Consider the following 126,286-nt stretch of genomic DNA (forward strand, 5'->3'; position numbering starts at 1 on the left):
ATATGTAGTAGGAGATTTTTCTCAATAATGAGGTCTTTTAAAAGAAATGGATTGTTCGTAGTAATTCCCAGAATAAAACATTTCAACTCATGGAACATTAAACTGCGAATATTATGTCCGATACACTGACTGCTATTTGTTATATCCGTGTTTTGTTAAAAAATGCGCACTCCATCAACTCCATACAAAACCAGTTGAAAAGGTCTCGAATTTAATATGCGAAATAAAAAACAAACCAATTTATACGTTCGACCTCCCTTTCATAAACAATTGTTGAAATATTATCGTTCGTAACCAGGCACCTCCCATTCATACATACACTCGCGTGCATTTAATTCAGGACACCATTTTTCTATCTAACCGACGGTCGGTTAAGACGACGGTCGGAAAGCAATGATAATTCTAATAGAGTTATAGTTTCTTTTTGCGTAAGAGGTTGTGCGACATATTATAATAACAACCTTACTAAGAAGAGACAATGTTGACAATTATTAGTTTGTTTATACTGCCACAGCTATCTAAATATTAAAGAGATAGATAGAACATATTATAAATAAGCTATCAAATGCTTATTGATTCTGGAGACGAATCTTTTAACCAATAAAAATATTAAACAGTAATATGCATGTCTATTTGATGCGTTATTTTTTAACATATTGATTTATGTATTATAATATTATGCCCCCCTATTATATAAAAAAAAATACTTCACTAGTTTCCTTTCCTTGTTTCAAAGTCATTATGATTTTCGTTAATTACCCTCTAGCGTTTTTTTGTTCAGTTCTATTGTCAAAGCTCTAATTACATGTCTCTTGAATCTTATGCTACAATATGAGTAAATATGTTAAGTAAAATCGTTATTTTAGATTGTTCTAAAGTTATTGTTCGTATATGTAACGCAAATTTACCTTCTATTAATGCATTTGAATGAATAATTCATGGCATGGCGTGTGATTTGTTCAGTACCTTTTTCATTTGAATTAGACGTTTGGCTTCGACGAGTGGTAATGAATAATTTGCAAATATCCTCTTGATCTTTTCTATTAAATTTAATTAACATTCCAACTTTTACGAGTCAAAAACCCAGTGCTTTTTAAGGTCCTACTTTCTCACTTTAATGTATTATATCACTTAACAAAGAAAACGACATTTATTCACAATAATTAGTTTATTTTAGCCCTTACTATTAAAATTTAAAACTAAAATCACTTCCGTATATTAGGCGAACATATAAAATTACCATTAATATGAATTTATAACCTATGTTAACAACTTTATATTACTTATAGTTTATTCCTAATTTTCATCATATTCCAACGATTAGGGTATATGTACAATACAAAGATAATTACGGAATAGATAAATAAGAAAGAACATTATGATTAAGCAATCATACTTTATAGGAGAGTAGGTCAAGGTGACGACAGGCTCAGCCCTGCGATTCTGTAACTCACTTTTCGAACTCACACAGCGGTTATCGCATCGGCGGTCGCTCTCAAATCAGTCGTGAAGCAGTCATTTTATGATTTGGCATTCTTATAAACAATAAACTACAAGATCCCACCTTTTCAGAATGCCAAATCATAAAATGACTGCTTCACGACTGATTAGAGAGCGACCGCCGATGCGAAAACCGCCGTGTGAGTTCGAAAAGTGAGTTACAAAATCGCAGGGCTGGTACTAAATTTGACTAAAGACTTTGTCAAGCTTATTTATCTGTTTCGTGTAAAACTATGCTTGCTAATGCTTTCGTATTTGCGCTGCATAAAAAAGTAAATTATTTTCTAACGTACATTTGTCTTTATATTTAAATTCAACAGTTTAAAACGAAGGCAATGTATCGTAGGGTGACTTAAACGAAATAATAGCGCAATGTTTTATATACTTTGCATGTATAGATCTTGTTTCAAACATGTAAAGATATTTTATTCTTGTTTATAATTTAAAATCTTACGTAATAATGTCGTACTTAAACGTAGAACGTGAACATTAACGTGAATAAATTACGTTGAAATCCTTGAAAACTCAAAAAATGTGGAAGGTTCAATGGCATTATGTTTTTATTTATTTAAATTTTGAAAACTTTAAATAATTTAGTCTTCACAACTGCATAACGAAATAATTTACTTGTATTTTCACTAAATATAATAAATAAATAGGCACTTGAATTAAAGTATTTTTATTAACCTTAAATTATTATTTACCTAAATTTGACATATTTACATAATTTCAGTATCTAAGAACTATTTTAAATAATAACCATTCCATCATCGACATTCTCAAAGAAATTCCTTTCTTAAATTGTAAACCAATCAGCCTTAAAGCCTTAAAAATAAACTAGGTCTATGTGTCTAGGTTATTATTAAATAAACAGTTAAATTCAATGTCCAAAATATTTAAAATTCTGTGTGATTTTGTAATTCCATTGGTATAAAAACAAACTAATATGTGCCGTTTTACGCTGGTGGGAAAACATCACGTACATAATATTTCATACTTATTTCCAAATAACAAATCCACATACCAACTTCTTTATTTACAGTACACTTGTATACAAATAATAAGTAATCAGTCTATAATATATATTTTCTTTAACTAAAATAGAAGGCATACCCTGTAATCTAAATAGCAATTCCAATACTGATTACGATGAGTTTTCGTACCACATAATTCGAAGTTTTCGACATCAGAGGTATATTGAAAAACTAATTAAATCTGTGAAAGTTGGCGTCATAATTATTGTTATGGGCTTATGTTTATATTATTCTGCAAAGTTGAGGGACTGGAAGTTGTTATTGGTATAACAGAGTAGCCTTGTAGGTATTAATAATGTTCTATAAATTAATATATGCATTCTAACAACATATATAACGTGATTTTTGACGTGATAACGTCTTTAAAATCGTTTTAGTCGGGTGACATGTTCAGAAACTTGTGTCACACCAAAACCTCACGAGCGCGATCGCAGGTATAACGAGAGAGAGACGGACCGATCTCCCGTCTCATCTCGAGCGCTGCCAGTCATTCCGTGAATGTATGAAGAAAAATGTATATCATAGTCAAATAAGTAAACTTGTCATTTTACACCCGAAATTTATCATCAAAAGTGTGAATAAAACGATAGATGTAATTTAAAATTTGAAAAATTTTTTATCTTCATTAATTCCTTACTTCCCAAAAACTTATATCACCAATAAGACGTTATCACGTAAACATCTCGATCGTAAACCTACTTTACAAACAACCAATATTTTTTTAAAATATTTACAGATCATCCCAGGCCTTACAATTTATTCTAATTACAAGCCCATTAAATCTAAGATAATTAGAAATAGAATAAATACTATACTAGTACTAAACTGACACCTTAAACGAGAACCAAATATATGAAATAACTCAGTCTGTTATCTATGTCTTTACAATTAAAAGGTTTATCAAAATAAAAGTTATGGTATGCGATTTCCCGTCAGTGGCTATGTAAACTTAAAAATAATTTAAAATTTATTACACACAACAATACATACACTTAAATCACGAAAAAACGTTAAGCCATAACAGAGAACATGGCGTATCAATTATTTTTTATACCTTAACGCGTCTTCGATCATCTCTTCTATTTTCTTTTCTATTATCTTTCTTTTGATTGTTCCTTTATATATATGTCGGATCAATGGCGTTCCTGTCAGCTGCCATTGTCATTATATGTCACAGAGCTTATATAAACAACTAATGTTATGCCAAAATACAGTGTTGGCTTAGTGGTTTCAAGATGCAACTATCATCTCAGAGGTTCTGAACTCCGGCCGTGCACTAATGAACTTGCTGTGTGCTAATCGAACCCTCAATTGTACGGTGAAGAAAAGCATTGTGAAGAAACCGACTGCATATCTCAAATCCAAAAAGCGATGACATATTTTGTCTGACATAAGACTGATCACCTATCTATGAAATAAAAATGACCAAGAAGTCATTGAGACCAAGGGTTTAGTAGTATGTGTAAATTGTTTAATTAGATGCGTTTTAATCTAGTGAAATTTTATTTTGTTTGAAATGTTTTCATTTTAAATAATATATTTGAGTTATTTTTATAAACATATATTTATAAAAACATCGTTAATAATTAACTTACTTAAATATTTATACAAATCTACAAAACAAGCATTATGAACAAACAAATTATTTTAAACCCTGATTTCTACATTTATATCTAATTTGAAGCTATCTTATTGATGTTTCCGTATAATTTTGTAGTAAAAATTGTAAAAACGACTGCAGAACTAGTACAAGTATACAAGGTATACAAGTTTCTGTGGCGCCACCTGTAAAAGAAATATTATGTTAAGTTTTACAATTTGTTAACATAACATTGGGTTCACAGTTGAAAAACTTAAGCGGCTTAAACTCAAGTGACGTTAAGTAAAAATAAATATACTTATTTATTACATAATAAGAATGTTCAGAAACATTTAAGGGAGCGTTCAAGTATTACGTAACGAATTTTGGGAGGGGGGTCTATTTGTAAAACGTTAAGATGCGGGGCGGAGATTGAATTACGCGTTATTATTAATATTATTTTCGACTTTGCAAAACATACTACTACCTACCTACCTACCTACACCACATAATGGTGACTTTTAGGTATTTAAAGAGTCACTGGGTGGTCACGAAACGTTTTACTATTAGGTACAAAACGTTACGCGCGTTACGGGGGGGGGCTGTCAATAATCTCCAATAATTGCGTGACGTAATACTTGAACGCTCCCAAACATATTTCAGCTTTAGGTTTTAACTTCAGTAGTAGTGAAACAATTCGAATCGGAAGGCACAGAAGGCTGATCAACTATTACAATAGAAATTAAAATTCGAGTCAAACAAACCAGACTCTTGTAATCTGTAGCACGACTACGCGAGAAATCCTACGACGTAGCATGACTATCTTGTAGCACTTTACGTCGCGAAGGCTCACATAAAATTCCAATATACCTGTCAAACTCCGTCCTAACGCTGAAACCGGGTTCGCGTTCCGTTCCCTCAGGACTACGGCGTGGCTTGCTGATTTCCACACGTCGAATATTGACGCTTCGCAACTGCAATAATATTATTCTATTCATATTGCATTCAAATTGGAACTCAGTGAAACATTTCACGCAGGGCGATAGGTGTACGCCGTGACTGAAATTATTTGAATTGAGATCAATAGGATTGAACTCTTATTGGTATTGTGTTGAATATTTGTTGTTTAGTATTGACGTAATGTTTCAAATAGGTTTGTTAGTTCTGTTATTCTTAGTTTCTGGTCACACAGAAACCTCACAATTTCCACACATACGGATGTATTACCAAATAAACTAACAATGAAAAATCTCTTTTTAATCTTTATGACATGAAACCTTATACAAAAAAGATAATCGTTTTATATCTAAAATAAATATTATTTCTAATGGATTGTTTGTTATAGTAGTTTTAAAGGAACGTTCCAATCCCATTCCATGAGTATAAAGGTTTTTATAAACATACATATTTTATAGATAGTTTTCTAGATAGATAGATTTCTAGATAGATAGATAGATAGATATAGATAGATAAGGCTAAGTTGAACAATAGCAAAACTAAGATAATAGTGATAAGATCTTACCGTATCATAAGCATAGGAAGAGGAGATAACACAGCTGTCTCGAGCTCCAAAGTAGACAAACTCGACGCATATCCGTTAGTAAAGTTCGTCACGTGGTTCGCCGTGAAACTCGGCACCTGCGGCAATTTACACCAATTAGCTTAAGTTCGGAATATACGCCACTTATAAACTCCTACAGTGCTTTAGCAGGGAGATTAGCAATCGAACATTTGGGATTGTTTGACTAATATATAGTTCTAAAATTCGCTACGATAAATGTCCCTTATTAAAACTATTCAATGTATTGGGTGTTTTTTATTTTTCTCGATCTATTTAAAAAGTTTAAACGTAGCCCGTGAAATTATTACTAGTAAGTTTTTGAACAAAATATAGCGACTTTATTAAAAGTATTTTATTGGTCCTAATCGTACTTTATACGATTTATTTCCGAGCCGAGGTTGTACATTTTGCTCAATCAGGTTGTTTAGTTTTATAAACGCGGCGATTACCTAAATCGCCAGAGTTACAGTCCAAGAGTATAATCATTAATATAGTTTAATAATTTAGCATTCATTTAAGCTGAAACGTGAGAATATAGAGTGAAAATCCTCTATTATTTAAATCCCGTAGACCCGTTAACCCGTAAGGTATTAAATTACGCAGCTGAATTCCATCACTCTTTAGGTATCCTAATACTTTGATTATTTCGACTCTGATGGCCAAGGGTATACTATCCTTTATTATTTAAAGCATCCCGTTGACTCAGAAAACTTTTAGTAAGAATTTTCAATAATTTAATATAAACTATTATTAACTAATTTAAACTATAGTATTTTAATTAATATATTAAGTAAATATAAATTAACCAACTATAACATAGTATTCATTGAAACATCTCTGTACCTATTCGGTTAAAAGAAAGAACACAAAAAATCATGAATGTGGTTAAACGTACCGGCGAAAAATTTAAAACCGCAGTTCGACCTCTGTTATACCTTACGTAACATTACGTTTCCATTTTATTACGTTAAAAGTGTGCCAAGTATCATTAATTGTTAGAGCCTTAATTATGAGTCAGCGTAATTTTAATGTGGAATAATTCTCGAAAAAGCTGGTTTAATTACTCATGACATATACATTGTCGTAATTTTAGTTATTTTTGTTGACATTAGACGATAACCGTGTTTATTCTGTATTTAAATTACTTTTGGGGTCGTTTTATACATTTTCTTAAATCATTATTTCGCGAATTTTTCACATAACACGATTTTTGACCGTGACCATTTTTACTATACTACCACCAATATCTGTTTAAGTAATACATAAATTTAATTTTGTTTTATATACCAGTGATAATTTTTACTTGATATAGTATACGGATAAGATAGTCCGACGTCAAAGATGATTATCATTTATGAACGAAAAAAAAAATTACTGATTCTAAACGGAATTTTTACATACAGAAGTCATAGAACACTCTAAATCTTCCCTTAGAAGACACTAAATTAAGGTAAGCGATGGTCAGATCCGTAGATGTTAGACCTGCACAATGTCGCAATACGAGAATAGAGGGAACTCTGGTACAGGTTATTTTTTTTATTACCAAAGTGTTTTTTTTACGTAATTAATATGTGGCAGCTAAGGTAAACATTGTCTTAAATTCGACTTTATATAAATGGTAATAATTAAACCTTTACAGGTCGGCAAAGCACTCGCGAGCCCACTGGCATTGAGAGAGTTCATGGGCGGCTTATCACCTAACATCAGGAGAGCCTCTTGTCCGTTTGCCCTCTGTTCTATAAAAAAACAACTTTATTATTATGATACACTCACCATTTGCTCATTGACGTACCACGTGATGTTAGCTGCGGGTAGCGAGGGTGGTGATGAGCAATTCGCTTCAATGTGATCTCCTCCCACATATGTCATCCTATCCGATGTTATGTTCGGGCCGATTAACGGAGGCTCTGTAACAATGTAATTAATTCCTATATTATGGTACGATATACTCTCATACGTATTAATAGACTCAAATAGTTACTCAGTGTTTTCTTTCTACTCTGTTTTTATCATTCTGGTATCAGCTATATAAATAAAATCGCAAAACTGGAAGATGGCTGGACCAATTAGAGTATTTATTGAAAATAGAACAACCTATATGGGGTAGCATTGCAAAATGTTTCAAATGTTGGTATATACCTACTAAAAAGGTAGGCTATGGAAAAAACATATTAAGGCGAAACGAAGTTCGCGGGGGCAGCTAGTTTAAAATAGATAAACTTGACCTATTAATGAAATTAATAGTTTAATGAAGAATATGAAGGTACCTAATCTATACATTAAATATGTATATTATTAATTTATTTATTTAAATTTGATTAACCGTTAATTTTTTATAAATTTCTGTACGTAATAAATGATATGAACGTAATGGATGTTTAAATAAATATATAATATGGAGGAAGGATGTTGTACTGTTCCTTCAACCTAAGGGAAGGATCCTCCAACAGTTTAACCACTAGTCGGCGCTGGAAGTACTGTTGCTAAGGACGAGAAGTTCTCTATAGCCGCAGCGGCTGGAGTAAGTTCGTTAGCGCATTTCATGTAAGCACAGATTGTAGTTATTGCTACAATAATATTATCTTTATACAATATTAATTAATGCCGTTTATAATCCCGAAGGTAGCTAGTATATGTTAGCCAGTTTTTTGGGATGGGTACACCATTGTGTCTAGCTCCGTGGCTACTTCACAAAAAACTTGTTAAAACTATTGAAAAGCCGATTTTGGCACCAATTATCTCAATCATGACCTAAACGAGGAAGCACAGAATCAGCACGTACAGTTTCATTCTAAAGGAAAATTTCAGTAAAAATCGGAAAATACAATGGCTTTAAACCTGGTTTAAACTTTGTAATCCCGTCGATTCGTTTATCTGGAAAGCACGTTTGCACGCAACTGTATTTTTCTTGTTTTTAAAACGGTCATCCCATTGACGATAAAGACAATGCCTTGAAACTATACATTTAAATTTTGCGATTCCAGTTTTGAATAAAATAAAGATTAGGGTAAATATGACGTATGGTGTTTATAGGCAATTATTGTATATCGATGTTAATTATATTATCTAAGTCTATAACTACCTACTAACTTATTTTAGCTAAAGCTTTATTTGTCTCTTTACACGTAAACACTTTTTATCGTAAGCAGAGGAATGTGAGTAATAAATATGTCTTTTAAATAAAGTAAAACTAAACTATAAAAATGTTGTTTACGATGGTACCAATTAACCGGTATGCAATTATTGTGGGACCCGGGACTTAAACCCAAAGTTCTCAAGACCATAAATACCAAAAAAATATAAAAAAAACTATGTCTTCAAAAAATATTATGTATATTGCAATTAATATTAGCCAGATAGTTATCATTATCGTCGTCTGACATTTGGATTTCAACTTAAAATAAGTCATTGGGCACTACCGGCGCAGGTGCCGTTCAGGTAGCAACTGAGCTCAACGGACAACGATCGATCCAATTCACGAATTGACTTTGACACATTGACAATTTACAACATGTAATATGTCTATGATATTGACATTTTAATAAAACAAATAACATCGTGTTCTCTTATCATATTATCTTTGACTTATATAAATATTTATACTTAATAATAAATTCCCCAACTACATTGTGTTAATAATGACTTGATATATAACAGTGAAAAACACGAAACCAAAAAGGTCTTCATTATAACTTAAGTCTGACCAAACTCATCCTTCTTTCGTTCAGAAAAACGAACAAAATGTTTCTACTAAAACAAAATAAAGTTTCCCTAAGCATTTTCTCAACAAAGAAAACGAATGATTTCCATTCAAGAGTGGACTGTATTGAACGAATTCGCATGAATGAGTGGAATTGAATGAAATCGGACCTTTTAGTATATTTGCGAACAAATAGGTTGGATATGAATTAAGTTGGGATTAATTGTGAGTGATTAATTAATTAGTAACTACATTGTGTATGGTTAAACACATGGATTAAAATTGGTTAAATTTAAAAGGATTTCTATGAAATCAATTAAACGATTGAAAAATACAGGGTACCATCAAATAATATCAACTCTCTTTCAATATTTTCTTGTTTTATTTTTAATCTGTTCCACTAGAGATCTATATTCGAATTAATGTAACTTTTATTTATTTGTTTTCCATTGTTATATGGAAGTAGTGTAATGCGGTAAGAATAATATTTTTTTTTGTTATTATTTAATTAAAACTTTCCAGCAATAGTAGTCAGTGAGAAACTACCACATCAAGTTAATTACTTTTTGATAAAGGGACTCCTTTTATATTTTAAGGTTAGTTATTGTTTTTCCGTTTTTTTTATTTATTCTTTTTCTAATACAAATTAACGATTTGTATTAGAATGTAGTGTAATGTAGCATAAATTGTTATAACGATTATTATCTTGTCATCGTTTTTATCCAAATTTTGTCGTTTGACTTCACTATTTGATATTATAACTTTAATTATGATTACAGTACAGTGAAATATTGCTATATCCATTACGTTTTAGGGTCCTTCAAGAAAACATGCCGGCAACGCACTCGCGAGCCCTCTGGCATTGAGTGTCCATGGGTGGCGTGTTAATGAACATCAGATGAGCCTACTGCCCGTTCGCCCACTGTCCTAAAACATTAATGGCAACGATAGCCGGGAACACTCCGCTGGAGCTTTATATACTGAAACCGGACATTAGTACAGACGTTGGTCGGAGTTCAGCTAGGTAAGGTAGATTAGATTAAGGAAGCGGAAAGGAGACCTCTGTTAGATGCTCTCCAGGGCGAGGACGCAATACTGCCAAACGTAGTGAAAGCCATATTGAGCGCAGAAAATGACGGCTCATGGAAAATCTTCTATAATTTCTGCGAGTCGGTCATGAAAGTCAAAGAAGAAGCGGGAAGAACCAGGGAGCTTTGTCCCGGAACCCGTCCGCGGCGGCGAAAGAAACCGCAGACCCGTCAAATCCTCGCCACCTAAAGAGTGCCCAAGCGGGGAAGCAGAGGTCCATGCGTTCAAAAGAAGGGATGGTGATCCATCCCTGCAAGCACTGGACCCGATCTCCCCTAGCTATTCCTAAAAGCGTATGGCCCGATCTGTGAAGGAAACTTGCTGTTTCAAGTATCTTCACAAATCAACAATGGGCGGGGAGAGGCGGACACAACCGGCGCATCGCATGTCGGGAAGCGGATAAGGCTCTGCTGTTACCGCATCCCGCCTAAGGCGATTGTTGGTGGCGCCTTGGGGTTTTAGTGGGTATGCACATTCGCGAGTCCCACATAACCCTCCCGCACTAAGCAGTCGCACCGCGGTAGGGTATGCGCAATGCATTTCCCCAAGTAAAAAAAAAAGGTAAGGTAGATTAGGTATTATAAATAATATATAAAATAGAATTAAAGACCAAAATTGTCAAGAGCCACGGTGTGTTTCCAATCAACAAAATGTTCTATTCGAATTTTATATTTGAGGTAGATCGGTCTGATGAAAAATATATAAAATCTAAAGCGTATCGCACTGCTTGTCAAACCCGACAAAGGCTAGTTGAAAAACAAAAACAGATTGAAATCGAGCCGGCCCGTTTGTTTTCGGAGGTTCGACAAAATGCCAGCTGCGTCTGAATATGCAATATTTCACTTTTCTAATAAAAATGTTAGGTATGTGCGGTACTAGGAATTCAACAGTATTCAATGAAATTCAGATTTTGTCAGACTTAAACTTGTTCATTAATATGTTATTACTATTAAACTATTCCTTTAAGTATGTTCTTTATATCCAATATATCCTTATTGACTTGTGCAGACTTTTTAAACACTTCCAATATTTTTTTTGCATTGATTGTGTATTAGTGGTGGCCATACTCGTGTCGTTCTAAGAACGCGATGAACACAAGTTCGTATAGGGAAGAAAAACTTTGGACACAGCGATATAGACATAAAGATTAATGTCGCCAGATCCACAGAGCTAAGCTTACATATATTATGAATTAAACTAACCCAGAAATGTATCAGCCCCATGCCTTCAGGATTTCAGTGCCTCATACAGTCCGAGACATTAGGTCTAACACTAAGTTAGAATACTAGAATGATTTCTTTCCTATTAAAAATCACATCGAAAACTGATACAAATTAAGCATCCAGATTGTACCAGTTTCCTTTTCAATATAACAAAATTTAATAAGCGAGCGAACATGAAATCAAAGGAAACCAAACAAATCGCGAAGCCCATTAAATCGAAACAAAATGAAAACGATTTAGTATGCACAAGTCATTCCGAACGAACGTAGAGCCAAGTAATTATTCATGTAAACACTGTTGATTTTCTTACTTTTTTTTCACTCGCAAATAGATTAAAAATTCTCGACGACGACAGGTGCCAGATTGTCACAGTATATAATTTATTTTATAAACTTGTATTACTCAAAGTTTTGGACTCTCACTTAACTTATTATGTAAATTATTGAATCTTGAATAGCAAATTAAAATTTCCCCTCCTTTTTAGGAATTAGGATCTATTAAATTTCAACAATCCATATAGTCAAGACTCCTGTCAAGTTAGAAGTTGGCAGTAACCAAGCGTTGGCTATTGGAACCTTGTTAGAAGTTGTAGTGAACCTTTATTTGGTACTATTCTATGTACATAACGTATTATTACGAGCCGTATGAGTTCTAAATTTCACCAACATCATCTTGATGGTTGGAGGTCTTCCACAGTACGTTTCACAAGGCACGTTTAAAAATCGAGGGTACTCCTCCCTCAAAGGCCGGCAACGCACCCACTAAAAATGGGTGTCTATTGGCTGCGATGCCCTTTTTGGACGTCCCGCAGGCTCGTTTACCCCCTATTGTAAAAAAAACAACTTCAAACTTTTTTTTACATACCAACAACGACCATTTCCGATGCTTTGATGTCTGTATGAAATAGAGGTGCATCAGCCGACACCTCACATTGGTACTCGCCAGTTAAGGTTCTATCCACTTCAGTTAGCACTACGCGATTTTGATCTGATCTTGCCACCTATAAACAATTACAATTAAATTATTACAACGCATACAATAACAATACATTCTGATTTAGACATGGAGCTTCCTAAATGACGCTTCACTTATACATTATACTTAAGAGGAAAGAAATACAAATACTAAAAACGCTAAGAAGCTACGATGCCATTAATTTTATTTTTTAAACCCCCCTTACCTCCCTCCATTGGGGCATGGGGCAGAGTTTTACGTTTATTAAAATTATGTATTAAAACGAAAACGATTATTGTTTTGGCAGGAGGCGATACTAAAGAGTCCCATCTCTTTTCTGGGAGGGTGAATTACCGAAGGGATACGAAAGGCGAGGCCTACGGCAAAGAACAGCCTGACAAAAAACATTTCTTTGATAAAAATTATAAGTTAAATATACAGCATTAACATTCAGTTTTTGTTTATATATTTTCAGTGAATAAAGGCTCATAGTATCTAATACTGGAGATCTAGTATATGTACTTTAAAACTAAGGCGAAAGTTAATAGTTTAACTTAGATTTTAAAATCCAAAAAGTCGACCATATTGTTATACTATTATATATATATATATATTATATGTACTCACATCGACTTTGATCTCAGCAACGGGAAACACTTTAGTCGCGGGCGACTCCTTGGGCACGTACCGATAAAATTCTATCATATTTCTATACCATCGTATGGAGTAAAGCTGCGCTCCTTCTAACTCGTAAGTGCACATGAGTTCTACGTTCTGCCCCGTTAGTACTGCCTTCGGTACGTGAATTTGCAGGAACTTTAGCGTGCTGACTGTACCTGTAACAAGGATTTTGTAGCATTTTCATATTTATTTGTATAATTGACGTAATAGAAATTGATTTTTAATCCAAATTTTGTAGAACTGTACATAGATATAGACATAGACGTAACATTTATTACTAACGAAACACACACACAGAAACATACAAAATAATAATAATAATAATCAAAAGAGGCCAAATAATTATGTAAAGAAAATTAAAGGAATAAGGTACTTATAATAAGTGTGTGTGTTGTGGTTATAACTGGCCTTGGCTCAGCATTATGCTGTGGAGCAGCCGTGTTCCACAGTGCTGGTCATTCTAGCAGAGACCGCAACAGTTAGTGCGACTCTGACCTACAAACTGAGCGTTTTTCAAGGCACTTTTGCCGCGTACCACTACTATGCGGAACCAACTGCCCACTGAAGTATTTCCGAACCAATTCGACTTAGGGTCCTTCAAGAAAAGAGCGTACCAATTCTTAAAAGGCCAGCAACGCACTCGCGAGCCCTCTGGCATTGAGTGTCCATGGGTGGCGGTATCTCTTAACATCAGGTGAGCCTCTAGCCCGGTTGCCCTCTTTTCTATAAAAAATAATAATAATAATAATAGTAGACAAAAAATAATAATAGTAATTAAATATTCGTATGACACTGAATATTTTATTTATTGGCAAGGAAGATATGTTCGATTCCTTACAATATTTAGCATCACTGCAGAAAATATCTAATGCGCCTATATATAGGAACATGAATGCCTATATAAAGAACAGCATGGTTGCGCCAGCGCACTTTCATTGGGCGACCTTAAGTTTGAGAACTATGCTTAACCACTACGCTAACACCTGAGCAAACTTTAGTATATTATTTTTTATAACAATGTATTTAATTCGTATTATGGATTAAAATAAACTAAGATAAAATAACGAACCGTGTCAAAAAATAAAAAAATAAATACAATTGCTATAATTTCAAATTAATAAAGCAACAAAAAACTTTAACTCATGAAATATAGAAAGTTTGAAAACACATCGGTACATTTTCACGATAACAATCCGTAAAACGTTGACAAAGAACTTAAAATCGTATCAAAAGTTTGACATTTTCGACTTGTTACACTTTACGATTTCGTGCTTCGAAAGGTAAAGTAAATATCGAGTTTATGATCCTCGTTAGAAGTTCGCTCGTAACGTTAAACGGCAGGTTATTATGGCTTCTCAAATCTTAATATTCTTTCCAGTTATTATCGCCTCTTACTTAGTTCAAGTATATTCAGCCTCCGATACTTTTTATCAAGAAAAATCACTGTGAACTTGATACACGGTGAATTTGTTATTCTAGTTTAGTTATTGTAATAAACGTAAAATTCATGTTTCATAAACTTTTAAATTAGCTTTGGAATAGAACTAGAGTTAACAATAGAAAAAACTTAGAGACTATCAATATCATTACCTATAGTGATCAAATTGGTTTGTATAAAAAAAATCTGTGGCGCTAAAACCTCTTTAGGTCTTGGCCTCAGATTTCTGAATGTGTTTCATGATCATTTTTAAATCTAATAGGCAAGTAGGTGATAAGCCTCCAGTGCCCACATGACGTCGACTTTTTGGGTAATACATGGTGGTTTCCTCACGATGTTTTCCTTCACCTATCGAACAAATGTTAAATGCGCACATAGAAAGATATGTGCACAGCCGGGGATCGAACCTACGACCTCAGGTATGAGAGTCGCACGCTGAAGCCACTAGGCCAACACTTCTTTGAGATTGGTTTGTATACGCATCGTAATAACTGCTAAACATTTTGTCAACAATAACATTATAGATAATAAAGGTAATCTTTATAACACTAATAATACCAATTAATTAATAATTAATTATACTAGGTATATAGTTAATTATAATTAAATTGCCCATAATTACGTATGGTTGTCTAATTATATATTATTTTGGTATGAGCTTGTTTATGTTACTTAATTATAGACTCTAAGGATTATAGTATGTGCGAGTCTTCACTTAAGACAAATACAAACACGTAACTATCTTGATCAGAAACCGAAAACTAAATGTATCGAAATAAATGAAATTATCCGATATAAAATGAAGGATACCGCGAATGTTCAATGACGCATTCAAAACGAAATAAATGTCACATTCAACTGTTTAATTCTTTCTCCTTTGTTCGACTTATAATCCATCTTAAATGACGCCTTTGTAAGTCGATACTGAGCTTTTATTTTGGGAGTATTGTTCACGTAAATTTTATTATCTTTTAAATAAAGAAAAAATATAACTTTACATGCATGTTTGCTATTAAGTTATTTTATTATTATTACTTGAATAATAAAAAAACGGCATCAAAAATCAGACAGTTCGTTATATGTATAATTAAGATTTTTTTTAAATTTTGTGCGTTCTTTGACTCTGGTATACCAGTAATACGTTGTGTTTCAGTCGTCGTGACCCCCGTTTTACACCCCATATACCTATGAAACTTCACTTCAACTTCAACTGTTCATCCACACTCAGTCATTTAAGCGCGTAAATAAACCAGTGCAAAGCAGTATAAAATGAAGCCAATATTCCGTAAAAACCCGTACTAGACCAATATTTACATATTTCCAATACATTTGTCTTCATACTCATGTTTACGACGCTGTGGACAGCGCGGCCCACATTTTTATCGCATTAATACCAATAACACCCGGGAGATTAATTAATATGCCAACGAAAAACAGCTTTATGAAGATAATAATGGTTCAATTCCATACGGATATTACTGTTTATGTTTTTCGTTCTTTATGCTAGATTTTACCATGTATATTTTACATATAATTTTTTATCTGTAGTTACGTTGTTATACACTTTTTAAATCTCTTTCGGCTGCCTGAGTTCGTGGATGAAATACATAAGGCAAGATGTTTAAATGCAAGGCAAGAGGCTTCCCGGTGGTAATTTATTAGTTTGTAATGGCTATATTTACAACTGTTCTATTACGTTAACAACAAACGTTTTATAAACCTATATATATCCAAAGAGAGCCGATATTTTCAGCAGTTTTCACGATTTCAACGCACTCAAAACAGTGTTGTTCTACGTCGCCAGATAAAAGCGTTTTAAATCTTCAAATTTATGGTTTGTTTGTTAAAACCGATTCGTATTTGTGTAGAGGCGTTATTTAATATGGCAGAGAGGTTTATGCACGCTCACGGGCTTGGGTCGGTAATGTTTACAGATTTCTTACATGAATAAATGTATCAGTCTCGAGATGGTTATCATAGTTTCAATATTATTACACGTTTTACGTGAATATAAAATACAAATAAATTAATATCTAATCGAACAAACAATTCTTGTCCGCGCTAGAGTTAGTGAAATACGCAAATTTTGCTGATTTATTCTAGATTTTCTACTTCGTAATACTCTAAAAAGTTTATTATATATAATTTACTAACATGTGGTCTTTCCTTATTTCTCATACTATACTACTTTAAGCTTAAACTCAAAATATCTTTATTTATGTAGGTAAACAAATACACTTATGAATTGTCAAGTTAAATTAATTGTGAATTTATATTTACTACCAGTTCGCATGTCAAGGGCGTAGAGCGGGTAAGAAGAACTGGCAAGAAACTTTCCGCCACTCTTTTTAATCGCCAAGTATTGTCATACAAATTGTTTGAACTGGAACAAATCAATCCCAAGGATTAGGATCATTTACGTATTCCTCAAATTTATAAAAAGCTTTATTTATTAATTTTCGTTTAACGAGGGCTTTGAATTTATTTAGTGATAATTCTCTAATTTCGCTTGGGAGTTTGTTGTAAAAACGAATACAATTTCCAAGTAAGGAGTGGTTCTAGTACACTACTAGAATCGTAATACTCTAAATCATGAACCTTTGAGATAAAACGCATACCAACTGTGCCATGGAGACACATATTAGTTTGGAAAGTAGAATAAAATCCCTCTATTCTCTTGGACAAGCTTATCTATACGGAAAAACAAAACTTTTGGCAATGAAGTTGGTATCGATATACGAAACTTGCAACATCGTATAACATCCAAAACAGACAATCTGTATAGTTTTATCAAAAACTCGTTTTTTGGGCTAATGAACTCACAATATAATGATATATTACCTACTGTAGTCTAAAAACAAGCTGTGTTAGACTCAACACTGCGGTTGCTTGATTGCATTCATAATTTTATATTAACATATGTTTATTATGCAGATCTTTTGTTTTAAGTTTTACAGTGTATTATTTGTGTATCTCTATTTATTAGGTTAATAGTATTAATAATTGGTTTTAGAGTAAGTCCAACCAATAAGATGGGATAAGAGTGGATATGTGACTTACATTTCCTTCCTGTTTGATTTTGGTTTGGTGCTAATCCAGAAATATTGTTGACATTTATTCATATGTAAAAACGTCTTCAATTGAACGCGAGGTCAAAATTTATTCAACAAGTACAAAATGATTGTTTTAATATGCCATTTTATATTATTAATAATGTTTACTTTAGAAAAAACGCTAACATTTATATTCATAAAGAAATATTGAACACAAATCTTCAAGACTTACACAAAACTGGTTGAACGGAAAAATTAATTGAATAGACTTTTTCAATTAAAATAAATCACTAAATAAGCCTTTGACCGCATTTCACGGAGAAATTAAATACTTTATTGGCATAAAATGCTTTAAAGTAGGGACGCTTTGAGCAATTTTCTTTCAATATACTTTTTTATTCCGAATGTAAATTGTACTGTAGACATTTGCTATTGAGAAAATTATTCGTAGAATGCTTTAATATGTTTTTATTATATCTAATAACGAAGAGGGCAAAACAGTGAATATAAAATTGACGAAGCGATGATCAGTTAAACAAAACTACATATACTATCTTTGGCATACAATTTTATCGACTAATCTAAGTCCGTAGACTCATTCAAAGTCTAGAGTAGAGATATTGTTGACCATTCACAAAGGAAGCTCTCTAACGTTTTATCTTTCGCTTTATATTCTTATAAGTGGATTTTCTATGAAATTTATGATGAAATAATTGCGAAAATGTTTTTTCAAAAAATTTATTTGCATTGTAATATTATAATTATTAAGCTAATGACTTAAATAATCTCTAACGGCAATTTTGGCCTAGTGGCTTCAGCGTGCAACACTCATCTATGAGGTCGTAAGTTGGATCCCTAGCTGTGCACCAATGGATATTCTGTCTATGTGTCTAAAGGTGGGAACTGACCAAAGTTACGAGGTGTAATGTAGCATTCGCATCGAGCGTGTTACGCATCAAGCATGTTACGCTGTATTCTAAAATCGGCGTAACATGCTCGTCAAAACTATGTGCTCCACTTTCGCCGCCAGTGTTCACGAGATGTGATAGTGGTAATGTTGATATCTTTCATTCTATTTAATTATTGTTTCATCCAAATTAAGAAGAATAAAAAAAGATAACTGGACATAAAACTTATTTAAAAACACAGGCGTATGAGGTGGTTTGTTATTGATTGCAATATTAAAAACCAAATGATTACTGGACAGTATAAAAACTTTGTACGCAGGTCTCGATTTTGAAGAACTGTTGAATTTAATTGGACCAAAAGTACTTAAAAAAGACACAATTTATAGAAAATCATAATCATGATCACTCGCGACGTGCGACGCGTAATTACTGAACCGCGTAACAGTCAAAGGATTCGCCAAAAAACCGACAGCCGGGTGGAGCACTCAAAGCGAGCAACGAGCGGCTCGTTGCTTGCTGGTTTCCGCGTAACACGACGTACTGACTGCACGAATGCTCGCTGTGTAACATTACATTACATGTTACATTACACCTCGTAACGTTGGTCAGTTCCCACCTTTATATAATAAGTTTGGCGTGACGTTTTTGACGATTGCCTATGGTTCATGTTATATTTTAAGAGATGGAAATTATTTTATTTTCTCATTGAAGATGGTAATAAAGAACAATGTGTCGTTTTATCACTGAGTAACTTGTACAAAATATAATTTTTATTAATACAATATCTCAAAAGAAAACGATTACTCGCAAAATAAAATAAATTAAAGATCCATCTCAGTATTCCAAGTCAGTGAGATAGCACATCCAAGTGTTAACAAACAACTAGTGAAGTTAGAACTTGTATCGGACGCAATAAATACCAGTTAATGCCAAGCTTTACTGAAAGAGTTCAGAGCGAGCCCCGGTATAAGCTTTGATTTAGATTCGCAAGTCTTAAAATATAAACTTTAGTATTTGTCGGGAATGATTTTGTTATATATATACCAAATATTTAGATTTCTATTAGTAATTGTTAGTATTATATTAAAGAAATATAATGAAAAATCATCCAAAAGACTGGTCGTTAGGAATAAGTAACATTTATATTACATATTTTTTACACTACGTTTCTTACTAAAATATATTTTTATATACAACTTTATAAATGTTACTACACTCATAACAAGTCTTACTGATAAACAAGAAAACAAACTAAGAGTATGTCAAAATAGTATCGAAATGAGTGTTCTAGGCCTGAAATTGGAAGATAGAGTAAATCTAGAAGAAATAAAAGATGTGACGATGTCACTTCTAGTAAAAGATTGGAATGGAAATGGACAGGACACATTATGAGACAATGATAAATGAAAACGCGACGCAATAACAAATAAAAAGATGGGAAGATGATGTGCGAAGAACAGCTGGCCCTATGTGGCTACGTAAAGTTAGGCACCGAGAAGAGTGGAAGCTCTTAAAGGATGCCTATGTCCAAGTAAGCTGTAAAACAGAAATTAACCAGCTTGCCGATTAATTATTAGTGTTTACACATTTTTATGTAAGTATTTAATTTAAGGCTATTATTATTATATACAGCTTTATAGAAAGAAAGGAATATGAAATCGATTTAGCTTAAAATTGCTTAATAGAACTAATTTCTGTTTTCATATATATTTCATATTTAGAAATCCTGATTTTTATATTTAAAAAAATAATTTTAGAACGCATTATTATGTTAAAAAGACGCCTTGTTGTCTTTGACATTATTGATTATATGATTACATTTTTATGTTATTACGATTAGAAGAAATATTCATTATTATTAAGTCCTCGTGAAGTTTGACTGTCTCTAAAATTCAATAAAATATTGATTAATTAAAGAATAGTATAAAATGTCCATTTCTTTACCATAGTAGTAGAGGGCAGTGAAACATTGAACCAATAAATTTAAAAGAATAATCCTAAGTACGGCTGTTAATATTTTTCTATAATCATTATACAATTAATATGCTTATTACGTAATAAACAAAGAATTCACACATTTGAGCTAAATCGATGTGGACGGTATTAATATGATATTCAGTGAACTGAAAATGATAACTCACGGGAAAATAACGTGATATTATTTTATTGGATAGGCAGTTTCCTATTCCTAATTATTATAGCCGCTTCCGTCGTTTTAGTGGTAATCGTACATTGCGTATACCTCGGACTTAAACCGGGTTCAATTTGCAACAACAAATATTTATTCACGTAAGTTGAGAAGTGTGTGAGGATATGTGTGTGCCTCGTGGAATACGTTAATATTATTTTACTGTTTGTTTTGTTTCAACTTATGTGAAATTTCGTAGAAAAGTCTACTTGTAACAATGATAACTGTGATATAAAATGTTTTTATACCTAACTGGAAGTTAGTCGAATTCTAGATATTAATATTAAGTATGGAATTAATGCTGGATGTTCGCCAAAGGACAAAATAAAATACTGCATAGGCGTGGCACACAAAGCATAATGTACAAGATGCGTAAAAGTTAACATAACACACAATTTATGTATCTCTTTCGGGATAATTTGTTTTGTCTAATAGGCAAGAAGGTGATCCTTTTATAAAAAAAGTGTGTGTGTGTCAGCTACGACGTACGATTGGAGTTTACTCCTTACGAACGATAAAATGGCGATAATGTTCTGTGGCTGTCGACCATATTTTCATACTAAAGGCGGTAAGAATATATATTTATATAATATAAATGTTTGTAGTAGTAATAAAACGTACCTACATCATCTATGCCCAAATAGGATTTTCTTTCTGTGACCAAAGTTACCTTTATAGTAAGAGAAGAATAAGAATGAACAATCTTTTTAGTTTTAATTTCACTGACCATTACTATTGACAAAACTCTATGGCACGCTAGACAATCTACTTTTATTTTTTACACCTGTCAACACTGACAATGTTGTAACGTGGCTGTCAAAACGTGAATTTAAAATAGAAAAGTCTGTGTAATGTATTCCATCTCATTATTTTACACGTTCAATCCTACAGATAGTTTGTCTCTTTCTACATAACGCCTCAACTTTTCGTGTTACACATAACGCTTCAACTTATCGTGTTACACTTGATTATCTCCTCATAAAATTTCCGTACCGGGCCTTATAACTCAAATCGTTTCTTAAGGAGTAAACTCCAAAAATACACGCTGTCGACTTCTTCGGTCCGACAACCTTCTTTTCTCCTTCTAACTCAAAAATGAATCAGTTTCTTCTATGTGTTAGTAAAACTCATTATCCGTTAAAATAACTTTACTGAGTTAGTAGAAAACTATCTACTTCAAATTTAACTGCTTGAAAACTAAAAGTGAATAATAGAGTGAATATAAAGCATCCAAGTTACTTTGAAAAAGATTCAAACTAAAAAATACTGAATAAAATTTGCATCATAGTGAGAAAAAGTTATGAAAATATAAGTGAGATTCTCAGTGCCTTATAGAAATGTGAGTTGTTTTTCGTCTTGGAAATCGATTGCCGATGTCTTTTTTACTATTTTCGTATTTGTAGTAGAAAACAGTAAATCATATTAAAGATTTTTTGTTGTAAGTCTAGCTTAATTTATTTAATTACTATCAAAATGGAGTAGGAATTTTGTTTAAAAGTATGTAATCAATATAAAAGTACGTTACGCTGTTCTATTTGGGTGCGAGTCAGATAAGTTTTATATTTTTGTACATATATACACAACTTACGTATTATATAGCAAATACCTCTTTTTCAAATTTAAGAATATACTTCTACTACGGGATTGATTTCTTTACTTTTACGACATGTAACGTGTATTTGTACTCGTATGTCTAGTAAATGACGTACATTTTTGTGTTTGTTTTGTCGATATTTTAGTACACTACCCTATGCCTATCTACGGAAATCAAGGATTCTATTTAGGGCTAAAATTAATTGTTCTAGTACCTTCTACATAATATGTACCTACATTACCGACTAAACCATGGAGACTGTCATTAACATTGGGTATTTAAAAAAAAAGAAGCAAGAAAAAAGAGCAGTGTTGGCCTCATGGCATCAGCGTGCGACTCTCATTCCTGAGGTGGTAGGATCGATCGCTATGGACTTTCTTTCTAGGTTTAACATTTGCTCGAATGGTGAAGGAAAACATAGTGAGGAAACCGGCTTGCCTTAGACTTAAAGTCAGCAGCGTGTGTCAGCACAGGAGGCTGATCACCTACTTGGCTATTAGATTGACAGAAATAGAATCCGAAATCTAAGGCCTAGACCCAAAAAGGGTTGTAGCGCTACTGATTTATTAATTTAATTTATAAAAAAACTGAATTTTAAATAATTTCCTATTCTTTGACAATACGGGCGACAAACTGAAAATAAAATTAATTATCTTATATAGTTACATTCAATATATGTTGAAATAAAGAATTAAATCAAATTCTCGCCTTTGTTTCTCTCAATTATCGGTAATGAAAATTATTGGACGTGTTCAATATTCCGAAATCAACACTCGATTGGTTTATTCCAACTGTCAATTAATTACGATTAATCAGACAACATGGGAAATACAATGGGCGAAATGTAAAATGGATGGCTGCGACTTCGTTTGTACAGAAATAATCTTAAGTATTAATTGACAAATGAAATATTAGGACACGTATTAAAATGAAAAGGGTAACATTCTCTCATGTTCCCTTTGTAGAACATCTATCGTATTTTAATTGCGATTAGCATACGTAATAGAGATTGTCATTTCTGAGGTCCTTGGTTCGACCCCTGGCTGTGCATCAATAGACTTTGTCTTTGTAACACTCACTCGTACGGTGAAGGAAAACATCGTGAGGAAACTGGCCTCAAATCGAAAAACGGCTGACGAGCGTCAGACATCTTGACTATAAAATAAGAATGATAAATGATGTGCAATCTGAGTCCGAGACCCATATAGGGTTGTATTGTCACTGGATTAGTAATATTATTATTAGGAAGTTGATTAGACATTATGAATTTAGCAAAAAATATAAAAAATGAATATCAAATTCAAATTCAAATTCAAAAATCATTTATTCACGTAGGTAACACAATGTACACTTGTGATTCGTCATTAAAGAAATATCGCTTGCTGTTGTCGGCTTATTTTATTAAGAAGTTTAGCCCAATTCCTGTTAGTTATTTGCTAAAATTTATACGGAAAGTATGTAAACACCAGTACATTACTTATATATATATTCGGACATAATATAGTGATCAGCAAACTTACTTTATAACAATAGCGACAGCGATACCGATCCCGGCCGCTAATGTCGCAGCTTTGAGATCGCACGGAACAAATGCTTATCATTAGAGTCGCTATTGCTATCTATCTAGCTATAAATCATGAAAAAGTCTATTTCTCGCTTTTTTAGACGTTATGTAGTATAAATTAGTACTAGTGTCATATTGATACTTCAACTTGACTGAACACATTAACTATAGTACCGATGGTTACCGGACCCGAGGGTGTTAGAACATGAAACAATAAAACACATTGTGATTGAACTAGAGACTCTAGTACCAACGACTAGTAAGCGAACGCACTATTGTTTGGTCCTTTAATTTTGAAGCTAGCCAGTACGTAAGCAAATATCCAAGCATATTCAAAACATAAATCAGTTTAATTCGCATAACGGACAGATTAAAGAGATTTTTCACAAATTCTTGTGACAAAGAAAACAAGAAATTATATAAATTCACTTTTCAGCGGTTGAATCGTAAATTTTACATTCCATTTGGTTTAGCGAGAAATAAAATTTCGACTTCTTTACAACATTCATCAAGCCGTCATGGGCAAAGCTTTTGAATAATAAAATCTTCACCGCTAGCCGCCAGCGAAACTCAAACCTGGACCACTTTATGCTCTTAACACAGACTAACAAAAACAGTTCATAACACTAAACAAAAGTCCTTTTTTCCTATTTTTTTTAACAAACGACAAACGTTTCTGTCTAGTTTATAAACCTATAGGTACAGCGCCCGTACTCTGTAAGTTCCACATGACATCGATATGGATACCGATCTCAATAATGAGTTTTATTCGCGTGATCACAAGGTTGCGATAACAGCGCTACGGCTATTGAGAGAACTACATCGAACTTTCAAACAAAACGTCAGAATTGATCTCGCTGTCACTATTGGAAAATCCAGAGTACGGGCGCAGGTTCGTGTTATAGTCTGTCAAATATTGACAAGTGGCTTACGATAGAAAATGAAGAAAGGAACACTACCTTTTATTAACATTTAAAAACATTTCAACCTCATACAAATTATTACTTACACTTAGAGAGTAATTTCCTATGTTACCCAACATACCAAAGTAGTGTTTTAGTATGCTATGGAGTTGAAAATTTAGGAATCCAATACTGAAAGCCAAAATAGCTTAAGCCATATAAATCTCACAGTTCTAAGACTAGGAGTCTTCATCCATGTATGTATGATTCTTTTCCAATTTCCATATGATCAACTGTTATGTTTATTCTGTGGTTTTGAAATTCTTTTACGATCCTAACTTTAAACCCCATTCGAATTTACGTTTTTGGAAAACGTATTAGCTTTATTGAGAGTTTCGCTGTTTATGAAAAATGAAATAAAACATGATAAAAATGAATGTATAAATTGGATTAAAATTAGTGCAGTTCCATTTCTATGACGTCATTTTCTTACAATAAATAACCATGGTAACGAATACCGCCAAAAACTATTTAGACAAAGTTACGTTGCGACGTTGCTGGATGATGGGCGGTGATAAGGCCTCGATGTTACCGGCCCTGTTCAAGAACAACAATTGTCATGTCACCGAGGGGTTTTAGTGAGTAGGGTACAGTAACTGAATACCTGACAATCCGTACATGCAATCGCGTCGTGGAGGGCATAACAGCATTTTTCCATACTAAGAACGTGGTTACATAATATGTGTCCGTATTATGGACCAAGACAAACTTAACAAAATACCAAGACAGAATTTGTAATTTTGATTGTGTATGTTGTGTAAACCTAAGCAAATATAACCTTATATTCTACATAGCTTTTTGTTTAGTATAGCTTGATAATTAAATATAAGTTGATTTAGTCTGCTGCAACCGGTGCTCACTCCTAATATTTAAAACCTGGGCCCTGAGCAAGAAGGACGAGCTTGCTCCCATTATTTTCAAGCGGAAATTCTTTGAAGAATTTTCGACTCCAACAACGCTCAATTCATAAAATGCAACATGCTCAAGAGGTTGGAACATGTGCACCTAATGACGGACGACAGAATCCAAATGTCCTTACTTAATTGAACCTGGTGGCAAGAGAAAAGCCGGTAGACCAAGGCTGCATTAGTGAGATGGAGTTGGAGGAGCTCTAAACAATAGATATTCGAATTTGGACGAGCACTAAAGAGATTGCGATGGCGAAATATACTTGAGGAGACTAAGCCCACAAGGGGCTGTATAGCCATTGATGATGATATAGTGGATATTTTTTTATATTCTACAATTTACATTAAAAATGTAATTAATAAAATAAAGAAGCGACTAGTACGCTGTGCGATTACGTTTTAATTAACAAAAAAGATTTCAACAAAATATTTTATCCTCTACCTCGCCAACTCACCATTAGACAGTATGTGAGTCGACTAAAACGTCACCATATTCTAGAGCTAGAAGACCGGCAGTAGCTCTAGACAGAAGATGAGTAGATGCTTCCAATGGGAAGTCACTCCACATGACAGCACCACAGAAAAAATTTGCTCATAGCCTTGGGGCTGATTGCAAATAACCGCAGAGAAAAAAAAATCCTCCACGAAGTTAATATAAGACCTAGTAAGACCGACTTTCTAAGCTACTAATTTGTATGGTCAATAGTAAAGACACGTTAATAGGTATTTCATTGATACCAACCTAAAAGAAAACATACAGCGTTAAGAACCTTGTAACATATAAATTATAAGAATGACATTAGCACCCCAAAATATTCGGCTCGTAAAAGTTGTTCGGTGTGCGCAACTTGTGAACAATAGTTAATCACTTAAGTTTTGATACTGTCTCTATGTATACATGCTTATATATTATATATATATACATGCTTGCCATTAATATGTTTAATTCAAACAGTGTATCTAGTCTAATTTCGGTTGTTATTAATATTTTAAGTAATACAACTTTGAAGAATAAGTAATCGTTTCACACTGTTACACCGTTATTAATAAAACAGTATTGGAGACGTCTAGGGGACTTTTATGTCTTATTAGACTCAAAACTACGACAAAAACCTTTGAATTAAATACAGACTTATCTAAAATTTCAAATTAAAAAAAAATATCATTGGCGCTACAACCTCCTTAGGTCTTGGGCTCAGATTTCTGAATCTTTTTCATGATATTTTTTTAAAATCTAATTAGGCATGTAGGTGATCAGCCTCCAGTGGTTCTAAGACATGTCGGTTTCCTCACGATGTTTTCCTTCACCGTTCGAGCAAATGTTAAATGCTCACATAGAAAGAAAGTTCATTGGTGCACAGCCGGGGATCGAACCTACGACTTCAGGTATGAGAGTCGCACGCTGAAGTCACTACTGGGCAACACTGCTCATTAAATTTTGAATTACCTTACGTGTTACGTAAACTAAATTACAAGATCGATTGTATAAGAGCAGAAATGGAAATGCCTTTTCAAAATCAAAATATTAAACCGTTTCAGCTTAATTGAGGAGCGTATTCAATTTTCAACATTTTCCTTGTAAAAACATGAACTCAGTCCAGGAAGTGTATGTTTCTCTCGGAGTTTGCGACAATATTTTTATGTGAAACGTTAATTACACGCTCTGCAGGAAGCGACTGTCGCTTTTGCGCAATTTATTAGCACACACTGCGGCTTTTCGCTATTATTATGGTTATTTTTTTGATGTAAAACGCGTGACGTAATGAGGATTATGTGTCTGAGTTGAAAGGTTTTTCTGAACAATTTAAACGGATATAAAAAAGCTTGGAATTGTTGTATTTTAATTATTATTTTATTTTTTATTTTAAGCAGTGGTCAAGTTGCTTCGACTATCACCCTTCAAGGCGTAGTTTCGAACCACAGCTGTTAAATGGACTTTGTATGTGAGCATTTAATAGCTCGTGCGTTGAAGAAAAAAATCATGATGCATGCCTTAGTGGGTCTAAGTTGACGGCATGTGGGCTCAGCATGCACCAGCCTATTTGAAAATATAAATGATCTATTCCAAAAAGTTCTAGGTTCTAGCTCCACTGGTTGTAATCCTGTCATTACCGTAACTTTAATGATCATAGAATGCAAAAGAATCCTTCTGTGGTAGACACTCGTAAACGCAAGTGACGTATTAAGTGCGGGTTTGATTCCCTGCAAAGTATTTGAAAAGGGTTGAGAGAAAAAAAACATTTTTTAGGGACCTAATCGTCTTAAAATATCTCAGGAAACTTACGAAACCTTATATTAAGTCTTTTACGTGAATTAAATTTTTAAGTTATCATATCATCTAGAAATTAGTTATTTTCTTCACTTTATAACGAAAAATATACTTTTTTTGATTTATCGTGCAAATTATGAATAAAATGAGTTTTAAATCTAAACAATATAATAATATTCCCAAAAAGCTACACAATCAAGAGCAGTTAGCATTTAGCAAAAAATAATCATACTATTTATTGAAAATGTTAATTCTATAATAAAAATGTTGCATTTATTTCTTATAAAAATATTTTGCAAAACCCTGTCAATGTTTAAAGCTTAAAATGTGCTATTTAAAATTGTTCGAGAAAAAATTCAAAAATAGAAAATTGGTATAACTTTGTTAGCCGACTAAAACAGTTTTTCCCGCCATTTTATCGGCTTGTCTCTTTTGGATTCACGTTTTTCGAGCGAACATTTTTAAATAAAAATGTGTCTTGCAACAAAAATAAATGTTTTGAGTTTTTCGTTGGCTGGTTTTTATCTAAGGTGTCATAGAGTAAGTTGTCTATTTTTAAATATTTGTGTAAATACTCTCCCGTTTTTCGTTTTATTCTATAATCACTGATCATTTGATCTGATAAGTCTGTTTCTTTGTCTTCATAAAGAAAAACAAATAAGATTTTTTACACCTTAATCAAACATACTTATGGGACAGGGGAACATATTAAAGAGTAAGAGAGAGAGACGAGAACGAGGACAGCACCTAAATAATGGTGCTGGTAGGAAAAGAATTACGCGTGGAGAAAGGAAGGTAGATAGTCCGACGTAGAAACTGACAATGAACGATAGGAATATTGTAGTCTAACGACAGGAAGGCAAAGACAGGGACCGATTGTTGACAAAGCAACAAACGATAACCAGATCAATGATACGAAAGCACGGCCTGAATTTTAATAAAAACAGGATCGGATTATTGAAGATAATGACGTCAATGGCTGATGTCATAAATTTGTTTAATTTAGTAACATTAGAGTCTACTTTCTAAAGGATTGGTTCGATAGCTCAATGGAACTGAGGGCCACATTCTTTTTGCATTTCGAATATAATCTTGTTGTTGGGCTTAAGAGCTTTGACAGCTCAGCTCGGGCTTTTTTGGCGAGCGGAACTCTCTCAGAATGGGCTTTTTCCCGCGACTAACTTAAGGGCGTTTCCTGCGAGACTTGGACCGCGGCTTGGGCCGTCGCGGAATTGTCAATTGCCTGAAGAACAGGACAGAAGCTCACTGTAATGAGCGAAGTAGATTTTGATTTTGCTTGGCGGCTTTTAATTTGCCATTGGTACGGTGACTGGATCTTTCGGATCCGTTAAGATGTGTCGGGAAGAGGTAATACTTAATGATTTTCCCAACGTTGGGATGATGTTTAGCTGTGTCTAAGTGGCATGTGGATGGCCAATTTCAACCGTTGGGAGGGCCGAGGGTCGCACCAACCAGTTCCAATATCTATAGTACCTGAATTTGTGATCAAGTTTCGTGACATTTCATGACTCATGTACTCGTTCCGCAACCGACTACAGAGTCAAACGGCAGTGGGAGAGAAGAACGAATGTCAAAGATTACTTATATTTATTGTCTTTAAGTTTGAAAGGTTTAAAGTTATGAAAAATTACTTTTAATAATAATAACGACTATGGAGTCACTATTATTATCAACCATTGATTAGTCGTTAATTTATAGATCTAGCGATATTGACAAATCAAATAAACCACTAGTTTTAACGGTTATAAACCGATAAGACTTTGACGTTGTTCATTTACGAGCTTTGTGACATATAATGATAATGGCAGCCGATACCAGCGCCATTGCTCAGACATATATATATCTATATATTACTCATTCCTCATTATAAAAGTGACAACACTTTCTTAACAATCTTAAATATTTGATATAATTTACGTTAAGGTATCTTTGCGAGTATTCTGCTTCCGAGTACTATTTTTAAAGTTAAAAAGAATAAGTTCATCAAAAAACGATCAAGCATTATTTTTATACAAAATTTTTAAATATTTCATACCAAGATAATAAAACGTTGAGGATAAATGGCTCAAAATGAAAGTGTGTTAGCAAAATTCAAAGTATTAAGAACTGATCCAAGCCCCAAAGTTGAGGGTGGAACATTAATCATCCTGTAAACTGTCATAATCTCCATAAAACAAATAGCCCTTATACGTAATAGGTACGTATAAAGAACGCGGTCTAAAGAATAAAAGACTTTTAAAAATTGTAATACGGAACACACTTTCAAAATCAAAGTCTTTGGTTCAAATTAGTATTAAATTGTTGCCAAATAGCGTCAAAGAATGTATACTTCAATTCAAAATACCTTCAACATTCAAATGATAATTCCCTTTGAAAAAGTCGTTTCACTTATATATTATAAAATCCGCCGCCGAATCAAAAGTATTTTTTTCACACATAGTAATGATGTATAAGATTTAATAATAATGATAGTAATCTATTATGGAAGCAGTTGCAAGCTATTGCTATCACTTATCATATCCTCTGAATCATTAATAACCTACAATAATTATTGTTTAATTTGTGTGTTATGTTCTGTTCGAGCTAAAACTAAACTAGAAGAGTTTGTGCTTTGTAATTGATGATAATCTTTAACAATTAATATAAATGATTAAAAATCGAGGATTCAATTCGGTCAAAGTTTTTATTTTACAGAACAGTAAATGGGCAAGCCGCCCAAGGACACTCTCGATGGCACAGGGCTCGCGAGTACGTTGCCGTCTTTTAAGAATCGGTAAGCTCTTTCCTCAAGGGACAATAAGTTGACTTGGTTCGGAAATACGTCAGTGAGTAGCTGGTTCCACATAGTGGTGGTGCGCCGCAAAATATGCCTAAATAACGCTCAGTTGGGGAACGAAGGATGTCGATATTGCTTCAGGCGTATTGTCAATCATTTTACACGTGCAGCCAATGGGCTCCGTATTCAATATAACATGTCCAGTTTTCGTCAAATCCAGCGTCAAGTATATACGTATATATGTCGCAGAAAAGTACCTACTTAAATCAGAAAGTTAATTTAATTAAAGCTCGATATTTAATCAAGTCGCTAGCGTTTTATTTAAATAAAGTAGCGTCATATATATGCGACATATGTATTTCCGATTTCCGGTACCCGAACTGACCCGACTGTTTTTATGCCATAATTCGGATAGGGTGGCATAGGTAACCTAATGCATCGTGTGAGGCGTATCACTAATATTTACCAGGATACCTGAATGTGTTGATTACACATTAATTACTAAAATGTCACATGGGACATGGTATAATGGTTGCAGCTCCTTACAAACATTTTGTAAAACAAAAAAATGCCGATTAAAAAGGGTAGCGAAGAGTTTATTGCCAGTTCTTCTCTCCCGTTCTACGCCCTTGAATTGAGAGCTGGCAGTAAATGTAAAATCAGAAGCATTAATATGTATTTCTTTACTGACGAGTCATGTGTACATTATGTTACCTATATGATTGAATGATTTTTTACTTTACTTTATACACAAAAACACGCATAGAGATTTTTTAGAATTCAAAAGTAGACGGAATTATAATAGTAAAACAATTACCGACGAATCCAATCGGGTTTGTCAGAAAAAACAGAATCCCATACATATAAATGTTGCTAGTGGAAAAGCAATTTTACAATGTTCCAAACTCATTGCTTTTAAATAAACTAACAATAGACCGGGACATGTTGACAAATATCAATAACTTCGCTTTTTCAATATGCGCTGAAGTTGCGTTTGTGATATAGTTTTCGTTGTTATAAAAACTGTTCATCTGACATATTTGATGGCTTTATGAAACCTTGTTATATTAAGACTTGCGATTGACTGGATTATAACTAACTTTAATAATTTTGAGTATTTGTAGTAATTGTGCCAAAGGATGAGTTTGGCAGTGTTGGCCTAGTGGCTTCAGCGTGCGACTCTCATCCCTGAGGTCGTTGGTTCGATCTCCGGCGGTGCACCAATGGACTTTCTTTGTGCTCATTTAACATTCGCTCGAACGGTGAAGGAAAACATCGTGAGGAAACCGGCTTGCCTCAGACCCAAAAATTCAACGGCGTGCGTTAGGCACAGAAGGCTGATCACCTACTTGCCTATTAGATTACGAAATGATCATGAAACAGATACAGAAATCCTACCTAAAAAGGTTGTAGCACCATTGATTTATTTATTTGTAAGTATGATTTTAGTATTAATTTTATGCCTGTGCTTAAATTTTTAAAATAGGTCCTATAAACCTACCTTTATAAATCGATTCATTCTGATTATCAATTGCGGTTACTTAACACCGGCTCTAGGCCAAACGTCACATCAAACTAGAAGTCATTTCAAAAGTGCACGTTAGTCAGTATATCTACACTTCCTTTAGATTTCTTGAACCAAAAGCTATTTTCAGCTTGATGTCATGCCTAATGAGACGCCGACACCATTCTGAGCACGTATATGTGGGCACAAATCTCCAAAATTCGATGCTACCAAAAGGCATACAGTTGTCCACATAAGCGAATTTAAGCAAATTTCCTCGTTCACCCGAACGGCTGAATGAATATGCAAAGTAACCTCTAACGTATGACATTCTGTAGCATGTTAAATTTACGACTCTATTTTAAACCGACGTGTAATGGTTTAACGAGTGTGGTGTTTCAAATTTAGAATTAAATTTTTTTAAACAGAACTGACGATGACGTTAGAATTAAGAATTTGACACAGAGTAATAACTATAATAAACTCATGTCAGATAAAGTTTTACATGGATATATTAACGAGTATATGCTTTTCTATTATGGAGTGTAAAGTAACTATTAAATGTATTATATAATATAATTGTAATTAATTATTATATTCTATCAAAAAACATAACATATAATTGACCCCTTCCGAGCTGGAACAAATCAAGGTGATCAAATTGAGTGTACTATTAAGTACTAATCATGCTGTGTTTCCTTTTTAAATGATGTGTAATAAGTGTATATTTTTGTTTTCTTGTTTAATTAACCATTTGTATTAAATAACAATTATATAAACTCTAAAGAGTCCAATACAATTCTATGAACTCACAAAAGAACCTGAAAGGCTAGAACTCATTTTAATAACTAAATCTTGATCAAAGTCTTAAGCAAACAAATTCTAGATATGTTGTCTAAAATTTTTATTTTATATAAGTGCATTTTAGTTACGGTGTAACAGACGCCCACTTAAGCGTCCCGCATACATACGCTTTCATCCGAAGTGGGTTAAAAGCAAGTTGCATTAAGGTGCGAGGTGTGCTCAATACAGGGATTATAAGCGGGGGATGTTTGAGACATGATATTTTTACTTGTAACACGATACAAACTTGGGCGTACGTGATATATGGTAACTAAATGTAATGAAACAATCTGTGTGGTGGTTTCTATTTCCAACTGTGGAACAGGCAAATACCAGTCTTTGTAGGATACCATGGATACACCACGGATAATGATGGCGCATAACCTGGAGTTTCTCGGGTAATTTATCTACATTGTTTAACCAAAGAAAAATAGCAAATAGTAGTTGCCACAGCGAATATGTATATCATTATAATTGAAAAACATTTCCAAATGTAACAAAACAAAAGCTTGAAACACTTAAGGAAACGATTATCAAAAGGTTCCACGTAATCCAGTAATGTTTATTCGTAAACTGTTCCCAAAACGGTGTGCAAAATTGTATAAGAATCTTTATCCTGGATTACAGGTGCCCATAAAACATCCTGAGCCTGTGTCAAGACTCAAGGCATTTCCATTCTATTTTCAGTCGAGTAAACAAGGACAGTTATAATTTATTATTTGGATAAAATTTTATATAACACGACTTTATATCTTTGTTTATATACTATAGCGAATTGACAAGGTATACAATAATATACAGAAATTAGAAGCCATACAAAATTAAGATTTCTACAAAAATATAACGATTGAAATAATAATCAGAGCCCCGATTGCTATTTGTTTTTTTTATATTTATTTTTTATATAGGCAAGGTCACGATGACGCACTATCTCAGTCGGGGATGAGGTTCGAATTCTAAATTGTATTTTAATTATTGATTAATACGAGAATACGAATCAGATATCTGCTTATTCCAAAATATCATTTAAGTCGAGATCTATAACCAAGAACAGATCTATCAGATGATTCCCGTGAATAGGTTGAGAGGAGATTCTTGTGTGTATATTTTTGTTTTTCCAGTTGTATTCTAGTTTCTGCTGTTAAGTTTTTATACATAACGTTCTAAGTTTTGTTAAGTTTCGATATGTTAGTTTAATTTTTAATTATTTTACGATACAGAACTAGATTTACCATTTTTTTTACAACTTGTAAACAAGTTAAACTTTGTCCAAGTTGATGGCATTGATTACACGACAATAATTTACCCATATTCAATGAGTCTTTACCATATAGATGCTTTTAAAAGCAAATACAGATTTTAACAGTCGCACCATTTATCAACTAACACTACTGCATTTAAAAAATGTTAATTAAGGTGATTGAAAAAATTTTGTTCAATTTATTCGTAATCCTTGTGTAAGTACACTCATTATTTAACCAGATTTATTTCCATAGATATTTAATTTATTAGTTTACTAATTGGTACGTACAACTTTGAATACGGAATAAAGAAATAAAAAGATATAGACGTACGTTCCTTGTTACGCATAAAAGTTGATGATATTTTATCATTTTACGACTAAATCAAGCAGATAAAAATTGAAATCTGAAAGCCGTTCGAAATTAACCAAAAGCAATAACAGACAGTATGCATGTTAGTTTCTAAGCTCACGAAATTTAGCATTCAATGAATTCCCAGCAAAACACTTTATCATCGTATACAAAACCTCCGGGAGTGTAGATGAAATTATGTAAATTAAGTTTTTGATCAGCTATTGTGCTGGCTTTTGTATTTGCTGATGACGTTATAATAGTCAAGCTCCGGGATTTAACAAAATACACTCGCGTTGTCAGGCAAATTTGTGCTGTCAATCTGTCAAGTGAGTAGATGTCATTTCAATTTATGGCGTCATTGTACTAATAATTTATGATTTGAAATGATTTTTTCACTGGTATAAAATAATGTGTGCTCATTGAAACGCCATAAAGATGAAATAACATAAAGATGTATCTTATTACATTTATAATTTTGCTAATTATAAAATCTTTATGTACTCAGTGACTTAACCCTTAACTTGGCAGAATTTTATTTTTTCGAATATAAAAATAATATTCATAGCACTTAACTTTAATGACCCAAGGGGTCTAGAAAAAATATTAAAAAAAATATTCAAACTACCCCTTTACAAAAAACACCCGTATCTTGTGGGATACATTGCCAAGGGCATTGATAAATATATTACGCTATCAATGTATCTCTACAGATACATTGCCAAATTATCTATGACTTGATTATATAATAATTTATATGAAAATAAATATAAAAAACACGTTAATAATCAGTAGTTCGTTCGTTCGTTCGTTAGAATCATAGTTTTTGAATGGCTGCTGTCTCCCAGAATGTAAGAGCCCTTGTATAATATGATGTCGAAACCTAAATGAAGCCCGAAACGCCAGCTCTAACAAATATTTTGTACCCCCATTTGCGAGGCTTGCTCTTTATGTATTGTTTTCGATTACCGGCTTTTTTGCCCTTATATGGCACCATCATTTCATCAATGCTGAACCTGGTTTCATGAGGAACTCTCAAAAAGTTGGCACGTACTTTCAATGAGTGGCCTAACTTTAAAATACCGATCACCGTCATCAAGCAGATTGTCGTTGAAGTGGATGTACCGTCGTATCTGTTGAAATTTTTTGAGTGTCATTACATCAGCTATTTGTGAAAATCTGAATTCCTGACACCAATAGTCAGTGTAGGCCGGCATATTCACGATTCCCATTATCAAATTTATTGTAATAAAATCTTTGATGTCTTGTGTTGAAAAATTAAGAGAACGACCAATTGTTTGAGTTGAGTATAAATTGCTTTGCTCTGTAATCATGTTAAGGATGCCATCATCAAAGAAGTATTGAACATATTCTAGTGGTGTTTTTATGGTATCTGAAGGTAAATGTTTATTGTGTATTTCGGCGTAATGTTCAAATTTCTTGTAATTCCAATGGAATTTCAGTTGCTTTCTTTGTATAGGTGCAAGGCGCCTTACAGCTAGCCGTGGCTGTTTTGAGCGTGTATTTATATTTGACGGCGATGGTGAGGCTGCTACTATTGCTGGCGATGACTCTGGTGTTTCAGGCACTATTCGGTTAAATCTAGGCTTTTTATTTCGAATAACATTCACAATGGCAATTGGTGAAGGAGGTGTGACCGAGTGAAGAGAATCTTGAGTTGAAGAATCCAAAGAAATACTTTCAGACGCTGGTTTCATTGATACTGTAGGGCAGGAAGTGAGGTTGTTGTCAGGAAGTATGTGAAAATTTCCAAGAGAAGAAGGAAGCGAAGGAGCAGATGAAGATTCAGTACTATCGCGTTTTTTAAGATTAAAATTCTCGAATTCACTACTAGAATCCGAACTTTCTTTATCATTTTTTGATGACTGACTGTGTTTTGGCACCAATGTGAGTATTTTGCTAGCTCTTGAAAGCATATGGACCTACAATTAATATATAAAATAAGCCATGCATAGCTATATGAACAGTTATTCAGCTTGACAGTGTGCACATACAGATACATGACGATTTTGTAAAAGTTGTTAGTAAAGCTAGCAGTGTGTACCATGAGATACATATCAAATATATATAGAATTGTTAGTTTCTTGGCAATGTACACGAGGAGATACATTCATTAAAAAAGTCACATGAAGCATCAACCAGACAATTAAAGAATGTCCAAAGTAATTATTTTAGTGCTAAATATATCTCTAATTAATAACTTAACACATCCACTTATTCAATACATAAAAACAAGAAAAAATCATAACTTTTCTTACCTTTTTGCGAGGCAACAAGTTGGAACTTAAACTAAAGTGAAGTTTGACAGCTCATCAGTCATACCAACACAAAAAACTTAAGTTGCGTTCCGAAACTAAGAAATGACCTATATAGTCTTAAAAAAATATCATGGTTTCGCTTAAAAATAATAACACTAGATTTTTTTTAATTCTGATGTATCTCTACAGATACACTATCAAGAAAAGGGTTAAATAGTTCAAATAGGACATAATTGTTCTTAGGTACATATATATATTATTTATATTTACTACTTAAAAAAGTAACAGTTCTAAAATAACTAATTAATATATAATATAAGAGAAAGGATTAGTTCTTCAGTGTGCGACTGTCATCCCCGAGGTCGTAGGTTCGGACACCAGCTGTGCACCAATTGATTGTCTGCCTACATTCGCTTTGAACACTTGCTAATACGGTAAAGGAAAACAACGTGATGCCATGAAATGCAATAGTGTGCACAAAAGGCTGATCATCTGGATGCCTAAAAGAAAAACCAAAATATCACGAAACATATACAAAAATCTGAGGCCCAAGCATTAAGGTTGTATGCAAATTAATGCGCATGTAATCAAACAAAAATGTATTGTTCCAGTAAATTTTTTAGTAATTACGCTGTAAGATTGCTAGAACATATGTGTTTAATGACATAAATTTGTATGGACCTGTAGTGCTAGCATATATTTATTTGTTTATTTCGTAATCCGTTAGGAAAATAAAAGTTGAGAAATGACTAGATCCTAATACTACTAACTTTTTGCATTTAACTAACTAAAAGACAAAACAAAAATATTCGTTAAATTTCTCTTTGATCGCTAAAGCTCGATAAGTGCGGCGTAGCCTATTATGGGGTGGTAAAAATAGAGTAAAATGTTAAATATTTTAATTTATTATGATTTTTCTGTATTCTATACCTTATAGTGTGTCGTTACCAACATTGACAAATCCTTGAAGATTGTATCACATTCCAGACGCCCGAATAATCGATTTTGTAACAACGTTCAACGTAAGTTAGTAAGCAAATTACCATAGTTGTAAGTGCCAATTCAGCGGTCACAAGTTCAGAACTTTGCCTCACTTGGGTTATATTTAATTTGGCAACCATATTGTTACATCTATTCTCTGTGGTAGGTATTTAGGGATACGGTTTGTTATTTTTTAAATTGTCTTTGAAGATTCACTTCTTTGTATAATTACAACATTTTTTAAATTATAATTGCAATTAAAATACATTTAATAAAACAAGAATAACATAAACAAGTGAACTGTATGTAATGAGTGAAAAAAAGAATGGATATAATATGAACAAAATATATCAATAAAACCTAGTGGAAAATGTAATTTTATTTTCAAATTTGGAGCTTTTATTAATATACAGTAAAATAATATGTGTTTAGCAAAGAAAAAAATCCAAATTTCACCTTCGGAAAATGTTACAAAATTTAAGAGTTCGTATGTGACTTCTGGGTATATTCTAAAAGATATGTGGAATTTTATCACAGACCCACGACTAACGTAAGCTATAGCCATAGCTATAGCTCAATATATATATATATATACCTCAATCAAACAGCGACTATTCAAGCGAAACGTTGAAATAGATACAATTTTTAATTAAAAACAAATTAGTGCTAAAGAAGTTAATCAAAACTATTGTCTTATTAATAAGGGACATATCATATCCCGAAGTATATCGCCCGCACCGCACCGCCGCACACGATTTACTTAACTTCACAAGTCGTGGCCCAAACTAGTATGATATAAATTGCTACTTAACAAAATGGAAGGTAAGATTACTATCCTATACAAACATGGATCATTCTAAAAAGGTTCCGATCACTGAACTTAACGGCATGGACCCTTCTAATCCTAAGTAAAGCTCTTTGCGAAAAGCCAGCGCTCCGAGGCATATTAATTTATAGAAACAGTTCTGTAAGGTGTGAATATCCTTTTCTTTTTAAAACAATGTCTGGCCTTAAATTAAAAGATAATAATAAGTCAAAATCATTTATTCATATAGGTAACACAATGTATACTTATGAACGTCAAAAAGAGAAAATAAATATATGAAATGCTTCTAATTTAACATTTACTGCCAGTTCTCAAATCAAGGGTGTAGAATGGAAGAGAAGAACTGGCAATAAACTCTCCGCCACTCTTTTTGTTGTTTGTGTTGTTTGGAACTGCAACCATTACACCAAGTTCCATCTTAAGTAATAAATAATAATACAATAAATTAAATACAAAGATTTGTCCTCTATCAGCAGGAGGCACGGTGAAATAGGAGCACGCACTTACATTCTCGTGGAAATAACACGCAAATATATAGTCGAAATAACTAACATCACCGCATACACGAATTCAAGTACGACCACAGGTAGCCCTTTCACGAGTATGACGCATGGCCAGCTATCGGCCCCCTCGTCATATTTTTGGGAGAGAGACAACCCGACGCATGGACGCCGCTACAATATAGGTCTTCGTATTGACATATTATATAATACACACCTGCATACTGTTGTAGTAATATCTTATTAGCTACATCAGTGTGCATAGTTGTTGAGGTCATTTCAATAATTTATCATAGAACACAATATTAGTTTATTTCAATTTGTATAGTTGATGTTTTTATAAAATCGTAGTACAAAGTCCTAATGAAACGTGTGAATTGGTATGTTTTGTTTATAGATCCGTTTTTTTATCAGTAGCCTGATAGACGTGGTGGTTTGGGCGTAGGATATACCAGTTTCAACGATGTCAACTGCGTTGTTCCCCGGTCTTACAAAAATAATATAAAACTGACTTTAATAACTTTTAAAACAAAAGTATTATTTTACAAAATTACTTCAATATCTACAACTACCCAAATTTTTTCTTCTCTCTCAAGGACATGTAAATGATCATATGTCCCTGACACAATATGTCGTCGACTTTTGTGCGTTCCGGTTTCTTCACGATCCATTCACGCTGCCAGCGAGTGTTCAGTTTTCAGTGCGCAGTAACAAGAAAAATCTATTAGCCGTGTTTCAGACGCAAGAACCCAGGAACGCAGGAAGGACCGAATAAGGAAGCCAATACATAAATTACTTATGTCAGGACCAAACAGCTACATTTCCAAGTAGGCTATATTTTATTCGTGAATTACAACACTAAATTCCGTTTAAATTCGGCAATTTTCACTGTGAATGGTAATTAGCAAACTGCCAAATTACACGGACACCTGATTAATTGCAGTTCAAATTAACAACGACAATAATACCTTTATTCGAAAATTATCGAGTAATCTATAAATCCTGGGGAGATCAGTGCGTAATATATTACATGTAAAGACAAGTATATTGGATCTAGGCAAATAAGACTAAGGTTATTAAAAAAAAAAACAAAAGAAAATCTAGTAGTTATCAAGGCCTTTCAAGTCTTACCATTGATTTATGGTGAACTGACGTTTTGTGTACTTAACAGTAGACAAAGTCAGGGCTTAATTTTTAGGAAATGAATAGATTATATACACGTAGAACTAGTAATACAGTCGTAAATAAAAGACTAAATTTTAATGTCAAAATTAACGTTAGTTTATTTTGCCATATATTTTTTGATTATAACTGCATTTCATTTATGTTTAAAAATGTATGCAGTTAATTTAAGAATTGACCTTGCAATACATTTCATATTAATTTAATTTTGGTTTACGCTACGTAAGCTTGATTTTAAACGAATCGACAATACTGGAAATGCGACGAATATTAAAAGTTTTGTAATTTAAGATTAAATACTTTACAAATATTTTGATACCGATTTTTCTGTTCTTAATTTAAATTATCTCTTTATAATTTAGGGCGAAATTCAAAACGCGCGTCTTTTGTTTTACGGACGCATTCTGTTCTCAATTGGTTATTCGAATTTCAAATTATTTACTTTTGCATCCTTAACCATAGAAATAGAATTCATATGTCACTAGCTTTCATATCTCTCTAGAGTGAAAGTTTAACAAAGTGTAGTTATACTTAAATTGCATGCTGCATTTGACTTAATTTCAACTCACAGTAAGCTAATCCATATAAGTTTACAATTGAAATACATTAGCAGTGTTTCTGTAGTGGTTAAGCGAACAATTCCAAATCGTATGGTAACTATATATAATACGGTATTTTGTAACCCTCAATTCCATTGATGAAATCAATAATTAACTTATCATTTGGCAATCAATTTCCGTTTTATAAAACAAAATATTTATTTTGCAAAACGCACCTTCTATCTTTAACTTGACACATATTAGCGTCATCTGTAATCATTGTAAAATTCTGCCAATTTATACGTTCTAAGAGTACTGAAGTTGTGCACTATTTTCTTTATATGTGCGTAGAGTATTTTTCTCTGTGACAATGCATGGAAAGTGGAATGTCTGAAAGACAAAAATTCTTGTCATCACTCGCGCGCTTCGATGGTAAAATATGACCTTTGCCCTTAACTGTAGTCAACTAAATTAACGTCCTAGACTGGGATCATTAAATAATAAAATTCTTTTCATGACATTAGAAAGTAAAGAAAATATATTTTGTATACCTTAACTTCAGAATATATAAATCCATAAGCCAATACATTTTTTATATAAACAAGTATTTGAAGTATTCGTTGTAGAAAGTTCTAAGTACGTACAACACGTTGTACGCGTATATACCTCCAACAAATACGGCTACACTTAATGAAACACGGCACATTTACTGAATTACTGAACGTGGTCATAAATTAATACAATTTCTATATATTGTCTTTGATTAGTTCGTGTTAACTAATCAAAGATAATTCGTTACAAAATATTTTTAAATTAGACATTTAAGATTATGATCTCAAAAAGTAAAGATGTAACAATTTGAGGAGTTGATAATTATATCTTCATAAAAGCATTTACCGTTAATTAGTATCAAAAGTTAATTTCCTAAAATGTCTAAAACAAGCGTAAGTTACGGATAACACAATTATGTTTATGTTTAAAACTAACTTTGCCAGTTCCGAAGCGAGATTAGCTAAATACTCGTGGCGTACTCTTGTTAATTTGCAAGTAAGCCGGTATGATAAATTATCTCGTGCAAGTGCTCCATTACGTAAACCAGTGCGATTTTTATCTATTAACAATATTTTAAATTTAGATTTGTTAAATTATGTTATTTCTTCAATTCAATTCAATTCGCTTTTAACACTTGCTAATACGGCAAAGGAAAACATCGTGATGCCATGCAATGCGATAGACTTATAAATCTCCAACGTGTGGGACACAAAAGGCCGATCATCTGAATGCCTATAAGAAAAACCAAAATAGACCAGATACAAAAATCTGAGGCCTGCTTGGGGTTGTATGCAAATTAATGCGCATGCAATCAAACAAAAATTTATTGTTCCACTTAAATTTTTAGTAATTACGCTGTAAGATTGCTAGAACATATGTGTTTAATGACATAAATTTATATGGACCTGTAGTGCTAGCATATATTTATTTGTTTATTTCGTAATCCGTTAGAAAAATAAAAGTTGAGAAATGACTAGATCCTATTACTACTAACTTTTTGCATTTAACTATTTTAACATAGCAACACCTACCACATGCGTTAGCCAAAAATTGACAAAAATATTCGTTGAATTTCTCTTTGATCGCTAAAGCTCGATAAGTGCGGCGTAGCCTATTATGGGGTGGTAAAAATATAGTAAAATGTTACATATTTTAATTTATTGTGATTTTTCGTACTGTGATTTATTATACTTTATAGAGAGTGTCGTTGCCAAGGCTGACAAATCCTTGAAGATTGTATCACATTCCAGACGCCCGAATAATCGATTTTGTAACAACGTTCAACGTAAGTTAGTAAGCAAATTACCATAGTTGTAAGTGCCAATTCAGCGGTCACAAGTTCAGAACTTTGCCTCACTTGGGTTATATTTAATTTGGCAACCATATTGTTACTTCTATCCTCTGTGGTACGTATTTAGGGATACCGTTTGTTATTTTTTAAATTATCTTTGAAATTTCGCTACTTTGTATAATTACAACATTTTTTAAATTATAACTGCTGTTAAAATACATTTAATAACATAAACAAGTGAACTGTATGTAATGAGTGAAAAAAAGAATGGATATAATATGAACAAAATATATCAATAAAACCTAGTGGCAAATGTAATTTTATTTTCAAATTTGGAGCTTTTATTAATATACAGTAAAATAATATGTGTTTAGCAAAGACAAAAATCCAAATTTCACCTTCGAAAAATGTTACAAAATTTAAGAGTTCGTATGTGACTTCTGGGTATATTCTAAAAGATATGTGGAATTTTATCACAGACCCACGACTAACGTAAGCTATAGCCATAGCTATAGCTCAATATATATATATATATACCTCAATCAAACAGCGACTATTCAAGCGAAACGTTGAAATAGATACAATTTTTAATTAAAAACAAATTAGTGCTAAAGAAGTTAATCAAAACTATTGTCTTATTAATAAGGGACATATCATATCCCGAAGTATATCGCCCGCACCGCACCGCCGCACACGATTTACTTAACTTCACAAGTCGTGGCCCAAACTAGTATGATATAAATTGCTACTTAACAAAATGGAAGGTAAGATTACTATCCTATACAAACATGGATCATTCTAAAAAGGTTCCGATCACTGAACTTAACGGCATGGACCCTTCTAATCCTAAGTAAAGCTCTTTGCGAAAAGCCAGCGCTCCGAGGCATATTAATTTATAGAAACAGTTCTGTAAGGTGTGAATATCCTTTTCTTTTTAAAACAATGTCTGGCCTTAAATTAAAAGATAATAATAAGTCAAAATCATTTATTCATATAGGTAACACAATGTATACTTATGAACGTCAAAAAGAGAAAATAAATATATGAAATGCTTCTAATTTAACATTTACTGCCAGTTCTCAAATCAAGGGTGTAGAATGGAAGAGAAGAACTGGCAATAAACTCTCCGCCACTCTTTTTGTTGTTTGTGTTGTTTGGAACTGCAACCATTACACCAAGTTCCATCTTAAGTAATAAATAATAATACAATAAATTAAATACAAAGATTTGTCCTCTATCAGCAGGAGGCACGGTGAAATAGGAGCACGCACTTACATTCTCGTGGAAATAACACGCAAATATATAGTCGAAATAACTAACATCACCGCATACACGAATTCAAGTACGACCACAGGTAGCCCTTTCACGAGTATGACGCATGGCCAGCTATCGGCCCCCTCGTCATATTTTTGGGAGAGAGACAACCCGACGCATGGACGCCGCTACAATATAGGTCTTCGTATTGACATATTATATAATACACACCTGCATACTGTTGTAGTAATATCTTATTAGCTACATCAGTGTGCATAGTTGTTGAGGTCATTTCAATAATTTATCATAGAACACAATATTAGTTTATTTCAATTTGTATAGTTGATGTTTTTATAAAATCGTAGTACAAAGTCCTAATGAAACGTGTGAATTGGTATGTTTTGTTTATAGATCCGTTTTTTTATCAGTAGCCTGATAGACGTGGTGGTTTGGGCGTAGGATATACCAGTTTCAACGATGTCAACTGCGTTGTTCCCCGGTCTTACAAAAATAATATAAAACTGACTTTAATAACTTTTAAAACAAAAGTATTATTTTACAAAATTACTTCAATATCTACAACTACCCAAATTTTTTCTTCTCTCTCAAGGACATGTAAATGATCATATGTCCCTGACACAATATGTCGTCGACTTTTGTGCGTTCCGGTTTCTTCACGATCCATTCACGCTGCCAGCGAGTGTTCAGTTTTCAGTGCGCAGTAACAAGAAAAATCTATTAGCCGTGTTTCAGACGCAAGAACCCAGGAACGCAGGAAGGACCGAATAAGGAAGCCAATACATAAATTACTTATGTCAGGACCAAACAGCTACATTTCCAAGTAGGCTATATTTTATTCGTGAATTACAACACTAAATTCCGTTTAAATTCGGCAATTTTCACTGTGAATGGTAATTAGCAAACTGCCAAATTACACGGACACCTGATTAATTGCAGTTCAAATTAACAACGACAATAATACCTTTATTCGAAAATTATCGAGTAATCTATAAATCCTGGGGAGATCAGTGCGTAATATATTACATGTAAAGACAAGTATATTGGATCTAGGCAAATAAGACTAAGGTTATTAAAAAAAAAAACAAAAGAAAATCTAGTAGTTATCAAGGCCTTTCAAGTCTTACCATTGATTTATGGTGAACTGACGTTTTGTGTACTTAACAGTAGACAAAGTCAGGGCTTAATTTTTAGGAAATGAATAGATTATATACACGTAGAACTAGTAATACAGTCGTAAATAAAAGACTAAATTTTAATGTCAAAATTAACGTTAGTTTATTTTGCCATATATTTTTTGATTATAACTGCATTTCATTTATGTTTAAAAATGTATGCAGTTAATTTAAGAATTGACCTTGCAATACATTTCATATTAATTTAATTTTGGTTTACGCTACGTAAGCTTGATTTTAAACGAATCGACAATACTGGAAATGCGACGAATATTAAAAGTTTTGTAATTTAAGATTAAATACTTTACAAATATTTTGATACCGATTTTTCTGTTCTTAATTTAAATTATCTCTTTATAATTTAGGGCGAAATTCAAAACGCGCGTCTTTTGTTTTACGGACGCATTCTGTTCTCAATTGGTTATTCGAATTTCAAATTATTTACTTTTGCATCCTTAACCATAGAAATAGAATTCATATGTCACTAGCTTTCATATCTCTCTAGAGTGAAAGTTTAACAAAGTGTAGTTATACTTAAATTGCATGCTGCATTTGACTTAATTTCAACTCACAGTAAGCTAATCCATATAAGTTTACAATTGAAATACATTAGCAGTGTTTCTGTAGTGGTTAAGCGAACAATTCCAAATCGTATGGTAACTATATATAATACGGTATTTTGTAACCCTCAATTCCATTGATGAAATCAATAATTAACTTATCATTTGGCAATCAATTTCCGTTTTATAAAACAAAATATTTATTTTGCAAAACGCACCTTCTATCTTTAACTTGACACATATTAGCGTCATCTGTAATCATTGTAAAATTCTGCCAATTTATACGTTCTAAGAGTACTGAAGTTGTGCACTATTTTCTTTATATGTGCGTAGAGTATTTTTCTCTGTGACAATGCATGGAAAGTGGAATGTCTGAAAGACAAAAATTCTTGTCATCACTCGCGCGCTTCGATGGTAAAATATGACCTTTGCCCTTAACTGTAGTCAACTAAATTAACGTCCTAGACTGGGATCATTAAATAATAAAATTCTTTTCATGACATTAGAAAGTAAAGAAAATATATTTTGTATACCTTAACTTCAGAATATATAAATCCATAAGCCAATACATTTTTTATATAAACAAGTATTTGAAGTATTCGTTGTAGAAAGTTCTAAGTACGTACAACACGTTGTACGCGTATATACCTCCAACAAATACGGCTACACTTAATGAAACACGGCACATTTACTGAATTACTGAACGTGGTCATAAATTAATACAATTTCTATATATTGTCTTTGATTAGTTCGTGTTAACTAATCAAAGATAATTCGTTACAAAATATTTTTAAATTAGACATTTAAGATTATGATCTCAAAAAGTAAAGATGTAACAATTTGAGGAGTTGATAATTATATCTTCATAAAAGCATTTACCGTTAATTAGTATCAAAAGTTAATTTCCTAAAATGTCTAAAACAAGCGTAAGTTACGGATAACACAATTATGTTTATGTTTAAAACTAACTTTGCCAGTTCCGAAGCGAGATTAGCTAAATACTCGTGGCGTACTCTTGTTAATTTGCAAGTAAGCCGGTATGATAAATTATCTCGTGCAAGTGCTCCATTACGTAAACCAGTGCGATTTTTATCTATTAACAATATTTTAAATTTAGATTTGTTAAATTATGTTATTTCTTCAATAATGAGGACCAAACTTAATAGCTATCTATGTATCTGTTATAGTTTCAAATGCATAAAAAAACGAGAATGAATACTTTAAGTAAAATAAGCATTCTCATTTCGATTGTCTTTTGGTTTTCATTACTGGAGGTCGTCCGTCAGTCTCGCAAAGCGTGTCTTGCCCTGTGCCAGATGCAGCAACTCCTCCGCAATCGCAATACCCGTCCACTCCCTATCGTTACGCCATGATTTCCCTTCTGCCGACACCTCATTTACGCTGGTTTTTACCCATTGTAATTAATTTAAGGAGGTGGTAGCTGTCACGTTGCCTGGTATGGCCATGGCCAGGTACGCAACGTTCATTTCTATCTAGTTCTTATTAAAAACAAAATATTCGCGGTCGAACAGAAGACATTTCATACATTACGACTTCCCCGATGTGTTTATATGGGCATTTTAATAAATAAAATAAACTTTATTATCACATAAAACACATAAGAAACTTAAGAAAGATACGTGTTTCACTTGAATTATAATATACTAATAATTAATGACAAGGCTAGAAGCTTCTTTAGACACTATCCTATACACAATATCGCACAAATTGAGCGTCCTGGCATAACGCTCTTGATGAACGCATTAATAATCAATGGTATATGCAGAAACGTGACCATACTCTACACAATAAACTTCCAACATCAATATAGGTAGCTTATCAAATATACTTAAAAATCAAATAGTATTTATGTGCTAATGGGATAAAAGGAAACGATTGGTGTGCATTTAAGCGGCTTACTTAATGGATGTATTGTGAAAAACAAATTAATAAATTAAATTAACCAACAAACATGTATTCAGTTAACTATACTTTACAGATCTCTGGTCTCTCTGGTAGCTAGTTTCTATAAGCAAGTAGATGCCGTGTCGATTTATGGGCCTAATGAAAGATTTAGAGATGAGACTTGTCTGGTTAGTGCACGTGGGCTAGATGAACTTATGGTTAAAAAATATTAAGGCAGGAATCACCCATTATATCCTAGGATAACACACATATTAACAGGGTCATTAACTAGCATAATTGAACAAATAAAAACTTAAGTTAGAGCATATAAGAATAAATCAATATCAGTACTAAAATATATTTTATAGGATTTCACAACGTGGTTGATTAATTGTAGGATGAATTTAATTTTTTGTAAACATAAGTCAACAAAGTATTAAAAAATATCGATTCATTAACAAAATCTCAAAATTACAAAACAAAATAAGCTTGTATATTACGGTAGACTTCATAAGAAAAATGGTACTTTGTTCGCAGTCTCATCATACCTTACACATTAATACTAAACCCTCCTACGCCTTACCCTTTGAAAACGGTTAAAAATAAGAATGGACTCGGAAAAAGATTATGTTATACGTAGTATAGGACGTATAATTGTTCAAATATAATACCTATTATATTTGAACTACGTCTTGTAAAATGAAGGGATTTTGTTATAGAAATAGCTCAATTTATATCTCGCTCGCCCACTAATTGTCGAATTAGTTTTAAAGGATAAATAAAACATAGTTGAAAAGAACCTTAAGACACACATAGTACTGTCAATCGATACTAATGAATTGATCCTTTACACCTACGTTATAGTATAAGATCCCGATATACAACGACCTTCACCGAGATGCTTATTTAATAAAACGTATTTTATATTTAATTTAATATGTCAATAAATATAATCCATATGGGTTGCATAGCAAATTTCAGTCCAGAGTATGTTTAATTAATATTTTAAAAAAAAATATTTTTTTATAATTTGTTGTAGTAAATTTTTAAAATTTTTTTCAATCAATATTTTTAATCAGGGTAGTATTATATATGTATCACTATAACTTTCTTTTTTACTAAAGATGTATATATACTTTAGTGTCACATAAAAAATATACACATAAATAATAATTAATTGATTAAAAACAACCTAACGTTTGCATATTCTATGGGCTACATACTTTCGATTGGTATAGAATTTATCTAATAATCATACCGGTGAAATGTTTAAAAAAATATTTTTTTTAAAATATTAATTAAAATACTCTGGACTGAAATTTGCTAGGCAACCCATATGGATTATATTTATTGACATATTAAATTAAATATAAAATACGTTTCATTAAATAAGCATCTCGGTGAAGGTCGTTGTATATCGGGATCTTAGACCATTACACATAACACTCAATGAAGCGAAAACATTCATCCTCTTATTCCAATTACATTGGCAAAACCTCAGCACATTCAACAACCAATAAAGTAAAGTTTTCAAATGAAGATATTACACTAATGGAATGGCTGGAAAAAAGCCCCAACGAAGTGAATGACTTACGTTAATGGAATTGCACTCTAGACACTGCTATAGTGTAGCAAGTAGACGTACTGAATAGGTTTCCTTAGCGTTAAGGATGTATGACTAACATTAACAATATAAGTACTAATTGTATTACCCATAGCTCTTTAGAAGAAAATATTTAACATCAAATATGAATAAATTATGTTTAATGTTCATAATTTCATGATTCAACATAGGATGAATCAGAGAAGTAATTTAATAATCTTATGACAAATGTTCTAAGAAAGCTTACTTTTCTTTTAAGTATTTAGATTAAGGGACCTAGAGAGAATTTTTTTATTTACATTAAAAATGTGAAATGAGTATAGAGTATTTTCGTTTTTAATGTTTTACTCACATATAAAATATATATAAAGTCAATTACTTGTGAAAGCAACACAGGAATAGTGTGTGTTTTTGAGAGCAGTGTTGGCCTAGTGGCTTCAGCGTGCGACTGTCATACCTGAGGTCGTAGGTTCGATCCCCAGCTGTGCACTAATGGACTTTCTTTCTATGTGCGCATTTATCATTTGGTCGAACGGTGAAGGAAAACACCGCGAGGAGTTTGACCTGTCTTAGACCCGTAAAAGTTGACGGCGTGAGTCAGGCACTGGAGGCTGATCACCTACTTGCCTATTAGATTTAAAAAAAGATGATGAAACAGATTCAGAAATCTGAGGCCAAGACTTAAAGAGGTTGTAGCGCCACTGATTTTTTTACTTTATATTAAACCAATATTGCGTTAAATGAAATAGTACAAAACTAATTTAAATTATTAGCCCATAAGAAAAGTGGTTAGTCGTTCGCAGTCTCATCACACCGTACACATCAATAGTAAACCCTCCTACGCTTAAGGCCCCTTTAAAACGGTTTAAAATAAGAATGGAATCATAAATTTGTATATCTATTCTTGAACGTTTTGTAATATGATTTTGTTATAGAAATAGCCCAATTTATCAAGCTTCATCTCGCCCTCCCACTTGTCAATTTAGTTTTAATACCAAAAGCTAAATAATGTTAAAAATAGTTAACAAAATCCCTAAGCGCACAACTTTAGGACAATTTTAAAGTAAATATAAGTTCTAAAAAGGTTTTATTTAAGAGTATTACCAGAAGCCACATAATGTTAGCAGAGATTTACAAACAATAGGTGTAACAAAGCAATCTAAACTGTCTTATAAAAGCCTAGTGGCCATACTATGTTCAGGTAGAATCTCGGTGATAGCGGATTAGCGGAATTAATCGTACATAGTCGTCGCTGATTTTTTGGTTTTTTCCAATACATATTCCTGTGTAAACCAAACATTTATTATTTTACGCCATAATGCAAAACGCAACGATCGTACTAAAGTACGTATATAATTAAGTAAGTTAAGTTAAGTAGATATATTATAATTATATAATTTATAAATCACATAGCGACTTCTCGCACTACAGACGTATTCATATACTATGTATTATAACTTGGAAAAATAAAACTCGGACTGCAATATAATTTTAATAATTAGACAAACGGGACGAAGAAATACATTACTTTATATATCGATTTCGATTACTTAAATAAAATAAAATAAATATAATTTATAAATAATCCTAAACCAGTCCGCTATCGCTACCCTACCCGCTAAGTCATCCGCCGTTCCTGACCCTAAACTACTACCCTCGACCCGAATATTCAACTGAGTTATGAGTTAATTTATATGCGGAATATGGTGGGAGTTGGTTATATGCTGAAGAGGATTGTTTGCTGGTGCTGTTGACTTTGCATAACTTTATGTTGATTTTTTGTTCTGAACTAAAGAATGGTTAAACATTCCCGTCCATGAAAGTATTACGGTAGAATATATTATAGTGTTTTGCGTGTTATGGATTATGTAAGCTAATATTTGGTAATTAGAAGTTTTGCAAACGTCACAATTGAACAAGCGTGAAAGATACCGAAGAAATGCTGTCAAAACTTTGACTAAAGGGTTAACCGAGACTTTAATGTCCCTTTATGATTTGTTGAAGCCTCAGTAAGAAACATAATTAACTAATTTATGTAAGGTCCCCTTAAGGTACTTGTGATTAATTTCGCGACGTTTTGATACCTTAAAGTTTGTTATGTTTGTTTAGGAGTTCAAAGGAAGTCGCGATGTAACAATTAACCTGTAAATCCAGCACGTAGAATACATTATCCTACAAAAATACCTATGGGGTTGGTTTTTATTTAGTTGTGACAATACATAGATTTTATACATATATATGATATAGGGGATATGTCAGAATAGACAGCGGTAGTTAACGAAGATGCAACGAAGCTTCTTTCCAGTGGCAATTTTATAATTTGGAATTTATTTTTTAGTTTGCGCTTAGTTCTTAGATATTATATTGGTTTTGAAACGGAATATAATTTATATCTCGAAAAAGTACATTAAATGCAAGGCAAGACATACGAAAGCAAGACAAAGATACTATATTTCTCAAAGATTTACACTTAGTGAGAAATTTAAATTTTAGGTAGGTTAGTTGTGTACATCGTATTATCAAATAATTAGATAATAAACTATATAAAATAAAAAAATTAGTTGCTCTGCAAATATTAAAATATAAACTATGTAACATCATGTAACATTGATTCGCTAAAGTAATGAAAGAAAAATAAGCAAATGTACAATAGTCAGCAATATTTATTCTAAGTAAATCCGTATTCCGCTGACATTATAACCCAATACTTATATTAAAAACAATTTCTGTATTCTGATGAAAGTATCGTATAATTTGACGACCGCTCGTTTCAGAGTACAAACCAGTGCTCGAACTCAATATTTGCAACATAGCTTACTCATTGTTCCTTTGAATAGAAGCGTTTTTGTTCACAAGTGACCAGCAATGAATAGCGAACAAAATGGCAGCTGGATTTATGTTATAAAACTATAATGATTTTTATTCAGGACGATAAGTGTGGATATAAGTTTCCAACTAATTCTGTGTGTTTATTGTGTTATTAGTTGTATATTTACATACATATATACCTATGTGGAGGCTCTGTATGCATGACCAACCTTCATAACCAATTAGCTGACGTTTAGTTTATACATAATAAATATACAATCAAGTGTAGTGGTTTCAGCGTTCGGCTCTCATCTCTGACATCGTAGTTTCGGCCCCGGCGTGCACCATTGGCTTTTTTGTCAATATGCACAAAACAATATGTAACAAAACAGGCATGCCTTAGACCACAAAAAGTTGACAGAAAGTTACAGAAATCTGAGGCCCAGAACTAAAAGTTTGTAGCACTACAGGATTTTTTGTAATAAATGTTACAGTTTAGAAACCTGTATTTGTATACTACGCATACAATTAAAAACTTAGTTTTAATTACTACTTTGATCGGTAAGTAATTTCACTATAAATCTTGCAAGTTTGTTATGAAGCAAAGTTTGGAGCGACTAATTGACTGAAATGAGTTGGTTTTTACTCAACAGAACGGCTTATTGGCATCATCAATAGCCTTAGGTTTTCGCTGGAAACATTAAATCTTATCATTATTTTGAGCTGAATTGAAAAAAGAAATAGATTTATTCTTTCCATATTATGTTAAAGTTCCAAAACTAGTGGTCTTTCTATGTGAACTTTCTTATTTTAATGACATACTATTTGGATTTCCATTTGAAATGGGTAAAACAATTTCTAATTAATAAGAAAATACTTTTTCACAATGAAACAATTAATTTGCCTTACTATTCAGAGTAATAAAATTCTTTTCCGATAGCTCGTTAATCGTTGTTACAACGTTATAAAAATCCAAATCGACCGTTTTAAGAATTTTTAATAGGAAAGAAAGAATTTAATCTAGCTACTACCGGGTGAAGTAAAATGAAAAATTATTTAATATTACAGATTAAAATTTCAAAAATTTAAAAGTATGGAGTATTTACTTATAGAATCGCAGTGGAAAATTCTTTGTTTTAACTGATTACAACCATTTCTGCGCGAGGAAAATTCTATTAACAGCAAATCTTTATGGTGCCTACGCAATACTCGTATTGCTGCGTAAAACTACATTACAATACTATTATTATATGTTTTGTAGTTTAATAAATTCTAAATTTTTAATCGCCTTCAATGCCGTAGAGAATCTATTATACCAAAAATCTATAACAGAAGTATAGGCATAAAATAAGGCACCTTTTTTTAATATAAAGATTCCTCAATATACATATTCTTAGGCAAATACCAGTCTTTTAAAAAGCTATTGTGTAATAATAAGACTACCCCTCACTAATGGAATCTAAATCCAACGATTTCTCATTTTTCTGTAAATTTTAGTTAAAGTTATGGTGGATAGATCATAAAATTTACAAAATAAAAACATTTTTTTAAACATCATTGAGCTATTCTTAGGAATAGACTAATCTCTTTTGAATCAGGCGTGAAATATCATATTATTAAGTTATACCTTACGTTCAATATAAAATAAACCTTAAGAAACTTCAGTATCATTTTAATATGATCGGTTAAAAGAAAAAATGTTGAGAGCGATAAAAATGGATTCCCGTGTCTTGGCATTAATGAGGTTATTTGTCGGCAACGGAGTCGCTTTTAAAACTGAATGGATTTCTGTAATCGTTTGAAAATTTTATTACAGATCAACTATCCGTAGATCGTAAATAATTAACCACAATCGGATTGGGAATCGTGAATTTATTGTTAAAATTATTAGGCTTTTGTTTAGCGATTGTCATTTATTACTTTGTGGTTGTGATTGTCAACCAGAGCATTATGTGGCGTTAGCTAGCGTAGTGATAAAGTGTGCGTTTCTCACCCGAAGTAAAGCATTCAAATCACTGCCGTGGACCAAAGCTTTTTTCTTTTTATATGAGCAAATAACACTGTTATTACGATGAAGAAAATTTGTGAGGAACTGTGTCTGTTTCTGTCTGTGCTGAACTGTAATAAAAATATATGTTTACGATTCAATACTACTTTTTTTAGAGTAGATTGTTAGGTAGGTAGGAGGAAATTTGCATATATTCTTAGTTTAATCTATGCTTTTGGCCTACACAGAGAATTATACCTTCTGGTCATACGTTCTTTCTGTTACCACAGCGGAACTTTTTATGTAGCTTAACATTTTTAAATTCCATTAAAAATCCATCTATCCTTTAAAAATACAAAACAATTGACATACTCCCATCCTTTCGGAGCACAAATAATCCAATTATTTGAACACAAATTGTGCCATAAAGGCGGCTGACAAAAACTGTCAGCATATTTCTTTTGTGACATAAATCGCGGTCCGGTTAGATTAGTGAGGTAAAATTTGCGGTGCCATTATTCTTTCGAATTGAGTAAGGACCACGCTCGACGATAAATACAATTTTTATGATCCCTTTTATTATTATTGGATCCGGAGTTGGAGCGCTTGTTTGTCGTTTCTCAGCCAGTGGATTAAAATGAAGCTGAGTGGCGATTCAAAAAGAGCTTTTGATGAGAAATTTATTTTATTAATATTAGCTTGTATTTTTCATCGCTCTAGAAAGTTACGAGTATCGGTGCGTTGATGGGTCAAGAAATTAATTTAAATATAGTTTACCCAAAAAAATCACTTGGTGTATACACGATCGAATTAGAAATGAATCGATCCGTAGAAGAACTAAGATCACTGACATAACTTATAGGGTGTATAAGCTTTAATGGTCGGGGCACATTGCTCGAAGAATTGATAGCCGATGGGGCCAAGAAGTTCTGCAATGGAGTCTGAGGACCAGACGGGGAAGCGTTAGATGGCTTACCACTAAGTTGACAGATGACCTAGTGAGTGTAGTAAGAATGCGTTGGAAGCAGAACGCGGAGAACGGGCCGCACTCGAAATTTAAGGGAGAGGCCTCAACCTGTCTATCAGTAGACGTCAACAGGCTGAAATGACCGAACCACCTCCGGATCTACCTTCTTATTCATAATTAGTAGTCTCAACTTTGCTCGGCTGGACCTTAATTTTTTATTCCAATATAGCTTATGTTGGTTATGTTATTTAGTAGCATTCTAATAGTGATATAATTTTTGAAATTCAAGCATACAAAATACTCCTCATAATATTAGTGACATCGTTGTTATAATTAAATCAATGTTCTGTTTTCAACACAATACAAGACGAAATATAATGAAATAAGACTGCTTTTATTATTAATATAAAAAGGGGATTAAATTGCCTACCAGAGATTAAAACAAAGCAATAAGCGAATGTTTACATCTAGCATGTATTAGAGGCACAAAGACCTCATTTTGCAACATATAATATCCTTAATATCCAAAGTAAATAAGATGTTTCTAATAAAGGGAAATTGGGCCGAGCTACCTCAGAAATAAACATCGTAAACAAAGTTTTCCCTTATGTAAGTTTGTTCCTTTTATGAATATCTTATGTACATTGAAGGTTTTTTGCTTTGTATATTTCCATTACTTACGGATTTTTTTATATATTCATTATATTATCTAAATAATAAATTAGTGGAAAAATCTGAACTGATATTATAAAGCGTAATTGCTTGTGTCTGGTTTAACGCATTAAACCAACGAACTACCAAAAAAAACTGTGGCGCTACAATCTTTTAAGTTTCAGATTTCTATATCTGTTCATAATTATTTGTTTTTTCTAATAGGCAAGTAGGTGATCATCGTCCCGTGCCCGACTCACGCTGACGAATTGATTTATTTATATTGTAAAGTCCTATAGGGAAAACCCTATAAATAGACGAATGTAAGCTTTGAGCTTCAGGCTTACAACTTGACCATCTAATTAAGGAAGGTTGCCACAGCGCCAACACAGCTGGTTTAAAAAATATATATTTCTAACTGTTTATTCAGAACAAAAGAGAGCACATTCTATAGAATTATAGATGATACTCGATATACAATTAAAATCTAATCTATCCTTGAGATCTCATTACTAAGGTGTAAGGTTACAAACCTCAGTATTTGGAATATCACTTAATTGGGATCCGATTAAAGTAAATTTTCAATACATATAGACATCTATGTATTAACAATAACTTCATTTATTAAGTTTATTTATTTATTTATTTATTATAGCCTCTATTCGGACATGCCAGTATTTTTCTTTATTTTTCGTATATTGTACTTTTCTTCCACTTTTGCTTGTCCGTTTGCCAGATGGCAAAGGCCTCCTCCAACCTTCTCCATTCTGGCCTTTCTATGGCCACTCTACCCCATGTTGTTCCCGCGACTTCTTAATTGATTGAGTGCAAAGGCCGGATTAATGATTAATCCGGCCTTTGCACTTTCCGATGCTAGATCATTTATCATCTTGTTTAGATCAGTTGGTGTTTTTGCAAATAATACGATATCATCAGCGAATCGTAGGTGCGTTAGCGCGCGGCCATTAATAGTTATGCCCATGTCCCTCCATTCCAGATTCCTGAAGATCATTTCTATTACGGCCAGAAAGAGTGTTGGTGAAAGGGGGTCACCCTGTCTCACGCCTTTTTGTATTTGAAATTTATTTCCTTCTTTTTCTAGGCGGATACAAGCCGAACTGTGTTTATAAATGTTTTTTATAATTCTTATATAATTGTGCTCTATACCCAGTTCCTTTAAGGCTTCCCAGATTTTTGAGTGTATCAAAGAATCGAAAGCCTTACTGTAATCAATAAAAGCTATGTAGTATACAAGCTGGTACTCATTGTATTTTTCTCTAATTTGTCTTACAGTGTGGATGTGGTCTAGCACCGAGAAATCTTTACGGAATCCTGCCTGTTCAATGGGTTGTTGCTCATCTAATTTCCTTCCTATTCTTTCCAAAATAATCTTTGCAAAAATCTTGTAAATGTTAGACATTAGACTGATGGGTCTATAGTTTCCAATATCGCAGTGATTCCCTTTCTTGAATATAAGGATTATGATGGATTCAGTCCACTGTTTTGGGATGATTTCTGTGTTTATCACGTAGTTGAAAATTTCTGTAAGTATCGGTGCCACTGCTACCTTCGTTTGCTTTAGTATTTCATTGGTTATGCCATCTGGCCCTGGGGTTTTATAATTTTTCTGTGTGTCAATAGCTTTTTCAGTTTCTTCCTGCATGATGTAAGGAACCGTTTCGTTCTCTGGTAAGTCTATTTCTCTTTTATTTGTGTTATTTTTGTATAGTTCGGTGTAGTAGTCAGTAGCGATTTTGAGTATTTCTTGTCTACCAATTTTCTTCGCTCCACTTCTATCTTCCATCTTAACAATCCATTCTTTCTTGTTAGTTAATTCTTTGTACGCCTTCTTTATTCCTCCTGTCTGTCTAATATGTCTCTCTATTGTTTCCATACGATGTTGTCTCCTGTCTTTCCTAATGTTTTCTTTTATTTCTTTACTAATTCTTGCAATTTCTTTTCTATTTCTACCAGTATTTTTCGCACTTATTAGCATTGCTCTTTGGTTAAAGAGGTTGACGGTTTTTTCTGTCATCCTGTTGTATAGGTTCTCTTTCCTTTTGCTATGTTCTTTAGTAGTGGTTACAATTTTATTTTCCAACCAATTGTATTTCTCCTGTGTGTCGGCGTCTTTTGTTTCATATTTGTAGTCTTTAAGTTTCGAGTTTAGTGAGTTGGCTATTTCTCCTATCAGATGTTTGTTAATTTTTATATTTTCTCGACTTATTTTTGGTCTGGGGTTCTTGGGTTGGGATGAGTTTAACTCAGCTCTGACCATGCGGTGGTTGGTGTTAAAATTTAGGTTATTGATGACATTTATGCTTGGAAAGAATTTATGTTTGTTGGTCAGTATAAAGTCAATTTGGTTTTTTGATTTTCCATCGGGTGACAACCAGGTCCACATTCTGTTTTTCTTTTTCTTGAAGACGGTGTTTAATATGGTCAAGTTATTTTCCATTGCAAAGTCTATGAGCATTTTTCCATTCCTGCTTCTAGGTTTTGAGCTGTATGTATAGGGCCCTATAATTGCATCCTCGTCCCGTTGGCGTTCGCCAATTTGACCATTGAAGTCACCCATCACGATGATATTTTTGTGGGCATATGTCTGCAAAGCTTTATTCAAATCTTGGTAAAACTGACCAATTGTTTCCATATCTGCTTGTTCTGTAGGTGAATAGATCTGGATAATGGTCCATGGGTCCTTGTAATCGGGTAGTTTTAAATTCAATAATGCTATGCGCTCTGATACACCATGAAATCCATCTATGTGCATTGTTAGGTATTTTTTAACTAAAAATCCTACACCATGTTTTCCTGGGGTTTCCCCTATATGATATAGTATAAAGTCTGGGTGTGCGACAATGTTTTCTCCCATTCTTCTCACTTCACTCATGCCTAGAATATCCCAGTTAATGTTTTGTAATGCTATTGACAATTCCGATAAGCTTTCATCTGATCTAAGGGTGAGATCTATAGAGCGCACTTAGACTTTGCTCAGACTTAACTATAACCATTCTTTACTTTTTTAAAGGATAATAAAGTAGGTATTGCATGAAATGAAACATCAATTTCTGTCTTAGCTTGAGCTTAGCTTAATCTCACCGTTAAAATGTCTATAAATATACTAAATCATAGTCTAACCTTAGTGTTTTTCGTAAGTAAAGTCTGAGCAAAGTCCAAGTGCGCACTATAGATCTCACCCTTAGTGTTAATACGTTTAGGGTAGCAATGTATATTCTTGTGTATCTGGATGTTGGGATCTTCGTGTTGACGTTTTGCTTGGGTAGAGTTTGTGTAATGTTTTCTTTATTATGTTGTTGTTGGTTCAATGTTGGAGGGTTTTGGTCTAATTCCCCCCGGGGACCAGCCGGGTTGGGGAGTATTTTCTTAGCGTGGTAATTGTTATTTGTGTATTTTCTTGGTTTTTCGGTATGCTGTGTTTTATTATCGTTTTTAGTTGGTATGTTCTCCAAGTCCTGACGTTGAATTTGCTCTGGAGCGAAATATATTATATGTTTTGTTTACTTTCTTGGGAGCCGTTATGTCATTATTGTGTTCCTGTTTATTTTCAGATGGTGATTTGGATTCTGAGCGTTTCCTTTTAGAGTATGTCGACCCTTTCTCCTTTACTATCAGCTTATCATACCCTTATAAAGGCGATTTTTCCATTTTCCTCTTCCTGTTCCTTCTTTTGCTTTAGACCCTTTCTTTTTAAGATGACATCTTTAGGATAGTCTTCCGTTGCATATATGTTTGGAGGGAAGTTTTTATTATTTTTTAAGAGTTCGTATTTACGCCATGTTAAAGAAAGAGTAACCAGGATTGGTCTTATTTTGTTTCCAATTTTCTTGCCAAGTCTTCTTAGATTGCTAATCTCCCAATGATTCCACTGGCGCACCCCTTCGCTTCTTCGTGCTGTTTCGTTTAATACATCTATTGCGTTCTTCCAGAGTTCAGCTGCGTTATTTTCCGTTTCTACAATGCCATGTAGTATTACATTGTTCTTCCTTGCTTCTCTTTCCAAGTTTTGCACGCGCGTTTGAAAGATTTTCACTTCTTCTTTTAGTTTCTGGTTCTCGGCTATAAGAGGACTGAGTTTCTCGTCTATAGTGTTTAAAAGGCTTTTCGTGAATTTTTCAGCCAGTTCTTCATTTTGTTCTTTGAAAGATTGTTTCATTTCCTCCATTTTTTCTAAGAGAATTTTTAATTGGGATTCCATTTTGGGTAAGTTTCAACGTACTTAATTTACTTTAATGCTTAGTTCGATATTTTATATTCCTGGTGAAACTGCCCTCTTGTGACGAATGGATGTACTAACCATTAATGTTTACCTTATTTTCTTATGGTACGCTTTCTTCCAATTCAATGTATAGATTATTGCTTTATATGATTTTTTTTAATATAGGAAATATAAAGAATTCCGAAATTGCACAGCAATAAGTGCTCCTTCAATAGTGTGACAGTACAAATGTCACTGCAATTAATGCTCCTTATAGTAATTAGCACGTATTTACCTCGACTTTATGCGATAATTTCTTTAAGCAACTCGGTCGCAGATATACAAAACAACCACGTCGGAAATTTGCCAATCTGAATTCCAAATTCACTATATTTTATTGTTCACATTTTCTAGCCACCAACACACTTTTGAAAAGTCTTCCGCTATCCACAAAGCAGCTATCTTTTCCAGAGAAAGATAGTTCACTAATATTGTCTAATTGTTACTTGTTATTGTATATTTTTGCGATTCACTATTTTAAATTTATTATTTTATGAGGACTCGATGTAAACGTTGTGACTACCCACATTCTACCCCATATTAAGTTAGGCATTTACAATGCATAAGCTTTAAGTAATTTAAAAGCTTAAATACACCATCGTGGTTTTACTATAGTATATATATAGTAATAATATAAATATATATAGTAATAATATATATATATATATATATACGTATATATATATTTATATTATTTTAAGTACTAATACTTATTATTTTCGCTATATGACAGTCACTTAGATGTCTCTAGATTATCTGTACCTAAAAACGGTTTAATATTTGCACTCAACAACTCATCTGTTAATAGCCATAAGCTTTGTAAATGAATAAAATTGTGTAAAGAAATATTAAAATTATTAAAATAAAATGCGCCTTTATGTCAAAAACACGTGGTCATTAACCGGTCTTATTTGTGAATCTGCCAATACAGGATTAAATACGAGTATGTTTTTTTATATATTTCTTTTTATTACCTGTTGATGAAAATTTTTATATTATAGGTACTCACTACTCATAGATAAATTAATTAGACAAATAATTTGAATGAACAGTTTATAAGTGATTAGCCAATTACATAACAATGTTACAGCTAGTTGATATTTCACGGCTGGTCTTTCAGTTTCGCAAATGATTAAAAAATAATAGGTCCTATGTTCATTTTTAATTCGTTAAAAAAAACAAATCTCTCCTATACATACAATCGGTAAAGATAATAGTAGAATAATACCAGGACCAGGACCAACGAAAATTAATGGAAGGTAACAATGCCTCTTACATATTTAATGTAAGAAGTAAAATCGTGATGAGGTCTGAAATTACTTTGTACTTACATTAAGGTACTGAGAAGTAATAGGCCTCGCATTAACGAACAGTATTTGTAATCATTTTCTTTTTGTCACGCCAACATATGCCGTACCGAATATCATTTTCTTGAAGATAAGTGATGAACTTATTGATACATTTTTGGGTGACCAATTTATACCAAGTGCAAATATATGCGTTATGTGTGGGTAGGTATTATATCTTGTGGAAATGTGGGTAGGTCACAGGGATTTGTTATTCGTGACTTGGACAATAATAAGTCACGTGGGGCGTTCGTTATTCAAAATTATTACCTTATTCGCGCGCTTATAAAAACATATTGTATGCAATCCAAGATGTTTATACAATGTGTTATCAACGTTTTCTATATGCGTCGATATTCAAAGTTTTATTTTAGACTAACGGTAAACGTGCGTCAATAAGGTGAAATTACAATTTTGAAACAAACTACCACTCAAACATAATAACAAATAAAAATGCAAATAATAAATTAATAATGAATCAAACAAAAATACAACTGGTATTGTACCTAATAATAGGAATTGTACGTAAATTGTTTGTTCATATTGTTGAATTTGGACAGAATGATTGATGAATAGCTTTTCTGTGCTTATATTTCCAAATTTCAGTTACAAATAAAAACTTGAAATCAATAGAAATCTATGTTTTTTTATTGCATACTATTACTACGAGTAGCAGGGTTTTATGATCGCAATACTTTTGTACTGGTGACCTATTAGCAAGCTTTTAAAGTGCACGGTAAAAAGCACTAAATACATAAGATCTACTCTAAGCCAATAACGATTTTAATGATTGGTTTAGCCGTTACCTAATAATTGGTATTTATCATTCCCTAACATGACGGCATTTTATTTTTAATCCCAGGACTTAAATTAGTTGAACTACAGTCTAAGTTAACTACTTTAGCAATAAGCCGGTATCGTAAAACGCAACACTAGAACCTTCGCTCGCAGATGTGTACAATATAAACAAGTGAAAAACCTATTCACAAAACCAATTATAACGTTGAATTGTATTAGAAATTCATTAATAAGTGTTGTATCGTTTTCATATTCATGTCAGAATGATTGATGAATGTGTTGCTATAAGTCATAATTTTCGCTTGTCATAACTCTTACTAACACGTAGCGTTAAAAATAGTTTCAACATCGGATTATGTTTTGAAATGGAAAATAATTTTCCGTGACATATTTTCCATGCTTTTGTTTTCACTGTTTCTATACAAGGTTGAACGTGACATAAGTTTCATAGTTTCGATAAAATAACTTTTTATCTTTGGTTGCTTATCGCTGGTTTGAGATGGAAAATTAATGTTGTTTTGGTTACGTCACACAATTATTAAATACAGGTGAAACCAACCGCAACCTAGGTAAACACATATTTATATAATATACATAGAATATATATACATATAAGATACATATAATCTTAAATAAAAAAATAAATCAGTGGCGCTACAACTTCTTTAGGTCTTCGCCTCAGATTTCTGAATCTGTTTCATGATCATTTTTAAATCTAATAGGCAAGTAGGTGATCAGCCTCCAATGCCTGACACACGCCGTCGACTTTTTGAGTCTAAGACATGTCGGTTTCCTCACTATGTTTACCTTCACCGTTCGAGCAAATGTTAAATGCGCACATAGAAAGCATCCATTGGTGCACAGCCGGGGATCGATCCTACGACCTCAGGTATGAGAGTCGTACGCTGAAGCCACTAGGCCAACACTGCTCATTTAAGAATGTTAAGCCAAATTAATTTATAATTTTTTTTTTTTTTTTTTTAAAGACAATTCACACCAATTGACCTAGTCCCATGCTAAGCTGGTGAAGCTTGTGTTATGGGTACTAGGCAACGGATATACATACATATTATAGATAGATAGACATATAAATACATATTTAAACACCCAAGACCTAAGCACAACACCAAATGCTCATCACATCGATGTTCGTCTCAGCCGGGGATCGAACCCGGGACCCATGGATTCGCAGTCAGGGGTACTAACCACTAGACCAATGAGTCGTCTATAGGTACATCAACCGTCAGCCAAATTGATTAACTGTTATACATAATCAAATCACCTGTCTATCCCTGCCGTTCCATCTCTCAATCCCGATAAGCCCCTCATTTGTCTTCGTCTAATGTACTTACGAACAATCGTGAATTATTACTTGTATAGAATATTTGGGTCAATATTTATAAGGATTTGAAAGGCCAAGAACGGATAACATAATAACGAAAAAGCGTTGTACGTGTTAAAGTTAGACAATTTCTAATGAATTAATTAACTAGTTATCATGTCATTTTTGAGGGTAATGGACAGGGTAACATAATAAACCGTATGTTATTGTTGTTGTTTATCTGACACCCTGAAACTGACTATCGCAATATGCACTCTAACTATCTATACAAATTAATGCAGGAATGACGAGGATTATGCATTTTAAATATATTAAAATGTTATTTTTTTGAAGTATCTGTTTTTGAAACATGTAGGTAAAGGTGTTCAGTAAGTCATTATTATTACTCATTAGGATATCTTTTAAAGTTATTTAGATTTAATAAGCCTATAATAATTGAGCATTCCAAAGTAAATCAAAAAATCATTTAATCAGATAGGTATCAAAATGTACACTTATGACATGTCAGTAAAGAAATACCTATTAATACCATACTTGTATAACAACTGCTTGTATACAAATACAATAAGCATAACATCTATATTCCACAATACATCTTGTATGAAAAATATTGCTCAATAAAGCCTTTCATAGCTATGTACTTAAAAGAATAAAATACTTTATATTTATGACCAACTAAGCTTATTCTCTTGTGATATAAAATAAATTGAAATAACTAGTGATGCGGACCGGATTCATCTCGGTACTCTGTTATTCCGTTATTTTTTTCTATAAAAATGAATACATATGTGTTATAGAAAGAAATTTTAAGCTTCTATGATGTGCTACAGTTGAGATAAAGGTAAAAATAACTACCTTAAATGGCAAATTTCGTCTTTTCTTAGAAGAATAAATGTTTATTAATCCAACGGTAAAAGCTTGTGAATGTATGTATAAAGCTTAGTTTGCGATTTAATTTATTCCGCAAAAGCCTCATTATGTTCCAAGGAAATCAAGTTCTCAAGTAATTTAAGTATTAACTAATTTCTATATAAATAAAAGGAACATATTATTTCGATGTCGACTTTAACAAGTGCCTGTGGGAATTTACGAACCCATTTCTTTTGCTTCAAAGAAGATAAATTAGACATTCACGTTTTATAGGAGTTTTATGTACTTGTAGTACTTTGTTCACCATTATATTATGTGTGATTTTTCGATTTTAAAATGCTTCGCGGTTTCACTTTCGAATTAAAGTTTTGAATGAATTTTACTATGATTTGTCACTAAATTTCCAATATTCAATGTGTCTTAGAATAAACTTAATCGTAATCTGCTAAATAGTTTAAAGAAATTGTTTTTGTTTAGCGGAAAAATTAACTTTGACAATTGACATCGAATATAATTAAAGTGGTTTTGAAAACATGGAATGTTCTTAAATATATATAATATATATTCTTCCTTCACCTTTGAAATGCAAGCCTATCAAGTACAAAAGTCATCTGTCAATGTCAACTGTCAAGTAAAATTTACTCTACAAATTGCGCCAGACGCAATGATATGACTTCTAGCAAATCACTCACCTGGGATCTTAACAGACTTTACTATACTATACAAAATTAAAAATAATCATACTTAATTGAACTTTACTGCTATGTGCGTCAACATATAGGGAAAATCTCGTGAATGCTAAAATTGTGTACCGACCTCGAATTTTACGACCCTCACACAAATATTCCGTGAATATTTATATCACTAGGCTTTCTACTTAATAAAACTGACGCAGGAATTCTGTTGGCATCTTTTATGTTAATATTGTTTAAGATAATCAAATCTCAGATAGTAATTTTGCTAAAATAGCTAACCCCAGCGACTTGTTTTGCATGGAAATTAAATCATTTCTTATGGGAAAGGAGACAAACGTGCAGGGTCACTTTGAATAAAGTGCTAACCGCTGCACATCGACACATGCAACGCTGAGACGTTTGAGTGATTGGTATTCTCTTTTTCTGCAGGCCGCTAATTCATTTCCAGCTGGTTCTACAAACATACTACATATATAATTCATTTAAGTATACTCAACTCGAAGGAGGAGATTTTTAATTCGATGTGAAACTATTTATATTATTATTTATGTATACACATATTCTTAATTCGTGTAATATGGCCAAATCAGATAGAATCAAAATACTGTTATAATAATATGTTTAGTATTGTAAACTAAAATCGAGGTGCTTATTTGGTGTGTATTTGATCATATTTCGTTCGATATTAACGCGCATTAATTACATTATTTACGTAACTCATAATACATTAGATCACATTTCAACAGGCTTAAACATTAAAATCAAACTGTTATTTTAATAAGCTCCCTGTACACTACTGTAGATCACTCAAACGTCAAGATATATAAAAATCACCGCCAGTATACTGAGCATTTAAATATTACAATGCAATTCAAAAAGTCAAAAATTATTTCATATAGGTAACACAATGTACACTTATGAACGTCAAAAAAGAAATATACATTACATGCTTCTAATTTTACATTTACTGCCAGTTCTCAAATTAAGGACGTAGAACGGACGAGAAGAACTGGCAATAAACTCTCTGCCACTCTTTTTAATTACGTTTATTTAATCATTTTTTATATAAATTAAATGCAATATATTTGTGAATTATATTAGTTCTCCTGACTCCCACGTATAACAAAAACCTGAAGAATGTTTTCCGAGACTCATTACGCAGTAATTTCATATTAAACATTTCGTAATAACGTCAAATTAGGGCGATTGTAATTTATTAGCGTGATGGCGTGCTATCGGGCATTACTTTGGAATTTATTAAAATCATACCTCGTGATTACTGCCCTAATATAACATATAATTACACAGCTATGGGAAGCTTTGTATGAACTTTTTAGAAATATTTATTAGATAGTCATCGACTTTACGCTGTTCAATGTAAAGCCGTAGACTTTGAGGACAAAAACAAACGTAAGATGTTTATACATCTCACTTAAACACAGGTGATCAATACATAAAAATTAAAAACTATTTCTATTTCTAAGGCTGGTTCAAAAAGGTTAGATGATAAACATTTATGCTAAGTTAAGTTACAAAGCTGGTATACTCATTCAAAAATGGAATGTGAATTTTAAAGAATTCCGTACAGAGATCAAAAGAATTCCGGGGATTGCAGTATATACAGGTTCACAAGTCATATTTTATAGAGAAGATATTATTGTGAGTCATATTATTTAAAATAAATAATATCTGGCATTTTGTGTGATTTGATTATCGATTTCTACGGTTTATTTATTGAAAAATTTCGAAAACTTATTCGGACGTCGAGGCAAAATACGAATTTCTACTTACCATTTTTCATGCTTTGGTACCAGTTGCCCAATTTTCAAACACATTTAGCATATTACATGAAAAGAGCGTACCAATTCTTAAAAGGCCTGGAATGCACTAATTAGCATTCTGGTAGTGAACAATACAGGTCTCACATGAATTTCATTTTTATACTCAAAATCTTTATACTCTTGTCTGAGATATTTTTTTGTCTCGGAGCATCCATTCTTCAATAAGTTGGTTTTGATTATTGAAAACTACGGATGAGAAATCTTGAAAATATTTTTGCGCCTATTATATTATTATTAATCCTTTTTATATTACTGTCCTTGTTAATTCCACGCTCTTTGACATTAGCGACCAGAACATTTTATATGACTTTTTCTAGTTATAAATCAATGTAATTGTAATAACAGTGATTATAATTTACTCAAACCTACGGGTTTATATAACCCGGTAGAATTAGGGTTTGGTTTTATGCGCTATTAGATAAAAAATCTACTTACCTATAAACTGGAACATTGTGCAGATACAAATAATCACTGCGTATAATGTCATTTTCACCATTTTCACTGTTCACATTGTATTTCACTTACAAAACTTTGACTAACAGTTAGTTAGCCTCAGGGTAGCAATGATTTGTGACATATTTTGTTGGATGTAGGTCACTATTGGATATTTTTATATTTTATCTTCACTAACGACATCTCTGGATGATTTTGAAGTTTTCTGAAACAAAAAAAATCATTTATGTATAAAATTATCGAGTTAAGTTAATAAGAATTATGTTATTAAGTAAGACTGCCAATCAGCTAGCTAGGATACTCGGGCTAAGTATTACGTAAGCAGATTTATTGCAATTTATCCCCCCTCCCCCACTTCCTCTTGTCAGGAAAAGTAAGCAAAGCTCTCATAAATAATAGTAGGTACATAAACGTATTCAAGCATAGATAATATGTGGGTACTAATAATGTGGGTGCTGTTGTTAGCGAAAATAATTTTTTATTTCTTAATCACTGCAAATCACAAAGTATCCTTACTAATAACTAAGGGTGAATCTAACTAATCTAAATTTTAACGGTAAATTGTACGAATTTATATACTTTGTTCAGAAGCATATATGCATTTATTTGAACATTATACAAGATATTTCTAACAGAAAACTGAATATTATGAATTAACGCCGTGCTATATTTAATTTTATTATAAAACGAGGTAAGCATATGTTTATGTTTCTACTTTTATTTATACGAGTATCTGTGCTCTGCGGTTTCACGCGAATTAATTCGGTCGTAGCACGATGTTCTATAGCTTAAAGCTTATCTCGGTTAATAGGCTTTTAAATGAAAACATAATATTTTTTTGTAAGACATATTATGATATCACGAACTTTATTGTAGACATTGTTGTCTTCTATAAATCTTTAGAAAATCAATTTGCTCCATTGTCAATAGTGTTACCCGATATAAGAATCTTTATTTGTCATTTTCACGTTGGGTTGAATTATGGTGATGAAAAAAAAACAATCAATTTAATGCAAACATACAATCAAACCTCTTTATAACATTAGTGGATATGATAACAATGCTTAAAAATCGATTAGTCATTGACTTATGTTGATCGTAGAGCGCAGAATTGCCCCCTAGAATAAGAAGGGCAGCCTGTGGAGGACGCCCAGAGTGGCATTCTCCACCGCGATCGCGTGTGGTACCCTGGGGTAGTTCCTGTTTGTTCCGCTACTTCATATTTCTTGGAGAGGGGGGATGGGCTCTTATGGAATCTCTCTCACCGCACGATTCATGAGTACAATAAGGCAAACTTCACGCCAGTTTTCTGAGAGACAGTGGTACTGCCCCGGTCGCGCCTGCCCATTTGGCTGAAGCCCGAAGGCAACTGCATGGCACTTCCACTAGGAAGGAGTTGACTGTTAGCGCTGATGAAATAACCTCTGAATAACCAGTGGGCGATGGGGTCGTCACGTAATTTACGTAAGTAATGAGGTATCACCGGCATATCATATTATAAAATTACAGAAACGATACTAATCCGTTTTTGTCCTTCAAAAGTGACAATTTCTCGCGGTGTCATGAAAATTTAATCGACAATCTCGTACGGGGCTGAAATGTTTTGGAGACCATCCAAAATCTGGATTACATGTGATACGGTCTTTTGTCTCCGGTTTACTGGGCGGTGGCGTATACGTGAGCAAAGAACAAAGAATAAACTATTAATTCAAGAAAAAACTTAATATTATTCCCCGTATTCATCTAAGTCTAAACTTAGATGTGTAATACTGAAATAATTATTAAAATTGGTGCAGCAGCTTACATTTATTCATTACTTAATAACGAGACACTTTTGGTAGTATGCACGAGCCAATATTGTTAGAATGTATGAGCGCATTGTGAGTAAAGATTTTAATAATAATAATATTCATTTATAGGGAATCACAATCAAAATTAGAATCTATTTTGGATGAGTAATATTTGGTCATAGTTGCTAGGTTAGTAAACAAAACAAAAACGAATGGTACTACTTTGATTTCCTACACTAACTTTAGTGTAGGAAATCAAAGGGAAAAAAACTTACATATTTGCCCTATATATTTGATTTTATCATTAGGAGTTAATAAGTTATCGTGTTTAAAGTATTATTGATACTTATTTAGATGGCACATTGGAAAATCCTGACTTCTAATAATGTACGAAGCAACTTATAATTTTATACACTAAACTTTGAAAAAACCAAATCGTTTCAGCTGTTTCTAGTTACGGTTGAGATATCCTTATCGCAGAAACGAGAAAATAAAGTTACAGCGTTCGTGGAAATTCTTTTAAATTTTTCCATACTGACAGAACGAGAACATGTTTATAAGTGGTTTAACGTGATTTTTGATGTTAACGAATATACTAGTCGATCTCCACGGCTTCGTTTGTGGAGAATTTATCAAACTAGAAATATAACTTGTAGTGTAAATATTTGACAAATATTTGATGTACCCACATACTTTATCATTTCAGAAATTGTTTTTGAAGTGAAACTTCTTTATCGGGGTTGGAAAAAAATTTAGTGTAACATTTTTCGGTTACGCGTCACATGTGTCGGTTACGCGTCACATTTGACCGTTACGCGCGTCTTTTTCTCGTCCCTACCACGGTTGATTCGAAGAGATTCTAAACCATTAATAACAAAAATTTATAATAGGTAACTATAACAATGATACTAAAAATTATATTACAATTTATGAAATTCTGTAATAACTATAGTCACTAAGATAGTGGTAATAAGGTAAAATGAAATAATTGTATTATTTGTATTCAAGTCTGTGATATTAAAAGCCTTTTGTTAAACTTTATCTAATTTAACTTTATTAAACCAATTTCTGTAAAGTTAGTTGCATATAGATAATTTTTCGAAAAATAAGGTCATAAAGAAGTTTCACTTCTAACGTGTGTACACTAGTACACGCACATTTTTTTTTTAATTGTCTTAAGATTGTAATGAGCAATGCTCATAGATTTACTATTAGACTGTTATTAATAAAGGGATCATCGCACGTTTTTTAATAACTAAATAAAAGTATGATATTTGTAAACCGCGCTGAGTGTTTTAATTATTAGTCCTAGTAGACATTTTATAATAAAGAATTTACCAGTTTAAAAAGTAGGTAGATAAGATTATAAATATATTTAAAAGAGGGTAATATTTTTTTTAACAACTTTTATAGATTGAAGGCGGTTCAGCTGAGAAAGCTAAGTAAGCCGAGAGAGAAATCAATATAGTCAGCCATTTTTATCGGTAAGGGAGCTAGTGGTTAGTAAGGATCTCATTATGTACCCAACGAAATTCTACGAAAACGGATAAAAAATTAAAGACAGTATTGCCTGACTGGAAAATAAAATATAGCATGGTGATAACTAAAGTAGACTTATTATTTTATTAACTGTTTAATATTCAACAGTTTGACCATTGACGCATTATTTAAACAACCTTAATAATATTTGTAATGTTCGTTAAAATTTTTGTAACCTATAAACGCGAGATTAGAGAAAGAAGGAGGAACACAGTTTGACTGGTTCTTTATTTAAATATAATACAACTTAAATTTAAATAAGTCTAAGAAATCTATTATAGCCATTATTTGAGAAAAGAAAACTATTGTGAAGATTGAATACCGCACTAATATTGAAAAATCGTTCCTATTTAATACCTGAAGGCAATCTCGTTCAGCAAACAAGACCGTTGATTCATCAGGCTTCTATTCCATTCGTAACATTACCTTCGTTCATTCATACATTTATCGTTCAATACTCTTTGAACGATGTTTACGCAGATAAATTGAATCTAATATTCTTATTACAGGAATTTCTGATTCTTTTCTTAAAAAACATTATTGAATCAGAATATTTTTCTCTTTTTCCTTCACTTTAACTGAATGGACTTTTTGTTACGATTACTTTTTGTTAAAAGTATTTGTATTGCTTTCTTTTTAAGACTTAGTTTGGACAAAATTACTATAGTAATATGTGTAATATAGAATTTCCACTATTTATTGCAACTAATATTAAACTGACAATATATCAAAAAAAGGAACTGTCCCTAAGATTCTAATATATTTGATTACTGACTTTACAATGACTATTTCATAGTAAATTTGTGGGCAAGTAATTGAGCAGTTTTGTATTTATTTTTTTGCCGGTAATCGAACTCAAGAACTTCCTGGATATGCTTTACTACACCTACGGTATAATTTGCTAATATTATCATTAAATTGTCTTGAAACAAGGACTATTACGCGAATAAATACTGCTTTTATTCTTCTTCAGTTACTGTGAACTAAATGAAAAACTAACTTCAAACTCCAAAGTATAAAAAAATTCAAATTCGTTCTAGATCGTTTAAGTTTAAAAATACTTTTTTAACATTAAGTTTATAACAAGTTGTATGGAGCCGAGGCACCTGCTTAAACAGGAAACAATGTCCTTTGAGGGCACCGCGTTTGAGGAAAATTATACAGCACATTAGGAAAGTTATCTTGGAAGCTCTATACTTTTGATATAGGGGTCCCTGGTTGCTCTATTAGGGTGACGTACGTCAGATGTCACCCCTTTATAAATTTTAATTAATTGACGAACTATGTGCCGTCTTTAAGATTATAACGTATTGCTTTTTAAATTCCTAATTACAATAGTAGAAATATATTTTATAAAACCACGACGCTTTTAAGTAATGTGTGTTTTTCATTTCAATTTTGTTAAAACACACCCATTTGAGGTTCTTTGCTTCTTTAGTAAACTTTAAATTAAACTGTAAAACTAAATGTTTTTTCTTGACACACGAACACACATTTAATTTCTTAATAATATTTCGAAGTAATAAACAATGTGATTATAACTGTGGTTATTTTATTACGTGTCGTGACAATCTTTATTATTAAAGTTCAGATAACAATGTTGCAGTAAAATCCACAGAGTATAAACAGCTTACAATAAATTGTCACAGAGCACCGCACAATAGTGCGAAACCAGAGATTATAGACTTGGCTTTGTACACGTTAGTTCAGCTTCAAATGGTTCATATGTTCTGGATATTGGTTATCAGCCTAATTATATTGTCTGATTTGATACATCACTGAAGGATGGGTAAACATTCTCGATTTTTAATAATAAAAGAACCATTAAACAAAACGTTTTATAATAATTTCTTTAGGAAATAACAGATTGTCAAATTCTTATCTAAATTTCGAAGTTTGAATATTTAAAGAAAATTTTTTACTGGTTAATTGTTATAGTTACATTTAAAATTATTATTATTATTTTAAAATTATAAATAATAAACTTATATATTATCAAGTTATAAAGTATGAAATTATTTACGCTTATAAAATTTAGTTATTGATATATTATTATAAATAAGAAAGTAGCTGTTGATTTAAAATGTTTACACGTTTAATATGTCAAAAAAGTAGTCGTGTCAATAAATCAATGTATAATATAAACAATCGTAAATCGTTAAATCTGGCTTCATGAACAGTAGCCAGCAAAAAGGGTAGTCTAACGAAAATGATAAAAACTTGTCAATTATGATTTGGCACCGACTTTCAAAAATTAAACTCTCATGAGTAATAACTCGTGAATAACCTCCAAAATATAACTAAATATTAAACACAAATATAGTCAAGTCCTTTTCATAAAACGATTTAACTAACTGAAAATTATGTAACAAGCTGCCCACTTGTTGTTTCATTTAGTGGCAAGAGCCAAATAACACAGGGATATTTAAAAAATATAGTTACTCCAAGGCAGAATTACTAGTTAAATATATTATTTTATTTTTCAGAATGAAAGCTAGCATGAAACAAAAAGGCGAAAACGTAACAGAAATGAAATTTATTAAACGTTGAAATTATGACGCGATAATATTCAGCAATGTTATTTATTTTATATCTAATTATAACTTTGGTGACATTCTTTTTTTGCACAAATACTTGTTTATAATAGGTCTCCTTTATATTTTTAAATTGAATACCCACACGTTTGTTCACGAGGTCGTAGAGATCATATGTTAGAATCTTGACTGTCCAGTTTTTTAAGCTATGGTACAGGAAACATTGTGTGGACCCCGCCATGTATGAGTCGTGATACATGTGTGTACGCTAACTAACACTTAGCTAGCTTAGCGGATATAAATAACCAATATACTTTTGCTAAAAATGTAGACAAACGACGTCATAGATAAATAATGTTACATATATAATAAATTACCAATAATAATAATAGTAATATAACTGACGCTGCAATGAAAAGAACAAGAGAAAAACGGATCAAGTCTCTATCTAAACAGTGAAAATAAATGTTAGCTTTTGAAACAGGACTTAGAAGAAGACACAATTTAACAATGAATTTACTATCTAGCTGTCAATCAAATTGACACTGTGAATCGGACCTTTATTCTTCAATTAATGATTACCAGCTTATTAGGTATATTTGAGTGATTATAATAACATATTTGTACCTTTTTTGTCAAACCTTATCAAAGATGTTATTGGAATACGTGTGAGAGGTAATATGTCGTATCATGTCGCATCTGGCACTTGTCATGTAAATAAGCCTTCAGTGTTAGAACGATTTACATTTTCAGATATTCTGAAAGCAGTAGTGGAGCATATCTATGCTATAAACTAAAAGGCTTTTAAAAGGAAAAATTGTATCGAACATATTGGTATGTCGAGGATAGTAGTAAATCTGTGTTTTGTTTGAATGCCTTTAATTTTTTAGAGAGGTCATATGTTAGAATCTTGACTGTCCCGTTTTTTTAAGCTACGGTAAAGGAAAACACCGTGTGGAAACCGCCATGTATGAGTCGTGATACATGTGTGTACGCTAACTCACACTTAGCTAGCTTTGTGGATATAAATAACCAATATACTTTTGCTAAAAATGTGGACAAACGACGTCGTAGATAAATAATGTTACAAATATAATAAATTTCCAATTATTGAACTCTGTATTGGAACCAATGTCAATATGTATTCTATGAAAAGTCATGATTAATGTAGCGGAATATCTAGGTGAATATATAATTACATCCGCTCTTATTTTTTTATTCCGATGTGACAAAGACAGAAAAACGAATTGATCTCGTTTATAATAATAAAAATATATAATAGATACATAAACTTTAGAGAAAGCGCTGAATTTCCGCATTTAGAGACTGCTAGGGCATAACCAAAAATTCTTAGAAGGAGTATTCTTATATCTTATGTGTAGGTACCAATTATGTATAATATAGATAGAATATATTATATAGATTTTCAGTTAGAAAATATCCCTAAATCTGTGGTTAAAATTGTGAATATTAATAAATCAATCAAACTTACAATAGAATGTACAATAACAAAATTAATAGCTGGTATATCTATAATGATATATAAGTATAAGTATATCATTATAGCTGGATTAATCCTTAATCATAGATTGTCCAGCTGCTGACACCCTCACACGTTCGGTAGATTAATACTTCCCATAATTGCGCTATACACCGAACACATACATGAGTTATATATATATGTGTGTAAATGTCAATCAAATGTGTCCAACATTCTGACTTAATAAATTAATTGGATTAATGTGCTCTAAGCTAGTCTTTAAATAGGAAAACTTGACTTCTACACGTGTCTGTCATAGTTCAAGTATGTACTCTCCTCTTTGTACGTTATTAATTAATTAATATTTTTCCGTATTCGAGGAAAGACTCGATCAAGTAATTTCATCAAAGATCTGCTCTTATTTTCGTTAAATAATCGGTGGTGCTAATAACGTAGTTACTATAATTGGTAGTATGTACCAATTATAGGAGTAACATATCTTCAGGTTACCTTTCCCGTCATAGCTACCCAATTTTAATCGACTTCAAATCGATTTTTATATATGATCAAACATAGCTACTGCGTTAGTGAACCGATCTAGACCGTTTGGTTTAAAAATCTTAGCCATGAAAGAATTCACACCAAAAAAAAACGACGTTGCACTCCGGAAGTGCCGGCAGAAGTGAAAACTTGGATATTAACGTTGTGCATTTTTGATATTTTGGAATGGTTAGGGAATAATTTTCCACGAATTACTTTAATTATCAGTATTAAAGTACTATCATTTATGTGGTAGAATACAATATTTATTTATTGCGCTATCGTACACAAACATGACAATTTATATTACATTAAATACGCCGCGCCAGCTGTCTACTTTCCACCCGTCTTACGAATTTTCGATCAGGTCACGTGTCCTGACGCGACTTTAAAAAAAAATCCCATTTCAAAAAAAGTGTACAACGCCGCTAAAGAAGTTTTCACTTCAATAAGACTCATAGGATCTTCGTATCTCTACATATAGATAAACGGTATATATTTAATAATACTCATTCAAGTACAGTTTATTATTAATCCATTGCATACATTTCAATGTTACGCAAAAAAAATGTTTGATTTTGTTTGCCATCGTGCTTGACAAACTACCTGTCAAAAATATAAGCTGCACAGCCTAACGAGTAATTATATCTCGTCATCATCAAAATATATTTAACATGCTATATAGTCTTTATTTATTTTAATAAGGGCCATATCAGGATTTTTCATTACAGATCTATCGTAAAATCTTGCTCACAAGTTAAAAGCATCCCTAAGGCCGTGCTTTTGACTACTAGTTGTGAAGCTATATATTTTTCTATTTATGTTTAAGTGCAACAATTGCTCGAATCGTTTGGAAATCATTCATTAAGGTTTGTTTGTTATCTTACCTTATTTTTTTAAGGTTTTACTCAAACTTCCCCCTACCTCGTACTCATTTTCCGCTGTGGGTGAAAATTTTTACTTAAGTGCAAAGCTTACTACAACTATACCGCCATATTTATATAGCCTTTATTGATCAATGTCTGAAAATGAGAATTTAAATTCAAGGCGTTTCTTGAGCTGAAGACCTGTTATTCAAGATAACAAGACCTATACCCAACGTTACAAAGCAGTTATCTAAGAATAACACAGTAAATTAAGCGTTGTTACATTATATATGATAATTACTTATACCTGTTTTAAAATAACGTTTTTAAATAACGGCAAGATCTTTCGTTCCTTTAAAATATCTTTTCTCAAAATGAAGGTAAGAAATGTAAAATTATAAAATAGTAACACGTTTTGTTTGAGTGCTTGATACTTATTCCACGTCATTAAATTTGAAATTGTAGGCATTCCTCATCCACTCATCGGCAAAGAAGACAGAGGGTGTAGGCCGAGAGAAAAAGCCGGCGTAAAAAACTCGCGGTATTCTTTTAATATAGAAAATCATCAAACAACACTTATTGTAAAATAAATATCGCAAATTAATTAGAAGTAGCTTTATAGTAAGCCTTTTTACACAGCTTTTCTTTAATACATTTCTTAAATTTATTAAAAGGCAGAGATAAAAGAGCCTCTGGGATTTTATTAAAGAAGCGAGTATCCCTTTTCCCAAAAAAGAATTACTAACTTTAGATAGTCTAGTACGGGGAAATTGCAGCCTGCGTTTGTTCCGAGTATTAACATTGTGCGTATGTTCTATTCTAGTAAACTTATCACTATTTTTGTATAAATACATAATATTTTCATAAATATATTGCGAAGGAAAGGTAAGTATATAGGTAAGTTCCTTGAATTTATCTCTAAGAGATCCCTACATTTTAAATTATAGATTGCACGAATAGCCCTCTTCTGCCGGATGAAAATAGTTTCGACATGATCTCAATTAATTTGACGTCGCTGTCACTTGAACATCATTAAGAATATCACGCTAGGCAATCTTTGTAAAAGAGAGAATATATTAAAATATCCGTATTGAAACAGCACGTTCAATAGCAAATTCATATCAAGCACGTCAGGAGCAAAAACTTTTGATGAGAGCCAATTTTGGCTCCTTGGCACAAGTTTCATGAAACTTCACACAAATTACAATAATCGCGCAGCGAGAACATCCAAAGGAAACGATCAAATATTTATACAACAATAATAATATATCATCAAGGCATTTACATAAATATTTTTCAAGAGAATTACAACCAGTAAAAAGTGGCAGGTACCGAAGGTTAACGAAGGTCGAGGAGGAGGTTGGTTCGAACCCCGGCTGTGCACTTTCTGTCTAAGTGCGCATCTAACTCTCGCTTGTACGGTGACGGGAAACTTCGTGAGGTAACCAGAGACATATCGGTTGTCAATAAATATCTATGAATGATAAAAATAAACGGATGCAATCTGGGTGCAAGACCCATTTAGGGTTGTAGCGCCACTGGTATTATATATACTATTTAATATGGTGTTTTTTGATATCAATGTCTTAAGTTATTAATATCTTCTTAAAAAAAACTAGAAAACTAACATAAATAATTACTGAAAGTACACAAAACACTTATTTTCTTTTTGGCGTAAGAAATGAACTCATTGACCCCAGGATAATGGAGATCCTTGACTCTCGTACAGTTCAAGAATGTTTTATGTAGCTCAATACAACTTAAGTTTATACAATGCGTCGAACTCAACTACAAAATATTTCCTTAAGAGCACGATAGTTTTGACTAAATTATTTGACGCATATGTTATGTTATTTTGTGGATGCATAACATACCTTCATCTAAGCCGTACCGTACTTATTGATTACTTACTTAATACATTTAAAATGTATAACAGCTGGCTAAAAAAGTGTTTATTCAGAAACATCTTTCTTGTGAATCTTACTCAAACGATTCCCTTGATCTAGATCAGTGTTTCCTAACGTCGGGCAATTTGATTGTTAAGGGCTATTCGAAAATTTCTTAATATTATTTGGAAATTGAATTTCATTATATGTTTTGAAAGATTTACTTACTGTGTCCTATAAACCTATTATTTAACAAGAGTTTCATAAGTGAAAAATTCTATTCAATTTTGTATATAAAAAAGTATGTATGTTACAATGTTACATAGGGGGGAGGGGGTTGGAATAGGAATTTTAGAAAGGCAAAGGTTTGGACACACTGATCTAGATAACCTCTCTCTCTGATACAGTTTCTGAGGCGTGGAATCCAATAGATGCATTAAAAAGTACATTATATTATCAAAATGTAGGGTTTCCTATATTAGATTTAAATACGTAAACGCCATAACACAATAACACACGTACTAAACGCAATACTACCCGAGAAGCACTTAAAATTCAAAACATGCGGACGTTTTAATAAAAGAAATTCGCCCATAAATTAAGTTGACGTCAACTTGTTATTTTGTTGCGAGGAGTTTCTTAGCAAATTAAAGTTGTAAGAGGGATTTCAATTAGTTTTTTGCGGACTGAATCGATCGTCCCTGAAGTTTAAGTGATTAAGTATCTAACATTCAACTATCGCTTATACTTTTATGGCTGTTTTTACTAACAACAAAACCTACAAAGAGTGAATTTTATACAAATTATGGTGTGGACCAGAGGTTCCCATTTTTGTTTTCACAGATAATGAAGAAAATCTTTCTGTTTTCCTGTGGCAGGCATTTCTACCATATTAACAAAAAATTAATTATTAGATCTAACGTTAAATTTGCGATGCAGCTTAGTTAAAACACGAATTAACATTTTTCGAAAAATAAGTGATAATTGATTGTGCTTTGAGTGGATGTCAAAGGCAACGTTTTCCAGCACACAGCACAAGCAAAAATTCTCTTTTGTTTTTTTTTAGAATTTCCCATTCGAGAAAAAAGATATATTTTCTTGTAATTCAACTTTCGTGGACGACGAATACGAATTATACACCCCCATTTTCTATTTACGCTAACGTAGACCCCGTCGAGTCACCCATGGACGGCTGTGGGTCTAGCATGACCACTTTGATAATAATCAATAATCTAGATTCTAGAACATAATATATTTTTGTAGCGTACTAGTTTTCATAATTGTTAGGACATCATAGTACAAATCACTCTCTTCTGTCAAATGTTCATAAGATTTTGACACATAACATTTAGTTCATTCTTATATTATTCTGTGAATCCTTTAATAAATACATACATACATAGTGTCCTATCTATGGCGACAAAATCGCGTGTCCTCGAAGATGCAGTTGAATCTTTAAGAAATATATGTCCTGTGTGTGTAGTTATAAATAACATATCATATACAAAAAATACAATAGAAAAGTGTTGCATACAAATGAAATAATTCTGGTAAATTAGTTACTATTTCACATTCTAATTAACATTATGTCCACTGCAGCATAATAAACCTTGTTATTATTAAAATTTATCCAAAACTTTCATAACAGAGTATGGCTAACAGCATAATATCGATTGTAGGAACTTTATAACTTTGGTTGTTTCAAAGCTACAATTACACGAACAAGCCACAAATTCAGAAAGTGCAACTATGAAACTCAATCGTTTCGTACAGTATAAATAACCTATACCTTTGGGCATTTTGTATTTATAATTATTGCAATTTTGTTCATAGTTCTCGGTTCAAATTACCCATATACATAAAACTTCTGTAGTATAAACATAAATTTATTACATTATTTAATAACTACACGTTTTGAGTGAAGCAGTGTTTGCCTAGGGACTTGTCCGTGCTACTCTCATTCCTTAGGTGCGATCTCCGGCCGTGCACTGATGGACTTTCTACCCATGTGCGCATCACATCACAAACATTGTGAGGAAACCGGTATTTCTCAAATCTAAAAATCTATGACTTATGGCAAACAGAAGTCTAATCACCAATTTTTCTATAAAAAAATATCAAAGAAATATATGCAATAATAGGTGAAGACTCATGGTTGTAGCGCCACTAACGTTCGACGGTTCGACGGCAAGCAATAATTTTAATATATTCACAATCAGTGACGATGTATTAATCTTTTTAAAATTATAATAAATGTTAAATTCATAGCCACACTACGCCTTTATAAATCTGGGCTCTGTTAAAATAAATCAAAATACCTATAAGATGTATCCGTAAACCCACATAAAACAAAAGTTGTACGCGAGCTTCGAACCATGGTTATGAACGCCATTATTTACATATCCAAAACCTTCCCAAGCCCAATACAATATTTCACAAATCCATTCCCCGCGCCACAAATCCAAAACGATATTCAATTAACGCTACCGAAATTTTTGTAACAACAAATCGACAGGAAACATTCGCAAATCGCCTCTTTTGTTACCTAATTCCGAGCTTATGTCCGTAGCACAGCTGCGACCGATTTATAGCTTAACCTTTCCTTTTCTATCGAATTGAAGATAATAAATTATACTTGAAACCCAAATAACGCCGCTAAGTTACAGAGGTCTGTCCGATCGACCGAGATAGATTAGATAGAAAAACAAACTTAATCCGAAGACCTCAAGTATCAGGGTAATAACGATTTTCGTTAAATTTCCTTGCAGTATTTCACCAGAAAGTTGAAATTAAATACATTTTACGAAAATTAATTGTAGTTTTCTTTAAAATATTCAATTGCAGAACAATTTTTTTTATCTTAGTGGTTTACTTATCCTTAGATGTAATGAAAATCGGTATCGCTGGCCACAAATATATTCGTTGTATTGTGTAGTATACAACTTTGAATGTAGAAAAGTAATTTGTTTTCAAATTGTTGCAAAATACATTTAAATATATTGTATAGTTCTTATTTAATTGTTGAATTTTAATTAAGTTCGAGCAAAGCTATTAAAATTCCTCCAATAACAAGTAATTACACGCAACTCCAAACTTTTGTTTTCGGTATATCACAATAAGAATATAACAAATACTCGTTTCACGTTCGGGCGAACTCGTTCTATTGTCTCTTACTGAATTGTTCTAACAGGCTTATACATTATCGTATTTGTGAGACCAGAATAATACTGTTTTTGATACACCCGGGAATGGGGTGGATTGAAGATGTTATATCTATGGGACTGTTATTGTAATTTTGAATTGGAATTTCTGTAAAAAAGTATAAATATACTCGTATGATTATATATTGGTTTGTCTATATAATATTGATACAACCAGACATTTAGGTGTAATACTTACTTGTATTACGTTTCTACTTCTCGGTAAGTAGCCCACAGATAGTTTATTAACAGATGAGAGTGAGATATATATTTTTTTTAATTCAATCTTAATATATATAAATTACGTGTCACGTTGTTTGTCCGCTATGGACTCCTAAACTACCGAACCGATATCAATCAAATTTGCACACCGTGTGTAATTTGATCCAACTTAAAAGATAGGATAGCATCTCAATTTATACCCGCATTATTATTTTTTTGCTAAATACTTGTTTATTTTTTGATAGACACCATTCTAACAGATGGCGCTATGTTGAAAGTACCAACGTTTCACATGAGCTACAATTTAATGGCATAACCACCAAAAGCATGGTGGTCCACATGACTGGTGTTCTCCTACCATTTCCCTTGAATAGTTTGCTACTATGTAATATAACAAAAACCTTAGCCACAGCAACGCTTGGCCGGTCTGCTTGTACATTTATAAAATTATGAGACGTGATTTCTGTCTAAGTAAAAGTCATATTAAAAATGTTCACACAGTCACAGAATACTCGTACTATAGCTAATTCAATAAGTAATCTAAACATAGACGTATTCAAGCCATCGTTAGGAAAGTAAGTGGGTTCAATTGACCTATTTTTTCACCGGTACTAATGAAGTTTGCTCTACCGTATAGCATCTGTAATGAGAGGATGTTCGGATTGTTTTTGCATTTTTTTCACAAGTAGTTTGATTAAAGCCTGACTTTGAACTCTTTTAGAATTAACTTTGTGTTGTTTTAACTCGATTAACATTCAGATTTGGTGAAATACTGCATAAGTATACGGTTTTTAGTGACTAAATTATTAAAACGTAATCATGTCGATGATTTCGACAAGCATCATCGACATGATGCATCCTTAAATCATCCTTAACTAATAGAGAATACATTTCGTGAGTATAGTTTCTTTAGGTTTACTTTAATAATATAAATTTAACTAATATTAAAAATAACTTAATTGAGGACTCTGTACAGTAGTTATCTAAGGTGTTCGTTTCCAAATCTTTTGTTTAACTGTTGATTCATAAATTGTTATTTACAAAAGCCTCAAAGATTGGGGGCTTGGTTGAAGTATAATAAAAAACAATCCAGGGGTGCTAGCTCAAAAATATATAAATTGCCTCAGTTTTTTTAGAAAGTAATTAGCTCTCTGCGCCTGACACATGTCGTAGGGTATAAGAAATTACGGTTTCCTCGCGATGTGTGCCTTCCTTATTCGCAAGGAACCTTAATTAAGATTTTAGGAACCGAATTAATTTATTTTGGTAAAAAAATCTAAATAGAGAGTTATCACTATTACATAGCGATCACGACCGCTCTGTCAAGAGTGTACCGGATAAAAAGAAGAATCCAGGTATTAGGATATTTATTGGTTATTACATACATTAAGAAGTTCTCGACATTAGTTTATGAAAGTAAATATATGTTCGGTATGAGAAAAGCAAATTTGTACATGACGTCATAAAAGTAATTTATTACGTCGTTATCCAAATTTTATTTTGTCAACAAGCCTTTTTGTCATATTATATTTCTCTTTACTTTGCCTCGAAGCATAATCTATGGTAGAATTATATTATGAAACTAAATATGGAATAATACAATAAGGGGTGATTGGTTAGGATTTCTATACGAATATTAAACAAAAATCAGTGGCTCTACCTTCTAGGTTTAGGCGTCAGATTTCTGTATTTGTGATCATATATTTTTCTCAGGTATAAGTAGTAGTAAGTAGCTGGTTATCAGTTGTGTCTGAAACACGCCGCCCACCTTTTTGTGCCGGTTTCCTCGCACTGTTTTCCTTCACCGTACGAGCGAGTATTAAATGCGCACATATTCAGAAAGTTCATAAAGAGAATAAATTCTTTCAACATTCAGCAATGAAGAATACTTTAAAACATACTATTCCTGAGTAACAAAGCTTTATTAATATCGAAAAATTTGATTCTATATCCAGCCGTGCAAAGCTGGATCCGCAAGTTTTTAATAATTAAATAATTAATAAGTTGTTTTCTTTAATTCGTTGTTAGATTCAGAATTATAAATATACATTTTGCCGAACTTAATCTTAACATTACAATTTAAGACTAATTCATTTTGAATTAAAAAGCTTATAAAGTTATGATAATAAGCACCTACACGAGCTCCAAATGTCTGATTGTCAAGCGTGGCGTCCTCTAGATTCGGAGGCCAAAGCTCGCTTTGGGAGTGTGGAGTGGAGCTAGAAAAAAAAAGTAGACTGTAGAGAAGCTTTTTCTATCGTCATAGCGACATATTAACGTAGCTAAATCTCTTTTAAACGTACGAATTTAAATAACTGAGGATAAAAAGTAACAAAAGTCGTTGAATCAGAGCTATCTGATGGTTGTCACAAGTGGCACGGGACGCGACGTGCACGGAAACTAATATGGCTTTAAATGGCATCCACTAAGATAACCGGACGCCAGGGACGGCTTAACACTCAATATTCCCTAAAATAAAACATATAATTACAAGCTCTGCATAGATCTTTTATATTTAAATTTAATCTAATGGTTAAATTACATTATTAAAATGTTTATTTGAATTTTGTTTAAGCGTGAATAACTTAACTAACATATTTACAAAAAATCTTAATACATCAAAAATATGGTAATTTATTATTAATAAAAATGTACTAGTAACATAAGTCAATCGACTTGTTTCGTGTTTACAAACAAGGATTTTATTGAATTACGTGACTGACCCGTGACTTCGTCTGCGCAGGATTAGTATTTCGAGTAGCTTATATTAGCGTGGCATAAAAAAAAAACTACTGAATATATTGACTATTTAAGATTTTCATTTCATTTTCATCGAGCATTATATATGCGTAACTCACGGTTTTGGCAGCGCACGCCAGAATAGCTCGCAGATGGTAGATTTTTTCATACTTACCTGATATTTTGGACAATTCACCCTATTTGCCTATGTATTATTGTAATGCATAAGCTATATTATTGTAATTCATTAAATCCACTCAGTAGTTTTTATGTGAAAAAGTAACAAACATCCATCCATACATACAAACTGTCGCGTTTATAATATTAGTAGGATTATTACTAAAAGGAATAATTATTATTATATGTTATAGTCGGTAATCTAATTTTAGGTATACTTAAGCCTCGATGTTATTATAAGACTTTCCTTTGGCTTTATAAACTGTGTTAACATTTTAAACTTACCTGAATACTTTTATGCGAAAAATGTCATGACTTCAAAATCATGGGGCCCAAACCAACATTCAATCAAGTCCATCCCTGACAGGAATACGGGGAGCGCTTAACTTTTTGTTTCGCGGACACAACTCCTGTTTGGACTTGTTCCAATGGCAATTTTTATATTTGTTACAAAGCTGAACAAAACATATTATATATAATAGAAATAGCGTTATGCAACGTTATACTATTTTATCGTGCTTAAGTGTTTTGAATGCCATTTTTAAATCAATATACAAACGATTTTAATAAAAATTCTTTGTTAGATATGGTTGTTTTCATAAAACTCCTAAATATCTTAAATAATCCGTGGTAGGTGCGCAGATATCGCTACAAGAAGACATAATTCATACGATATTTTTTTTGATTAGAATGTTCAATATGGATAAAGAACATTTAAGTAAGTAAATTATTATTGTATCAGTCTTTCATAAATTCTTATGTTTTATGGTTTACGTGCTAATTGCAGTTGATCTTACGGTGATAGGCTGTCTTAGGACCAGAGTTCGATAACAAACAAACAAACCAGTAGCGCTACAGCCTTTTCAGGCCTCGGATTTCTGTATCTGTTTTATGATTATTTGTCAATATAATAGGCAAGTAGGTGATCAGGCCTTCTGTGCTTGATACACGCCTTTCGACTTTTTGGGTCTATGTCATGCCGGGTTCCTCACAATGGTCTCTTTCATCGCACAAGCGAGTGTTAAATGCACATATACAGAAACTCTATTGGTGCACAGACGGGGATCGAACCGACGAACTCAGAGATGAGCACGCTAAAGCCATTAGGTCATATAAATGTCAAACAGATAAAATATACATGAAAGAGTATTTCGGCTATAAGCAAGACTACCTAATAATTTATTTTAACAAAAAAATAACAAATAAACGGCTGCAGAAGTCTTCTCCATTCATTACGTTTTACTCATACGAAAATAGTTTTTTTTTCTTATACCTATTTATTTCTAACCTAACATAAACTATGACTACTTATATAGATAATAACATTATTATCTTGGAATTAATTCTCATTCACGCCTGTATGACTCGTAAAAATTCACGTATTATGTACGAGTGCGGTAACGCTTTAGCCGTACCGTTTATCCTAACGGCTAACCCAAACTCCAAGACTGTTTCTGTAATTTCTGATGAGTCGCCGAACTAGGTTTCAATTTAAAGTCACTCCAGTCATAATGATGATTGTATGGTACAGTTTTATTGATTGTTCTTTAATATATTTGTTGTGGAAGATAATATATAAAATTTATAGACCAATGCGTCAAATGAAAGCCCATGTCGAAATTCGAAAAATTATCATTACTTTCATAAAATGAAAATAACAATACCACCTTTCCGTGTCCGAGAGATTTATAGGACAATTTCATCAACAAAAGAAAATATGTCCAACGCATTATGCGATATCATAACACACTTCTCTTGTGAAAAGGTTTCAGACCGTTTCATACATGAGAAGTAAACATCTGTGTAGAAAAATTACCTTTTTAAATGAGATCTGTTGGATTTCTATGTTTATTTGTGAAATATCTTCTGCGACTTCTCGGAATTGGGTCATTAACTGGGTTAAGAACTTGTCGCTGGTGTTTTCATTGTAAGATATTATAGAATATCATTCATATTGCATATAAGGCCTATATAAAACGTGTATATTAGACTGATTCAAAATTTGTTTTTTTTTGAGTAAATATATCTAAAAAGCTTCTTTGTCAGACAAAAAAACACATCCTAAAAAGTGATATTGATATCTTGAAAATTGAGCTGGCGCATGAAGGGGTCCCCTTTCCCATTTAAAATGCATTGAAAAAAAAATTATTCTTTATTTTCATTGTAAATCGTCATTAAAAATAATTAAATTTTCAACAAAAAAGGTCTCAAATATGTATATGACAAAAGTAATTTTAAAATATAAAACCTGTCAACGAGAACACTCAAGAATTGCATAGATAAAATTGACCGAATTGATTTTGTTAATACTGGTCCTTACTTAGCCGGAATAATATATATACGGTTGTATAAATTCAAAATGGATCATATCGTAAGACTGAGTCACCGAAAATTTTGCGAACAAAGATACATCATACTCAAATATTATCATATTCCAACAATATTAACAAGCAGGTCAAACTGTTGTCTTTTTGAATATTGCAACCTACATACACTAACGCCATCACTTACATTATTATTACAAAAAACTTCACATACACGCAAAATCGTATAAAATTCCTTTCAAATAAACTACAAAATTTGATACGAGCTAGCTCAACCGCTAATCTCATTAAACTCATTTAAGATAATTGGCATAAAATCCTCGGTTCCTACTTTATAAGGATTTTTCGGATAACAACAGATTTACATTTTTCAGCAAACAGTGTATACTTGTTGTTTAATAAGGTGGACGGTAATTTTTTTTTACAATTAGGATAAGTTAAGATAGTTTAAAGTTATTATTTAATATGTTACCACGTACTCCAAAAGCTTTAAGTGATTAAAGCAGTGTTTATTGCGTTTCAGGCATTTTTTGCCGCGCACCACCGCTACGTGAACCAGCTCACCGTTGTGGTATTTGGGAACCACTACGACATTCGGTCCTTCGAGATAAGAGGGTATAAATTCTTAGGTCGGCAACCTACTTGCGAGCCCTCTGAGTTGAGTGTCCATGGGTGGCGGTACCACTTAACATTAGATGAGTCTACTTCTATATATTGCTGGCTGTTTAAATTAATTAAATTAATTTTAGAATTATTTAAAAAATTACATTAAATTTAAAAAGTAGGTTTATATAAATTAATTTGCGAATATTAAATTTAAAAAAAATTGTCTTTATTAAACGAATTTCTAGCTTTAATTGAGCTTTGTTACCCCGAATTTAACATTCATTAAAAAAAGTCCTAAGCTATTTCTGTACAAGTTTTTAATAGAAAAATACATTTTAAAACTTATTCAAAGGCCGTTCAAATGAAAAACGTTGTGGAAGAGCTAGTACAAAAGTAATTAAGGATGTTAGTTCGTAGCCCATGAGGCACGTTTGTTCATTAATATGCTAATACCGTGGCGCATCGAGCGAATCGCTAAAAAGAACCGACATCTCCCGGGATTTCATTATTTGAGTTTATTTTGATACTTGAAATGGATCTAGACTTGTTCCGAAAGTTGTTGTAATTAAAACCATAAGTGTTACAGAGCTGTTTTCGACTGCTTAAGAGTGCGTCATGAGGCTTTGTTCTCCCACACCGATGCTGCAATATATTTGTTTTTTTCAATTAATATAGGGTAGGGAAAAAAAGCCGTCCACCTTAAATCAAATAAACAATGACTTAATGTCAACACTATTAACGTAAGTATATTTTAAATAAATACCTAATATATATTTAAAAATCTGAGTAAAAAAATGATGATTTCTAGTTTCGATGTTTAGCATACGTTATTAGAAAGCTAAAAAGATCATACACAAATCCAATAATGTCAAACTGTTACCTCATTTTTGCAGTTGGTAAAAATTCTAAAAAAATGAGATCATTTTGATAAAGAAAAAATTGGCAAACAAGTTTTAATAACATCGTTTGCTTTATTTTTTATTTTTTTGCTATATGTTATTGTGATGTAAATAAAGTATTATTATTAACATGTTTGAAGTACACACACGAAACTACGGAACGTCCATAATGGGCAGTCATCGCAGCCTATGGACACATTTTATGGGTGCGTTGCCGGTCTTTGAGGGAGGAGTATAATTTCTTTTTAAACATTTGGACGTCGTATCTCTCAGGAAAGACCTTCCTCGAGACTCATTTCCACAGTTTGCAAAAGAAAATGCTTAGTAAAGGGAACCGTGAACAACTTTCAGCAATTATGCAATGCGGATGAAATAGTATTATATATTTCGTATATATTTTATGATTTTTATACTAATAATTATAATTCTACATTAACAAATTGAATTTTTCATACACACACAACCCAAATTTTACGGGAAACTATTTTACCATATAAAATAAAGATTTCACCGCTTTGTTAAAAGCATTATTAAAAATATATCTTTAACAGAATAAAACACAATTTACTAATATCTATCTCAATTAATAATAAAACAAAAAAAATTTCGTTTTTAATTCCTGCCTGAACACTCTGATCTCAATATTATTGTTTGTTTAAAAAGGATGGTATAACCCAGCTTAGCCCAGCTTAATCTCAAATTAACACCATAACCGCTGGTCCTCAGCAAATACAATGTAATTCAAAGTTATAACACTTAATTACGAGTACATTCTGTTTAAGACCCCCTGAATCGCGTAATCCGTTCTAATTTGCGACTTGTCAGGATAAGACCGTGATAAATTTCAACATATTCTTTATGGGATAAGCTCAGTGTAATTACATTTAAACTATTAAGTTTAATGTGTTTATTTGGTCTAATGTTTCGTTTTAATTGGCTTTGTAATAATCGTGATGTCAACCCCCAACCGATTAAGAGGCCATTTCGAGAGATATATTTACATATATTTTTTCTGATAAACCGAATTTAGTGTGGAGAGTGGTTTAACAAAATCTCAGAATTTGGACCTTATTGTAAGTGTTAATTATTCATCTATATTTATTTATATTATCACGTCTTTGCCCGAAGATGTAGGCAGAGACCGCGGATATTCACTTGCTAAAGATCGTCATGCTCGCTTAAAATATGTCATTACTTGTGGCGGTGTCCATGCGTTGGGTTGTATCTCTCCCTAAAATATCGTGAGGGGGCCCATGGCCAGCTACTTGTGGCGACTGGTCGGACTTGAATTCGTGAATGCGGTGATATTAGTTATTTCGACTATGTGTTTGCGTGTTGTTCCCACGAGAATGTAAGTGCGTGCTTCTATTTCACCTTGCCTCCTGCTGATAGAGGACAAATCTTTGTTTTTAATTAATTTATTATTATAAATTAACTAGTAATTACTTAATATGTCACGTGGAAGATGGTGTAATGGTTGCAGCTCTCTACAAACATTGTGTAAAACAAAAAACTTGGCGATTAAAAAGAGTGGCGGAGAATTTGTTGCCAGTTCTTCTCTTCCGTTGGTAATCAATCGATATATAAAAAATCTGGATTTTTTTTACGATTTGGCATCAATCACTTAAATTCTACCCTAATTTTACGGAACCTCATTTTAGTAGCGATATTAGTACTTTGTCTTTATACGACAAAACAATGTTTGCCTCATCAGACATAGTTTTATTTTAAAATAATTCGTTATTGGCATAGATATTTTTATAAACATGATGTCCATCCTAAAAAATGAAATCTATCGCAAGTATTTAATTTATTATTATATGTTAGTATTTTATTTATTAAAAGTACTCCTGAAATCATTTGATTTCAAGAAATACCTTCGAAGATATGACACCAAATAACACCAAAACACAAAACCTATCTGCACGAATTTGCAGGTATCTTAAACTAATGCGGATAAAATAGCGGCAGAAAGTGAGTCTATAAAAATGAAATGCCGTTAAACTCCTATTACGATTTAAGTCTGCAATTCTTTGTAAATCTTCACACTTGAAATCACCAGAATGGACAGATATTTTAGTATTAGAATTACGTGAGCAAAATACTGGCATTATTTCAAACGGACCGAATACACATAGAACGAAATAGCTGAACACGGTTTGGGTGGAAGATGACAAAGAGTAGGGCGCGAAATAAAGCGGCGAATTCTCTATATTGTATTGCGGGTTGAAACGGTATTTTGAGTTAAGATAGAATCTAGATTAGGCATTCTATGAGAGGAAATTTGCTTTATAGCCATTGTTACCTAAGTGTTTAAGATTTATTCACATTATTGTGTTGGATCGTACTTGACGATGGTTTTTAACCATAGTTTTTTATTTTCATTTTAACAACGTGAATTTTAAATTGTATATTTACCTACCACAAATATTTTTAGTGTTCTACTTTGATATTCTATTTTGAGGTTCCTCTTCCTTTGGAGTAGAGACTTTTGGGTCGTAGGGTTCAACTGCACAGGCACTAATTAAAGATTTAAGTTAGGTAGATAGAACCGGTGGCCCCAGAACTCGTGCATCCTCTTTCAACGATTATGTATTGCAATACAGCGAGGAAATGTACACTGTCATTAAAGGTTCCTAATACCTAAGTAAGTAAATTTGTTATTATTTTATTAAGAATATTGTAAATACTGTTATTGTGGAATTAATGAATTTATTTATGTTGGAAATAAATAAATTAGTTATACAGTAAAATAATTAAAATTACAAATGAAGTGAGGAGGTCCTCCCGCCGTTAAAAAAAAATTGAGCGAACAAAACGCCATACGACATCGTTTTAGAAATTTATAACGAAGCGATAAAAATGCACTATAAAGATTCTTTTTAATGAACTTGTTTAAGAAGACTGAGCTGAATTAGGACTATATAAATTTCATTTCAGTACTGGTATTACGTAAAACGCTACAACCTTGGTACCTTGTACTTAATAAAATTTCCTTACGAAGGTATATTTGATTTAGGCTGTGTTCATACGACAAACGATGTATTTGTGAATCAGGCGCCGTGAGAATGAGCAAATAAACTTCACAGTTCGTTTACTGCCTTACAGAAAGAAATATTTCAGCCCTTAACACATGTAACATATTATGTAAAGGTAGAAAATACTGCTCACATTGTTTTCTACTCAACTTGAAAGAGACAAAAGAAAACTCAATTACAATTAATATTAAACAATTCCAAAAAATATTTACATAACATTCGCATACGAAACCATCTCGTAAATATTAATTAATAAATTGTTGAATGAATAAATAATAACAATCAAGTGAAACAACAATATACATCAAATGAAATTGCGTTTATAAAAGTTTTCAGAGAATTACTTCATCATATTCCTTTTATTAAATTTCTCCTTCAAATGAACAGGGTTATAACTAAGAATAATGTGCTGACCGCCATCATAACACCTGCAACGCTAAGTCCTTGATAGTGGTTACTGGTTTTAATATAAACGCTCTTTTCTAGAAGGTTTAAGAACAAATCAGTTTGAAAATACCACGTCACAATATTATACAACTATTATAATATATTACCTGTAACATTTTAGCTGAGGATTCAATAATAATCAAATATAAGGCTCTGTATTATGTATGACACTGTATTCTCTTGAGTGGGCACGTTCCTTCAATCTACTTAACAAAATGTATCCTTTATTATAAGACCTACTCGAAAAGTTTCTTTTCCTTTAGTGTCCCTTAAGTATATTTTGTATGAATCCGAGATTTAAAAGGTCAGCGGTACCGTCAGTAAAATTTTATTTTCGTGTAAAAGCTGAATTAATGTTTTCAAGATAGTTTTATTGAATTCGTCCTAATCTAGAATTTATTGCCTGGACTTAAGATATCGTGGGACATCGAACAGTCAGGCTAATTTTATTGGGTCATTAAGATGTTGTTTATCGGTCTGAAAGAGATTACCAGGGGGAGTTTCACTGAATTCAAATACTTGAATAAACCAAGGTACTATTATAGTATAATATATATAAAGTTGATATAACAGCACGAATTTAACTAATAGATTCGTCTCTGTAAAGTTTTTTTTCACGCTGTGATAAATAGATAAAAACAGAACAAAAAAAAGAGACAAAATGGATTGATTTAGTTATTTATAGTTGAATAGCTGATTAGTTAAATTATTATAAAGGCAGCAGAAATATTATTATATAAACAGCAAAGTAGCTATATATATATATATATTATAGAACATTTTAACCTCCTTTCATGGACACTTACACTACCAGCTCGCTAGTACGCCTTTAAATAACTATATATTCACAATTACAGGTTTTTAACTCATATTGAGAAACTGATTTGATTCTAACTTTATCATTGAAATTTGATCCATGACTTAGGTATTTGTAATATAACATTATGTACTATATATATTATTTAAATAATACTTTTTAAAGTGATATCTGTGTTGCAAATAGGATAGCTATTCAAAAATACTTTGAAACACAACTTCGAAAGCATTCCGACGCATTGTAGCATGACATTATCAGTTGCTGTCGTGATTTCTCTTCAAGTAATATTCAGACGGAAAGCAGATGCTTGAGAATTTATTAGTTCAGACTTCAAATAAAAGTTACTTCACTTTCTCATTGAAGCAATCTGCAACTACTTGAGAACGATGTTACGTGCGCATTGTGCCCTGATTCGTTCATTATATCACTTAATTTTTCATTCCATTAACAAGAACTTGGAAGTGTTCTTTTTGGGTTAATGTTAGGATTATTTTAGTTGATACGTACATACAGAAGGCTGGCTGGTTTATAAAACTCCTTTAAAGTAGAACCGACTTCAAAGACCTCAAATCCTCAAAAAAATACGTGTCGAATTGATAACCTCCTCTTTTGTTTTTTTTTGGAGTTTGTTAAAAATGAGTAATTACACAGACTTATCTAGTATGTTCACTGAAGAATGTGTTCTGGTTTCTTAGCATCTATTTATCTCTTAAGGTCGATAAACAGTAAATGATTCTGCTTTGCTTTGCTGCTGAAATCTGATTATTTCAAGCAGATTAAGTAGAGTACCTGAGTGTATAAAACTGGTTTACATGGTGGTTAAGCTCTCACCATATTTTTAAAACAGTATTAAAAACTAAATTAATTTCTTAAGTATTCGCTTTTGTAATTAAGCTTTAGGTCTTCGAGGTCACAATTAAACGTCTGTACAGGCACACTAAACACCTGTTTAATTTTAAATTAGTAAAATTAAGAGACAATGGGAGAGGAAGATTATTAATAGCATAACTAATTAAACAAAACACGACTTTCATATTCTGGAGATAAATAAAAGGTAACATCGACAAAATATTGCCACATCTATTGAACCAACACAATACCTCCCCTGAAAATTACATTGGATAGAGAAAAATATTCTCCAGAGCACAAAGGAAATCCTTTACTGAGGTGCTTAAAATGAAGTCTCTTATTTATTACACTCCAGAAGGGCGTTACACACGGAAACGTCTTTGTTGTTTAAGAATGCTTAAAAGTAAGGAAAAAGTAGCCTTTTCAAGAATACCTCAAATTGGGGTATAAACTTTATTCGAGTCTTTGTAAAGAATTATCAACTTTTCATTGTTAGGTAACTCTGAAATAGTAAAAAGCTAATAGAGCAAGATCCCAGGGCCGCCAGACGTCACGTATTTTCTGACGGATGAAATGTGGACGATTGGGTAGTGTTAGTATGTACTATGATCGTATGCCTACCTGCTAGCTTGGTCAAACGGCCAATTTCCAGGTATCAGGTAATCAAGGTACACAAAAACATTACTTACTTCACGTAAATTCTCATGGCTGATTTTTATATATGTTTTCTAGTGTATAGTTAAAAATAAATTGTCAATACTCCCAGACACTTTCCGTCGGCCATATTGCTTGACAGACGCTTTAAGGGTCTCAAAATAATTAGTCAACTTCACGTAAATTCTGACGCTCCATTTTTATATATGTTCATCCAACAACTATTTTAAAAGCTTTGACAAGAAGACAGACCGATCCAAGGGGCCAATCATCCCCTAAACTAAATTTTAATATCTCTATGAGTGGGAGAGCATTATCTACGCGCATGAGACTGAGTGAGACCGACTGCGCTGTTAAAGCCATGAAAATTACTTGAACGTGTATTCAACATAATACAAAAATGTATCTGTGATGTTTACAACGTTCCTGGAATAATTGATGTAGATGCTGCCAGACTACAGCTGTTTATTAATACATACATGGTATATCTGATATAAATGAACAATTCAATCGAAAGAATTTAAGAAACTTCGATAACAGTAACTTACCACCTTGTAAAAGTGAGCTTTGGCAAAAGTTTCGACGGGCTAGCTATATCGCTAGTCTTTGGAACAATGCAAGTATGAAGATGATAAATATTTTCAACCCCGAAAACAATGGCTGGACACTACAAGATGGTAAATATGATTTTCATTGGTTCGATGGAGATCAATTACCGGGTTTTGTCAGTGAGTCGCTGGAAGAACAATCAGGTAAATTATTTTCGTTTCTCATATTATTTGTATCTTTTTAGTTTTTTCAGACCTTCATTGTTTAACTTGTTTTTTACAGAGGAAGAAAATAAGGATAATGCTGATGATGACGATCACGATTTAGATATTCAATTTCAAGATTGGCTGGATGATTAATTATCTAATTTCAACGATGATGATAATGAAGATTAAAAGCCACTGTTAAGAAATATTGAAGAATTAATATTTTTCCACTTTGTTTCCAAATTTCCAATAAATAATTAATTAAAAAAATTGCTGCTATTTAAATATAAGTGGTATTTTTAATAAATATTTTTTAGTTCTAATTAATAAATTGAAAAAAAAAAAATGTCGGCTAACTTTAGTATTATTTATTATGTGTCAATTTTTTTTCTTATTTTTGTTGCTATAATTTACTTGTCAACAAAAGTTCTAAAAATTATAAAATATCTGTTCAATTAATTTTCATGGCCTTAATAGCGCAGTCGGTCTCACTCAGTCTCATGCGCGTAGATAATGCTCTCCCACTCACAGAGATATTAAAATTTAGTTTAGGGGATGATTGGCCCCTTGGATCGGTCTGTCTTCTTGTCAAAGCTTTTAAAATAGTTGTCGAATGAACATATATAAAAATGGAGCGTCAGAATTTACGTGAAGTTGACTAATTATTTTGAGACCCTTAAAGCGTCTGTCAAGCAATATGGCCGACGGAAAGTGTCTGGGAGTATTGACAATTTATTTTTAACTATACACTCGAAAACATATATAAAAATCAGCCATGAGAATTTACGTGAAGTAAGTAGTGTTTTTGTGTACCTTGATTACCTGATACCTGGAAATTGGCCGTTTGACCAAGCTAGCAGGTAGGCATACGATCATAGTGCATACTAACACTACTCAATCGTCCACATTTCATCCGTCAGAAAATACGTGACGTCTGGCGGCCCTGGGATCTTGGACTATAATACATGTTTATGTTTTATCAAATGTGTGTTAATAATTTAATTAAAAGTGCGCTCATTGTATGTATTCTTTTTACTTGTATGATCTGGCACCATTTCTTTGTACCTGCTAACTTATGAAAACTGTTATCCCAGGCGAAAAAATTCGTAATAAACGGTTCGGAAAGCACATAAAACTGACCACATACTTCAGTACTGAGCAAAACATTCTTCACATAAATGGTAGTAACTACATTTATTAGTTTAAATCGACATAATTTCTAGTTATCCCACGTTCTAGATCCTAGAATATTACTGCATTTCCATCGGGGCATAAATGATCAGATCACTGGTCTGATGTAAAACAGAGCAAATGCACTCGATCGATATTGTAGTTGTGGTCAAAGTCATGTAGATTGAAGAGAAATTTTGAATTTAAGATACTTAAAAAATTCTACACCATAATTTAAAAACAATTTTTTTTAATCACATCTGTCTTATCATAACGCGAACATGGTTAATATTTTTGACTAATACAATTTTGTTTGGTTTGCGACCAAATCAGTCATAATATGGTATATAATAGTGCGAATTTCATACACTGTCATTTCTTCAGAACATATTTTATTAAAAAGAAAAGACACAAAAGCTCCACCCAAATACTGACGACATATTTTAATTAAATAGAAATAAAATTGACTGCCAAATTATGATTATTTATAAGAATTGAACAATTCTATTGTTGGTCTTTTGTCGACTGTTTCGAAAGATCCAAGTGAGTTCATAGCAAACAGTTTACTACTTTAAAACTTGCATTCAAGTAAATATTGAATGTACTTTGAGAAGTTTAACATATTTATTCGCTTTCCATTCAATCAGAAATGCAATTTAATTTACGTATATGAATAAAAATCGAATGCTATAAATATAAAATTCAATTCTCAAAATTTCTACACCGTTTGTTAGTATTTTACGTAACATTAAGCACTAAATTTGCCGTTTCAAATGATTGCAAAAACTGCCGTCATAATTCATTTAGATTTTTATCAATAAATACAAATAGTTTGTTGTTTATTGACAACGATTGCACTGAATCAATTGAAAAGGCTTTTTGAAACTTTCTACTGAGCATTTACTCATGACGGAACTTTGTTTTTATAAAGTTATACAATAATATAAGTAATACTTTTTTTTATATTTTTGTTTCAGTTTCAATAGAAGAGTTACATTCAATTAAATATAAGTTTTATTACCGTGAAGTAAGCTTTTAAAATTTAAGGTTCCGTTATCCTTAGGACCTTATAGTTGATAGACCAAGATTCAGATTATACAATTTATCAACGATAAAACTTTTATAAGTTAAATTTAATCGAAATAACACATTCATTATTTAACTATGTAACCCTAGTTTATTTAAGTATCCCAATAAAAATAGTACGATTAAAAAGTTTCATAGCCAAATAACAAATACTACACGAAATCCTTTACTAGCCTTTAACCATTAAAATATTTTTCACTTTAAAACAAAAAAGTCGCATTCTTCATATTAAAGCTCAGGAAAGCAAATACTTATTAAGATAAATAATTGGTTTAAAAGAAGCTACCTAGAACGTAAATAATTTTTTAATATGCATAAGAAGTTTTCAATACTATAAATATACATATTTTATACTCTCTTTTCGATAAAGCACAATACGATTTGATGACAACCAAAGAGCGAGTAAGTACTTTAGTTTAAAAACGCCATATTCCTTATTTAGTTTTTGTTAATGAACAATATTTTTTTGTAAACTACGCAATAACATTGACAGCACTCAAAACTAGATCACGAATTAATACCATTTGGATTATATGTGTCTATAAATTATTAATAAGCACCTTTATCCCAAAGCAAAGGAAACCAATTTCTAAACCGAAATTTAAAGGGAATAAATTAATATAAGAACGAACAAATTAAATTCGAAACGTTCTCAAGTTATAATTCATTTACATAAAATTTAATATAATAATAAATTGAGTTAGACAAAAATGAAGACGGAAAATGTATAGTTCTTATTTTAAATTTTTTAAACAATTGATAAAGATTTATAGAACAAACTAACTTAATATTGTACCTATCTATTACCAAATCTAAAATTAATAATATTTATACTACAAAACTTAATTGGTTGTTTTTAGAAATATATTTTTTAATTGGATTGATTAAAAAAGCTACTCTCTTGTAGGTATATAGCTAAACAATTTCAAAGTAAAACTACTCACAACAAAATATAACAATTCTTTATAAAAAATATAAACGTAGAAAAAAAATCATATTTCTACATAAAAAATACGCCTTATAAACTTACCATAACAATGCATAAAAACTTTTCACATCACAAAAGTAATATTCAATTAAAACAAAGCTATTTAGATGCAAATCAGTTTTCACAATTCCCACCAACAAACACGTATTTAGATGACGTATGACGTAACGTCCTTTCGCGGTGAAGTTAAAAGTACAACTGACGCTCACCGACACTCTAGGAGCGGAAATTCTCTCAACGTTCCAGCACTGTGTCATAGAATTCACTTTTGTATGTAAAAATTTGAATTTCTTTCTCCCGAGTTCTATTTGTCGTTAATTCTTGATCATAATATGTTTAAGTTCTAGGTAATGTTTTAGTAACGTGACGTTGCAGACCAATACAGATTTTAAGTAAGCCGTTATTGAAACTAATAGTTTGTGCTAATAACTTAGCGATAGTTATTTTCAACATCTTATCAGACCCGTCCGCTAGTCTGACGTTCTTGGTTACGATTGTATCCGACGTCACAATGACCTAGAAATTTACCATTCATCGCCAAAAATGTTATTGTTGCCATTTGACCCATTTCATATAAGTAATACAAAAAAGTAAAGTTTTCCCTTTTTTTAATTATTTCATAAAATAATTCATTCATAAATCGTACACAATACTTTATGATTATGACATACAATCTTTTAAAGTAATCCTCGTAAAAATGAAGTGATTAGACTACCGCTAAGAAGAGATTTGGTAAAAGCTTTTAAGAATAACTAAGTGACCAATTTGTTGTTGTTATTTTTACGTTTTTTGTATTTTTTACTAACGTTAACGTACTTTATACATTAAATATATTTTACTGAAAAGAAAAACAACAAGAAAATCCGTGGTTGACATGTAGCGTTACACCATCAAAAGCGCGCCAACTCATATTTTCAAGTAAAAAACCTTTGACTGTTTTTTGGATCAGGGTCAAGCTTATCTCTGGCTTCACAAAGAACAAAATGAAGCTATTGTTTAACGAAAGCAATAGAAATATTTTTATTATTGACTTATTGTAAAATTATTTTGATTTAAAGCAGCGCCCAAAAACTTTTCAATACCAAAGTTTTACGTTTGTTACGCTTATTATGAAAAAACTGGATTCACTAAAAACAAAAGAACAAAGTATGTCATTTACCAATGGAAATATTTTAAAAGTATTAATATTTTTCTCAATCCTTTTCTTCCCTCTATGGAATGCTACGACCTAACACTTTATCAGGAGCTTGTAGCACAGTCGTAGCACGTCCGTAGCGTACTGTAGAGTTCCTTCCGCGGTGATATTGTTTGCTATAGTCACTTTTTAACTTATAATTTGAACAGTTTGATTTTTGTCATGTTCACGTTATTATTTATTTTCAACTAGCTACAATATCGACCATAAATATAAAAATTGTCTCGTACATTCATAACGTTTTAAATCACGTATGTTGTAAATCTAATCTAAGTACCTAATACTTTAAAATAATCTTAATTTAACCAATAAAACTAAGCATCTGATAAATATATCCACCACCTTATGTCCCAATAGGCTTAAACATGGGGCCAATGTTATTTAATAATTTCACACTCAATCACTTCGCTGGCCTTGCGATACGAACGAGCGAGATGAAAACGAGCTTCCAGCACTCCCTGTGCCACCTCCCAATTGCTTGCATAGTCTCACAAATTAATAATTTAATTATTAAATATATTTTAATATACAACTAAAATAATGTTAATTGGTACATCGCGCGTGGATAGTCCTGTCATGTACCTTACCTTGCTAGATCTTTTAAATTAGAGTATATTAATCTCTTTTCGTTCAATATCGTATTTCACCATGCTGCTAGAAGACAAATCTTTGTTTTTATTATTATCAATTAACCATGTGGAATATGATGTAATGGTTGCTGCTCCTTACAAACATTTTGTAAAACGAAACACTTGGCGATTAAAAACAGTGGCGAAGAGTTATTGCCAGTTCTTCTCGTCCGTTATATGCCCTTGAATTGAGAACTGGCAGTAAATGTAAAATTAGAAGCATCTAGCATTTAATATGTATTTATTTACTGACGTTCATAAGTGCACATTCCGTTACCTAAATTAATAAATGATTTTGACTTTGACTTTGACTAGTAAATATATTGACTATATAGGTTTATATAGTAATTATTGACATAAAGGTGATTTTAGAGCAACACCTTGTATAGGCGTTTTGTAACTTTGCATTAAAATTTTACCTGATTTCGTTTAAATACTTTGGAAGGTGAAAATTCAAGCGGGCCTCGCAATTAGATTAATAACAAGAAAACGCCTTTGACCTGCTCTAAGTTCGCTAATTACTTAGAATTTATCCAATTTTTAAGTTAAGTTGCCTTGAAGATTACGAATCTTGCTCGATCTCTTTTACCATAAATTTTAACTCATAAAATTTACATAATAACAGAATTCTATTTCTTTCCTTTTATAACCGCGGCCTTTCGGGTGAAGAAGCTACTGAATTTTATTGAAATACATCGTAATAAGGAAGTATTTAACTCGTATACTTAATAAGAGAGCATATATTTCTGTATATCTTATTTTTTAATGTGAAATCACTTCTTAAACATTAAATCTAAAAACTTTGAGACACGTCAGTGCTTTACTAAAATAGCATATTATTCAATGAAGAATTAATGAATGATATGATTGATTTATCACAGTTATAGATTTAGAATACAGAAAAACAATATTTAAATAAAAAAAAGTAAGATAAAGGCATTTGTTGTTGATTCAAACCTATGCCAATAAAAAATAAACCTATCTCTCGCGTAGCCCAAAAATGTAACAAAATATTACGTACTAAACCCTCAATCGAATTACGAAATATCGGCAATATTCAGTTACCGGTACGACACGAAGCAATCAGACAAAATTGGGCCGACAAGCGCCACGGGTTTCAACTTAATTGTTTTTATTATTCACATATCTTTCTACGTTTTTGGTCTACTGTTAGTATTACTTAATGTTTATTGTGGAATTTTCTACAGATAGTATTACGTGAACTACTTGGGAGTATTGATGGACCGCATATTCACCACGGAATTACCACCCCCATGAATGCACATGCCTGGTTGTGATTGACTCAAGTGAATCTATAGCTTACGGTTTAATAAGCTGAGGTTGTTCACCTTTTTTATTGACTCCAAAAAACCAGAAGAAGATTTTTTTTTGTATGTTCAAACAAAGTTAAGGGAGCTTCATTAATCTTCTGGATGTTTGATGATGAATCCATCTGTGTTTACGTGTTCCTTACAATATTTTACTGTATCGTATTAGCGAGTATTATTTTCACATATAAAAGACCGGTTAGCTTAGTAGCGTGGTGGTGAGGTCAAACGTTTGTATCACGACTGTGAACCAATAGACTTTCCATTCTATGGGCGCAAGCAAAGGAAAACATCGTGAGGAAATCTGGTTTTAGAAAAAAATCGGTTGTCTGTAAAGTAGTTACTGATGATAGTTGAACGTGACAACGTCGTAAGAAATTACTGATGGAATGGTTGCATTTTTTAAAAGAAAATTTTAATTTTATTTGTTTGATAGATATTTTGTATGGATATAGAGAAGGAGGTAAATGGAAATCACAATTGAATTGATCAAGTTACATTTATTTCTACGCATAAATACAATTATGTCAATTTTTAACGAACGAACGCTGCCAAACGCGGTGGCCGATTGTGCCTCTTTGTCGCTCGTTCCGCGCTCTCGCTTGCACTTCAAGCCTTAAATGGAACGCCTCAGAGCGAGGTAACGCTGCATGAGTCATGTTTTTTCGTGCGTGCAACCGGCTTCATCGAATTATAAGACGTTGTCACGTCAAAAACACCAACAACACAGAAGGATGTTCACCTACTATTATAAAGGTCTTCTGATTTTTTAGAATACAAAATACATTGCTGCTATGGTTCAAGCGCCTAAGGGTTGAGAGTTGCATTCGAACTGAACTAACACTTCTTTAAACTAAAAATAAAAAGTGTAAAATGTTCGAACATTGTAAACCGAATCGTATGTCCACGATCAAAACATCTCAAAAGCTAATTGTATTAACGAGTGAATAGCGTTTGATTGGAGCACAGCAGGAATGCGGCTACAACACATTTGTAAGCCTGTTATTTGTCATTAAAATAGTGGAACGGTAATTACCAGCTATTTTGTTAGTAGTCGAGTAGTTCAAATTTATGTTTGTTACGCGATTGTGTGTGAAACACGTGTATAAGACTGTCCTGTCCTAATTGCTTTAGAGTCTTTCTGTCTTTAATTGAATACTAATTTTAATTTACATAAAATTACAATACCTACGAAATAAAGAAGAACCATGTTTTATATATTTAATTGCTTGTTTTGTAATCATTATACTATTCACTCTTTTGTAATTGTAACGCCTTTGTGACGCAAGTGAATACAAACAATACACACTTTGTCCCTTACTTGTCGAAATATGAGTAATTTCACATACAGAATCTAATATATATAAAATTCTCGTGTCACGTTTTCGTTCCCACACTCCTCCGAAACGGCTCGACCGATTCTTATAAATTTTTTTATGCATATTCAGTAAGTCTGAGAATCGGCTAATATCTATCTTTCATCCCTCTAAATGTTAAGGGTGGTCGGTCCGGTCCACCCCATAACTTTTATTTTTGAGATAATTTTTTTTGTTTTTATAGTTTTATGATACAGCATACAAAAATACATACAACCCTTAATTTTCATCCCTCTACGAGCAATCCCTTTTTTTATTTGTTAATAAAAATCTTATGACTTGAACTCTGAGGTTTACATAGACTTATTCTATTTTTTTCTATATTATAGAGAAAAATTCACAGAAAAACCTAAAAAGTTTTCATTCCAGAAAACCGAACAGTCTCTGTGGTAGCATAGCAAAATGTTCCATCTTAGTATGTACTAAAAAGGTAGGCTAAGTAAAATCACATTAAGGAGAAACGAAGTTCACGAGGGCAGCTAGTATGCTATAATATTATTTGTCGTTTTTAACTGTTCTCAATATTTTTTTATTATCTGCCTGGAAGAAATAATTTCGTTAGTGGTACGGCCTATTATCCTATTAATTGTGGATTTTGTAAAAAAAAATCAAAAATGATCCTAATAACATAAATTATTAAACTTAATATTTTAGCATACTATACTCTATATCAACTGCTAGACAGCCTAAATTCGGCTCATTAGCGCAAATCCAGCGAATAATTATCCCGTAGCTTCAAAATACATGAATAATGAAAGGGGCTTATCTTCAGTGGATAATTTCATTAGAACTTACTTTACAGCGCCGACGTTGATTGATAACGAGGCTATAATATATAGAGGTATTGTTGGGAATAGTATAAGAGACGAGGAAAATAGAATTTCATTTCGTTATTTTTAGGAATCAAAGTACATAAACTAGGATTAAATACAGCTGAGTAGGAATTAAAATAGTAGCGTAAACAAAATTTGATGTACTGAAAGTTAAAACTACAAATAGTATATAGAGCGAAACCTGTAAAGTGCCTAGGAGACTTCTGTGCTTCTGGAAGGAGCTAGGCTTCTTTAGCCAAGATTTTACGGACAGAAGGGATGCTAACGCATCACTGCTAGCATTGCATCCCGGCCTCCCCCAGCTTGATAAAACAGGGTGAATTGGCCGATGTAAAAGGCCTTTGCTGCGCCAAGGTCCATTCCACATCATTAATTGCTGTAGAGGACTGTGAGCTTAACGGCTGATCGCGTGGCTGGATGCGGACAAGGCTACGCTGTAACCGTGTCCTGCCCCGGGCGAGTGCTGGTGGTACCGTGGGGTTTTAGTGGGTATGCACAACAGCGAGCTCCACCAGGTCAACCGTGCCGCGGGACGGTATGCGTGACGCATTTCCCCACGAAAAAAAAAGGCTTTTACGCACAACGGATCTAATGAGCGTCTAAGTGCAGAAACAGAGTCCACCAACCAATACCATTAAAAAAATTAGAGCGAAAAAATAGTTTGAATTTACACATGTACTATTTAGTATTACGTACACACGGTACACATAATGATATCTAACGATTATTTTATTACCTATTTTAATATATCTAACTCTTGAACTACGGCTTCAATTCTCTTGTTTTATGAAATATGGCTTTATTCATTGACAGTGATGGTAATTTATCGAAATGTCAGCGACACCGGCCGCTCGCGGTTTTAACTCAACGTCTAGCTGATCGGTTTGAGCGAAATGTAGTGAGTATTGACCCCCACCGACCTCTAAAATTAATTATTGTCGAGGTAAATAAGTGGCTGAAACATTAAATTATTTTACTAAAAGTAGCTCGAGGGCATCTCCACATCGAGGTGCTCTGGGAGAAACTTCGACGTGTTACCACAATAATAACTATGCGAAGAATTAATTTTAGAACTAGAACAACTAAAGTTACATGTAAATATTTTCGCCAAAACCTTGCCGAAATGTTACCTTTATAATGAACAAAACTTCTTACACGCTATGAGAGTAAAATGTGCAAAGTGAACTTCATTAACCTACGTCTCTCAGTCTATTACTAATAAGCATAAGGCACCTGTACTAAATCTTTTTTCTTAAAAAAAGTTTGGTTGTCTGTATCGGTTTACGGACAATAATTTTGCGTGATAACGTCATAAGGAAACATTGATAAAAATTGCATACTTTTATAAATTTAATTGAATAATTATCACTAAATTATCATAATTTTATAAAATACAAAGGGGTTAGTTGAAAATTAAAAAAAAATCATTGTTAACAAAACATGGCATGTGTGACATGGAAATCGGCAAAGTATCATCGTACAGATGATCAACGTGCTTTAAACATAAACATGGTTTTTTATTGTACTTCTTGACACTCGTTATCGAGGGTGATAATAATATTTATAACATACACTAATTAAATACAAAGAAGAAAAAAAATACATATATCTTTTATAAATATATATAAAAGAATGCATTACGTACTTTATCCGGATAACAAATGAATTTTCGCTGTTCTTCTTTGTTGAAACAAATAAACAAAGGAGTTAAGCTTATTCAAATAAATAAACCTACAATAACTACAATATTAAAAAAAATCAATACTAAACACTATTGCCTATACATCAAGACAAACATTATTTATTATTAACAATATTCTATTGCGTGATTTTATAGACACTAGAAAATCCTTCGTTAAGAGTGTTTTTTGCGACTACCTCCACCTCGTACAACCCTTACCACCTTCTCAATTCGCATTGGTGTCAAAAAGAGTAAGGAAGTCAGAATTTTCCTCCAGTACAGTTTGTTAAATGTGCGGATACACACGCTGTTCCTTTACAATTTCCCTTTGCAATAAGGTTTCTTCTCAGATAAGTAGAAAGAAGCCCACATAGTGGAACAAATCAAGAGAGATCTAAAAACTCTTATCAAATTTAATAACAAAACTAAAATAAAATATAAGCTGGATGGTGGAGGGCGTGATTGACACCGATTTTGAAATATCCTTTTTACCGTGTTAGTCACGTTATCCTTTTATTTATTTATTTATTTGCTCAACAGTATTCCTACAGCTTCTCACTAAACAATATCCAAACAATTACATTGTACACAAAAGCCAAAAACGGAATACACATTCAAACATAAACAAAGCACAGTTTCACCTATATGTACAAAAAATATAACAAAGTATATATGTATTTATAATAAATTCGAAGTTCTAAGATTCATTGATCATTATAATATATATTTAATATAAAGGAAGAATAACAAAGCCATTATTAATAAAAGATACCAGAGTTTTTTAAATTATTTTATAAACACTTTTTAGTTACATTAAATATATCTATTTGCTGGTAATTTGTGTTATAATCTTTTGCATACATTTCACAAATTGGGTATCGATTCCTTTAACATGGTTTGAATGACATTTAAAGAACCGTTATCAGGCTGTCGTTATAGGAGGCTTCAAATCTGACTATGTCGGCATCACATCCGGCATAGCTACCCAAACCTGCTGGATCACGTGAAGTTTTCTGTTCCTAGATACTACTCTTTTCTCGGTTAATAAAAAAAAAAATCTTTTCGCGATAATAGAATTTGCGCCCAATACAATGATTTATTTTGTCATATGCGTCTTTAATAAAGTAAAAGCCTTCTACAAAAATTATATAAAGAATATCAGTAAGTAGTCAGACAGACTGGCTCATACACACACGCGCACACACGCGCACACACGCTTACGTATGTGCACAGAAACATCAAAATTTGCGAGTATAAAGGCCATCATTGCATTTTATATTTTTTTCATTTGGATACGTAATTTTCATATAAACCGTTGCTACCTAAATAAATGAATTAAATAAACTATTAGCGAAATCGAGAATTATTGCTTGCAAAAATATAAAAACCAAAATGCCAATTCATGGTAGACAAAAAACACTCAATCAATCTCAACAAAGATATATTAGGCGGGAAATAAAGCCGTAACTTTGATACAGTGCCAAAATGCAGTGTTACTTAGATTAATTAGATTAGACAATTTATCAAAATATATTTAGTGAGCAAAAACTACTGGGGCTGAATCAATAGTTTTTCCTTAAAGGCGTAGGATTGCAAGCGATTTTATATGAGATTAGAATTATTTATTAAGTATTGAACATTAGCTGATCCCAACAAAAACTGTACTTAGTATTGAGATAAAACAATGCAATAACTGAACAAATTTTTTTTCGATAGATTCTATTTAACTAATTAGGAAAAAACAAGGAAATATCTATGAGAGGTTTATCAATATTTATATCGTTGATAGCTTCGTTACCTAGTAGTATTTAGTTCGTCTCAATTTTAATTCTATAATAATCATATTATAGAATTAAAAATGAAACAAACTTAATATATATATAATTCTATAAATCATATTTTCGTTTCTTACGCACCTTATTAATGTATATATGTATACTTCACGATTATTCTTTGCTCTTAGTCTGACTTCATTGTGTTATTTTTCACCCTATTTTAGCATGGGTTGCCTGTAAGAGATCACGTACCATTAAATCCCGTTTCATCCACCGTTTAATTAAATTGACGTGTTCTATATTTATTTCTATCTTGTGTACACAAGCATATATTGACTGTGTGTTTGTAGAACAAAGAACTATAAGTGTATAAAACAATATACAATGTTTGATTACGCTAACAGAAAGACCGCAAACTCTTACAACTAAGAGAGTCTGACTCATATGAAGATAATAAACAATGTAAGGCAAATAAGTGCGCACATAATGGAGTTACCTCGCCCTAATATTTGATGAATTCTTCAATAACAGGTAAAAGAGGTTATTATATTTTTGCCCGACTGGTAAATGTTACTTATTAAATTAATAACTAATTTATTTATGAACACTTCGTTGCATATACAGAAAGATTATACAATTGACATAAATATCGCTCGCGAGCAATCTCTTCCAGGCAAGTACTATGAGAAAAAATTTTTAGATAAGTTAAGCAAGAATACATAATTATATAATATATAGTTATTCAGACAAAACTAGAGGAACAAAACAAAGCAATTAAAACCTTTGTTAACAGTGATCAGGACAATATTAAAAAAAGTCTACATGAAAAAGAATAAGTGAACATGAATCACGATAATTTTAGATCAGTTTCACATCAGTTAGTACGAAAATTAGAGATACAATGTGGATAGGTAATCTTTGTACTGTAATATTATACTTTAGAACTTTTATATACAATGCATTATTATATACTAGTCAGTCTACTTTTAATTTAAATACAAGCGACAAAATTAAGTTATGCATCTCTATAAATAATCTAAACTATAATATAATCCAACGAAGTCCAAAAGCGGTGTTTTTGCTGAGCTACGAACAAAGGATATAAGCAATTTAATTATATTGGATTCTTTGTACGTTAGAAGCAGGTTCCTTTGAAAGGTCGCTCCGAGTTCCAATTTAAGGAAATTGCGTCTCCAAAGATGGCGGTTAAACGTCGCATCGTTTATTTGATTATCTTGTGGTAGTGTTTAAGTTTAGTCAATCGGATGCGATTCTATGACAATCTTCTTGTTTACTACGATCTGTTTTTCTCAGGAAGAAATTGGAAAAATATGTAAGAACTTTATTTATATGTATAGGAATATATATTGACTGTGTAGGCCTGCTTCAAGATATGAGCAACTAGTTGGATGGTTTGGCGGTGAAAACGTTTCCTCACTTCCGCACCACCGGTGAATATATCTGAGACAGGATTGGGAAGGCTGAAGGATGAGTATAAGATTTTGTTTTTAATCTTAATATATATAAATTACGCGTCACGTCGTTTGTTCGCTACGGACTCCTAAACTACTAAACCGATTTCAATCAAATTTGTACACCGTGTGCAGTTTGATCTAACTTAAAAGATAGAATATTTTATATATATATAAAATGCTACTGTACGTGTGTATGTCACTGAACTGCTCTTAAACGTCTGGACCGATTTGATTGATTTTTTTTGTATGCTTTTCGGTAGAGCCCTGGATGGTTTAGATACACAAATCAGCCCGATAGATGGCGCTGCAGTCGGTACTTTCATACTTTCATCCTAATCGCTTAAAATATCATGCAGGACAACGTCTGTCGGATCCGCTAGTAGCATATAAATTGTTAGTAGTTTAAGGTAGTAGTCTTAGTCTTGTGGATAGGCGTCTGCTGTAAATTAATTAATAAATATCGATTTTACCATCACAATATATGAAGTACATTTTATTTGTAGTTGATGATTGATGTTAGAAAAGTTGATAAAGTTTTACGTTAAATTAAAGGACGTCTTCGTCAAATATTTAAATCAAAGCTTTTATCTTTACACCATTAGAGGCACTATATATTTTTCTTCTTCGTACTGGCGAGTTTTAATTACATTTAGAAAAGTCTATTGGTGCACAGATTCAAACGCACTGGTTGGGAGTCGCCAAGCCACTAAGCCACCACTGCTTTTACGTTTTACTATAGACAGATAAAGAGTTAATTCGGGAAAAGTTAAAAGACAAAATAGTGCAAATTCAAAAGGCGGCGGCTTTCAAGTGAAATGAATTACGTAAAGGGCACAGCAGCTGTTTCCGTCGACAGATGTTGTCACACCTGTGTCAAATTGCAATGCGACTTGTTAGGTTTATACTGTTTTCTACACGTCTCTCTTGGGCTTAGCAGAGCTTTAATACCCATTTGCACTAAACTAAAGGCATTAAGATCTTCTCTTTGAGCTTGTCCGTTTCGAACAGGACATTAAGAGAATAATTAAGAAACGATGGCATTACTAATACATCAATTACTGGTTTAGGAAAAGATAATAGGTAGAGTTAGATATCGAAGCGAACCTTCAAGAAAAGAGCGTATCTTGGGTCGGCAACACACCCGCTAGCATTGAAGGTATCCATGGGTCAGTTTATTCAAAGTGATCGCTTGATCGTTTGCTTCCTGTCTCAAAATAAAACCTAAATTCTTTTAAATGTTACCCTAACATTAACACAGATTCACAAGAATTGTTTTAGTACTTTTTACGGTTTTATAAATGTAATGACATGAATTAATAGGCTAGACTAGATTTATTTTACTGTAGTATATGTAGGATCAGAAAATTGTAAATTTCATATTTGATTGTTTTGGTTTTAAATTTATTAATCTAAATCCAAACTTAATATCCATCGGCTGACGGTTATTTAATTACAAATATTTTTTTTTTAATATTGGCGATCTCTAGTCTTTCTAAAATGGACACCTTCATCTTCATCTTTTTCCCGGTTAAATCTTTGCTCCTTCTCTCTTACTGTAAATCCCATCCCGTCCCGCAGTTGTCAAGGGATTTTAAGGGGATATTAGTTGTCCTAAATCAATATATTCGTTTACCCACTTTATTATTTCGTCGTAAACTTTTATAAATATATTTGTTGTTTTTGTTTAGTTCGTTAACCCTTACCGCCTTACCACTTTCTACAGCTAACTCTAACAAGTAAGACAAAGTGCTTCAAAACGTAAGTGCTTCATGCTTATACGTTTCGCGGAGGTAACATTTAGTCCTAGGTTGATCCAATCCAAGTTCCTGAAGATAATAGCAGAGAATACTTTTGGTAAAATAAGGTCACCATGACAAACACCTCTTTTAATTCTTCTCCTGTACATTCGTATTTTATTTGTGGCGTACAAGTGTGTTTGTGTCTCAAGTGCCATCCAGATAATGTAATGTCCAAGGGTGACCAAAACTTTATTAAAGTCTACAAACCTAAGAAAATAATGTTTGTTACATTCTTTGCATTTGGTCGTGGTAATAAAAACGTTAAATAATTTGCTTATGAAAAAAACCTTTATAATTACTTCATTTTATATAATTAAAATAATAATGAAACCGTGCATGTTATAATGAAATTAACATACTCTATTCCTTAACGTACACTTAACATCAACAGTACTGCAAACTGATTGCAGGAATTTCATACAAAAACGACCGCTTATTACTACACAAAGCCAATTATCTCGTTCACAACGAAAATAATTGTATGAATTATCAAAACCGTAGCACATTGTTACAATCCGGTACGTAGTTGCAAGAATTGCCACCATTAAAATAAGCTTTAAAATAATCCCCAGTAGTTCTAAAGAAATAGTACTCGGAACGCTTCTTGAATTTCGTTGCCAGATGTGCACTAGCAGTTGAATTCAAGTTGACTTTTTTAAGTTAGAATGTCGAATTGACGTTTATATTTTCAGTAGGAAGTATATTTAATGTAACATGCCGAAAGCTTACATAAGTTTCTAGTAAACATTATAAAATGACAACCACAAACTACTACGATACTGAAGACCGACTACGTACCCGATTGAGGATCTAAAACCTATACTCCGTAAACGCCGAGACAACATACCTAGAATCAGGCACCCGAGAGGCATGTGCACTTAAGTTGAATACCTAAAGTGAACTATATCGTATGTACAGTCCTATGGGGCTCTGATTTTAATTAATTTTCTTCTAAATTAATTTCTACGTATAAGAAGACCGGTTAAACAGCTTTCGATGTGAATTTGTCGCAATAAATCTACCCAATGGCGAACAGTTAATATCAATAGTAATCTTGAATACTGGTTAATGCTTTTAAAATACAGATAAAGGTATCAGAATTGGACTCCCAAATATTTGGCACAATAAAGTGCGAAACCATGAACTGGTAGTTCACAAAGCAAAGACGTAATTTGTTAAAATGTTTATTATAAAGGAAGCCCGCAAATGCGGCGTACAAAGGGATCTGAAAGTTTGTTTATTATTTCCGCTTGAGGTCGCCCCCAAATATTGGTTCACAATTGTCAAATGAAAATAAGCTTTGTTAATATTTAACAATCAATTCCTTCCAATTCGTTTTCCGAGACTTTGTATTGTTGATTTTTTTCTTGTTTTGACACATAAAACCAAAGGAGAAATATGAGTAGGTAATATAAATAATTCACGTCGCATGTGTGTGATTGTGCGATATTGTCGACCAATCACAATCAAGCGCTTCTTTCTTTAAAAAAAAAACAAGGGTAAATAAAACACATATTATTGTAACCATTGTAATCCAAAATAGCTATATCGTGATTGTAAAGAACTTCTAGCGTACCGCCTTCTGACTTTCAATGAGTCGCTGTGCAACATTCGCTCTGGACTTGTCCGTGGGGATATTAGATCTGGACACCTGGAAAATAATACGTGTAAACAGGTAATAAGTACTTTATTTTTAAGACATCAGCTCTGCTTTTACCTTAAAGAGATCAGAGTCGCCTATATGTTAGAGTACGAGTTTTTGGCGTTCGTGAGTAGGTACTTAGCTAAATCTCACCTCTAAATGTTACCACAAATAATCTGTAAAGATATTGGTCACTAAGTGTTTTAAGTTTTAAAAACGTCACTTTTTATTTTTAATTAAAAGAAGTTCTTACTCAGAAAATGGCATCTTATTGTTTTTAATCATTAAAATAACAATGAGCTCAGAGAAAAGCATTTGAATTTTTAATTGTATTTATCCAGAAGTTAAAAAGTCGACGACGACTTTATTATAAGAGTGTTGTACACTATATTACAGTATAATATTGTGTCTGAACATTCGTATATTTTTTTATAACTTATGAATAGGAGAGTAAAATTCAAGATACATCGTCAACGAAGTACTTTAAAAAATACCCAGTAATAAAGTCTCATGGATAACGAACAAGAATTGGCGTTTAGAATGTTTATTATTTCAGAAGTAAAGAAAAAAATAGTGTCTCTTTATGCTTCACATGAAACATATACGAATAGCTATAATTACTAATGAATCGCTGTGTTTAATTACTCTGTCTATTTCGTGAATATCAAATACATGACAAAAAACAAAAACTAAACACAAATTCATATTGTTAAATCTGTGTTACCAAATTTTTAAGAACTTATCTATCTATTTATCTATCATCAATATACCAGTCGTAAATAAAATCCGTTCATAATCAAACTGAGGGATAAGTATAAATGTATAGTTTTAGTATTATGTGCACACGCCTTTATCCCTAGAGACAAAACATTTTCTTCTAATGAGAGCTAAAATGCAACCCATCAAGTTGATTCAATGTGACCCAAGGGCTGATTATGCAAATTGAAGATTTAACAAATGACTAACATAAGGATCTATGCATTTGGCATTTTTCTCTTAAGGTTCATTCATATTTCTTTAAACTTAGTTCTCTAATTTGATTAAAGTTATTCAATTAACATAAGTAACTCAGACACTCAAGTTTATTGATACTTTATTCCTTTTAGTCTAAAGTAGCATAAAATCTCGTTATGTATTTGTAATTATATAAATGAACGATTTATATATAAAGCAATGTATAATAATATTCATATTTACGACCTGTAGCGCTCGTCACTTGTCACGATTTTCTCTGTAATACTAATATTTACAACCTAAATTATTAAAAGAATATTACATTCAACATAACACGAGAGTGCAAGGATTTAATTACTTATAATTTAAATAGCACGTTTACTAAATATGATTAGTTCCGAATCGAATTGTCGTTCCACAAAAGATACTATTACTTAAATAAAATAAATAAACTATTTGCCTTGGAATTGGCAAATATTATGTTGGATGAATTAAAGAAAAACACGAAATCAGCAATGTCAAACTAGCATACGAATGTCAATTTATAATTATAATTGAAAGCAATAAAATTAAATATTTCTATATATCAAAACTTATTTTAACTTCTTATAGAGAAAGAAAATCCGTTAGTTAACTTTCGTCCTAAAATGCTTACTTATATATTTCCTTTGTTATAAAGTTATCATTCTTGCATCGCGCTGACCACTGGGTCCAGTACTTGAAGCCTTCGCGATGGAAGATGTTCACTGCGCACGCTGTGTCATCCCGAATGTCATCGTCTAGCAAAGCTGGATAAAAGCCAAGGATTAATGCGTTCTGTTTTACGTTTTTGTATATAATATTATAATTTTTGCTACATCATAATAGAGGAATGTCAAGTATTTCAATAAAAATAGCATTTTTATAATATACTAGCTGATCCGGTAAAACTGTCGTTTTGCCATGTATATCGTTTATAATAAAAAATAGGGGTTGATCGTGAAAATTAGGGTTTGTATGTATTTTATAATGCTGTATCATAAAAAAATTAAAAATTAATCTAAAAAATTTTAGGGGTGGATTACCCTTAACATTTAGGGGGATAAAAATTGATGTTGTCCGATTCTCAGACCTACCCAATATGCACACAAAATTTCATGAGAAGCCGTTTCGGAGGAGTTCAACCACAAACACCGCGACACGAGAATTTTATATATTAGATGAAATTTCAAGATTATTAAATGAATTTAATTACTATCGACTAACATTTCGCGTCGGAATGACAAATAAAAGCCTTATTTGATCGTTATTCTACTTCATGACACCTTGGAGTGTTGTTGAATAGTATCAATTGTTTTTACGTCGACACAATAGGAACAACATCTATACCGAGACATGGATTCTATTCTGGTACACATTATGAATACTTTGAGTATTTATCATAACACAACATTTATTTATACTAAGATGACAGCATTTTGGTTAATTAGGTCTACATGATGTATTGCTATATATATTATTTCAATCGATTTGAAGTCAATTAGTGTCTTATAAAAGGGCAATGCCCTATCGAATTTCAATACCTTGAAAAGTTATTGAAGGACCAAGGGCAGCGCTTTCACTTAAGGTTACTGGACATTGTTAATTTAATATATTTCACGTAATCTCAAGTTTATTTATCTGAATACACAGATAGACATTTAAATGAGCAAAATACTCTATGCTGATTTTCAGAATCCCTTACTACAAATGGAAATTATGAGTGCAATTATTCATATAAAATAACATACAAGCTAACTTTAAATGTATCATTATATATTCAAGTGCCAGACTGCATCAAATATTTAACAAAATTATTAACTGTATTGACAAACACAATAATTACTAAATATTAAAACACAAGTCTCTCATTTAAATATGTGTACAAAAAGTGGTACGTGATATATGTAACCTGTATGTTTTTTATACACTCATAAATTGTACCGATATTGTCCAATAGGTCGACTATACTTATACGTATATACTTTTAGACCACAAGCCCATGAACAAAAAATACCTGTGAAATGACCCAACCTGAATTACGCTTAGAAGGCTGTTACTATATCTGAAAATAGCTCTGAGCACTATGCCGTCATTTCTGAGCGGTACATGTGAGTACGTGAGTGAATGGACTTTCTCATGTACAATGGGGTAATTTCGACTAATTATTAATGTACGGCTTTGTTATAAGTGTATAGATGATTAAAAATAAATGTCGAAAAACCTAGTGCCGTACAAAAGTGATGGTGCCGGAAGACGGCGCAAATTTTTAATTCGACGACAGTTGCAGAAGCAATATAGGTCATTTATTACTGTACGGCATTTGTGTCATTCCTTTTGGACACATATACAGATACTTTACCCGTAAACGCCGTACATATTTCCAGCGGAGCGGTCGAAAGCCAAGGGTCGGAACCCTACCCCTACACCCATATACCATAAGGTCATTGTAAAATGTACGGCAACATGTTCAAAATATTATTTAACACGGACAATAATGTTTTATAATTATGCCGTCCAAATATTATAGTTAATATTTGTGTAATTAAATATTTATCGAAATTTCAGGATTTACCAAGTTCTTACTGCTGTAAGACCAGAGAATAATGTACGGCAACTTGTTTTTTTACATAATGTTACTAAATATTACCGTTGTACATTATAGCCGTTCATTATAAATGGTAACAAATAAAAATATTATGTTAAAAAGTATATGAAATTTCCGAAATTTAGATGACTTTTCAAATGCTCCTAGAGTAATATGGGGAGTAATATTTTCAAAGATTATTGTTATTTTATATGTAACAAATATAAATAAACAAAAAAAACCAGATGCCGTACATTTTACTCCAGATTATTTTTTACAGCTGATAAAAACTTCGACGACGTTTGAGGTGTCCCTTAAGGTCATTAATAACTGTACATATCTGAGTATACTACCATAAGGCTGTAAAGTATATTTACAGCCTAATCATACCAGCAGAGAGAGGTAAAGGAAAAATATTTTTAACAAAAATATATATAATACAGGGCGTCCCAAAGTTATGAGACATGAAGGAAAAGTACCTTAAATATCGCAGATAGGGTATTTTACTAAAAGAAGACTTTATGTTATTTATAAAAGTTAGTAATTCTGCATTCAAAGATTTTTTAAAAACTACTTGCCTCGTCTGGAAATCGAACCGGCTTAAATTAAAAAAAAAACACCCCTACTTTTATGATGCCAATCGAAACAATGGCCAAAACCTAATAACTTTTCTAAAGTAACAGACTCGTAGGGGATTTTTTTTAGGCCGAATACGATAGATAATGTTTTTAATTTGATTAAAAAGATATATTCACGCTGTTCCTTTCTTTTAAAATACTATGTTACTTAAGAAGAGTTATTAGTTTAAGGCCATTCTTTCGATTGGCATCATAAAAGTAGGGGTGTTTTTTTTTACATTTAAGTCAGTTCGATTCCCAGACGAGGCAAGTAATTTTAAAAAAATCTTTGAATGCAGAATTAATAACTTTTAAAAATAACATAAAGTCTTCTTTTAGTAAAATACCCTATCTACGATATTTAAGGTACTTTCCCTTCATTTCCCATAACTTTGGGACGCCCTGTATTGGTAGGCGGTGGTAGCGGACTATCGAAAGTGTACGGCATTTATCTTTTATTGAAGATTGTCTAAAGTATTAATAACCTGTGTTATTGCCGTACAGATAAAAGTCACCGGAAAATGACTCTTTTCTGAGAAAAGTAATTTACCCCATACACCTATGTGTTCCACAAAAAATGTACGGCATGCCGGAAAATGTTATCTATTTGTGAAGTACTCTCAAGATCATTTAATTTTATGTTGATTCATATCATCATCACCTATATGCTAATCAGACATATGTTGCGACCCTTGGCTTTCGACCGCTCCGCTAGGAATATGTACGGCGTTTACGGGTAAAGTATCTGTATATGTGTCCAAAAGGAATCACACAAATGCCGTACAGTAATAAATGACCTATATTGCTTCTGCAACTGTCGTCGAATTAAAAAATTGCACCGACTTCCGGCACCATCACTTTTGTACGGCACTAGGTTTTTCGACATTTATTTTTAATCATCTATATACTTATAACAAAGCCGTACATTAATAATTAGTCGAAATTCCCCCATTGTACCTGAGAAAGTCCATTCACTCACGTACTCACATGTACCGCTCAGAAATGACGGCATAGTGCTCAGAGCTATTTTCAGATATAGTAACAGCCTTCTAAGAGTAATTCACGTTGGGTCATTTCACAGGTATTTTTTGTTCATGGGCTTGTGGTCTATTTATAGGTAACAGATGTGTCACTTACATTTAAGAACCTAAAAATTCGTCAAGTTAGTATTTGTTAATCCACCGTCGCAACCCCACTATCCCTAATTTTATGTCAGTTTTAAATGTTTAAAGCCAGTTGACAAACAGCTTCAAACAGTTTCATTTAATTGCTCATCCCTCCAACAACCGCCACCAAACTTAACTTGTGCAAAACAAAGACTTTTCATACAAATATTTTGATTAGCCTTTTATAGTTTATCAAATTCACTACGGAAATTGAATTACTGTTTATCGCAAATTATGTCGTAGATACTAGATTTTTAATAGGAGATAATATCTAGCTCAGCTGAAAGGAAATTAGTTTATCATCACAGTCTAGAAATTGTATTTGAACTACATTGTGGAAACCACTTCCCCCGTAATATAGTTAGCCTGGCTGCAATAGTTAGGCGACAGTTATTCTAACTATATTATATTATGCATAACGAGCAGTCGTTATTCATGCGATATTAGGTTTGAGGCACATCTTGGTGCGGTGGCTAAATTATTTTGTAAGAACAGAACCGGTAGACCAATTAAAAATTTGTACTCTATTAATTACTATATAAAATAATTCCAACTTACGGAAATATTATTAATACATTGGGAATAAAAAACGGGAGTTCTTAATTTTATCCGAGTGGATACTATAAATGCAAATTCTGTATGTTTGAAGCGTTTTGATAAAGAAATGATACACGAGGAGGAAATAGCCTCTAAAATAAAGATGTAATTGTTTATAATACTTATATAGCAATAATCAAACCAACGTTTGAATTAGGCAAACACAATTCTCTGTTATTAAATGTCTAAGTAAATAATTATGAATTTCAGTCCATTCCTAAATTTCATTTCAATAAACTGGCAACCTCAACTTGATTTGAAAAATAAAATACGACCAAAAAGCACTTGTTCACTTAGTATTTTACTAGTGGTACTTGACCGTTGTAAAATTGCCGCGAACGTAAAATGCGCTCCATAAAACTCTACAATAGACCTAGGGAAAGAAAGAGATTTTGTTTATACAAAATTGGCTCTTAAAATATCAATCTAAGGGCTAAATTCCTATAAATCCTGCCAATAACTGTTGTCGAACCTTTATGCCTGAAGGAATTTACTTCGTTTATATTTTATTTGTTGCTTATAATAATACAATTTCGTACCACTTTTTGATGTGTAAAAGGAGCGTATGATTATAAAAATACATATATTATAACTAGCTGATTCGGCAAACGTCGTTTTGCCATGTTTATCATTTATAATAAAAAATAAGGGTTGATCGTAGAGGGGTGAAAATTAGGGTTGTATGTATTTTTTAATGTTGTATCATAAAAAAATTAAAAATTAAAAATTAATCTACAAATTTAAAAAAAATTAGGGGTGGACTACCCTTAACATTTAGGGGGATGATAAATAGATGATGTCCGATTCTCAGTTATACTCAATATGCACACAAATTTTAACGAGAATCGGTCAAGCCGTTTCGGAGGAGTTTAACCACAAACACCACGACACGAGAATTTTATATATCAGATAAATAAAAACCGCAAAGGAGCTTGTTCAGCTTTGACTTTTGACATTGCAAAAGAATGTAATGGGGTGTGAATGTAAAGCGAAATAATAAAGGCGCATTTTCTTTCATTGTGATTGGTGGAATGAAATCTAGTCGCGTGTCTATGATTGGACTTGAGTTCCATAGTTTCTTCTTTCGTTTTATATTCACACTCGGTTTTTATAAAAGAACTCTTTGGGTAAAAGCACTTACATTCGCAAGCAACATTGCACTCGCCACCTTTCTTCCCTTCACGACACCATCGACTGGGAATCTGTGAACGAAAATTATAAAAACACTTCAATTGATTGTACTGTATCACTTACGCATTTACTAAGAAAAACATTTTTATTGTAATTTATAATCAAGATTGTATCAGCCCTGCGATTCTGTAACTCACTTTTCGAACTCACACAGCGGTTTTTATACCGGCGCGGCGGCCACGACTGATTTGAGCGCAACCGCCGCCGCGAAAACCGCTGTGTGAGTTCGAAAAGTGAGTTACAGAATCGCAGGGCAGTACTACTATGAATTTGAATTACAATAGATCTTTCGCTTCGTATTTGTATGAGACACACTTAATCGGTCATTGTAACCCCACTCTAAATGATATTATGAAAGCTATTATTTAAGGTCAAATAGGATTTTCGTTCAAAGGAAGGCCAGATGAAAATATTTTAAGTGGGATAGTATTCGCTCTCGTCAGTATTATTTTAGATACTATTTATATTATATTCTTCGTTAGTCTTCTGCCAAATTAACTATGTAATGTAACCTGTTTTTTTTTTTTAAGACAATTCACACCAATTGACCTAGTCCCATGCTAAGCTGGTGAAGCTTGTGTTATGGGTACTAGGCAACGGATATACATACATATTATAGATAGATAGACGTATAAATACATATTTAAACAAGACTAGACCTAAGCAAGACACGAAATGCTCATCACATCGATGTTCGTCTCAGCCGGGGATCGAACCCGGGATCCATGGATTCGCAGTCAGGGGTACTAACCACTAGACCAATGAGTCGTCAAATAGTTAAATAGTTTTAAAAAGAATAGCCCCATGCAATTGGATTCTAAGTCTAGACGTCGGCTTAGTTAGGAGCCGTCACTCGGCAGATAGGAATTAAAGGCCCGTGAAATGTCTGGCCTATTTTCACCGAGAAGCTTTACACGTCCCCTGAAGTATGTGAACAATATTCACTAAGATTCTCTCGCGGCCCAGATACATGCACCGACCTAAAAACGCATTATGTTAAATGCAAGTAGATACTTTCAAACAAGATACTGATGGACAAAAATCCTATCCTTATACATTAAATACACGAATTGTTATGCTTACATATCTTTCAAAATAATCTATGTACGAAAAACCATTAAAATTCAGGCGTAAAAAACATAATTTTTGATAATCATAAATTATATTTCGTTATAAAACTGATTTTTGAACACACTGAAATCAAATTTTCTTAGGTTTTATAATTTATGAATCGATGTATTTTTTTTCCTTATGTTTCCCTATAAGCGTTGTCTGTGCTGAGCGTTGGCAAGCTTCTAAATAAATCGGCTCCCGGGGGGGTCTTCCCTCAGAGATACGACCTCCAAATGTTTAAAAAGCGAGTCTACTCCTCCCTCAAAGGCCGGCAACGCACCCACTAAAAATGGGTGTCTATGGGCTGCGTAGACTGCCCTTTTTGGTCGTCCCGCAAGCTCGTTTGCCCCCTTTATTGTAAAAAAAAAAAATACAATAATATACCATATTTTATGTATGGTATGTAGTAGTACCTGATATAATCCATAAAATTTCTTGCCGCTCGGTGTAACGACGAAGGCTTTAGTATCTCGGTTACTGACCTTCTCAATCAGACATACCCCTGCAACATAAGATATCTGTTATCAAGGAACCAGCTAGCAGTAAAGGTATTTTCGTACCGATACGACTTAGGTGCCTTCAAGAAAAGAGCGTACCACTCCCTGAGAGTTCGGCAACACATCCGCTACCCCCCGACGTTGCAGGTGTCCATTGACGACGGCTTTTACTTAATTCAAAGTAACCATTTGTCTCCTGTCCTAACTGTCCCTATCCTACTTGGTGATTGGAGTTTATTTGCAATTTTAATATCTAAAAAATAATGTAAAAATAAAGCAGTGGCGCTACAACTACTTTAGGCCTGGGCCTCAGATTTGTGAATATGTTTAATGAACATTTGTCGATGTAATAGGCAAGTAGGTGATCAGTCTCCTTTGCCTGACGCAAGCCGTCGACTTTTTAGTTCTAAGACAAGGCGGTTTCCTCACAATGTTTTCCTTCACCGTTCGATCTAATGTTTAATGTGCACATACACAGAAAGTCCAATGTGCACAGCCAGGGATTGAACCTACGACCTCAGGGATGAGAGTAGCACGCTAAACCATTAGGCCAACACTATTTAATATATATTGTAATATTTTCTGATAATGTGATGAACAGAATATAATCAGGATTTATATAAAACTTGTTTTACATAAATCCTGCTTTTAAAACTGATTTTATAAAGGCATGTATTTTATGTTTATTTATAAAATAAAGTCGCATTTATATAGCTTTTAAATGTGTAGTACTCGTTTTAGTTATCAAAAGGAAATCAGGATTGTTTAACTGTTCTCGTTTTGCAGTGCTGATTAATATTTAATAACACATAGTGTGTATCTTTATATCAAATTCAATAAACAGTACTGATGTTTTAATTATTATAAATTGTATGCACTAATGTTTAAATATAAATGCTGTTTGTTTTAATTATATAATAAGGGAATCATAGAAAGTTCTAGCACTAAATATTCATGGTGTTACCTTTGTCAATCAAAAATAATTAATCAATTAGTTCTCGATACTGATAATAAGCGAACGATTTTAAACAAGATTGTAAAATTTCAATTGAATTGTTTTCGTAAATAGTTGCGTACCCGTCAAAAACACTTAGTCATACATTTTCAGTATGTAGCCTTAATCTACTACTACCATTTGGTACATCCATATAATAAATTACTTCTTTAAAGGTTCTACTTACAGTTATAGTACTTCTATACATTTCCTTATTTTAATTTACGAAATGAATAGTGTATCATTGCTGTAAAATAACATAAGCCGATTTAAAAATTTAATTAATTATGAAACGTTTGCCAACATTTAAATGTAAATATTAAAATCAATTCAATTTATACGCGGTATTTAAATGAGTTCGAGCCCGGCTTGACCTTTCTTGTGTTGTTTTTTTACATTGTTTTATATTATGTTTACCTAGATTTGTCAGTAGATAGGTATTAGTGTAGCAGGTATTCCAAAGATAACTTTTTCATTGTATAATTTTTATGTAGACAATATTTAAATTTTAAGTAAGAAAATGTTATTTACACCATACAGGAAGTACGTGTTAAAACACGTTTAAAGAAAATTTGACCATGTTTTAAGCCCAATAACAGGCCATAGCAGATACATTTCTCCTTATGTTTCAATTATCTTTATAATGTAGGTAGCTTTCTGTGCCTAAAACTGAAACAATTTATATTTCCCTGGGACGTGAAACTAGCCTGGTAAGCCACGGACGTTAACACTAAGCCATGGAGGAGGTACCAATAATACGCAAATACGCACAATGGAATCTCATGACCAAAAAAACTAGTTAAATTCAAGGTAACTCGCAGCGGAACTAACTGAACTTTATACTGTGTATGCGATATATCATTTAACGTTATTTAATATGCTTACAATGTCCAAAAAATACATCAGTGGGCATTCCAACTTTGATCAATTCCCGCGCTAGCTTGCATCTTGTCTCAAATCGCTTAGCACTCACACAAACAAACAAACAAATAATCACACATGCATACCGCATCACGATCGTTTACGTATTGGCGTAAAAGTGCGCGCGCGAGCAAAATGTCAATGTCAAATGACGCGGAAGTATGCACAGATTATAAATAGGGTAACAGTAGAATGTAACCGTGTCAATCGGTGAATTAAAAATATTAAGAATTTTTAAATTTTTAAAATAACTTAATATACACGTATAATTTAACGTAAAAATATTGTTGTGATGACAATATTAAACCATAGATAATGACTATAAATTAGTTTTTAATTTACTTCGCAGTATGGACGTGAGATAACAATCAAAACAAATTATGAAGTTATGACTATAAAGTAATCAAATTAATAAATTGTCTTATAATGTTGTCTTGCAACATTGCATTGTTTTAGAAACTTATTTATAAAATCACTTTTGAATTACATAATGGGGAATAAAATCTCTATGTATAGGTAATGAAAATAACTCTCCAGTCTGCGTAACCTTGATCCTATCACCTATCAGATCTTCATTAGCAATATATAGCTAGAATATTCATCAAACGCGGTAATATTACCTATTTCGTAAAATATTACATATTCAATAAAATTTGTAAGTTAGATTTTTAACTATGTTTTAATTAACCCCTGTTAGTTGACATATAAATAAAGAAATAAAAATGTATGTAAATGTAAATTGTTTGGTCCTTGGTAATGAAGACATTTATATCGATCTGGTGATCTATTGGGCCATTCTGGCGGATGAACGAGAAAAAAACAAACTATATAGGTTTGCTTGTCTCAATCAAATAAGTCTGAGGGATTGTAATTAAGATTGATACGTTTAAAAAAAGCATTGGTTCCATACCTGTCTTTACTCCTTAATATTAGTGAGTTATCTTAATACTTACAGTTACCAAGGAATGTTTTGTCGATAATTGACGTTTTCATCAACTCAGTAGCAAGCCTACACCTTGTAAACCTGCGACATTCACAAATACCCAACAAGAGGAGCACTACGAATATTCTCATTGTTCAATTATCACGTATAAAATGCATGAACATCGTGTTTCTTCTGTCTTATCATAAATGTATCAACGAGTTATATAATTCATAGGTATTAATTGATACTTGTCGTAATCTAAGCATTATAAGTACTACAATAATATTTACCTACTAACGTTATGATTGGATATGATATGATCTTAATCAATTATATTAAATAATAAAACGTTTTATTACGATTGTGTCTAGACTGACGTCGATATTATCAATACAATTTACATATCTTCCTACAGTTAATCTGCTGGTACAGCGACCCAAAGCGTGCCTTAGCCGAACGCCACATGCCTATGATCGCGCGCCACTGGTTGCCATTCGGCCACTAGAGTCTGGCTAATGAAAGTAGATACTGAAAAAACGCGGCAAATTTAAAAAATATCAGCATGGCAGCCCTAAAGTAAAAAGGAAAGTTGAAACAACTCACTTTGATACTTTGACTTACTAAATTATTGATACATTGACTTTTTAGGCTTATAGGTTTTGTGGACATAAGTTTCATCTAAGTAGATTATTGGCTTGCCTTCTGCACGTTTCGATGCAATGGTACGCAAAAAGCGATGTCTCCATGCAGCTATATCATATCGTTCAATTAATAATGAACGTTCATTTTTGTTTTTCTTAAATTCATAACCGTTGGCTAATAATCTCAAGACTATCTGTAAAAGACCAATAACATTATCTAAAGTAACTAAAACTAATATGTACTTATTTAAAATAAAAAAATATCAAGACATTTTGACCGTACTAACTTTAGTCTTGTCATATAAAAAGTTTGCAAAAAAATCCAGTATCTACTTTCGTTAGCCAGACTCTAGTAATGCGTAGGACCTTCTCCTTCCGATGAGTAATCCGAAATCTCCTCACCTTTCCTAACTCTCCAATTTCCATTCATCTTTATCGGGCCTAGAATCTTTCGCAGAACTTTTATTTAACTACCAAAAAGTTCGATGACCATGTAATAAAATCTACGACTAATTTTGGTAAGTAGAAATTATAGAAATGTACCCTTACGATACAGGTACATTTACGATTAATTACTTAAAACGTGCCTTATGCCTAACAGATTCAACAAAATGCGCCAAAAAACCCGCGCTTTAACGTGTGCTGCCACAGATAACGGTAAATGTGTCATAGAGGTGGTGCGAGTTTCTTATTCGAATTTTCTGAAAAAAAAAAATTAATTATTATATTTAGCGTGTATGAATACGCTGTGGATTTATTTTGGATTGTATACCTAGTTGATATTTCGACGTGAAAGTAAAAAAATACATAATTACAACCGGCGTTATTTCCTCATAAAATGATTCTGTGTTATTTTTTTAAACATTCGTTCTACATTAAGGTGTGTAACTCAATTTAAAGTTTATACTTTGAATGATATACGCAGATATTATCTTGTAACAAAATGCGAATATCTTTGTAAGTGTAAATCAACACAGTTTAAATTCAAAACTCTAAAGCAATGAAACTCGAATTTAGCTTAGCAACAGCTATGCTACGTATTTGAGGCTAATGTGTTGCCACTTTTGATAAATGATAATTTTGCTTACAAATTTCGGTTTATAGCTGGTAAAATGTTAAAATATCTTAATTTATTAAATAATATTGTTACGTAGACGGGTTGACTAAAATGATTCTCACAAAAATCATCGTTTTCTGGTAATGCTCTGGGGACTAAAGCAAATCAAAGGGCACCCTCTTTCCACTCCGTATTCAAGGAAGAGCGATCTGAATCGTCGAGGACCTGTCACTTTCTTAGCGGCAAGGATCTCTATGCATCATCTACTGTACCATGGATTGTGGAGTTCTTCAGATATCTGCAGCTGAGTTTTATCATCATTATCTGGACGTACATTATATCTACTATAAGCGTTTTATAGGCAGTTCTTGTCTCCTTTATGCGGACTCAGCTGCTCACCGAAGTATTTCCGAACCAATTCGACTTAGGGTCCTTCACGAAAAGAGTATACCAATAGCGGCAACACATTTGTGTGCCTTCTGGCACTATAATTATCCATGGGTCTTAATATCAGATGAGCCACCTACCCACTTGGGACAAACGCGCCGCGTTTTCACTATAAAAACAATTTTATAGGTTAATGATGTATTTAATTTAATATGCGTTCTCTATTTAAATGTGTTTCTGAAAGTTTCCGTACTAAACACCAGAATTAATAAATCAAAGTCATCAAAAGCGACATCAAATAAAAGTAATATAAAGGTGTTCTACGAAAATATAAAAGAAGTGTCAATCATGTCCTATTATCGCAATTACAATACAAAAAGAAATATGACAGAACATACTTATTTTATCATTTCAAAATACAACCCTTGAAAATCATTATATTGTGTACAGTCGAGTACGAAAGTGATATCCGTATTTTTAGGCAAACACTATGTTCTTAGTGTAACAATTTTTCTTATAATATTTACTGTCTTATCTTTAACTATACTTCTCGTCTTGTCGTTAACTAAAATAAAAAATTGTTACGTAAGGCAAGTTTTCCAACTGACCGTACCAAGGTACGGAGATAAAATAAATACC

The 126,286-nt window shown here is 32.5% G+C and overlaps 2 protein-coding genes across 3 annotated transcripts; both read right to left on the reverse strand.

Annotated features, from left to right (window-relative positions):
- Window positions 1–3,171: 3,171 nt before the first annotated feature.
- LOC125053276 lies at window positions 3,172–98,455 on the reverse strand. The gene is made up of 8 exons (XM_047654568.1): window positions 98,292–98,455; window positions 67,626–67,848; window positions 13,268–13,476; window positions 12,551–12,686; window positions 7,448–7,581; window positions 5,636–5,751; window positions 4,984–5,087; window positions 3,172–4,319 (listed from the first exon to the last, which is right to left on the reverse strand). The coding sequence occupies exons 2-8, from the start codon at window positions 67,684–67,686 to the stop codon at window positions 4,219–4,221; spliced, it is 861 nt and encodes a 286-aa protein (XP_047510524.1). The 5' UTR covers window positions 67,687–67,848; window positions 98,292–98,455; the 3' UTR covers window positions 3,172–4,218.
- Window positions 98,456–111,511: 13,056 nt separating this feature from the next.
- On the reverse strand, window positions 111,512–123,758 carry LOC125053349 (lysozyme-like). Of its 2 annotated transcripts, none has more exons than XM_047654684.1 (5): window positions 123,591–123,758; window positions 120,639–120,727; window positions 119,063–119,123; window positions 113,592–113,724; window positions 111,512–111,991 (listed from the first exon to the last, which is right to left on the reverse strand). In XM_047654684.1, the coding sequence occupies exons 1-5, from the start codon at window positions 123,709–123,711 to the stop codon at window positions 111,856–111,858; spliced, it is 540 nt and encodes a 179-aa protein (XP_047510640.1). In that variant the 5' UTR covers window positions 123,712–123,758; the 3' UTR covers window positions 111,512–111,855. The 2 variants fall into 2 exon arrangements, with proteins under 2 accessions (XP_047510640.1, XP_047510639.1); XM_047654683.1 differs by lacking the exon at window positions 123,591–123,758 and adding an exon at window positions 122,602–122,763.
- Between the last annotated feature and the right edge of the window lie 2,528 nt (window positions 123,759–126,286).

The sequence above is a fragment of the Pieris napi genome, chromosome 10 (genome assembly GCF_905475465.1).
Source record: "Pieris napi chromosome 10, ilPieNapi1.2, whole genome shotgun sequence".
Taxonomy (NCBI): domain Eukaryota; kingdom Metazoa; phylum Arthropoda; class Insecta; order Lepidoptera; family Pieridae; genus Pieris; species Pieris napi.

Bases quoted from the DNA above. Each gene is read 5' to 3' on its own strand.
- LOC125053276 (XM_047654568.1), bottom strand. From the start codon at position 67,686: ATGGTGAAAATGACATTATACGCAGTGATTATTTGTATCTGCACAATG. The intron at 12,687-13,267 runs GTGAGTACATAT...AATTGTTTATAG, and splicing joins TTGCTGAGATCAAAGTCGAT to GTGGCAAGATCAGATCAAAA. The intron at 4,320-4,983 runs GTATATTGGAAT...TTTCTTTTACAG, and splicing joins GTTAGGACGGAGTTTGACAG to GTGGCGCCACAGAAACTTGT.
- LOC125053349 (XM_047654683.1), bottom strand. From the start codon at position 122,728: ATGCGGTATGCATGTGTGATTATTTGTTTGTTTGTTTGTGTGAGTGCT. The intron at 120,728-122,601 runs GTAAGCATATTA...CTTATGTTGCAG, and splicing joins TGATGTATTTTTTGGACATT to GGGTATGTCTGATTGAGAAG. The intron at 111,992-113,591 runs GTAAGCATTTTA...ATTATTTTCCAG, and splicing joins ATAACAAAGGAAATATATAA to GTGTCCAGATCTAATATCCC.